The sequence below is a fragment of the Dendropsophus ebraccatus genome, chromosome 9 (genome assembly GCF_027789765.1).
Source record: "Dendropsophus ebraccatus isolate aDenEbr1 chromosome 9, aDenEbr1.pat, whole genome shotgun sequence".
Lineage (NCBI taxonomy): Eukaryota > Metazoa > Chordata > Amphibia > Anura > Hylidae > Dendropsophus > Dendropsophus ebraccatus.
In genome coordinates, this window is record NC_091462.1 from 117,405,065 (window position 1) to 117,543,851 (window position 138,787).

The 138,787-nt window shown below is 46.7% G+C and overlaps 4 protein-coding genes across 9 annotated transcripts; 1 reads left to right on the plus strand and 3 right to left on the minus strand.

The window, feature by feature from the left end:
- Positions 1 to 1,120: 1,120 nt before the first annotated feature.
- Positions 1,121 to 2,020, minus strand: LOC138801904 (taste receptor type 2 member 40-like). The gene has a single exon (XM_069984999.1). The coding sequence runs from the start codon at positions 2,018 to 2,020 to the stop codon at positions 1,121 to 1,123; it is 900 nt and encodes a 299-aa protein (XP_069841100.1).
- Positions 2,021 to 17,830: 15,810 nt separating this feature from the next.
- Positions 17,831 to 56,646, minus strand: LOC138800587 (uncharacterized). 6 transcript variants are annotated; one of them, XM_069982367.1, is made up of 13 exons: positions 56,560 to 56,646; positions 48,862 to 48,936; positions 35,874 to 35,915; positions 34,400 to 34,432; positions 31,264 to 31,305; positions 30,147 to 30,188; positions 27,370 to 27,416; positions 25,277 to 25,502; positions 24,907 to 25,077; positions 24,409 to 24,422; positions 21,602 to 21,869; positions 19,761 to 19,937; positions 17,831 to 18,075 (listed from the first exon to the last, which is right to left on the minus strand). In XM_069982367.1, exons 1-13 carry the CDS (start codon positions 56,582 to 56,584, stop codon positions 18,065 to 18,067), a joined length of 1,173 nt encoding a protein of 390 aa, XP_069838468.1. In that variant the 5' UTR covers positions 56,585 to 56,646; the 3' UTR covers positions 17,831 to 18,064. The 6 variants fall into 6 exon arrangements, with proteins under 6 accessions (XP_069838468.1, XP_069838467.1, XP_069838471.1 ...); XM_069982366.1 differs by having other exon boundaries at positions 31,264 to 31,308; XM_069982370.1 differs by lacking the exon at positions 35,874 to 35,915.
- An 8,294-nt stretch (positions 56,647 to 64,940) lies between these two features.
- On the plus strand, positions 64,941 to 106,350 carry LOC138801905 (RING finger protein 112-like). The gene is made up of 13 exons (XM_069985001.1): positions 64,941 to 65,054; positions 66,854 to 67,048; positions 67,125 to 67,259; positions 74,583 to 74,687; positions 75,077 to 75,127; positions 76,259 to 76,330; positions 80,595 to 80,681; positions 82,312 to 82,435; positions 99,310 to 99,440; positions 100,103 to 100,156; positions 102,528 to 102,602; positions 103,133 to 103,391; positions 106,091 to 106,350. The coding sequence occupies exons 1-13, from the start codon at positions 64,941 to 64,943 to the stop codon at positions 106,348 to 106,350; spliced, it is 1,662 nt and encodes a 553-aa protein (XP_069841102.1).
- Positions 106,351 to 106,760: 410 nt separating this feature from the next.
- Positions 106,761 to 119,664, minus strand: LOC138801906 (uncharacterized protein DDB_G0286299-like; the record flags this gene model as incomplete). Its single annotated transcript, XM_069985002.1, has 9 exons — positions 106,761 to 107,577; positions 108,489 to 108,643; positions 111,677 to 111,947; positions 113,686 to 113,705; positions 113,808 to 113,900; positions 114,729 to 114,812; positions 116,071 to 116,108; positions 116,393 to 116,476; positions 118,379 to 119,664. Coding segments are annotated over 8 exons (2,013 nt in total), but the record flags the coding sequence as incomplete, so codon positions are not given.
- Between the last annotated feature and the right edge of the window lie 19,123 nt (positions 119,665 to 138,787).

Sequence of the window (138,787 nt, forward strand, 5' to 3'; positions counted from 1 at the left end):
ATAGGGAGTGGGAATATACATGGACGGCAGCTCACACAGACTGTAGATAGAGATAAGAGCATACATAGAGGGCAGCTCACACAGGCTGTAGATAGAGATAAGAGCATACATAGAGGGCAGCTCACACAGACTGTAGATAGAGATAAGAGCATACATAGAGGGCATCTCAAACAGTCTGCAGATAGGGAGTGGGAATATACATGGACGGCAGCTCACACAGACTGTAGATAGAGATAAGAGCATACATAGAGGGCAGCTCACACAGGCTGTAGATAGAGATAAGAGCATACATAGAGGGCAGCTCACACAGGCTGTAGATAGAGATAAGAGCATACATAGAGAGTAGCTCACACAGACTGTAGATAGAGATAAGAGCATACATAGGGAGCAGCTCACACAGACTGTAGATAGAGATAAGAGCATACATAGAGGGCATCTCACACAGGCTGTAGATAGAGAGGAGAGCATACAGAGAGGGCAGCCAAACAGTCTGCAGATAGGGTGGAGAGCATACATGGAGGGCAGTTCCAACAGGGTGTAGATAGAGAGCAGAGCATACATGGAGGGCAGCTCACACTGGCTGTAGATAGGGAGGGGAGCATTCATGTAGGGCAGCTCACACAGGCTTTAAATAGGGAGGGAAGCATACATGGAAAGCAGCTCAAACAGTCTGCAGATAAGGAGGGGAGCATACATAGAAGGCAGCTCACACTTGCTGTACATAGGGAGGGAAGCATACATGGAGGGCAGCTCACAAATGCTGTAGACAGGGAGGGGAGCATACATGGAGGGCAGCTCACAAATGCTGTAGACAGGGAGGGGAGCATACATGGAGGGCAGCTCGCACACTACACATAGGGTGAAAAACATGAAGGGTAGCTTACACAGGCTGTATATAGAGAGGAAAGCATACATGGAGGACAGCTCACACACACTGCAGATTGGGTGGAGTGCATACATGGAGGGCAGCTCACACACACACTGATAGGAAGGAGAATATCATCTAAGGATGCAAACAGATTATCTGATGGTAAATTCAACCCTTTTCATATCAAGCTAACAACCAAATGTTTTATTATTATTAATATTTTACAGGTGACTAAAGCCTTTAAGCATTATGCTATTCTGAAGAATTTTGTCTTTTACCAAACACGTCCTTCAATAACTTTGGGTTGCCAGTAATAATAATCATGGACTGGAAGGAAGGATATAACAACATATACATCCAGGTAAGGATTCCCAGGACAGGTCCAACATTTAAAGACTGTAAAACTACCCCCATAACTACAGTGCAGAACATCAGGTCCAGGAACAACAGAAGAATCATCGTCCTGACTGCTCGAATATGACCCTGAAGTCGGGAATATCTGATCTCAGACGAGTTCTTCTGAAGCTTCCAGACATGTGTCAAGAGAGATTTCACACTAAGCAAAATGCAAAAGAGTGTTATAAGGAATGGTAAGCCGGAGCCGAGTGTGATAATGACGGCTATGGAGGACAAAGCCATGTCTAATCTATAGTCACTGACGCTGGTGTTTCCAATGTTATCTACAGACATCTCTATAGTGGTCCACAGAGATGGCAGATTGATCAGAAATGATCCCACGGCAGATCCCAGGATCAGCGGAGTCACTGCAGAGGAGAATCTGGACTTTATCCATAATAAAAGTTTCTGGGAAAGGTTGACCAGTTTCAGGCAGTAATAGGTGGAGAGCCAGGAGCTGTTCCAGAAACAAAGATCCACAAAAGATACAAACGTGAAGAAAAATGATGAGAGCGCCGAATGGGGGAGAACGAGAAACAACTGGGAAAAAAACAACGTTCCTCCACAAGTGAGTAAGACCTGGAGGAGAACGTTAGCTGAAGCCATGGCGACGACGATCTTATCGCATCCTCCAGCCAGGAGATGTTGCCTCCAGCTCCGAATATGAACATTAACAATGGCGACATTCAGCGTGACCCCCGAACACAAAGCGATTAAATGAAGGACTAAAATGAAGACTATGAATGGGGATATCATTGTGCTTGGACCAGCTGCTCCTTTCTCCTATGTGTGATGGGAAAATATTCCAGTAGCTTATGGGCTACATCCACACCTACCAAATAGAACGTTCAGGTTAGTCAGGGATGACATTTCCTTTTACGAGGGAGGTTTGTGTGCGGGGTCATGTTTCCTCTGGGCAGAGGGGGCGGTACAGGAGTTCTCAAAGTAACATAAGACCATGTAAGTGACCTAAAGAGATGGTGGTGAAGACAAAGAGGCCATTACATTGTCACTCCACAATCTATGTATATAATTAGACATATAAATACATTGGGAGGGGTTTACCGCGATTTCTGAACATTGAAATCATAGCTCCACATCAGGACCACATACTGCCACATTGTGACTGGAAAATACCACCATACTGTCCCAATACAAAACACTCTATATAGACACAAATACCTCACAGTACAGAGCTCATATAGTAGTAGATATATAAGTGATTACAGTGCAGTTATATTCAGTTATCACACAGGACATCTTCAGAGTCATTCTCTTTCTTTTTCTTCCCCATCTGGTGAAGACTACAATAAAGACTTCTGTTGGTCGCTAGACTTTTTTTGCAGAATTTACTGGGCAAACATCTTAGACTCCTAAGTTTTCTAGCATAATCCTCACCTTTCCCCTTCCCTAGTGTCCCATATGGTAACTATACCCCCTGAGAAGCATAGTTGGGTTAGGTGTATTGGCGTAAGGAGGATCTTCTTATTAGGTAGGTTACCCTAATAGATTGGTAGGTTCTCCCAGTAGGTTCCTCCAATAGGAAAATGTTTCCCCCAGTAGGTAAGTTGCTCTAATAGGTCAATAGTTTATAAGAATCTAGACATTTCCCCCAAGAGGTAGGTCATTTCCTTCATTAGGTAGACAGGTACCCCTATAGATATCTGGGCTTGCTCCATCAGGTAGGTTGTTTCCTAAGGTAAAACAAAAGGCAAAGAGTCACAGTAGGTCAGGGAATTAGTCAAAATGGTGTCTTTTCTTTTATATACAAAAAAAATTGCTTTCTTGCCCAATAAGACTCATAAGCTGAAAGATTGAATTATGTGGTGGATGAAATAAAGACATCAGCTTAATTGATTTCTGGTTGTGTTTTGACCCGTCTTGTAGCAGCTGTACCTTTGTGGTGTACCTGTCGTTTAAAAAAAAACTTTTGACATGTCATAGAGAGCTGCAGAGTGTTCTCTTCTGGCTTGTTTCCCCTGATCCGTATGGGTATAAACACTCTCAGACCTGGACCAGTCAAAACTTTTGACATGTCTCTATTATGTCTCTATGACGTATGTCTTTTTGATGTCTCTATGACGTATCTCTATGATGTCTCTATGACGTCTCTGACATTTCTCTATGATGTCTCTGACATTTCTCTATGATGTCTCTGACATGTCTCTATGATGTCTCTGACATGTCTCTATGATGTCTCTGACATGTCTCTATGATGTCTCTTCGACATGTCTCCATGATGTCTCTATGACATATCTCTATGATGTCTCTATGACGTATCTCTATGATGTCTCTATGACGTCTCTGACATTTCTCTATGATGTCTCTGACATGTCTCTATTATGTCTCTATGACGTATGTCTTTATGATGTCTCTATGACGTATCTCTATGATGTCTCTATGACGTCTCTGACATGTCTCTATGATGTCTCTTCGACATGTCTCCATGATGTCTCTATGACATATCTCTATGATGTCTCTATGACGTATCTCTATGATGTCTCTATGACGTCTCTGACATTTCTCTATGATGTCTCTGACATGTCTCTATTATGTCTCTATGACGTATATCTTTATGATGTCTCTATGACGTATCTCTATGATGTCTCTATGACGTCTCTGACATTTCTCTATGATGTCTCTGATATTTCTCTATGATGTCTCTGACATGTCTCTATGATGTCTCTTCGACATGTCTCTATGATGTCTCTATGACATATCTCTATGATGTCTCTATGATGTCTCTGACATTTCTCTATGATGTCTCTGACATGTCTCTATGATGTCTCTTCGACATGTCTCTATGATGTCTCTATGACATATCTCTATGATGTCTCTATGACATGTCTCTATGATGTCTCTATGATATGGCAAAAGCTTTTTTGAAACAAAGGTGACACTTTAAGTCTCTGGACTGGCACTTTGGAAGCTCTACAATTTCTTTTTGCTTCCTAAGGTAGGTTGATTCCCTGGTGGGTAGTCATGGTCTTCGATCTTGCTGCTATGGTTCAGGATGCACAATGAAATGATGCCCTTATGTCCAGTTGTGTCAATACACAGACGTCCTGATCTGTTGTATGCCACTGGCTTAAACGGGAAACTCCACGTAAGTGCAAAAACTGCAGGCAGGTGGGGGCAGGGAAGTAATAAACAACTCATCTATCCTTGTTCCTCCAATGTGCCGCTTCCACGTCCAGTTCACAGCAGCTGGATGTAATCTTCAGTTGGAAACCAGCTATGTCAGGTTCCCTGCTTCTCCAGCTAAAACGTCATGGAGGTTGAGCAATCGCCTGCTCAGCCAATCAGCGACTAATATGGTGTCCCACTTCAGTCACTGATTAACTGGACGGCAAATGATTCACAATCTCGGGTCTCCTACTGTAATGAAGAGTCAGAGATGAGTTGTGGCTCAGTGTTTGTGTCGCACTCTGGTCGTCTCACCACTGCCTCCTCCTCCTCCTCCTCCCTTCTCTTGATGAATAATCAATGCTGCTCGGCCTCCTGCTCGCTGAGATTTCAGTCAGTGTCTCTGCTGCCTGGCCTCCTGCTTGCTCAGCTGTCAGCCAGTGTCTCTGCTCCCCGGCCTCCTGCTCTCTCAGCTGTCAGCCAGTGTCTCTGCTGCCCGGCCTCCTGCTTGGTCAGCTGTCAGCCAGTGTCTCTGCTCCCCGGCCTCCTGCTCGCTGAGATTTCAGTCAGTATCTCTGCTGCCTGGCCTCCTGCTCGCTCAGTTGTCAGCCAGTGTCTCTGTTGCCCGGCCTCCTGCTTTCTCAGCTGTCAGCCAGTGTCTCTGCTGCCTGGCCTCCTGCTCGCTCAGTTGTCAGCCAGTGTCTCTGCTGACCGGCCTCCTGCTTGCTCAGCTGTCAGCCAGTGTCTCTGCTGACCGGCCTCCTGCTTGCTCAGCTGTCAGCCAGTGTCTCTGCTGACCGGCCTCCTGCTCGCTCAGCTGTCAGCCAGTGTCTCTGCTGCCCGGCCTCCTGCTCGCTCAGGTGTCAGCCAGTGTCTCTGCTGCCCGGCCTCCTGCTCGCTCAGCTGTCAGCCAGTGTCTCTGCTGCCCGGCCTCCTGCTCGCTCAGCTGTCAGCCAGTGTCTCTGCTGCACGGCCTCCTGCTTGCTTAGCTGTAAGTCAGTGTCTCTATTCCCCGGTCTCCTGATCGCTTAGCTGTCTGTCAGTGTCTCTGATTGCAGATCAGTTCTCTGTAGGCAGGTTATGTCTATGAAAGAAACGCTCAGATATAGTTGAATCTCTGATCCAAATGTGTTGGAGCTGTGGTCTAGGGGTAACTCACCTGTCTCGAGACCTGCCAGCAGTTCTTTCGTTTGTTCAAATCACCTGATTGAAATGAAATAGAGGTCTTTATTTTTTCCCCTCATTTTAAAGCTATGTTCACACACTACTTTTGCACAGTATTTTTCAACCAAAACCAGGAGTGGATTGAAAATACAGAAAGGCTGCGCTCATACACCGCTGAAATTTAGTGGATGGCAGCCATTTAATGGCAAATAACAGGCATTATTTCCAAACAACGTCCGTTGTTTTCAAATAATGGCTGTTATTTCTGTTCTCAATCATCTCCTGGTTTTGCAAAATACTGAGAAAAAATACTGTGTGAATATAGCCTTAAAAATTACAAAATAATAGGTGATGAGCGACTGTCCCAATGTTCGGTTTGGATCCCGAACAGAAACATTAAAAAAATATATATTTTTTGATCGGTTCGAGTTCGCCGAACATTCCTGAACAAATAGTGAACGTACAGTAGAAGGTTACGTTCTGGTCTAAAGTTACGCACATGCGTACAGATTATCAGGCACAAAGAGTACATCATAAGATAAACATGTTCAGATATATTCGAAAATGATCGTTCTATCCAATCTGATCATCGAATAAATTGTTGTGATCATTGCTCATCATTAATAATAAGGGGGGAATAAAGACCTATATTTCATTTCCATCAGGGGACGTGAACCAAAGAATGAGCTGCTGGCAGGTCTCTAGACAGGAGAGTTACCTCTAGACCACATCTCCTACACATTTAGGGCCCTTTTACACAGAAAGATTATCTGCCAAAGATTTGAAGCCAAAACCAGGAACAGACTATGAACAGAGATCAGGTCATACATGAAAGCCTAAGATTTCTCCTCTTTTCAAATCAAGTCCTGGCTTTGGCTTCAAATTTTGGCAGATAATCTGTCAGATAATCTTTCTGTGTAAAAGGGCCCTAAGGCTTAGAGACTCAACTATATCTGAATGTTTCTTTCACACCTAGCCTGCTAACAGAGGACTGATTTGCAATCAGAGACACTGACTGACAGCTGAGAGAGCAGTAGGGCCAGGCAGCAGAGACACTGGCTGACAGCTGAGCGAGCAGAGGGCCGGGAAGCAGAGATACTGACTGACAGCTGAGCGAGCAGGAGGCCGGGCAGCAGTGATTATTCATGAAGAGGAGGCAGGAGGAAGCAGCAGTGAGGTGGCCAGAGTGCGGCACAAAAAACTTCTCTCTGACTCTTCATTACAGTAGGAGATTGTGCATAATCCGCTGCACAGACAAATTACCAAAAGTCACCATGCTCACTAGGGGACGGCCAGCTACAGCACAGTGTCACCACCTCAGGTACAGCTACAGCACACTGTCACCACCTCAGGCAGGGCCCGGGAGCTGACAGATTCCCTTTAAGCACCAGTTCTGATTTACTACATTAGATCAACCTCATGGTGGTGGCTGTGTATACAGGGCAGGAGTACTGTGCATCCTCATGGTGATGGCTGTGTATACAGGGCAGGAGTACTGTGCATATGCATGGTGATGGCTGTGTATACAGGGCAGGAGTACTGTGCATATGCATGGTGATGGCTGTGTATACAGGGCAGGAGTACTGTGCATCCTCATGGTGATGGCTGTGTATACAGGGCAGGAGTACTGTGCATCCTCATGGTGATGGCTGTGTATACAGGGCAGGAGTACTGTGCGTCCTCATGGTGATGGCTGTGTATACAGGGCAGGAGTACTGTGCGTCCTCATGGTGATGGCTGTGTATACAGGGCAGGAGTACTGTGCGTCCTCATGGTGATGGCTGTGTATAGAGGGCAGGAGTACTGTGCGTGTTCATGGTGATGGCTGTGTATACAGGGCAGGAGTACTGTGCATCCTCATGGTGATGGCTGTGTATACAGGGCAGGAGTACTGTGCATATACATGGTGATGGCTGTGTATACAGGGCAGGAGTACTGTGCATATACATGGTGATGGCTGTGTATACAGGGCAGGAGTACTGTGCATATACATGGTGATGGCTGTGTATACAGGGCAGGAGTACTGTGCATCCTCATGGTGATGGCTGTGTATACAGGGCAGGAGTACTGTGCATCCTCATGGTGATGGCTGTGTATACAGGGCAGGAGTACTGTGCATCCTCATGGTGATGGCTGTGTATACAGGGCAGGAGTACTGTGTATATACATGGTGATGGCTGTGTATACAGGGCAGGAGTACTGTGCATATACATGGTGATGGCTGTGTATACAGGGCAGGAGTACTGTGCATATACATGGTGATGGCTGTGTTTACAGGGAAGGAGTACTGTGCATATAAATGGTGATGGCTGTGTATACAGGACAGGAGTACTGTGCATCCTCATGGTGATGGCTGTGTATACAGGGCAGGAGTACTGTGTATATACATGGTGATGGCTGTGTATACAGGGCAGGAGTACTGTGCATCCTCATGGTGATGGCTGTGTATACAGGGCAGGAGTACTGTGCATGGTCATGATGATGGCTGTGTATACAGGGCAGGAGTACTGTGCGTCCTCATGGTGATGGCTGTGTATACAGGGCAGGTGTTAGGACTCGGGTTGCGCGCTCGGCTCTGCTTTTTCAGCCATAATGCTTCACATGTTTTTCACATACTCGGCTCTGCTGTTCTTTGTTATAGCAGAGGCCAGGGTTTCACTCCCCTGGCTGTTCAGCATAGGTGTTGTGTTTGTGCACTGATTATTGATTGACAGCTGACTTACCAGTTAGCTTTCTGTATCTGGCCGGACCTGGAGCCTCGGCCCCAATCAAGTCTGGGGCTGGGACTCCAGGCTCCATAAGTATCAGCCCTGTGCTCTCATTTCTTGCCTGCGATAGAACCTGGTTCCTCCTGTGTATCTTGACCTAGCATTACTCTGACTTTGTACTTCTGATACCTGACCTTTTGGCTTGGACCTCGACTATTCTTTGGATCATGATTTTGTACCTATACTGACCGGCTGTTACCGACTCGGACCTCTGACTTTCCCTTGACTGCCGGTAACCGCACCCCCTTGTTGGACACTACCATGACCAAATTACCAAGGATACTTGTAATAGTAATAATTAAAGACAAGAAACTCCAATACTTTGATGCGTGGGGGAAGGCCACAGCTTGTTTATTTGTCTAACAAATTAAAACAATAAAGACATAACAATAGGGAAGGAAAAAGGACCTTGCGCTATCTTCTTTGCGAGGCTACCTGCATGCCAGGCCACCGCTCCTGCGGTGGGCATGTCCTCGTTGGTGCGCCAAGGTGCCTCGCCGACCGTTCTCCGTCAACCACCGCAAGGTCCTTCCCCCCGCCAAGCTGTGACAACAATCAAAACACCCAACTGTAGCAAAAATACCCTCGCCCTAACCTAAGAAAACCCATGAGAAAAAGAAGATTCAAAAACAAGAAACCTAAAGATCAAAAGGGGGGGAGGGTGGGAAACGGTCTTCTCTGGTGCCGGACGCTGGGGGCGAGTGGCACGTGACTTCCGGGCCCCGCTGTACTACTTCCAGGTGAGCCCGCCCCCCCAGCCAATCAGAACTGCCCCTAGCCCGGCTGGAAACTAGTGCCCTCCTCTAAAAACCTTGGCCCCGTCAGTCAAAGGCACCGTCTGCTTAGGCAGCGCCAATGCCCCAGCTTGTTTGTTAGTCTTGTCTCTGTTTTTCGTGTATGCACTTTGCCAGGTTAGGGAACGCCGCCCAGTTGTCCGCAGCTCTTTAGAGCTGTCGCGGCAAGCAGGTAGGGCATGCTGGGGTGGGTGCCAGTTCTAGGGCTGCACTCGTCTTGTTTTCCCAGACCCCCTACCTGACAGCAGGAGTACTGTGCATCCTCATAGTGATGGCTGTGTATACAGGGCAGGAGTACTGTGCATCCTCATAGTGATGGCTGTGTATACAGGGCAGGAGTACTGTGCCTCCTCATGGTGATGGCTGTGTATACAGGGCAGGAGTACTGTGCATCCTCATAGTGATGGCTGTGTATACAGGGCAGGAGTACTGTGCCTCCTCATGGTGATGGCTGTGTATACAGGGCAGGAGTACTGTGCATCCTTATGGTGATGGCTGTGTATACAGGGCAGGAGTACTGTGCATGGTCATGGTGATGGCTGTGTATACAGGGCAGGAGTACTGTATATATACATGGTGATGGCTGTGTATATAGGGCAGGAGTACTGTGCATCCTCATGGTGATGGCTGTGTATACAGGGCAGGAGTACTGTGTATATACATGGTGATGGCTGTGTATACAGGGCAGGAGTACTGTGCATCCTCGTGCTGTAGCCTTCATGTTCTGCAGACACTCTTTTCCATATGTAAAGTACAGGGGGATCAGCTAAACCTTCCATTTGTTTTCTCTCCATTATATAAACTCCAGTCACTAGTTATGTAAATCCTCGGATTTCCCATTCAGATTGCGCTCGGTTTTCTGTTACCTTGTAGAAACCATTATGACGTTTTCTATGCACAGAGGATGATGGGTCACAATGTGGCTGGTAAACCATCCATAGGGTCATTTATACGAACCGTCCCAGAGCCACATGTCAGACAGAAAAGGCCGGACGCAACGGAGTTAAGGGAGGCCCAGCATGACAGGGGAGCTGGCACGGGAAGGGTTAACTGGTGATCTGGCTGGGAAGAGCGGGAGTTGCTAAGGGGAGGGGTATGGGAGTCAGGGGAGGGTATATAGGTTACTGCCTCTTCCTGGATCTGGCCAGCACATGTGGAGCAGCAGTGAAGAGTGCAGTGCTGTGTGCTGGCCAGACCGCGTGTGAGGAGAGCTGTTCCGACGAGCTGACCTGATGGCTCTCCCCCTGAATGAGATCCTGCGGCAACTGCAGGAAGCGGTGGCCGGAGCGGACGACAGGGCCTGGCTGGACAGTCAGCTACAGGCCATTATGGCGACCCCTCCTGCGGCTCCCTGGGCGGTGAGTTCCCCTACGCTTGCCGCCCCCGGTCCCCCCTCGGGGGCCTCCGCTGTGGCGGGACCTTCCTCCAGCCCCTGGGATGCTTCCCCGCTATGCCTGACCAGTCCGGCCGAATCTCCGCCCCCTCCGCGGCAACGGAGCTCCCGGCGGACTCGGCCTCCCGCCCGCCTCAGCCCCGATTCTCCCCCCAGGACCCGGCGCCGACGCAGGAGCCCCTCCGGGGACCCTCCAGGTCGGGGGACTCACCTCACCTCCCGGGGTCGGGCCTCCCGGCCTGCGAGGAATCCGAGAGCGCGGCCGGGCCTTGCGGAGCAGGAGAGGTCTCCACCCCCTCCTCTGGGTGCTCTCTCCTCCTCCTGTCTGCAGCTGTCTCCCGGGGATGCGGCGGGCTCTTCTGGTGAGGTGCGGGCCAGGGAGCCTGCCAGAAATGCCACCTGCGGGGGAACTTCCGGTAGCGGAGCGCGCCGGTCGCAGTCGGCGGCCGGGCGCGGTGAGTGTGACGTCATTGCCGGCGGCCGCCCCCAGGCTCCTTTGCGGTCCTTGGTGGTCCTGCCTCCCAGCGGCCTCCCTGCGGGTGGGGGGCCACCTGCCCCTGCCTCAGTCTCCTCCTCGGTGGCCTTCCCTTTCGGTGCGGGAGAGGACTCCTTGCTGCCCAGTCTGGACCGGCGTGATCCTCAGCGGCAGTTGGATCCGGATATCCCGGCTGGCGGGCGCACAGCACCCGGGCAGCCTGGTGAGTGTTCAGTACTGATGTCTGTTGGGGGGGGAGAGTCTGGGGTGGCTGGCAGGCTGGGAGTGGGGCAGGGGGTGGGGGGTACTGTGGTGAATTTGGGGGCAGAGTTCCAGGAGTTGCTGGCGGGCCTGCGGCGGCTGGTCTCCGGGGGCGGTGGGGGGTCAGGGGTTGCGCATGAATTAAGTGTCAGCAGTTGCGCGCAAGCGCCGGCGGGGGGGGCGGTCCCGGTTGCAGCGTGGGTGGGTGCGCCTCAGGCCCCTGCGGTTGCGCCGGCGTGTGTGGGGGGAGTGATGGCTGGCGCTGCGGGTGTGGCTGTATCTGTGCAGACGGACAAGGAGAAGGAGGTGGATTGGGTGCGGTTGGATGACAGAGCGCGTGGGGAGGTCTATGTGTGTTTTGAGGGGCCTCTGGGAGCTCACTTGAAGTTAGAGGTTAGGGAAAAAATCTGGCGGGACGAATACGTGGAGATTTTCTCCCTTCTCCCGTTGGACAAATTGAATTTAGACAAGACGAAGCGTTTTGAATTGAAGAAGGAGGAGGAGGAAAAACGACGGTGGCGTCTGATCCCTCAGACGTTCTCCAATTGGCTCCAGGCATTTGCCATTCTGGCAAGTGTGATTGGAGAAAAGGCGCCCGATAATTGTTCGGGTCTTTTCTGCTACCTGGATTCAATTGGAGAAGCGTATCGGGTGTACGGGGGGCAGGCCTGGCTCCGTTATGACGAGCAGTTTCGTCAGCGAAAAGCGGTGCGGCCGAGTATACGTTGGGACCAGAAGGATATTGGGCTGTGGTTGCGGGTCATGGGGCCGGCCCGTCAGGGGCCGCCCTTTCCTGGGGGGGGCGGCTTTGCCGCCCAATCTTTGCAGTTTGGGGGGACCGGGAGTTCGCAGGGGCAGTCGGCCCAGTCCGGGGGAGGGAAGGCCGGTTTGTGCTGGCAGTTTAATGATGGCCAGTGCAAATACGGGTCGGCCTGTAAGTTTAGGCATGTCTGTGGCGCGTGTGGCGGATCTTCCCATGGCTCCGCCCGGTGTTACAGAAAAGGTAAAGGGCGGGGTGCTGGCCATGGGGGCGACTCCGGTGAGGGTGGACGTGATGCGCCCCTTCCTCGACAGATTTCCGGACAGGGCCAAGGCGGCTCTGCTCACTGATGGCTTTACTGACGGCTTTGTCATTCCTTCCCCTTCTCACACGGTCCCCGCTTCACGGCGAAACTTGAAGTCGGCCTATCAGTACGCCTCCGTGGTGTCCCAAAAATTGGCTAAGGAGGTGTCCTTAGGGAGGATGGGTGGCCCCTTTGATTCTCCCCTGTGGGAGGATCTGGTAGTGTCTCCCTTGGGTGTAGTCCCCAAGAAGGAGCCGAACAGGTTTCGGCTAATTCACCATCTCTCTCACCCGCGCGGGCGGTCGGTGAACGCTGGGATTGATCCCGATCTGTGTTCGGTGGTCTACACCTCGTTTGACTCGGCGGTGGCGTGGGTGAGGGAGTATGGTCCAGGGGCTTTGATGGCGAAGACCGACATCGAGTCGGCTTTTCGTCTTCTCCCCGTGCATCCGGTAAGCATGCGACTGCTGGGCTGCTTTTGGGAGGGCGCCTTCTTCGTGGATAGGTGTCTTCCCATGGGTTGCTCCCTTTCGTGCGCTTATTTTGAGGCGTTCAGCTCCTTCCTCGAGTGGGTGGTTCGGGATATGGCTGGTGTGCGGTCGGTCATTCATTATTTGGATGACTTCCTGTTCATCGGTCCCCCCGGGTCTCTCATTTGTGGGAATTTGCTGGGCACCATGGAGTGGGTGGCGGGCCGTTTTGGGGTGCCGCTTGCACGGGACAAGACGGAGGGCCCGTCGTCAGTGCTTAAATTCTTGGGAATCACCATTGATTCCGTGCGGATGGAATGCCGGTTGCCCGCCGACAAGCTGGAGGCTCTGAAGGGGGACATACAACGAGCTCTGGCTTGGCGGAAGGTAACTTTGCGGGACTTGCAGTCTCTGCTTGGCAAGTTGAACTTTGCCTGCCGGATAATGCCCATGGGGAGGGTTTTTTGTCGACGGTTGGCGGGGGCGACGGCGGGGGTGCGGTCTCCTCATCATTTCATCAGGGTGACTAGGGAGTTGCGGGAGGACTTGGTGGTTTGGGCGACGTTCTTGGACAAGTATAATGGTCGGTCACTGTTCATAGCTCCGGTGGTGGACAGTTTCGATTGGGAACTGTTTACGGACGCTGCAGGGGGTGTTGGTTTTGGGGCATACTGTCAGGGCCAGTGGTGCGTGGAGAGGTGGCCCAGCGCTTGGTGCGACGGGGGGTTGGTGCGGAACCTTGCCCTCCTGGAACTTTTCCCCATAGTGGTTGCGGTGGAGATTTGGGGAGAGAAGTTCCGGGACAGGAAGGTCCGTTTCCACTGCGACAATATGGCGGTTGTCTCGGCGGTGAACTCAGGGTCGGCGTCTTCCCCCCCGGTGGTGCGCTTGCTGCGTCATCTGGTCCTTTGTTGTTTGTCTCTTAATGCGTGGGTGGTGGCAGTGCACGTACCGGGTGTCAAGAATTCAGTGGCCGACTCTTTGTCTCGTCAGGAGTGGGAGCGGTTCCGGGAGTTGGTGCCGGAGGCGGCAGAAGATGGCATCCCATGCCCCTTGGATCTGTGGCGGCTTGTCTGAGGACGGCGGGGGAACTCGTGAGGAGTTCGCTGGCTGGTAGCACTTGGAGGGCGTATTCAGTGGCATGGGGGGAGTGGGTGGCATGGGAGCATGAATGGGGCGGTGTGCAGTCTGATGAGGATCGGGTGCTGGCGGTGCTTGGGTGGCTGGGTACTGTGGCAGCGGCGGGCTGGTCTGTGGCTAAAGTTAATCGTTTTGTGGCGGCTCTGGCCTTTGGCCTTAAGGTAAGGGGGCTCAGGGACGTCACAAAGAATTTCTTGGTGGGCCAGGCCCTGAGGGGCTTCCGGAGGGGGAGGTCACGGCCTGATAGGCGGAGGCCAGTGTCTTTTGCCCTGTTGGAACGGCTTGGTGAGTGTTTAGGTTCAGTGTGTAGTTCGGAGTCGGAATTGGTTCTGTTTCGTTTGGCTTTCTCTTGGGCGTTTTTTGGGGCATTAAGGGTGGGGGAGCTGGTGTCCCCGTCAGTTAAGAAAGCTGGTGGTTTGATGAGGGAGGATGTTTGGCTGGAACAGGACAGGGTGGTTTTTCGGATACGGCGGTCGAAGACCGATCAGCGGGGCAAGGGGCGCGACGTGGTGTTGCAGGCAGTGGGGGGGTCGAGGATGTGCCCAGTGCAGTGTGTTAAGGAGTTGTTTGCATTGGGGGGTGGGGGAAGCGGGCCGGTGCTGCGGCATGTGGATGGGTCGTTCTTATCCCGTTACCAGTTTACGGCCGTCTTTAGGAGGTGCTTGGGCGAGTTGGGGTTGGATGGCAGGTTGTTTGCCCCTCATTCCTTCCGAATAGGGGCGGCAACGGAGGCCGCGAGTTGGGGTCTGAGTGCTGAGGTGGTGCGGCGTATAGGGAGATGGGAGTCCGGTCGGTTTAGATCTTATGTTCGGCCCCAGCTGGCGCATTTTTAGTGGCAGGGGTGGGTGTTGATCTGTGGTGGGAGTCGTTTTTCTTTTGGTGTTTTTTGTTTTGTCCGAGTTTTAGGGCGTGTTTATTTCTCTCTGCTTTGTTTTTTGTGTGTTGCAGGTGGCGGCCCGGCTCTGGTCTGGATCATGGGTCATTCGTATGTCGCGAGGGGTGCGCAGCGGGCGGACATTCGCCCGGAGGGGCGGCAGCTCGGTCTGTCCAGGGCGGCGGCGATTGTGCGGTGGCTGGGAGTTGGGGTTATGGTGTGGAACAAAGTACTGCCGGAGGTTCACCGTTTTGCAAGGCTGGACAGGCCCCCGGATATCTTGGTGTTGCATATTGGAGGTAATGATCTGGGGGTCCGCCCATTCCGTGAATTGATTAGGGATGTCCGGTACGATCTCCTGCGCCTCTGGAGGATTTTTCCGGGGGTTCGGGTGGTCTGGTCGGACATTGTGCCCAGGAGGACTTGGAAGGTCGCCAGGTCGGTAGTGAAGCTCAATAAGGCTCGGGTGAAAGTCAACAGAGCAGTAGGCGCGTTTGTGGCGCGTAATGGGGGAGTGTTGGTTCGGCACAGGGATTTGGAGGATTGTTCTTGCAACTACTGGCTGGGGGACGGGGTTCATCGGAACGCGGTGGGGACAGATCTGTGGGCGCTTGGCATTCAGGAAGGTGTGGAAAGAGCCCTCTGTTTGTGGGGGAGCTCGCACGTGTGAGGTTTTCCCAGGTGCTCGCGTGGCGGGTTAGGGGGTCCTTGGGGTTGGAAAAATGGAGTATAAGGGGGGGTACACGAGGTGAGGTGCACCCCCATTCCCCCTCATTTTATTAAGGATTATCGGGGGGCCTTGGAGGAGGCTGGGCTCCTGACTGGGTGGTGTCCCGGGGAGTAATGGTTTGTGGACAATCGGCCAGTGCCTTTGGACTTGTGGTAGGGCTCCTGAGCCTGGGGGAACCGGCTGGGGGTCGGATAGGAGGGCTAATAGCCTGATATTTTGTGGCACAGTTATGGGTGGCCGGTTGTAGTTTTAGCCTCAAGGACCTCCTTCCCGTTCTAGGTCATTGTTGCATAATGTTTTTTATGTTTTGTACGTTTATTAATAAAATTTGGCTGCTGTGGCCAAAACTTTCCAAAGAACCAGGTCTCTGTCTTCTTTGTGGGAAGGAGGGAAGGGGGGTGGTATGTGGGAAGAGGGGGGGGGGATAAGGGTAATGGAGGGATCAGCTTCCCCATGTCATGCCAAACAATACACTTAACTGGACGATCACAGCTGCTGTGTAGATGTAGACTAGCCTCTGTGCTGCCCCCTGCAGGCTCCATCCCTGGGTCTGCTATCCCTATGCTCAGCTGCAGGGTGGATGTAGACTAGCCTCTGTGCTGCCCCCTGCAGGCTCCATCCTTGGGTCTGCTATCTCTGAGCTCCGCTGCAGGGTGGATGTAGACCAGCCTCTGTGCTGCCCCCTGCAGGCTCCATCCCTGGGTCTGCTAACCCTATGCTCAGCTGCAGGGTGGATGGAGACTAGCCTCTGTGCTGCCCCCTGCAGGCTCCATCCCTGTGTCTGCTATCCCTATGCTCAGCTGCAGTGTAGATGTAGACTAGCCTCTGTGCTGCCCCCTGCAGGCTCCATCCCTGTGTCTGCTATCTCTATGCTCAGCTGCAGGGTGGATGTAGACTAGCCTCTGTGCTGCCCCCTGTAGACTCCATCCCTGTGTCTGCTATCTCTATGCTCAGCTGCAGGGTGGATGTAGACTAGCCTCTGTGCTGCCCCCTGCAGGCTTCATCCCTGTGTCTGCTATCTCTATGCTCAGCTGTGGATACAGACTAGCCTCTGTACTAAATCCTATATACTATATAACATCCTGCAATCCCACCAGACTGTTAGAAGTCCCCACACCAGCACTGATCAGTCTAATATGTGAATCCAGCATTTTCTCTATTTACAAAGTCTGCACAGTGCACTGGCTGTTTCTCTTCTCTTCCTGCTCTCTCCCTCCTCGGCCCCTCCCACCTCCATAGACCATAATAGGCAGTGCAAACCTCTCTTCAGGGCTTCTCTGTGATGTACATGTTTGGTGTCCCACCACAAGTGTTGCTAGTCTGTACACCCCTCGCAAAAACCTGTACTCAAAGTTCATTGGTAATGAAGTTATGCCTAAGTTTTGCAACTAAATGTCACTAGTATGTATATCTGTACTTGTATATTGCACAGCTGTAGTGAGCAAAGGGTTATTGTTTATTTCTGATCTGTGCACAAATGAGAGCTCTTGCTTTTCTCCACCTATCTCTATCCTCTTCTTTCTCTGCACTTTCTTTTCCACCACTCACAGGAGTGATTACATACCCTGTAGGAAGTTGTCACATGGGGAGAGGAAGCACACACACACACACACACACACACTTAGTCAGTCTTATCTTATTCTTGGTAGAGAGAGGAAGTAAGACAAGACGGTCCCTGCTGTAGTCCAGTCTTCTTGAAAACGAACAGATACAAAGTGAGGTGGGAAAACAGCTGTGTGAGTAAGTAAGGAAGTAAGTCTGGGAAAGTTTTATAATAACACAACCCGACAGAGTTTAAGTGTGAGACAACCTTTCAGCCAAATGACCTGGTACCTCAACCGCAAACCTGTCGGTGACCTGCGCTTTTACCTGCACACTGTGGAAATGAGCAACTTGTTGGAGCCCAGGAGACCCACGGACAGCCCCCCCCCCCCCTCCTTTTCCCTCTATCCCCAGTTTTCTTCCCCTCCCTTTTTCTTAGTTACACTCATGGTTTGGTTCCATCAGATCTAGATCCCTGAGCCTAGCCCAGATGATACTACTCCTTTAGATCCTCCTTTCTGACAGGAACCCATTGTTTATTTGATTGTTACCACAATGTTTTTATAAAACTCCTTCCGACTGAGCTTCTGATTTCTCCCATTTCTTCATTTTTCCCATTTTCTAACTAATCTGTCCCTAAAGTATAAAGCTCCCTGCCCGACTACTTGGAAATGATTTATTAGTGTTGAAAAAAATTATAAAAACAAGTTATAAAAGTAGATGTGATAACCAGACATGTGACATATAAGACATTGAGACGACGCCTGAAGATTTAAACATCATCTTTATTGCTCCCATAAATGTGTCAGACGCTGCATGCAGAGCCCGGAACATTGGACACAGCTGCTGCACGCTTCCTGGACAGACGCCACATAACGGCCACAGCGGGAGGGTCAATGTCATGGGGACCGGATCCACAGACCACATAAGCAGCTCCAATGTTCTCCACAAGTTCCCTCCATTTTCATGTTCATTTCCTGCATCTGTTTTTTATATCATTCATTTATTTTCTGGAAAAACAAACAAAAATCCAACAAATAAGACGGATGAATGTCATTCCATGTATACACCGCCACATGTCAAGTCTATGCTGGAAGGACCGAGCAGCCAGCGAGTTCTAGAGATTGGAAAAATTGGGGGGAAAATGGCATCCATCCAGAGAGACTTAAAGCGTTTCGAAGCCTTGCTCTCTCATTGTTCTTATTGTTCTCATTGTTTTCAAAGTTCTCATTGTTCTCATAGGTCTCATAGTTCTCATTGCTCTCAGTGTTCTCATAGTTCTCATTGTTCTCATAGCTCTCATTGTTCTCATAGCTCTTATTGTTCTCATTGTTCTCATAGTTCTCATTGCTCTCATTGTTCTCATAGCTCTTATTGTTCTCATTGTTCTCGTAGTTCTCATTGCTCTTATTGTTCTCATTGTTTCTTGCATATCTTAGTTAGGAGATTCCCGCCTCCATCACTTCATCTGGACTAATGTAACATGTTTTTTTATCCTGTGCAGAGTAATATGCATGCGAACCTGGAAGCACCAAAACTTCTGAATGTGGATCCAGTCCTAATGTGATTGTTCTGTCCTTGCTGAATGTAGATCCAGTCCTAATGTGTATGTACAGGTCCTTGCTGAAGGTGGATCCAGTCCTAATGTGAATGTTCGGTCCTTCATGAAGGCGGATCCAGCGCTATGGTGAATGTACAGGTCCCTTGCTGAATTTGGATCCAGTCCTATGGTGAATGTACAGGTCCTTGCTGAAGGTGGATCCAGTCCTAATGTGTATGTACAGGTCCTTGCTGAATGTGGATCCAGTCCTAATGTGAATGTTTGGTCCTTGCTGAAGGTGGATCCAGTCCTAATGTGAATGTTCGGTCCTTGCTGAAGGCGGATCCAGTCCTAATGTGAAAGTTCAGTCCTTGCTGAAGGCGGATCCAGTCCTATGGTGAATGTACAGGTCCCTTGCTGAATTTGGATCCAGTCCTAATGTGAATGTACAGGTCCTTGCTGAAGATGGATCCAGTCCTAATGTGAATGTACAGGTCCTTGCTGAAGGTGGATCCAGTCCTAATGTGAACGTTCAGTCCTTGCTGAAGGTGGATCCAGTCCTAATGTGAATGTACAGGTCCTTGCTGAAGGTGGATCCAGTCCTAATGTGAATGTTTGGTCCTTGCTGAAGGTGGATCCAGCCCTATGTGAATGTACAGGTCCTTGCTGAAGGTGGATCCAGTCCTAATGTGAAAGTTCAGTCCTTGCTGAAGGCGGATCCAGTCCTATGGTGAATGTACAGGTCCCTTGCTGAATTTGGATCCAGTCCTAATGTGAATGTACAGGTCCTTGCTGAAGGTGGATCCAGTCCTAATGTGAATGTACAGGTCCTTGCTGAAGGTGGATCCAGTCCTAATGTGAACGTTCAGTCCTTGCTGAAGGTGGATCCAGTCCTAATGTGAATGTACAGGTCCTTGCTGAAGGTGGATCCAGTCCTAATGTGAATGTTTGGTCCTTGCTGAAGGTGGATCCAGTCATACTTCCATCCTCCCTACCTCAGGGTAACTTGATGGGCAGATGTCTTTTTGGACACTGTGGCTGTGTAATGACTGGTCTGACCACTTGATACATGGCACAACCCCTCACCCTCCTCATTATTTGTTGTAACTAACTGTGAATAATCCGCGTCACTCTCATCCTCGCTGATCATCTCACCTCCATGTATCAGGTTCCTCATCTTCACCAGGGGCTCCACAACCTCCTTCTCCTCTGAGGTGAACAGAAACAGACCTTTGGCCTTGTCCTGAATACTGGGCTGACTGCCCTGGATCCGGGACTTCTCCTCCTCGCTGGCGTCCTGCAGGTCGTCCACCACCACAATCACGTTTTTATCTGAGGAGGAAAGAAAGGCGTGAGCCCTCGGGTTCTCTTATTCTTTGACCTATACAATCCCTCGAAAGGCTCACATAGAAATCATAGAGAATTGGCAAAGAAATAGATGAACTATATAAACATAAAACAGCTGAAGATGATACATTAAAGAACAATTAAAAAATTTTTTTGCATCGTGAGTATTTTTTTAACTAACTGATTTCTGATTGTCAGACGGCTGATCTACTATGGTCTACTATGGTGCAAACTGGAGGACACCAACAAGTTCTCAGAGCGTCAGATGAATCACCCGGCATGAAGCCCCTTCTCTGATCTCTAAGCATCACATTTATCAGGGTTATTTAGTTTTTACTTGTAGGTTTGGGGTTGGCAGGTGAATATTAAAGATGAGTGAGCATGCTCTATCGAGTATAGTATGCGCTTGAGTATGGGGCTACTCGAAAGTGCTGGATACTGGAGCGAGTACTGCAGGCAGCTCATTAACAAAAAGCTTGGTGAGTATAATGCATTCCCATAGCCTTAAAGGGTCACTGTCGCTTTGAAAAACTTTTGACATCACAGACGTCACAGAGACATTTCATAGAGACATCAAAGAGACATGTCATAGAGACATTCTCCATGCTTGTTTTTCCCATGGGTATGGGTGTGAAAACTCAGACCCGGACCAACAAAACTTGTGACATGTCTTTATGACGACTCTATGACTTCTCTATGACATGCCAAATGTTTTTCAAAACGAGAGTGACACTTTAATAAAGTATGAGACGATCAGATCTTTCATATGAGCAGCAAGATCAGAATCCAAAAGATACCCATGGAGGTCGGGTCCCCATGGATATGGAGACCCCACTTTCCGAATATGCAGGGGATCTTGCCACTGATTCAGAAGTACTGACCTTGACAGATTTCTTAAACCACATGGGAAGAGGAGTTTACTTACCACTGATTGTTTGAGCAGACATAGTTAGACAGGCAGAAGACTGGAGAGGTAAGTATTCTCTGCCGAGCGGGGGGGGGGCACCTGGTTACATACTCAAGTCCCTCATTGTTTTCAAAAGGGGCTTGTTACTCAAATCGAGCACTGAAAAATTCTCAACTTGAGTAACGTGCACTTGAGTATTTCGGTGCACGCTCACTTCTGAATATGTCCATTCAGCCAATCAGCAGAGCGGACACATCTACATGCTAGCTCCAAAACTAGAAATACTGCGGGATCGGGGCTCCATAGTCTGATATTTATACCTTTCTATCTAGTAAAATAAGAACCAATTCCTGAAGACCCAAAACCCAAACACTGAAGAACCAAATCTCTAATAAAGACCCAAAGTCCCAATCAATGACCCAAAGGCTGAACCCCAAAACTGCCTATAACGACCCAAAGTTCCAATCAATGACGAATGACCCAACGACTGAACACCAAAACTATGTATAAAGACCCAAAGTCCCGATCAGTAACCCAAAAGCTGAACATCAAAACTGCTTATAAAGACCCAAAGTCCCAATCAATGACCCAAAGACTGAACACCAAAACTGCTTATAAACCCAAAGTCCCAATCAATGACCCAAAGACTGAACACCAAAACTGCTTATAAAGACCCAAAGTAAACATGTCAATCCCTGAAGACCCAAGTCCCTATTGGAAACCTGTGGACTGTGTCTCTTACCAAGCATCTTAGACATGTAGTCCAGCTCCTCGTCATACAGAGAATCGGTGACATCGGTGATATTGATCCTCCCTCGGTTTTTGGTATGATACAAGATTCCAAATGAACAATTGGAGACATTGGTCATAAACTGGTTGAAACCTCTGTTGGAAATATAACAAGGACGGACGTTTTTTACAGCGTCACAGAAATATTCAGAGTCCAGCAACTTCTTCAACCATTCAAACTCACTCTCCGAAGATCTTGAAAAGATTCCAACTTTATGAGTCTACAAAAACCACAGAGAGAAGCAGAGATTATGAGGGTTAATGTGAACGTCAGCTGGTGTCTAATGGGTCTTTATGGTCATCACAATTCCGTTAGGGTCTTATTGGGGCAGAGACCTTTTCACTTGGTTCTGATAAGAGGCAATATCCCCTAAAACAGTTTTCTGGAGACCATTTTGTTTTTGCATATTTGTCATAGTCATATAGTCCTATTTCTAGGCTACCTCCAAACTGTGACATGAGACAACGCACTTTCTTCTAAAGGGTGGAAAACTAATTTTCTGATCTTTTCCCTGGGGATCACTGCTTGGTGTGAAGTGTTCCCCGTGCCAGCTGTAAATCCCATTGGTATTATTCCAATACATTATCTTATACAGTTATCACAGATGGAATGTATATGAAAGGGTTAACTGTGCTCTCTCTATGCCTGATTTCTTAGGGCCCTATTCCACGGGACGCTTTTCGTTCAGATTATCGTTAAATCGTTTGAATCTAAACAATAATCGTTCAGTTGAATAGCAGTTAACAATTAAGGACCGAACGAGAAATCGTTGATCGCTTAATAAGACCTGGACCTATTTTTATCGTTGCTCGTTCGCAAATCGTTCGCATTGAATAAGACGTCTTTCGGTCGTTCAGAGTAAAGACAAACGCAATAGCGACGACTAAACGACTGCAAGAATGATCATAAGTAACAATTATCGTTCCATGGAAATGAGTGAACGATTTCAGGTCTTTCGCAATAGCGGTCGTTTGAGATCGTTAACGATTATGCGAACGATAATCGTCCCGTGGAATAGGGCCCTTAGTTTCAAGGGTCTTTTGTTTTCTTTCTCCTTATGTTATCTTACTGGTCTGCTGGATAGTTTATTAGAACCAATTGGGAAGTGTCTGTTGGATGGTTTATAACTTGTACAGACATTCTGCATATATGACCATATTATTTTCTTCGGATCAGAGGTTTAAGGGTTTATGAAGGGCTGGAGAGATAGTGTTTAACCTCTTAATGACGCGTGACAGGTATACCCATCATATAGTTGCTAAGGGTGTATAGAGGGGGCTCACAGCTCAAGGCCCCACTATGCCAGCCGCTACGGGCGGCTCAGTCATTAAAGAAGCAGTGCCCTTTTTTTTTATTCCCTCTCCCGCTGCAGGCTGATATGTACACTTACCATTGATCAGCTGTGTGGCCTCAATCTGGTGGTACGTCGCTGTTTGGGTCCCGCTGATGCCCCTGTGACCTCTACTCATTAGCTGCCGGCCAGCCGGAGCCCAGAAGTCAGACTCTTCATGCATCTCTGTCAGAGCGCTCTCATAGAGATGAATTGGAAATCCCCACTTCTGGTCTTCAAAATCAATGGGTTAAAAGGGGGTCAGAAGAGCCATGACGTCACCGCTAGCAGGTCCCAAATGATGTCGTACCACCAGAATAAAGCCACGCCGCTGGAAGCTGATCGTCAATGGGTAAGTGTACAGTAGATGTCAGCTTGAAGTGGGGGAACGAATAAAAAAAAAAAAAAAGTGCACTGCTTCTTTAAGTACCATGTACACTAAACACAACTGGAGGTCCCAAGAGAGAACTAGGTTGTTGGGGTAGAAGCCATGTTTGGAATAATCTGCTCTCTGACTGGATATCCATCTGACAGAGACCCCCCTCTTGGACAGGTGTTACCTGACGTCATAGCTTAGTGTATCTTGATCTTCTTTGTATTTGTAATCTTGCTTTGTCTTTGTCAGCAAACTATGTTGTTTTACTTAGCTATTGGGACCAGAATCCCGTAAAACACCAGCTTAGCAGAACCAGACCTTTAAATTGGTGACGAATTAGGAATCTGTTAAAGGTTGTCAGAATAACAAGTAACCTTGGTTTAAGGGGGTCTGGAGAAGCCCTTTAAAAGGAACCTGGGACTGTGGTCATGCTGCCTTCACTGAGGGCACTACAATATTGGGATAGTCCCACTGTGTTCAATGGCAGTACATTACCTTATGTTCAACAGGTGAGTATAACCTACTGTACATCCAAAAGCACGCTGCCGCCTACCCTCCAGTGGCCAATATATCAACCCTTATGAACTGAAATGGTCAGCAGTGCCTCTGTCCCTATATGATGCTGCCCACACAAGAGCAACACAAACCTCCTCATGCACAGGGACACATTTATATCTATGGGAACATATCAATTGTGAAGCTGGTGCATGGTATCTAGAAAGTCTCCGACCCTTGTTGAGTGTTCTCCTTGTGTCTGGCAACCAGACGTGTAGAATGTGTCTATTACACCAGCCCATCCTGTACCAGCTGAGACCAGATGCTTGGTGTAGAAGCACCATTCTCTCTAACATGGTGCGTGCAAGCTGGGGGGGGGGGGGTGTTTGGGGGATTTTGTAGAATCTTCAAATCCCCAATTCTTATAAATGATGATGACGATGATCTAGGTGTTGTCAGCATCTCATGACTCCATTGATCAATATCATCTACAGATCTATAGGAGATGTTCTATCTCCTCACTGAATATGTCCTCAGGTAGGTTGCGTCGTCTCTTACCGTCCTGAAAAAACCTGGGAAAAGAAATGCAGAAAATAGAAATTCAGTTTGGGTTTTGCGTGAGACCCGACCCATAATCCGAGGGGTTTTCATCCTCTCCAATGATTGATGAAGAGTAAACTGACCCCTGAGAAGGAAAGGATTGGCAAGTAGACATTCAGATGATGTTGGCGAAAAGCTGAGAGACCCCATATATATTAGATGGTTGGCCTCATCGTCTTTGGCCAACCATAATCTATTGTGTATGCAAAGCTTTAGGCTGGACGTGTATCAGATAAACCTGACAATTTTAGTTGGACCTGCAAACCATCTTATATGTATAGTGTCCTCCTGACCCAAAAGATGGTGTGTGTATTTTGACTTCCCTGATCCTTATGTTCTCAAGGAGATAAACTGTCACCAGAGGAGTCTGGCAGCAGCTTCCTTCCCCCTAGCTATGTCACGGGAATGGCCAGCTTTAGACTCATTGTATTGCAACCCCTGATGACATCTCGCTACCTGTCATAAGTTCCTTCATCTTCTCGATCTTCTTGCTGTAACCCTCCAGGTTGTCTTGGTACCAGGTGATTTGGTGTTGTGAGAAGTTAAGAAGCGTATAGTCACACGGCCCAGTCATCTGCTGCATCTCCGCGGTCTGGTCGCTCAGCACAATGATGACCTTCTTCAGTCCTGGGTGTAATGGAGAAGAAGACAACGCTCAGAATCCCTCTAAACCATGGAGACTTTCTAGAATTCTTTTCATATTTCAGGAATAAACTCATAGACACGGCTGGAGCCACCTATGGATCCTCATCGATCACTGTAACGAGGATCAGTATCCTCTGTCCTGTGCAGATACGGACATAGACATCTACACAAACCAACGTACCGTAATAAGAGGACAGATCCGTCACTTCTTTTAATGTTTCCGAATCCCATTCGAGTTTTTGGAAACAAAAGACGAGACAATGGCAGGAGGCCACTCTCTTCTTGTATTTCTCATCTCCGACTATTTCAAACTTCTTGGCTTTTTCATCACTTTTATACTTGTTGAAGATGAATGACTTTAGAGGGTTTTTCATCCAGTCCCATGAATCCGGAGACTTAGTGACAACCTGCAGTTCATAAGAAGACAATAATAGCATTGCAGTGTCCCGATACCCATATCCCACCTATTAAAAGTGTAACGTCATTGTGTGGCTGAAGAATCTCTATGAAAGTGTCTGCGGCTGGGTATCGTGAGTTTAATTGTATACACCGCCATTTTACTTGTCACACTGCTGGTGCTGTATACAGGTGTTATGGATGTGAACAGGGTACCTGACCATCTTTCAGAAAGCTTGTCCCAGTAGTATGTTTTAAAGGAGAAGCTCAGGTTTAAGCCTTTTTCCAGAGTGAAAACCAATCACTGCAAACTTACAGGAGGTCAAACTCAGACTTAGGTCTACAAAAGGCTGGGCCGTAAGGTTGGCTCTGGCATGAGAACCTCTGGCACCTAGACTAGTCAGGCTGGTCCTAGCATGAGAAGTGTGCACACCTAGACTAGTCAGGCTGGTCCTAGCATGAGAAGTGTGCACACCTAGACTAGTCAGGCTGGTCCTAGCATGAGAAGTGTGCACACCTAGACTAGTCAGGCTGGTCCTACCATGTGTACACACCTAGACTAGTCAGGCTTGTCCTAGCATGAGAAGTGTGAACACCTAGACTAGTCAGGCTGGTCCTAGCATGAGAAGTGTACACACCTAGACTAGTCAGGTTGCTCCTAGCATGAGAAGTGTGCACACCTAGACTAGTCAGGCTGGTCCTAGCATGAGACGTGTGCACACCTAGACTAGTCAGGCTGGTCCTAGCATGGGAAGAGTGCACACCTAGACTAGTCAGGCTGGTCCTAGCATGGGAAGAGTGCACACCTAGACTAGTCAGGCTGGTCCTAGCATGAGAAGTGTGCACACCTAGACTAGTCAGGCTGGTCCTAGCATGAGAAGTGTGCACACCCAGACTAGATAAGCTGGTCCTAGCATGAGAAGTGTGCACACCTAGACTAGATAAGCTGGTCCTAGCATGAGGAGTGTGCACACCTAGACTAGTCAGGCTGGTCCTAGCATGAGAAGTGTGCACACCTAGACTAGTCAGGTTGGCTCTGGCATGAGAAGTGTGCACACCTAGACTAGTCAGGCTGGTCCTAGCATGAGAAGTGTGCACACCTAGTTTAGTCAGGCTGGTCCTAGCATGAGAAGTGTGCACACCTAGACTAGTCAGGCTGGTCCTAGCATGAGAAGTGTGCACACCTAGACTAGTCAGGCTGGTCCTAGCATGAGAAGTGTACACACCTAGACTAGTCAGGCTGGTCCTAGCATGAGAAGTGTACACACCTAGACTAGTCAGGCTGGTCCTAGCATGAGAAGTGTACACACCTAGACTAGTCAGGCTGGTCCTAGCATGAGAAGTGTACACACCTAGACTAGTCAGGCTGGTCCTAGCATGAGAAGTGTACACACCTAGACTAGTCAGGCTGGTCCTAGCATGAGAAGTGTGCACACCTAGACTAGTCAGGTTGGTCCTAGCATGAGAAGTGTGCACACCTAGACTAGTCAGGTTGGTCCTAGCATAAGGAGTGTGCACACCTAGACTAGTCAGGTTGGTCCTAGCATAAGGAGTGTGCACACCTAGACTAGATAAGCTGGTCCTAGCATGAGAAGTGTGCACACCTAGACTAGTCAGGCTGGTCCTGGCCGTTGTAGTGTGAACATCTCAGGTCTGTTAGGCCTGTTGAAGAGGTTTAGGCCTAGTTAGTTTTCAGTTCCCCGTAAACATCGGCTACAAGCAGGAAACATACGACTGCTCTGCTCCTGAAGCACACTCATCCCGTTCCAGTGTCCATCATCACCATTGACCAGAATCGGCTAGTCATACAGTGACTCCGCCTCTTACATTGCCAGACAACTCCTCCCATCATTCCTTTTAGATAATAACGTATCTTACCCATAATTCAGACTCTACGTTCTTCCACATCACAAAACTCCATTTATCTGCAAAAGATGTAGCAGTGCAGAACATGAGAACGACAGCACATATAGGGTTAACAGTAATAATAGGCGAACCTGATGGAATTGGTTAGGGAGGATTTACTGAGAATCAGCCATCAATCCGACTGGGGTTCAGAGCAGAGCAAACATACTGGTGATGTATAGAGCAATGGCACTGCTGACCTGTGGGCCAATGTACAGGAGCGGGGACACCTATCACACAGACAGGAGTCCCTGCTCCTATACTGAGAATCTAGGTGTACTCTGTGTCTGGCTGCTCAGGGAACATTCACATGGCCAGGCTTATGTAAAGTGTCAGCAGTGATACAAAGCCCAGATTTTTAGCCCAGTGACTTGGATTTCCAGGCCACCACCTCCCCAACAGCGGCAGATTCAGTGACGAGTAATGACTGAGCACAGAGTTGTCAGCTCCTCCAATCTACCATTGACTTTTTTTCTAGGTAGCAATAGGGAACTATTAGCACTGGGGTCACTATTACTGTAGGTGGGCACAGGGGGCACTATTGCTTTATCTAGGCACAAGGGGCACTATTACTGTATGAGGACACCAGGGGTAATATCCCTGTATGAGGACACGGGTCACTTATACTGAATGTAGGCACAGGGGGCACTAATACTGTATGTAGGCACAAGGGACACTATTACTGTATGTAGGCACAAGGGGCACTATTACTGTATGAGGACAGAGGGGGCATTAATACAGTATGTAGGCACAGGGGGCACTATTACTGTATGAGGACACAGGGGGCACTAATACTGTATGTAGGCACAAGGGGCACTATTACTGTATGTAGGCACAAGGGGCACTATTACTGTATGAGGACACAGGGGGCACTAATACTGTATGTAGGCACAAGGGGCACTAATACTGTATGTAGGCACAAGGGGCACTATTACTGTATGTAGGCACAGAGGGCACTAATACTGTATGTAGGCACAAGGGGCACTATTACTGTATGAGGACAGAGGGGGCATTAATACAGTATGTAGGCACAGGGAGCACTATTACTGTATGAGGACACAGGGGGCACTTATACTGTATGTAGGCACAAGGGGCACTATTACTGTATGTAGGCACAAGGGGCACTATTACTGTATGTAGGCACAGGGGCACTATTACTGTATGTAGGCACAGGGGCACTATTACTGTATGAGGACACAGGGGGCACTAATACTGTATGTAGGCACAAGGGGCACTAATACTGTATGTAGGCACAAGGGGCACTATTACTGTATGAGGACAGAGGGGGCATTAATACAGTATGTAGGCACAGGGAGCACTATTACTGTATGAGGACACAGGGGGCACTTATACTGTATGTAGGCACAAGGGGCACTAATACTGTATGTAGGCACAAGGGGCACTAATACTGTATGTAGGCACAAGGGGCACTATTACTGTATGTAGGCACAGGGGCACTATTACTGTATGTAGGCACAGGGGCACTATTACTGTATGAGCACACAGGGGGCACTAATACTGTATGTAGGCACAGGGGGCACTATTACTGTATGTAGGCACAGGGGCACTATTACTGTATGAGCACACAGGGGCACTATTACTGTATGAGCACACAGGGGGCACTAATACTGTACAGTATGTGGGACAAAGGACACTATTACTGTATGCAGGGGCGGTCTTGGCATTTCTGGGGCCTCAAGTTATGTCTGCCCCCCCCCTCGACATGTGTTCCAAAACAATAGACCGCTGTGTATTGCCCCCAGTAGTATATACCCCTTGTGCGCTACCGCCAGTAATATAAACTCCTTGTGTGCTGCCCCCAGTAGTATATACCCCTCGTTTGCTTTCCCCAGTAGTATATAGATCCCTGTGTGTTCCCCCAGTTATATATAGCCCCCCCGTGTGCTCCCCCAGAAGTATATAGACCTCCTGTGTGCTGCCCCAGTTGTATATAGACCCCCTGTGTGCTGCCCCCAGTTGTATATACCCCCTGTGTGCTCCCCCACTAGTATTTAGCCCCCCGTGTGCTCCCCCACTTGGATATTGACCTCCTGTCTGCTCCCCCACTTGGATATAGACCCGTGTGCTCCTCCAGTAGTATATAAACCCCCTGTGTGGTTCCCCCAGTAGTATATAGACCCCCTTTGTGCCCCACCAGTATTATATAGACCCCTTGTGTGCTGCCCCAGTAGTATATAGACCCCTGTGTGCTCCCCCAGTTATATATAGACCACCTGTGTGCCTCACAAGTAGTATATAGACCCCCTGTATTTTCCCCCAGTAGTATATAGACCCCCTGCGGCCACAAGAGTGACTGACAGCAAGGAAGCCAATGTCTCCCGCCCAGTCAGTGCTGCTGCATGTAACTATGAGCGCTCATTACGAGTGCTCATAGTTACAGTTCAGATGGCAGCAGCGAGCAGGGCAGCGGCCCTGTCCAGCGGTCTTGAGCACAAGAGCGGGGCGTGGGGCCCTCCCGGATGTTGGGGGCCCCAAGCGATCGCTTGGGGTGCTTGGTGCCAAAGACTGCCACTGACTGTATGAGGGGGTACTAATACTATATGGAGAAGCACAGGGCACTTCTCTATATATGGTAAAGCAGGGGCATTACACAGGGCAGGGGATGATAATGTTGGCAGAGCGGAGAGGCAACCAATGAACACGGCCTCCTGTACTGAACTGCTCCAAATCATCTGTAGGTAATAATGGATCAGGAAATCTAGGATGTTATATACAGTCTATACACTCACCTGATATGGTGGCGTCTACAAGTACAAAGTCCTCATCACCTCCTAGAGGGAAGACACAATACATTTACTGACAAGGGACACAAGCGAGAGAGATAGACGGACGAGAGACAGACGGGAGAGATAGACAGGCAAGAGATGGGCGAGAGACAGGCGGGAGAGATAGACGGGCGAGAGACAGGCGGGAGGGATAGACAGGTGAGAGATGGACGAGAGACAGGCGGGAGAGATAGACGGGCGAGAGAGGCGGGAGAGATAGACAGGTGAGAGATGGACGAGAGACAGGCAAGAGATATAGACTAGCGAGAGAGGTAGGCAGGCGAGAGAGATAGACGGGCGGGAGAGATAGACGTGTGGGAGAGATAGACAGGCAGGAGAGATAGACAGGCAAGAGACAAGTGAGAGATGGGCGAGACAGGCGAGAGGTATGCGGGCGAGAGAGGCAGACGGGTCCTTCCCGGAGGGATATCTGGCTAGTCCTGTGTTTTGAGACTCTTCAATGAGGCTCCACAGGCTCCTCTTTTGCATATTCATGTTTCCCAAGGGGCAATGCACCTAGGACTTCACTGCATTGAGCGCTTTCAGTAGCAGCCGGCAGTGTTATCATTAGTAACAGCGGATGGGGCAGAAATGCTCATGTCATATAAGAGGACCCTCATCAAGCCTGAGGACCTCCACCTAAGCCTACTGACCCCCACCTGAGCCTGCGGACCCCCACCTGAGCCTGTGGACCCCGACCTGAGCCTGCGGACTCCCACCTGAGCCTGCGGACCCCCACCTGAGCATGCGGACCCCCATCTGAGCATGCGGACCCCCACCTGAGCATGCGGACCTCGACATGAGCCTGCGGTCCCCCACCTGAGCCTACTGACCCCCACCTGAGCCTGCGGACTCCCACCTGAGCCTGCGGACCCCCACCTGAGCATGCGGACCCCCATCTGAGCATGCGGACCCCCACCTGAGCATGCGGACCCCGACATGAGCCTGCGGTCCCCCACCTGAGCCTGCGGACCCTCACCTGAGCCTGCGGACCCCCACCTGAGCCTGCGGACCCCCACACACCATTCACAGCAGATTACTTTGTTTTCAGGACATTCTGGAGACATATCATTGACCTTACTTTCAGGCATCTTGTCTCCTTCATCTGTTTTTAGCATCACGTCTTCTAGAAAACATAAAGTAAAATATTAGATCCCCGGTTATTACACTGTCTGAGAGCCTTAAAGGGGTACTCTGGGCATTTATATTTTTTCATATATTGCTGAGGTTAGTAAATAACCTTTGTCCTATTTCCACCAACTATGCTGGTCAGGGGGGAATGGTTAGGTAAGAATAAGATGTTTATGACTTTTTAGGTAAATTTCAGCAATATATAAAAAATATTAATGCCTAAAGTACCCCTTTAAGACTCCATATGTGGTGTCCCACTACTAGTGTTCACTTATGCACCTGTCCTAAAGTTCTCACTCAAGTTAAGTGGTGGATGAAGTATATAGTTTCCCTATTAGGTGTCACTGTTCTATATATTTATATGTATTATTCCTATGCACAGCTGAAGAAAGGTAATGGGTTATTCTTTCAAGGTCATGTGTTATGTGATGACCTATCCTAGGTGCTCTTTCTTCTCTATCCTATGCTGTTGAGAAAGACCGTCAGGTCGGAACGCGTGCAGTGTCTATTATTTGCATGAAATAAACATAATTGCATCAAGATGTGAGTGCCGAGAATTTCCTATAATCTCGATACTGTTGATACTGTTTTATCTACGAGCACCACGGTACGAGGATTGACTTTGATTCTCTATCCTATCCTCTTCTGCCTTTCTATACACACACTCACCCCCTGTAGGAGGAGTTAGCTTCATGTGGGAGGAAGTGAGGTAGTTCAGATCAGACTAGGTATTCAGTGTGGACAGATGCAGGAAAGATTAGCTCTCACAGAGAGTTCCTCTAGATAAGCAACTACGGTCACTATGCAGAGCTAAACTAACAGTAGGGGAGAGACGCCACCAAGGAATACCCATGCCCGGAATCCTAGTAAAAAGTGCAGAACAGACTCCTGAAGAAAGAGAAGCTGATCCCAGTTGGACAAAGCTACCCTATAAAGAAGGTCTACGTATCCTACTGCGCAGTAAAGGTAAGTGCACAGATAACTGACGGCTGGGACTCATGCTACCCACCTGGCACGGGTTCTATGATACCAGGGGGAGAAGGCAGTCAGCCTAGTACGAGTACGAGTGAGTACGAGTATCACTTCACTACTTATAGATCTCCATTATAGTTCCGGTAGAGTAAAAGGTCTACATTGGGAAAGGGCACCTCTGGCAAACTCCTCTCCTCTTCTCTCTACCTCTACAAAGCACTACTACTACTTCTACACTTTTGAAGCACGTACCTCAAGCACTTAGTCAGAAATCAAGTCTGTGTCAAGATTACTACTGTCTGCAAAACGTGTACTGTTATCCTGCCAAAGTTATACAGTTAAGTATTATATTTTTCTATCAAACGCATTTCTGCACCTATACACACACACACTACCGCAAACCTTGGGTTATTTCCCCCATCGGTGGTCATCAGGAGCGGTAACGTTTCCCACCCGTTGGTGGTCATCAGGAGCTATCATGTTTTTCCCCCCTTCGGTGGTCATCAGAAGCTATCAGGTTTCCCACCCATCGTTGGTCATCAGGAGCTATCACGTTTCCCCCCCGTAGGTGGTCAACAGGAGCTATCATGTTTTTCCACCCATCGGTGGTCATCAGAAGCTATCAGGTTTCCCACCCATCGTTGGTCATCAGGAGCTATCACGTTTCCCACCCGTAGGTGGTCAACAGGAGCTATCATGTTTCCCACCCATCGGTGGTCATCAAGAGCTATCACGTTTCCCACCCGTAGGTGGTCATCAGGAGCTATCACGTTTCCCACCCGTAGGTGGTCATCAGGAGCTATCACGTTTCCCACCCATCGTTGGTCATCAGGAGCTATCACGTTTCCCACCCATCAGTGGTCATCAGTAGCTATCACGTTTTCCACCCATTGGTGGTCATCAGGAGCTATCATGTTTCACACCCATCGGTGGTCATCAGGAGCTATCACATTTCCCACCCATTGGTGGTCATCAGGAGCTATCACGTTTCCCACCCATTGGTGGTCATCAGGAGCTATCACGTTTCACACCCATCGTTGGTTATCAGGAGCTATCATGTTTCCCACTCGTAGGTGGTCAGCAGGAGCCATCACGTTTCCCACCCATGAGTGGTCATCAGGAGCTATCACGTTTCCCACCCATCGGTGGTCATCAGGAGCTATAACGTTTCCCACCCATCGTTGGTTATCAGGAGCTATCACGTTTCCCACCCGTAGGTGGTCATCAGGAGCCATCACGTTTCCCACCCATCAGTGGTCATCAGGCTGCCATTGCACCAGACTGTACCTCTGTAGTGAATTCCTATCCCGCTGGACTAAGATATTTAGTGCAATAGTGCACAGCACTTTATATCAACCAGACACTTTGGTGTAATAACGTACATTAATTTACAGCAGGAGGCACTTTAGTCTAAGGAGGACAGTACAGGTTATCTGCACGAGACCCCTGAGGGTAGGTAGGTAGGTACCCTCATTCTTATCGCACTTTATTAGACTGACATCAGACACCCTTAAATTATTGCTATCCCCGATGTAGTTTGGCAACTGAAGAGAAACAGGCCTCGTGGGAATACATATATAGGGCAGGCTAGAGACCTAATTACAAAGGGGTAGAGCGGTGCAGGGGTCGCCCATCTTAGGGTGTGTGCCACGACTAAGCCTATGTGAGAAGGGGTAGACATCCACACACATTTAGGGGCTACTAGGTAGAGACTTATCCCGGCGCCAAGTGGATCTAACCTTGTTTCTGGAAGAGACTCCGTTAAGACGCACCATGACCACCATCTTCTGTGAGTTGGGTGAGATCGTACCTCTTAGTCTATTCAGAGTGGCATTTGGTATACTAGGAGAACAGCAGTGCCACATTGTTGGTGTGGGTGGCATATTGGACATATTGGTTGGGATTTAATGTTGTTGGGTTTTTTCTGAGTAGTTACGATTACAAGTGAAGTTTTAGTTGTGTTTCCCCAATTTTTATTTTGTTTGATTTGACCGTAAGGGGACGATTCCAGTAACAGATCAGGGATTCTTACAATATGGAAAGATGTTCATCTGTAGGAAATAATGGGATCAGGAAATATAGGATGTTACTGTATATACATTGTATACACTCACCGGGCTCTATGATTTCAAAATCATCATCACTTCCTAGAGGGAAAACACAAAACATTTACTGACAATAGATACAAACCACTGTATGAGATAGATAGATAGATAGATAGATGGCCGAGATATGGCCTTGCCCGGTAGTATTGTGTTGTGACGCCAGTGCCAGTTGGGCACACAGGTATGGTGGCCCACCTGCTTTTATTTTAATGGATACACCTTGTTCCCCTGTGGAAAGTGATCTGCCGGGTTGTTGCGGGGTCCCTTGGGTAGTTATTACAGTGGTCCGGAGTGAAGTAGTGACCCAGCTGGACTATTGGCACTGCCACCCACATAAAGAGGAGATGACCCAAGGAAGCTGTATGTGCTGTGTCGGTGCTTGACAAGGAATCACAGAGTCTCTTTAGTATAAATATAATCTTATTTACTTGGGAGATACTTGAGGTAGGCAGCAGATAATACAGCTTTGCCTTGATACAATACTTTACATTTCATAGGATACCTAATATGTTAAGAGTTCAGATCTGCACAGAAAATAGAAGGAGTGGTACAGTCGTGTTGACTGGGTTGCGTGATGAGAAGTAGAAGAGAGGATCAGAAGAGTAGAGAGGAGAATGTCGAGAGAGTCCCAACCCAAGTAGTACTGTAGCTCTGCCGTAACTTCAGAGGTAGAAATAGAAGAATACTTGAGAGTAGAGAGAGAATACTTGTGCCTGTGTTTTGAGTCTTTGGTTTTTGCACCACCTATTGCCCCCCAGTGTCGAGTGACCCGTCCTAGAGGGTGACACAAGCCCAAGACCTTGTTACCTGAGATGAGCGGAATGCTGAGGGTTCCCTGCTTACACCCGCGCTGTAAGATAAAATTCATAGGCTTCTAGCAACTTTGCTCTATCCAGATCAGTTCCTTACTTCCTTATGGATACTGTCCTGGACTGTGTCTCTCCTTGTCCATGGCGTGGGTTGAGATGATCCTTGACTTGTCCTCTCTAGTGAAGGTTTAACACTGCGTAGTTGAAACTGTGTCTAGCTGCATGTGCTCTGGTCTACGTCTAGACTGCACAACTAAGACTGGGGACCTGGCAGAAGCCAGGGCCCAACTGGACCGCTGTAGAGGGCGTTCTAGCTTGCATCCTTCCTCCACAGAATCCAAAGACAAAAGACCCTACACTACCTCTACCCATGTGACTTCCTTCCTACAGTGCATGTAAGGTATGCTGTGAGTGGGTGAGGAGTGTATGTGTAAGAAGTAAAGAGAGAGATGATAGGCGTGCAGATCCATGTGGTACACAATATCTAGGTATACATACTTTGTAGTAATGACATCTTGGGGCGAAACTCTAGTACTACTACATCACCACTAAATCTTAAAAGTACAGGCTTTTACGAAGGGTGTGACCAATGGCAACACCCATGGTGGGACACCACAGATAGATAGATAGATAGATAGATAGATAGATAGATAGGAGATAGATAGTAATATTACCTAGCTCTTGAGACTTTTCTGTGTCATTTTCTTTATTAGATTCTAGATAATGAGAATACAATTAGTGACACATCTGATAGACGGGACTGATCGTTCTATTCAGGATTTACAGTACTCTCTCATAGACAGGAGCCCCTATAGCCTGACAGTGAGGATAAATAACAGCGGCTTCTTGTACACAGGTAAGAGGGCTCCGCCCAACCAAACATTGCGGCGGGGGGGGGGGGGGGGGGGGGGGGGAGGACGGCCAGCTGAGCCTCCAGTGTAACAGACACTCAGTCCAAGTGACTAACCACAAATTGGGAGGTTTGCATCAATATAAAAGACTCAGGTTCACTGTGGACAAGATAAAGCTGAGGAACCTGAGGTACAATAAGGACCCGATGTGTAGCCTCTGACGGGAGCTGTATACTAGGAACGAGAGAGGTAGGAGGAGGTAGAAGGAATAAGGATGCTGTGAGGATGGATGGGGCTGAAATGCTCATGTCACATATGAGGACCCCCAACTGAGCTGGCGGACCCCCACACACCAATCACAGATTATACCAACAAGCAAAAAGGTTACAATGCTTTGAAATCAGCTTTCCAGACTCCATACCTTACCATCCCCCACATCACTTAGTCCTGCAGGTTCTGGTCATGTGACTGCATTGTTATTATTCTGTATATCCCCCTTTGGCTTTCATCACTGCCTCTATCTCCTGGACGTGCTCCAAGCATGTGTCAATCAAAATCTGCTCCCAGGTCTCTTCTACGCGTTCCTAATGTTGGTGCATAGTGGTTGACTCACTTGGGTAGAATGCAGCTTTTTCTTCAACTTTGCCCACAGAGACTGTCGGCCAATCCAACAACTCTACGTCATTGGACCATTTCTTCACCAGTCCCGACATATGCTTTGGGTCATTGTTCTGCTGGAAAACTATATTGTCCTTTTTATAGTACTCGAGTGTACAAAGTAACTCATCTTGTAGGATTCTCACATATAGCTAAGCATGGAGACCACCATCGATCCTGGTCAAGTATCCATTGCTAGTGTTGAGCGAGCCCAGACTCATTGATCAGCAGGGTGCTTGATTGAGCTTGATGCTTAACCGAGTACCTTGGGGTGCTCAGGGGGCCTTTTAAATATTCATGCTACTGTACTGACACATTCATGATGATGTAAAAAAGATATACACTATAGCACTTCCCCACACAGACCCTCCGGTCTAAGTGTAATAAAACACAAGATAAAGCATGTAGATGCAAAAGTTACCTGTCCCTGTGTCCTATAGGGACAAAATAGTTCAAGTCCAATAGCATGGTAACAGCATCTCACTTAGGCGGAAATACGGAAAAAAGAAAACTTTATTCCAGCATGGCAAACAGAGCGACGTTTCAACCTTATAGGTCTTTTTCAAGCATACAAAGTTAGGAACAACATGTAGTATATAAGGGATCATCAGCCAATGGGAAGGGAACATATAATTAACACACATTAACCCTTAACAAACCCGTGCTAGACAACAGTTACAGATAATCTTTATTTATACAAAATCAGGTGCTACTCTTATCACTATAGGGTTAAAACTACTCACAAAACGTTAGTCTCCAACAGGTGTATCCACTATCCGAGCTTAGAAGGAGCGCGACAAGCACAGGCGCCGGTGTCTCACAGCGCTTACTGCGCTTGCGCTAAACCAAAACCAATCACAGCAAGGTGGGCGTCAACAGCCGCGATCATGTGATCGCAACCGTAGCAACCCACCACGCTCACCCTGACGGGGGTCAGCCGGCCGCTGCTAATGAAAAAAGCTACTGCAGTTCCAGGTTTTCTTGAATGACCTCCATAATGATTTGCGTTTTACCCTTGTGTCTTCCAGGTTGGAAGTACAGTTTTTGGATACACGTATCTTTAAAGTTGGTAATAAGCTGGAGTCTGATCTATTTGTTAAGCCAACAGATAGAAACAACATTTTACACTTTCAGAGCAATCACCCACGTAGGATGCTGGAATCCCTACCGTGGAGACAAATGCTCCGTGTTAGACGGGTAGTGGACAAGAGGAAGTTGTGGATGAGAGGCTTAACTCCATGTGCGATAAGTTTATCGCCAGGGGTTACCCCTCGCAACTGGTACAACAACATAAAAATAAAGCCCTGTCAGTATGTAGATCTGATTTGTTTACACCTAAGACACGTACGACGGAAAAACGCATTCCCTTTATTTCTACGTTCTGCCCATTGAGTGGTAAAATTGCTAATGTCCTGAGAAAAAATTGGGGTATACTTGCTAAAGGTTGCCCGAAGGTAGAAGAATTTAGACTCCCTCCCTTAATGTCTTACAAATGGACACGGAACATTCGGGATGTAGTTGTAAAATCTGACATAGGAATATCCAAAGGTCCGGTACAAACATTATTATCCACCTGCAAAACTGGATGTTTCCCTTGTCTGAATTGCTCCTGTTGTGGGAATTTAGTCAAGGGAGACACTTTTCATCACCCGCATACTGGTCGTGAATTTAAAATCAAACAGAGATACAACTGTAGATCGAGTTTTGTAGTGTATTTAATTTCTTGCCCTTGTGGTCTCTATTATGTGGGTGAAACAACAAATGAAATAAGAGTGAGGATACAGAAACACAAAAGTACTATCCGCACAGGAAAAGTTGAGTTGCCAGTCCCACAACACTTTTTAGAAGCAAGACATACATTAAGCCAGTTGCGCTTTAGGGTAATTGACGGTGTCCCCCCGTTGGTCAGAGGAGGTGATAGGGTATTGAAGCTCAAAAAATTGGAACTAAAATGGATTTTTCTACTAAATACAATGAGCCCTAGTGGCTTAAATTTGGAGTACAAGGTGTTGCCGAATATGTAGTGCATCTAGTCCGTATCTGTAAAATAATATATGTTAGGATTCAACCTCCTTTGTTTTTAGTTGTGGTTTTATATAGTCTTTTAACCTGTTGCTTTTCACTTTTTGTTTTAGACACATCCGTTTGTCCCCCATGGGTCCACTAAATGAGGAGCGTTTATACTACAGAGGAGTTTATATTTTTTCATCTTGATGTGGTGTCAGCCGAGCCTTCTGCTGTACTTTGTTCCAGCTGCCTCCAGTGACACTCTATGGGACTTATACTGGAGGTCGTCTCATATGAACTGTCATCATGAAGTGATGTTATGAGAAAATGATGTCCGATGATTCCAGTCTGCCATTGGATAGCAAGTTCCTATGCCCGGGTCTGTTTGCTGCATGTATAGTTACATGGTCCGATTGTACCACTGAGAAGCGGACACGCGCGGATTTAGTGTGTGCTTTTGCGCTTATGGATGGAGGGACCGCAGCACAAGATACCGGTGGTGCCACAGTTTATATCAACGTGTGATGTGATGCAGCTTGTGACCAGAGGTGGTGAGTGAAGATTTACACCAATGATAGTGATTCGCAACCACTGACTTATCTGCATGAAGAGGAGCTGTTTTATGCCAAATGTGCCTTTGGAGAAGTTATTGTGTGGTTTTATCCCTGAACTCTCCGCATGTGGCCTGTTTTGGATGAGGCCGAAGATCAGCTGGATTACAGGACTTTCACATGAGACTCTTCTTATATTGAACTATTAGCTGGTAGAAATTGAGTTTTTTTCATTAGCAGCGGCCGGCTGACCCCCGTCAGGGTGAGCGTGGTGGGTTGCTACGGTTGCGATCACATGATCGCGGCTGTTGACGCCCACCTTGCTGTGATTGGTTTTGGTTTAGCGCAAGCGCAGTAAGCGCCGTGAGACTCCGGCGCCTGTGCTTGTCGCGCTCCTTCTAAGCTCGGATAGTGGATACACCTGTTGGAGACTAACGTTTTGTGAGTAGTTTTAACCCTATAGTGATAAGAGTAGCACCTGATTTTGTATAAATAAAGATTATCTGTAACTGTTGTCTAGCACGGGTTTGTTAAGGGTTAATGTGTGTTAATTATATGTTCCCTTTCCATTGGCTGATGATCCCTTATATACTACATGTTGTTCCTAACTTTGCATGCTTGAAAAAGACCTATAAGGTTGAAACGTCGCTCTGTTTGCCATGCTGGAATAAAGTCTTCTTTTTTCCGTATTTCCGCCTAAGTGAGATGCTGTTACCATGCTATTGGACATTCATGATGATGCCATGAGCTCTGAAACTGTTATGGGTACAGTAAAAACAATAAAGCATGCGTACTTACCTGTCCACACTCCACCTGATGTCCTCCGGCACCAGCTCCTGACCCCCACTCAGTGACAGCCCGCTCATCCAATGACTGCTCTGTGGTGGGATGGTGCAGAGATTGGCTGAGCGGACTGTCACTGGGCAAGGACCGGAGCTGGTGCCGGAGGGCATCAGGAGGAGTGTGGACAGGTAAGTATGGATTTTTAATATTTTTTGCTATAGCAGCTGCATCTTATAAAATGTGTCACAGCGTCTTGTAAAACCTAAGATACCGGGCAAGACACATTTGATAAGATGTTTCTACAAGAAACAGAACTCTAGTGGTACATTAAATTGCCGGCAAACAGACAGAGTTTTAATTTGTCTTCCAGAAACCTATTACATTCATCTATTCTACAGTCGGGATATATTCCCTGTTAGTGTGGGAGTGGGTGGTGGTGATACAGCGGGGGATATATTCCTTGTTAGTGTTGGAGTGGGTGGTGGTGATACAGCGGGGGATATATTCCTTGTTAGTGTGGGAGTGGGTGGTGGGGATACAGCGGGGTTATATTCCTTGTTAGTGTTGGAGTGGGTGGAGATACAGCGGGGATATATTCCTTGTTAGTGTTGCAGTGGGTGGTGGTGGTGATACAGCGGGGGTATGTTCCTTGTTAGTGTGGGAGTGGGTGGTGGTGATACAGCTGGGTTATATTCCTTGTTAGTGTTGGAGTGGGTGGAGATACAGCGGGGATATATTCCCTGTTAGTGTTGGAGTGGGTGGTGGTGGTGATACAGCGGGGATATATTCCTTGTTAGTGTGGGAGTGGGTGGTGGTGATACAGTGGGGGTATATTCCTTGTTGGTGTTGGAGTGGGTGGTGGTGATACAGCGGGGATATATTCCTTGTTAGTGTGGGAGTGGTGGTGATACAGCGGGGATATATTCCTTGTTAGTGTGGGAGTGGGTGGTGGTGATACAGTGGGGGTATATTCCTTGTTGGTGTTGGAGTGGGTGGTGGTGATACAGCGGGGATATATTCCTTGTTAGTGTGGGAGTGGTGGTGATACAGCGGGGATATATTCCTTGTTAGTGTGGGAGTGGTGGTGATACAGTGGGGGTATATTCCTTTTTGGTGTTGGAGTGGGTGGTGGTGGTGATACATCGGGGGATATATTCCTTGTTAGTGTTGGAGTGGGTGGTGGTGGTGATACAGCGGGGGATATATTCCTTGTTAGTGTGGGAGTGGGTGGTGGTGATACAGTGGGGGTATATTCCTTGTTAGTGTTGGAGTGGGTGGTGGTGATACAACGGGGATATATTCCTTGTTAGTGTTGGAGTTGGTGGTGGTGGTGATACAGCGGGGATATATTCCTTGTTAGTGTGGGAGTGGGTGGTGGTGATACAGCGGGGATATATTCCTTGTTAGTATTGGAGTGGGTGGTGGTGATACAGCGGGGATATATTCCTTGTTAGTGTGGGTGGTGGTGATACAGTGGGGATATATTCCTTGTCAGTGTTGGAGTGGGTGGTGGTGATACAGTGGGGGTATATTCCTTGTTAGTGTTGGAGTGGGTGGTGGTGATACAGTGGGGGTATATTCCTTGTTAGTGTTGGAGTTGGTGGTGGGGATACAGCGGGGTATATTCCTTGTTAGTGTTGGAGTGGGTGGTGGTGATACAGTGGGGGTATATTCCTTGTTAGTGTTGGAGTTGGTGGTGGGGATACAGCGGGGATATATTCCTTGTTAGTGTTGGAGTGGGTGGTGGTGGTGATACAGCGGGGATATATTCCTTGTTAGTGTGGGAGTGGGTGGTGATGATACAGTGGGGGTATACTCCTTGTTGGTGTTGGAGTGGGTGGTGGTGGTGATACAGTGGGGGTGTATTCCTTGTTAGTGTTGGAGTGGGTGGTGGTGATACAACGGGGATATATTCCTTGTTAGTGTTGGAGTGGGTGGTGGGGATACAGCAGGGGTATATTCCTTGTTAGTGTTGGAGTGGGTGGTGGTGATACAGCAGGGATATATTCCTTGTTAGTGTTGGAGTGGGTGGTGGTGATACAGCGGGGGATATATTCCTTGTTAGTGTGGGAGTGGGTGGTGGTGATACAGCGGGGATATATTCCTTGTTAGTGTTGGAGTGGGTGGTGGGGATACAGCAGGGATATATTCCTTGTTAGTGTGGGAGTGGGTGGTGGGGATACAGCAGGGATATATTCCTTGTTAGTGTTGGAGTTGGTGGTGGTGATACAGTGGGGATATATTCCTTGTTAGTGTGGGAGTGGGTGGTGGAGATACAGCGGGGATATATTCCCTGTTAGTGTTGGAGTGGGTGGTGGTGGTGATACAGCGGGGATATATTCCTTGTTAGTGTTGGAGTGGGTGGTGGTGATACAACGGGGATATATTCCTTGTTGGTGTTGGAGTGGGTGGTGGGGATACAGCAGGGATATATTCCTTGTTAGTGTCGGAGTGGGTGGTGGTGATACAGCGGGGATATATTCCTTGTTAGTGTTGGAGTGGGTGGTGGTGGTGATACAGCGGGGATATATTCCTTGTTAGTGTGGGAGTGGGTGGTGGTGATACAGTGGGGGTATATTCCTTGTTAGTGTTGGAGTGGGTGGTGGTGATACAGTGGGGGTATATTCCTTGTTAGTGTTGGAGTTGGTGGTGGTGATACAGTGGGGGTATATTCCTTGTTAGTGTTGGAGTGGGTGGTGGTGATACAACGGGGATATATTCCTTGTTAGTGTTGGAGTGGGTGGTGGGGATACAGCAGGGATATATTCCTTGTTAGTGTTGGAGTGGGTGGTGGTGATACAGCGGGGTATATTCCTTGTTAGTGTTGGAGTGGGTGGTGGTGATACAGTGGGGGTATATTCCTTGTTAGTGTGGAGTGGGTGGTGGTGATACAACGGGGATATATTCCTTGTTAGTGTTGGAGTGGGTGGTGGGGATACAGCAGGGATATATTCCTGGTTAGTGTGGGAGTGGGTGGTGGTGATACAGCGGGGATATATTCCTTGTTAGTGTTGGAGTGGGTGGTGGTGATACAGCGGGGTATATTCCTTGTTAGTGTTGGAGTGGGTGGTGGTGATACAGCGGGGTATATTCCTTGTTAGTGTTGGAGTGGGTGGTGGTGATACAGCGGGGATATATTCCTTGTTAGTGTTGGAGTGGGTGGTGGTGATACAGCGGGGATATATTCCTTGTTAGTGTTGGAGTGGGTGGTGGTGATACAGCGGGGATATATTCCTTGTTAGTGTTGGAGTGGGTGGTGGTGATACAGCGGGGATATATTCCTTGTTAGTGTGGGAGTGGGTGGTGGTGATACAGCGGGGATATATTCCTTGTTAGTGTGGGAGTGGGTGGTGGGGATACAGCAGGGATATATTCCTTGTTAGTGTTGGAGTGGGTGGTGGTGATACAGCGGGGATATATTCCTTGTTAGGCCCCGTTCCCACTGAGGAAAGGTAGCGGAATTCCGCTTCCTTTCCGCGCTCCTGCCCTGTCCGCGCTGAAGAATGAACATGTTCATTCTTCAGTGCGGACAGAGCAGGAGCGCGCGCCTCCCATAGACTCCCATTATGAGCGGGAGGCTAACGGCATTCCGCGGTGGACAATTCCGTCGCGGAATTCCGCTACCTTTCCTCAGTGGGAACGGGGCCTTAGTGTTGGAGTGGGTGGTGGTGATACAGCGGGGGTATATTGTTTATTAGTGTTGGACTGGGAAGTAGTAATACAGAATCAGGGTTGTGGAGTCGGAGTTGGAGTTGGAAAAAAATGTACCGACTCCGACTCCAGCTTTAAAAAAATCTTAGAACAATTTAAAATTGAGTATGAATCGTATACGTTTTGCTCATGAAAATATATTATGAGCAACATTCTAATAGGACACTGGCCCTATTACATAAGGGTGGTCGGGGAATATATCAGTAATAGGACACTGGCCCCATTACATAAGGGTGGTCGGGGAATATATCAGTAATAGGACACTGACCCTATTACATAAGGGTGGTCGGGGAATATATCAGTAATAGGACACTGGCCCTATTACATAAGGGTGGTCGGGGAATATATCAGTAATAGGACACTGGCCCTATTACATAAGGGTGGTCGGGGAAAATATCAGTAATAGGACACTGGCCCTATTACATAAGGGTGGTCGGGGAATATATCAGTAGAAGGACACTGGCCCTATTACATAAGGGTGTTTGGGGAATATATCAGTAATAGGACACTGGCCCTATTAGATAAGGGTGGTCGGGGAATATATCAGTAATAGGACACTGGCCCTATTAGATAAGGGTGGTCGGGGAATATATCAGTAATAGGACACTGGCCCTATTAGATAAGGGTGGTCGGGGAATATATCAGTAATAGAACACTGGCCCTATTACATAAGGGTGGTCGGGGAATATATCAGTAATAGGACACTGGCCCTATTACATAAGGGTGGTCGGGGACTATATCAGTAATAGGACACTGGCCCTATTACATAAGGGTGGTCGGGGAATATATCAGTAATAGAACACTGGCCCTATTACATAAGGGTGGTCGGGAATATATCAGTAATAGGACACTGGCCCTATTACATAAGGGTGGTCGGGGACTATATCAGTAATAGGACACTGGCCCTATTACATAAGGGTGGTCGGGGAATATATCAGTAATAGGACACTGGCCCTATTACATAAGGGTGGTCGGGGAATATATCAGTAATATGACACTGGCCCTATTACATAAGGGTGGTCGGGGAATATATCAGTAATAGGACACTGGCCCTATTACATAAGGGTGGTCGGGGAATATATCAGTAATAGGACACTGGCCCTATTACATAAGGGTGGTCGGGGAAAATATCAGTAATAGGACACTGGCCCTATTACATAAGGGTGGTCGGGGAATATATCAGTAGAAGGACACTGGCCCTATTACATAAGGGTGGTCGGGGAATATATCAGTAATGGGACACTGGCCCTATTAGATAAGGGTGGTCGGGGAATATATCAGTAATAGGACACTGGCCCTATTAGATAAGGGTGGTCGGGGAATATATCAGTAATAGAACACTGGCCCTATTACATAAGGGTGGTCGGGGAATATATCAGTAATAGGACACTGGCCCTATTACATAAGGGTGGTCGGGGACTATATCAGTAATAGGACACTGGCCCTATTACATAAGGGTGGTCGGGGAATAAATCAGTAATAGAACACTGGCCCTATTACATAAGGGTGGTCGGGAATATATCAGTAATAGGACACTGGCCCTATTAGATAAGGGTGGTCGGGGAATATATCAGTAATAGGACACTGGCCCTATTACATAAGGGTGGTCGGGGAATATATCAGTAATAGGACACTGGCCCTATTACATAAGGGTGGTCGGGGAATATATCAGTAATATGACACTGGCCCTATTACATAAGGGTGGTCGGGCAATATATCAGTAATAGGACACTGGCCCTATTACATAAGGGTGGTCGGGGAATATATCAGTAATAGGACACTGGCCCTATTACATAAGGGTGGTCGGGGAATATATCAGTAATAGGACACTGGCCCTATTAGATAAGGGTGGTCGGGGAATATATCAGTAATAGGACACTGGCCCTATTAGATAAGGGTGGTCGGGGAATATATCAGTAATAGAACACTGGCCCTATTACATAAGGGTGGTCGGGGAATATATCAGTAATAGGACACTGGCCCTATTACATAAGGGTGGTCGGGGACTATATCAGTAATAGGACACTGGCCCTATTACATAAGGGTGGTCGGGGAATATATCAGTAATAGAACACTGGCCCTATTACATAAGGGTGGTCGGGAATATATCAGTAATAGGACACTGGCCCTATTACATAAGGGTGGTCGGGGAGTATATCAGTAATAGGACACTGGCCCTATTACATAAGGGTGGTCGGGGAATATATCAGTAATAGAACACTGGCCCTATTACATAAGGGTGGTCGGGGAATATATCAGTAATAGGACACTGGCCCTATTACATAAGGGTGGTCGGCGAATATATCAGTAATATGACACTGGCCCTATTACATAAGGGTGGTCGGGCAATATATCAGTAATAGGACACTGGCCCTATTACATAAGGGTGGTCGGGGAATATATCAGTAATAGGACACTGGCCCTATTACATAAGGGTGGTCGGGGAATATATCAGTAATAGGACACTGGCCCTATTACATAAGGGTGGTCGGTTAATATATCAGTAATAGGACACTGGCCCTATTACATAAGGGTGGTCGGGGAATATATCAGTAATAAGACACTGTCCCTATTACATAAGGGTGGTCGGTTAATATATCAGTAATAGGACACTGGCCCTATTACATAAGGGTGGTCGGGGAATATATCAGTAATAGAACACTGGCCCTATTACATTAGGGTGGTCGGGGAATATATCAGTAATAGGTCACTTGCCCTATTACATAAGGGTGGTCGGGGAGATATATCAGTAATAGGACACTGGCCCTATTACATAAGGGTGGTCGGGGAATATATCAGTTATAGGACATGGGCCCTATTACATAAGGGTGGTCGGGGAATATATCAGTAATACAGCACTGGCCTATTAGATAAGGGTGGTCGGGGAATATATCAGTAATAGGACACTGGCCCTATTACATAAGGGTGGTCGGGGGATATATCAGTAATATGACACTGGCCCTATTAGATAAGGGTGGTCGGGGGATATATCAGTAATAGAACACTGGCCCTATTACATAAGGGTGGTCGGGGAATATATCAGTAATACAGCACTGGCCTATTAGATAAGGGTGGTCGGGGAATATATCAGTAATAGGACACTGGCCCTATTTCATAAGGGTGGTCGGGGGATATATCATTAATATGACACTGGCCCTATTAGATAAGGGTGGTCGGGGGATATATCAGTAATAGGACACGGGCCCTATTACATAAGGGTGGTCGGGGAGTATTTCAGTAATAGGACACTGGGCCTATTACTTAAGGGTGGTCGGGGAATATATCAGTAATAGGACACTGGCCCTATTAGGTAAGGGTGGTCGGGGAATATATCAGTAATAGGACACTGGCCCTATTACATAAGGGTGTTTGGGGAATATATCAGTAATAGGACACTGGCCCTATTAGATAGGGGTGGTCGGGGAATATATCAGTAATAGGACACAGGCCCTATTACATAAGGGTGGTCGGGGGATATATCAGTAATAGGACACTGGCCCTATTACATAAGGGTGGTCGGGGAATATATCAGTAATAGGACACTGGCCCTATTAGATAAGGGTGGTCGGGGAATATATCAGTAATAGGACACTGGCCCTATTACATAAGGGTTGTCGGGGAATATATCAGTAATAGGACACTGGCCCTATTACATAAGGGTGGTCGGGGAATATATCAGTAATAGGACACTGGCTCTATTAGATAAGGGTGGTCGGGGGATATATCAGTAATAGGACACTTGCTCTATTAGATAAGGGTGGTCGGGGAATATATCAGTATTAGCAGACTGGCCCTATTACATAAGGGTGGTCGGGGAGAGGTTGTCAGTCACTATTTGGCAGCTTGTTTCTGAGCTGGAAGAGTCCATTGTGTGTGGGGGGGGGGGATCTGTGCTGGTCTCTTCCTGGATGGTGGATGACTGTATATGAGCAGCAGTGTAATATGGAGATATCCTGTGTAATATAGAGGAGGAGGAGGAGACATAAGTAGTGTAGAAGTAACCTTTGTCCTCAGTGTGGGGGTTTTCTTCAGTGTTCTGAAGAAATGGCTGCAACAGGTTGTTTGTGTTTGTGTGTGTGTGTGTGTGTGTATGCTATGGCTGCAGCAGGCTGTGTGTGTGTGTGTGTATGCTATGGCTGCCGCAGGCTGTGTGTGTGTGTGTGTTTATGCTATGGCTGCAGCAGGCTGTGTGTGTGTGTATGCTATGGCTGCAGCAGGCTGTGTGTGTGTGTGTGTGTGTATGCTATGGCTGCAGCAGGCTGTGTGTGTGTGTGTGTGTATGCTATGGCTGCAGCTGGGTGTGTGTGTGTGTGTGTGTGTGTGTGTGTATGCTATGGCTGCAGCAGGCTGTGTGTGTGTGTGTGTGTGTGTGTGTATGCTATGGCTGCCGCAGGCTGTGTGTGTGTGTGTGTGTGTGTGTGTATGCTATGGCTGCAGCAGGCTGTGTGTGTGTGTGTGTGTATGCTATGGCTGCAGCTGGGTGTGTGTGTGTGTGTGTGTATGCTATGGCTGCAGCAGGCTGTGTGTGTGTGTGTGTGTATGCTATGGCTGCAGCTGGGTGTGTGTGTGTGTGTGTGTGTGTGTGTGTATGCTATGGCTGCAGCAGGCTGTGTGTGTGTGTGTGTGTATGCTATGGCTGCAGCAGGCTGTGTGTGTGTGTGTGTGTATGCTATGGCTGCAGCAGGCTGTGTGTGTGTGTGTGTGTGTATGCTATGGCTGCAGCTGGGTGTGTGTGTGTGTGTGTGTGTGTGTGTGTGTGTATGCTATGGCTGCAGCAGGCTGTGTGTGTGTGTGTGTGTATGCTATGGCTGCCGCAGGCTGTGTGTGTGTGTGTGTGTGTGTGTATGCTATGGCTGCCGCAGGCTGTGTGTGTGTGTGTGTGTGTGTGTGTGTATGCTATGGCTGCAGCAGGCTGTGTGTGTGTGTGTGTGTGTGTATGCTATGGCTGCAGCAGGAGGCAGTGTCGGAGTTGGAGTCGGAGTTTGAGTCAGTCCTGATAAAATTCAGGAGTCGGAGTCGGAGTCGGAGCTGCGGCTTACTGACTCCACAGCTCTGTAAACAGCACACCTGTCCCCCCTCACCTCTGTATACCATACACTCACCTGATGTCCCATCGGTGAGTTTCGGTTGTTTTGCAGATGATTCTTCATCACTCATCTGATTTATCTTCTCAGATCCTTTTCCCAATCAAGAATGAAAACAATGATTAGTTCCTGATTTTTCTGGCAGGTTTTCTCTCTTCTGTGCATCAAAAAATAAGTAACTGAAAAATACATACATACACACATATTCATAGACACATATATACATATATACATACTCATACACACACACATACATACATACATACACACATATTCATTGACACATACATATATACATACTCATACACACATACATACACACATATATACATACTCATTCACACACACATTCACACATATTCATAGACACACATACATACATACATACTCATACACACATATTCATAGACACATACATATATACCTACATACGTACATACATACATACTTATACATATACTGTACATACTTATACATATACACATACATACATACATACACACAGATTCATAGACACATACATATATACCTACATACATACATACATACATACTTATACATATACTGTACATACTTATTCATATACACATACATACATACATAAAGTTATATAAAGTTATGGGGTCACTCACCTCTCTATATATACAGTTCTGGGGTCACTCACCTCTCTATATATACAGGTTGGGGGGTCACTCACCTCTATATATATATACAGTTATGGGGTCACTCACCTCTCTATATATACAGGTTGGGGGGTCACTCACCTCTATATATATATACAGTTATGGGGTCACTCACCTCTCTATATATACAGGTTGGGGGGTAACTCACCTCTATATATATATACAGTTATGGGGTCACTCACCTCTCTATATGCAGTTATGGGGTCACTCACCTCTCTATATATACAGTTATGGGGTCATTTACCTCTTTCTATATACAGTTCTGGGGTCACTCACCTCTCTATATACAGTTACGGGGTCACTCACCTCTCTCTATATATAGGTTGGGGGGTCACTCACCACTCTATATATATAGGTTGGGGGGTCACTCACCTCTCTATATATATATAGGTTGGGGGGTCACTCACCTCTATTTATACAGGTTGGGGGGTCACTCACCTCTCTATATATACAGTTATTGGGTCACTCACCTCTCTATTTATAGGGTGGGGGGGGTCAATCACCTCTCGTTATATACAGGTTGGGAGGTCACTCACCTCTATATATACAGGTTGGGGGGGCACTCACCTCTTTATATATATATAGGTTGGGGGGGTCACTCACCTCTCTATATATATAGGTTGGGGGGGTCACTCACCTCTCTATATATATAGATTGGGGGGGCTCACTCACCTCTATATATACAGGATGGGGGGGTCACTCACCTCTCTATATACATAGGTTGGGGGGTCACTCACCTCTCTATATGTACAGGTTGGGGGGGTCACTCACCTCTCTATATACATAGGTTGGGGGGTCACTCACCTCTCTATATGTACAGGTTGGGGGGGTCACTCACCTCTCTATATATATATAGGTTGGGGGGTCACTCCCCTCTATATATACAGTTACGGGGTCACTCACCTCTCTATATATACAGTTATTGGGTCACTCACCTCTCTATTTATAGGGTGGGGGGTCAATCACCTCTCTTTATATACAGGTTAGGAGGTCACTCACCTCTATACAGGTTGGGGGGGGGCACTCACCTCTTTATATATATAGGTTGGGGGGGGGTCACTCACCTCTCTATATATATATAGGTTGGGGGGTCACTCACCTCTCTATATATACAGTTATAGGGTCACTCTCCTCTCTATATATACAGGTTGGGGGGGTCACTCACCTCACTATATATAGGTTGGGGGGTCACTCACCTCTCTATATATACAGGTTGGGGGATCACTCACCTCTATATATATACAGGTTGGGGGGTCACTCACCTCTCTCTATATATATAGGTTGGGGGGGTCACTCACCTCTCTATATATACAGTTATGGGGTCACTCACCTCTCTATATATACAGTTACGGGGTCACTCACCACTCTATATATACAGGTTGGGGGGTCACTCACCTCTCTATATACAATTAGGGGGTCACTCACCACTCTATATATACAGGTTGGGGGGTCACTCACCTCTCTATATATAAAGGTTGGGGGGGTCACTCACCTCTCTATATATACAGGTTGGGGGGTCACTCACCTCTCTATATATATAGGTTGGGGGGGGTCACTCACCTCTATATATATATAGGTTGGGGGGTCACTCACCTCTCTATATATACAGGTTGGGGGGGGTCACTCACCTCTCTATATATATAGGTTGGGGGGTCACTCCCCTCTATATATACAGTTACGGGGTCACTCACCTCTCTATATATACAGGTTGGGGGGTCACTCACCTCTCTATATACACTTCCGGGGTCACTCACCTCTCTATATATACAGGTTGGGGGGTCACTCACCTCTCTATATATAAAGGTTGGGGGGGTCACTCACCTCTCTATATATACAGGTTGGGGGGTCACTCACCTCTCTATATATATAGGTTGGGGGGGGGTCACTCACCTCTATATATACAGGATGGGGGGGTCACTCACCTCTCTATATACATAGGTTGGGGGGTCACTCACCTCTCTATATGTACAGGTTGGGGGGGTCACTCACCTCTCTATATACATAGGTTGGGGGGTCACTCACCTCTCTATATGTACAGGTTGGGGGGGGCACTCACCACTCTATATATATAGGTTGGGGGGTCACTCACCTCTATAAATATATAGGTTGGGGGGGTCACTCACCTCTCTCTATATATACAGGTTGGGGGGTAACTCACCTCTCTATATGTACAGGTTGAGGGGGCACTCACCACTCTATATATATAGGTTGGGGGGTCACTCACCTCTCTATATATATATAGGTTGGGGGATCACTCACCTCTCTATATATACAGGTTGGGGGGGTCACTCACCTCTCTATATATATATAGGTTGGGGGGTCACTCACCTCTATTTATACAGGTTGGGGGGTCACTCACCTCTCTATATATACAGTTATTGGGTCACTCACCTCTCTATTTATAGGGTGGGGGGGGGTCAATCACCTCTCGTTATATACAGGTTGGGAGGTCACTCACCTCTATATATACAGGTTGGGGGGGCACTCACCTCTTTATATATATAGGTTGGGGGGGTCACTCACCTCTCTATATATATAGGTTGGGGGGGGGCTCACTCACCTCTCTATATATACAGTTATAGGGTCACTCTCCTCTCTATATATACAGGTTGGGGGTCACTCACCTCTCTATATATAGGTTGGGGGTCACTCACCTCTCTATATATATAGGTTGGGGGGTCACTCACCTCTCTATATATACAGTTATGGGGTCACTCTCCTCTCTATATATATACAGGTTGGGGGGTCACTCACCTCACTATATATAGGTTGGGGGGTCACTCACCTCTCTATATATACAGGTTGGGGGATCACTCACCTCTATATATATATACAGGTTGGGGGGTCACTCACCTCTCTCTATATATATAGGTTGGGGGGGTCACTCACCTCTCTATATATACAGTTATGGGGTCACTCACCTCTCTATAAACAGTTACGGGGTCACTCACCACTCTATATATACAGGTTGGGGGGTCACTCACCTCTCTATATACAATTACGGGGTCACTCACCTCTCTATATATACAGGTTGGGGGGTCACTCACCTTTCTATATATAAAGGTTGGGGGGGTCACTCACCTCTCTATATATACAGGTTGGGGGGTCACTCACCTCTCTATATATATAGGTTGGGGGGGTCACTCACCTCTATATATACAGGATGGGGGGGGTCACTCACCTCTCTATATACATAGGTTGGGGGGTCACTCACCTCTCTATATATACAGGGTGGGGGGGTCACTCACCCCTCTATATATATAGGTTGGGGGGTCACTCACCTCTATATATACAGTTACAGGGTCACTCACCTCTCTATATATACAGGTTGGGGGGTCACTCACCTCTCTATATACAGTCACGGGGGTCACTCACCTCTCCATATATAAAGGTTGGGGGGGGGGTCACTCACCTCTCTATATATATAGGTTGGGGGGTCACTCACCTCTCTATATATACAGGTTGAGGGGGGGGTCACCCACCTCTCTATATATACAGGTTGGGGGGGGGGGGGTCACTCACCTCTCTCTATATATAGGTTGGGGGGTCACTCACCTCTTTATATATACAGTTATGGGGTCACTCACCTCTCTATATATACAGGTTATGGGGTCACTCACCTCTCTATATGCAGTTATGGGGTCACTCACCTCTCTATATATACAGTTATGGGGTCATTTACCTCTTTCTATATACAGTTCTGGGGTCACTCACCTCTCTATATATACAGTTCTGGGGTCACTCACCTCTCTATATACAGTTACGGGGTCACTCACCTCTCTCTATATATAGGTTGGGGGTTCACTCACCTCTATATATATATAGGTTGGGGGGGGTCACTCACCTCTCTCTATATATACAGGTTGGGGGGTCACTCACCTCTATATATATATATATATATATATATATAGGTTGGGGGGGGTCACTCACCTCTCTATATATACAAGTTGGGGGGTCACTCACCTCTCTATATATATAGGTTGGGGGGTCACTCACCTCTCTATATATATAGGATGGGGGGGTCACTCTCCTCTCTCTATATATACAGGTTGGGGGGTCACTCACCTCTCTATATATATAGGTTGGGGGGTCACTCACCTCTCTATATGTACAGGTTGGGGGGTCACTAACCTCTCTATATATACAGGTTGGGGGGTAACTCACCTCTCTATATGTACAGGTTGGGGGGGCACTCACCACTCTCTATATATAGGTTGGGGGGTCACTCACCTCTCTCTCTATATATATAGGTTGGGGGGTCACTCACCTCTCTATATATATATAGGTTGGGGGATCACTCACCTCTCTATATATACAGGTTGGGGGGGTCACTCACCTCTCTCTATATATATAGGTTGGGGGGTCACTCACCTCTATTTATACAGGTTGGGGGGTCACTCACCTCTCTATATATACAGTTATTGGGTCACTCACCTCTCTATTTATAGGGTGGGGGGTCAATCACCTCTCTTTATATACAGGTTAGGAGGTCACTCACCTCTATACAGGTTGGGGGGGGGCACTCACCTCTTTATATATATAGGTTGGGGGGGGGTCACTCACCTCTCTATATATATAGGTTGGGGGGTCACTCACCTCTCTATATATACAGTTATAGGGTCACTCTCCTCTCTATATATACAGGTTGGGGGGGGTCACTCACCTCACTATATATAGGTTGGGGGGTCACTCACCTCTCTATATATACAGGTTGGGGGATCACTCACCTCTATATATATACAGGTTGGGGGGTCACTCACCTCTCTCTATATATATAGGTTGGGGGGGTCACTCACCTCTCTATATATACAGTTATGGGGTCACTCACCTCTCTATATACAGTTACGGGGTCACTCACCACTCTATATATACAGGTTGGGGGGTCACTCACCTCTCTATATACAATTAGGGGGTCACTCACCACTCTATATATACAGGTTGGGGGGTCACTCACCTCTCTATATATAAACGTTGGGGGGGTCACTCACCTCTCTATATATACAGGTTGGGGGGTCACTCACCTCTCTATATATATAGGTTGGGGGGTCACTCACCTCTATATATATATAGGTTGGGGGGTCACTCACCTCTCTATATATACAGGTTGGGGGGGGTCACTCACCTCTCTATATATATAGGTTGGGGGGTCACTCACCTCTATATATACAGTTACGGGGTCACTCACCTCTCTATATATACAGGTTGGGGGGTCACTCACCTCTCTATATACAATTACGGGGTCACTCACCTCTCTATATATACAGGTTGGGGGGTCACTCACCTCTCTATATATAAAGGTTGGGGGGGTCACTCACCTCTCTATATATACAGGTTGGGGGGTCACTCACCTCTCTATATATATAGGTTGGGGGGGGGGTCACTCACCTCTATATATACAGGATGGGGGGGTCACTCACCTCTCTATATACATAGGTTGGGGGGTCACTCACCTCTCTATATGTACAGGTTGGGGGGGTCACTCACCTCTCTATATATATATAGGTTGGGGGGTCACTCCCCTCTATATATACAGTTACGGGGTCACTCACCTCTCTATATATACAGGTTGGGGGTCACTCACCTCTCCATATATACAGGTTGGGGGGGGGGTCACGCACCTCTCTATATATATAGGTTGGGGGGTCACTCACCTCTCTATATATACAGATGTGGGGGGGGGTCACCCACCTCTCTATATATACAGGTTGGGGGGGTGGATCACTCACCTCTCTCTATATATAGGTTGAGTGTCACTCACCTCTTTATATATACAGTTATGGGGTCACTCACCTCTCTATATATACAGGTTGGGGGGTCACTCACCTCTCTATATGTATAGGTTGGGGGGTCACTCACCTCTATATATATATATATATATATATATATATATATATATATATATAGGTTGGGGGGGTCACTCACCTCTCTATATACAGGTTGGGGGGTCACTCACCTCTCTATATACATAGGTTGGGGGGGTCACTCACCTCTCTATATATACAGGTCTGGGGGGGTTACTCACCTCTCTCTATATATATATATAGGTTGGGGGGGTCACTCACCTCTATATATACAGGTTGGGGGGTCACTCACCTCTCTATATACATAGGTTGGGGGGTCACTCACCTCTATATATATACAGGTTGGGGGGGGGGTCACTCACCTCTGTATTTATAGGTTGGGGGGGGGTCAAACACCTCTCTTTATATACAGGTTGGGGGTCACTCACCTCTATATATACAGGTTGGGGGATCACTCACCTCTATATATATACAGGTTGGGGGGGGGGGTCACTCACCTCTCTATATATATAGGTTGGGGGGTCACTCATCTCTCTATATATACAGTTATAGGGTCACACTCCTCTCTATATATACAGGTTGGGGGGTCACTCACCTCTCTATATATAGGTTGGGGGGTCACTCACCTCTCTATATATAGGTTGGGGGGTCACTCACCTCTCTATATATACAGTTATGGGGTCACTCTCCTCTCTTTATATACAGGTTGGGGTGGTCACTCACCTTTCTATATATAGGTTGGGGGGGTCACTTACCTCTCTATATATACAGGTTGGGGGGTCACTCACCTCTCTCTATATATATAGGTTGGGGGGTCACTCATTTCTCTATATATACAGTTATGGGGTCACTCACCTCTCTATATATACAGTTATGGTGTCACTCACCTCTCTATATATACAGGTTGGGGGGTCACTCACCTCTCTATATACAGTTACGGGGTCACTCACCTGTCTATATACAGTTACGGGGTCACTCACCTCTCTATATATACAGTTACAGGGTAACTCACCTCTCTAAATACAGTTATGGGGTCACTCACCTCTCTATATATACAGGTTGGGGGGGTCACTCACCTCTCTATATAGGTTGGGGGGTCACTCACCTCTCTATATATAGGTTGGGGGGTCACTCACCTCTCTATATATACAGGTTGGGGGGGTCACTCACCTCTCTATATACAGGTTGGGGGGTCACTCACCTCTCTATATACAGGTTGGGGGGTCACTCACCTCTCTTTAAAGCTGTTTCATCCATCTTTGTCTCTCACGTTCGCAGTTTGTTTTTCTTTGTTATTCTCTTTCAGTTTCACTTTTTACAATCATGAAGAGGAAGAGGAGGAGACGATGTGCTTATATAGCTCTGTATATAGCTCTGTATATAGCTCTGTATATAGCTCTGTATATAGCTCTGTATATAGCTCTGTATATAGCTCTGTATATAGCTCTGTATATATCTCTGTATATAGTTCTGTATATAGCTCTGTATATAGCTCTGTATATATCTCTGTATATATCTCTGTATATAGTTCTGTATATAGCTCTGTATATAGCTCTGTATATAGCTCTGTATATAGCTCTGTATATAGTTCTGTATATAGCTCTGTATATAGCTCTGTATATAGTTCTGTATATAGCTCTGTATATAGCTCTGTATATAGCTCTGTATATAGCTCTGTATATAATTCTGTATATAGCTCTGTATATAGCTCTGTATATAGCTCTGTATATAGTTCTGTATATAGCTCTGTATATAGCTCTGTATATAGCTCTGTATATAGCTCTGTATATAGCTCTGTATATAATTCTGTATATAGTTCTGTATATAGCTCTATATAGTTCTGTATATAGCTCTGTATATAGCTCTGTATATAGCTCTGTATATAGCTCTGTATATAATTCTGTATATAGTTCTGTATATAGCTCTGTATATAGCTCTGTATATAGCTCTGTATATAGCTCTGTATATAGTTCTGTATATAGTTCTGTATATAGCTCTGTATATAATTCTGTATATAGTTCTGTATATAGCTCTGTATATAGTTCTGTATATAATTCTGTATATAGCTCTGTATATACCTCTGTATATAATTCTGTATATAGTTCTGTATATAGCTCTGTATATAGCTCTGTATATAGCTCTGTATATAGTTCTGTATATAGTTCTGTATATAGCTCTGTATATAATTCTGTATATAGTTCTGTATATAGCTCTGTATATAGTTCTGTATATAATTCTGTATATAGCTCTGTATATACCTCTGTATATAATTCTGTATATAGCTCTGTATATAGTTCTGTATATTACTATGTATACTGTTCTGTATATAGCTCTGTATATAGTTCTGTATATAGCTCTGTATATAGCTCTGTATATAGCTCTGTATATAGCTCTGTATATACCTCTGTATATAATTCTGTATATAGATCTGTATATAGTTCTGTATATAGCTCTGTATATAGCTCTGTATATAGCTCTGTATATAGCTCTGTATATAATTCTGTATATAGCTCTGTATATAGTTCTGTATATAATTCTGTATATAGCTCTGTATATACCTCTGTATATAATTCTGTATATAGCTCTGTATATAGTTCTGTATATAGTTCTGTATATAGCTCTGTATATAGCTCTGTATATAGCTCTGTATATAGCTCTGTATATACCTCTGTATATAATTCTGTATATAGATCTGTATATAGTTCTGTATATAGCTCTGTATATAGCTCTGTATATAGCTCTGTATATAGCTCTGTATATAGTTCTGTATATAATTCTGTATATAGCTCTGTATATAGCTCTGTATATAATTCTGTATATAGCTCTGTATATAGTTCTGTATATAGTTCTGTATATAGCTCTGTATATAGCTCTGTATATAGTTCTGTATATAGTTCTGTATATAGCTCTGTATATAGCTCTGTATATAATTCTGTATATAGCTCTGTATATAGTTCTGTATATAGCTCTGTATATAGCTCTGTATATAGCTCTGTATATAGCTCTGTATATAGCTCTGTATATAATTCTGTATATAGCTCTGTATATAGCTCTGTATATAGTTACATATATAGTTACATAGTTACATAGTTAATACGGTTGAAAAAAGACACATGTCCATCAAGTTCAACCAAGGAGGGGATGGATACAGGAAAGGGGGAGGGGTGATAGGCTCTATACATACAGGGAAGGGGGAGGGGCGATAGGTTCTATACATATGCATCTATATTATTTTGCTCTAACAACTTGTCTCTCCTGTTTTGAAGCCTCTACTGTTGTTGCTGTGACCAGATCCTGGGGTGACTGTTCCACAGATTCACAGTTCTCATGGTAAAGAAGGCTTGTCGCCTCCGGAGATTGAACCTTTTTCTCTCCAGGCGGAGGCAGTGCCCCCTTGTCTCTCCAGGCGGAGGCAGTGCCCCCTTGTCTCTCCAGGTGGAGGCAGCGCCCCCTTGTCTCTCCAGGCGGAGGCAGCGCCCCCTTGTCTCTCCAGGCGGAGGCAGTGCCCCCTTGTCTCTCCAGGTGGAGGCAGTGCCCCCTTGTCTCTCCAGGCGGAGGCAGCGCCCCCTTGTCTCTCCAGGCGGAGGCAGCGCCCCCTTGTCTCTTCAGGCGGAGGCAGCGCCCCCTTGTCTCTCCAGGCGGAGGCAGCGCCCTCTTGTCCTTTGAGGGGGTTTTACCTGGAACATCTTTTCCCCATATCTCTTGTAGGGGCCATTTATATATGTAAATAAGTTAATCATATCTCCCCTTAAACGTCTCTTCTCCAGACTAAACAAATGTAATTCTATTATCTCTCCTCATAACTAAGATGCTCCATTCCCCTTATTAGTTTAGTTGCCCGTCTTTGTACCCTCTCCAGCTCTAGAACGTCCTTTTTATGAATCGGGTTCCAAAACTAGATGGCGACTCCAGATGAGGCCGCACCAAAGCTTTATAGGGGGTAATATTATATCCCTGTCCCCAGAGTCCAGGCCTGGTATATACATGACAATATCCTGCCGGCCTTAGAAGCAGCTGACTGACATTGTGCTGTTCTGTAGTCTATTATCTACAAGTACACCCAGATCCTTCTCCATCAGCGACTGCACCAGTGTAACCACCCCAGGACATAGGATGCTGCAGGTTATTACTCCCCCAGGACATAGGATGCTGCAGGTTATTACTCCCCCCAGGACATAGGATGCTGCAGGTTATTACTCCCCCCAGGACATAGGATGCTGCAGGTTATTACTCCCCCCAGGACATAGGATGCTGCAGGTTATTACTCCCCCCAGGACATATGATGCTGCAGGTTATTACTCCCCCCAGGACATAGGATGCTGCAGGTTATTACTCCCCCCAGGACATATAATGCTGCAGGTTATTACTCCCCCCAGGACATATGATGCTGCAGGTTATTACTCCCCCCAGGACATATGATGCTGCAGGTTATTACTCCCCCCAGGACATATGATGCTGCAGGTTATTACTCCCCCCAGGACATATGATGCTGCAGGTTATTAGTACCCAGGTGCATAACTTTACATTTATCCACATTGAACCTCATTTGCCAAGTGGACGCCCAAACACTCAGTGTGTCTAAGTCATCCTGTAACATCTGCACATCCTCCATAGACTGTACTGTACTACAAAGCCTGTAACATCTGCACATCCTCCATAGACTGTACTGTACTACACAGCCTGTAACATCTGCACATCCTCCATAGACTGTACTGTACTACAAAGCCTGTAACATCTGCACATCCTCCATAGACTGTACTGTACTACAAAGCCTGTAACATCTGCCCATCCTCCATAGACTGTACTGTACTACAAAGCCTGTAACATCTGCACATCCTCCATAGACTGTACTGTACTACAAAGCCTGTAACATCTGCACATCCTCCATAGACTGTACTGTACTACAAAGCTTGGTGTCATCTGCACATCCTCCATAGACTGTACTGTACTACAAAGCCTGTAACATCTGCACATCCTCCATAGACTGTACTGTACTACAAAGCCTGTAACATCTGCACATCCTCCATAGACTGTACTGTACTACAAAGCTTGGTGTCATCTGCAAAGATAGAAACATTGCTGTTAATTCCATTCTCAATATCAATAATAAACAAGTTAAACAGAAGAGGGCCGAGTACTGACCCTTGGGGTACACCACTTATTACCGGGGACCATTCGGAGTAGGAATCATTGACCACCACTCTCTGGGTACGATTATTAAGCCAGTTTTCAATCCAGTTACACATTAAATTTTCCAAACCGATAGACTTTAAATTACCCATCAGACGTCCATGAGGAACTGTGTCAAATGCTTTTGCAAAATCCAGGTACACGATATCCACAGCCGCGCCGCCATCCAGGTACACGATATCCACAGCCGCGCCGCCATCCAGGCTTCTACTTACCTCTTCATAGAAACATATTAGGTTGGTTTGACAGCTTCTGTCCTTAGTAAAACCATGCTGGTTATCACTTATAATACTATTTGCCACTACATATTCCTGGATGTAGTCCCTTATAAGCCCCTCAAATAGTTTCCCCACAATGGACGTTAAGCTTACGGGTCTATAGTTACCTGGAGAAGTTCGAGAGCCCTTTTTGAAGATCGGCATTACATTTGCCTTACGCCAGTCCCTCGGCACAATACCAGTAAGCAAAGAATCACGGAATATTTCATACAAGGGTAGTGAAATTACAGAACTGAGTTCCCTAAGAACTCTGGGGTGTAATCCATCAGGCCCTGGAGCTTTGGTTACATTGAGTTTGTTTAATTTATCTTGGACCATATCTATAGTAAACCAGTTCAGTACATTACATGTGTTAGCTGCACTGGCCCCACCCACCTCAGTACTGGCCCACCCACCTCAGTACTGGCCCCACCCACCACAGCTCCATCCTCTTTTGTATATACAGAACTGAAGAAGCCATTAAGTAACTCAGCTTTCTCCTGATCCCCAGTTATTAACTCCCCGTCCCCATTATTTAGGGGTCCTACATGCTCTGACCTTGGTTTTTTGGCATTAATATATTTGAAGAATTTTTGGGGGCTTCTTTTGCTTTCTATAGCTACCTGCCTTTCATTGTGAATTTTTGCTGCTTTTATTACATTTTTACAGGTTTTGTTGACTTCTTTGTAATGTTTAAAGGCTACAGCTGACCCCTCTGATCTGTATACAGCTGACCCCTCTGATCTGTACTGTATACAGCTGACCCCTCTGTACTGTATACAGCTGACCCCTCTGTACTGTATACAGCTGACCCCTCTGATCTGTACTGTATACAGCTGACCCCTCTGATTTATATTTTTTGAATGCCCCTTTTTTCTCATTTATCGCCCTTCTAACCTCGGTTGTCGCCATGTGGGATTGGATTGTAACCGTTTATATTTGTTCCCCATAGGAATATATTTGGCAGTACAGTTATGTAATGTAGATTAGCAGATTTCCCATGTATTATCAGTATCAGTATGTGACAGCAGCCGCTCCCAGTCTATGCCCTGAAGTTCTGCCCTTAACCCAGGAAAATTGGCCCTTTTAAAATTAAACTTTTTGCCCTCCCAACATGTTGTTCTTTTCTACACTTTAACCCCTTCCCCCAATATGACGTCCAGGGACGTCATGAAAAGCAGTGGCAGAATGCATCATGACGTCCCTGGACGTCATGCTTTCCCTGCCTCCCCCCTCTGTCCCTAGGTGAGATCGGGCAGCAGGAGGAGGCTGTGTCACACAGCATCCTCCCGCTGCCTCTGCCCGGAGGGGAGCCGCGCTCCCCCCCGGGCAGTTAACCCCATAAACGCCGCGGTCAATGCGACCGCAGCGTCTATGGGGAGATTCAGTGTCCCCCCGCCGATCGGGCGGCGGGGGGAGGCTGCAGAACGCTGCCTCCCCCCACCGCCACTAACATTGTGTCCCCCGGCCCACCTCCCCTCGTCCTCCGATACCGGCGGATCGCCGCTACTACCTCTTTAGCGGCGATCCGCCGGTACCGGGCATTACCGGCGCCGCCGATAGCTTTCATCTCCCCCCACCGTGAATCCACGGTGGGGGGAGATGAAAAATGTCCCCTCAGACCCCAGATCAGCCCCCCGATCAGACCCCAGATCCCCGTACCCGGGCGGCCATCAGATCCAAGATGGCCGCCCCCATCCCTGCGATGTTTGTTCGCAGGGATGGATATAAAATAATGATCAAAGCCCCATGCTCTCCGCCACCGGAGGTAGCGGAGAGCATGGGGCAGTGATCGGGGACCCCCCCGTGTGGTCCCGGAGCAGGCGATCGGCGGTATATACTATATACCGCCGATCGCCTGTTCCCAGTGCTGCCCGGCACTTTTTATCCCCTGTCACCATAAATCATTGGTGACAGGGGATAAAAAGTGTCACCGTGCCCCCCCCCAAGTCGCCCCCCACCCCCCCAGTCACCCCCGTCCCCCAGTCACCCCCCCTTCCCCATATACTCACCGGATCCTGGAGCTCCGTCCTCCTCGACGTCCAGGCTGATTCTGAAGTGCGCATGCGCTCCAGAAGCAGTTAGCTCTGAAAATTTAAAGTGACAGAGACCAATTTGGTCTCTGTCACTGAACTATGATTACTGTGATAGAAAATATCACAGTAATCATAGTAATACAGTGAAAATTAATGTATAAAGTACAAAAAGTGACAAACATACAAAAAAATAAAACACACACTTTTTATTATAGTAATAATTGCAGTTTACTCCCAGATTACCCCTAACCACCGCACATTGCCCGTAACCACCGCAGGTTGCCCATATCCGCCCCAGATTGCCCGTATTCGCCCCAGATTGCACGTAATCACCGCACATTGCCCATAACCACCGCACATTGCCACTAACCACCGCACGCTGCCCGTAACCACCGCACGTTGCCACTAACCACCGCACGTTGCCACTAACCACCGCACGTTGCCACTAACCACCGCACGTTGCCACTAACCACCGCACGTTGCCCATAACCACCGCACGTTGCCTGTAACCACTGCACGTTGCCTCTAACTCACACACGTTGCCAGTGACCCCCTCCAGATTGCCGTAACCACCCAAAATTACATGTACTCACCCCTAATTACCTATAAGCACTTCCGTTTATCCGTAACCACCCCAGATTGTCTGTAACCACCCCAGGTTGCCCCTAATCACATGTAATTCCCCCCAGATTGCCTCTGACCACCGCACGTTGCCCCCGACCACCGCACGTTGCCCCCGACCACCGCACGTTGCCTCCGACCACCGCGTTCTTTGAGGGGTGTACTTTCCTAAATGGGGTGACTTTTGGGGGGGTTCTCTTCTACGGACACTACAGGGGCTCAGCAAACGCACCTGGCGCTCAGAAACTTCTTCGGAAAAATCTGCACTGAAAATGCTAATTGGCGCTCCTTTCCTTCTGAGCCCGGCTGTGTGCCCATACAGTAGTTTATGCCCACATATGGGGTACCGTTCTACTCAGGGGAACCTGCGTTACAAATTTTGGGGTGCGGATTCTCTCATGTTCCTTGTGAAATTGAGAAATTTTAAACTAAACGAACATATTATTGGAAAAATTCGAGTTTTTCATTTTTACTGTCTAATTTTAAATACTTTCCTCTAATACCTGTGGGGTCAAAATGGTCACCACACCCCAAGATGAATTCTTTGAGGGGTGCACTTTCCAAAATGGGGTGACTTATGGGGGGGTTCTCTTCTGCGGACACTACAGGGGCACTACAAACGCACCTGGCGCTCAGAAACTTCTTCAGCAAAATCTGAACTGAAAATGCTAATTGGCGCTCCTTCCCTTCTGAGCCCTGCTGTGTGCCCATACAGTGGTTTATGCCCACATATGAGGTACCGTTGTACTCAAGAGAACCTGTGTTACAAATTGTGGGGTGCATATTCTCTCATGTTCCTTTTGGAAAGGAGAAACTTTAATCTAAACATATATATTATTGGAAAATTAAAATTTTCGATTTCTTTAAGGCCTAATTGTGAATACTTTCCTCCAGCCCCTGTAGGGTTAAAATGCTCATTATACCCCTAGATTAATTCTTTAAGGTGTCTAGTTTCCAAAATGGGGTCACTTATGGGGTTTTACAGCATACAAGCCTCCTAAATCAACTTAAAAAAAGAACTGGTCCCTAAAAAAAAATCAGTTTTGGAAACTTTCACAAAATGTGATAATTTGCTAATAAATTTCTAAGCCCCATAACAGCCTAAAAAAGTAAAATATGTTTCCCAAATTATGCCAGAATAAAGAGGACATATTGGTAATGTGATTTAGTAACTAATTTATGTGCTATGACTTCCTTTTTTAGAAGCAGAGAATTTCAGAAGTTCATAAAATGCAAAATTTTCAAATTTTTCATGATATTTTGATGTTTTTCACAAAAAACACACAAAGTAGTGACCAAATTTTGCCACTAATATAAAGTGCCATATGTGACAAAAAAACAATCTCAGAATCGCTAGCATACGTTAAAGCATCACTGAGCTATAAGAGCATAAAGTGAGACAGGTCAGATTTTGAAAAATGAGCCTGGTCATTAAGGCCAAAACAGGCTGCGGAGGCAAGGGGTTAAGCTAAAAGTCACTATATTGTGGTCACTATTCCCCAGGTGTTCATGGACAGTGACGTCCCCAACCAGCTCAGCGGTGTTAGAAATAACCAGATCCGGCAGCCATCACTTCTAGTCGGCTCCTCCACAAACTGGCCCAGAAAATTATCCTGCAGGAGGGTAAGAAATTCCCCCCCTTTGTGGTTTTAGCTGAACCGTGACCCCAATCTATATCTGGGTAGTTGTCCCCATTACCACTACTGTCCCCTCCCGGGCAGCCCGCTCTATTTGTCTATTCAGCTGACCATCTACCTCCTCAGTAATGTTGGGGGGTCTATAGATTACACCAAGAATAATTTTTTCACTCTTTACCTCCTTCTGTAGTTCTACCCATAATGCTTCCACATCATCACAGTCATCGCCCACTATTGCATCTGTTACACTCACTTTAATATCATTTCTGACATACAGACATACTCCTCCTCCCCTTCTGCCCACCCTGTCCTTATACCATACAGACATACTCCTCCTCCTGCCCACCCTGTCCTTATACCATACAGACATACTCCTCCTCCTGCCCACCCTGTCCTTATACCATACAGACATACTCCTCCTCCTGCCCACCCTGTCCTTATACCATACAGACATACTCCTCCTCCTGCCCACCCTGTCCTTATACCATACAGACAGACTCCTCCTCCTCCTGCCCACCCTGTCCTTATACCATACAGACATACTCCTCCTCCCCTTCTGCCCACCCTGTCCTTATACCATACAGACATACTCCTCCTCCTGCCCACCCTGTCCTTATACCATACAGACATACTCCTCCTCCTGCCCACCCTGTCCTTATACCATACAGACAGACTCCTCCTCCTCCTGCCCACCCTGTCCTTATACCATACAGACATACTCCTCCTCCCCTTCTGCCCACCCTGTCCTTATACCATACAGACATACTCCTCCTCCTGCCCACCCTGTCCTTATACCATACAGACATACTCCTCCTCCTGCCCACCCTGTCCTTATACCATACAGACATACTCCTCCTCCTGCCCACCCTGTCCTTATACCATACAGACATACTCCTCCTCCTGCCCGCCCTGTCCTTATACCATACAGACATACTCCTCCTCCTGCCCACCCTGTCCTTATACCATACAGACATACTCTTCCTCCTGCCCACCCTGTCCTTATACCATACAGACATACTCTTCCTCCTGCCCACCCTGTCCTTATACCATACAGACATACTCCTCCTCCTGCCCGCCCTGTCCTTATACCATACAGACATACTCCTCCTCCCCTTCTGCCCACCCAGTCCTTATACCATACAGACATACTCCTCCTCCCCTTCTGCCCACCCAGTCCTTATACCATACAGACATACTCCTCCTCCTGCCCGCCCTGTCCTTATACCATACAGACATACTCCTCCTCCCCTTCTGCCCACCCGGTCCCTTCTGAACAACGTAAATCCCTGAATATTGACAGCCCAGTCATGTGAGGAGTCCAGCCATGTCTCAGTCACACCAACCACATCAATGGACTCCTCCAGAACCAAGGCCTCTAGCTCCCCCATCTTGCTGCTAGACTTCTGGCATTAGTAACCATACACTTTATATTACCATCGAGTTTAACCGCTTCATTATAAGAAATAGGATTTATTACTGTGCTGTGGCTACAATCATCCTCACTGTGGCTACAATCATCCTCACTGTATATATATATATATCATGCTTGATAAAGGCTCATAGAGCTGAAACGTTGCACTTTCTTTGCAAACTGGCACAATAAAGCAATAAGCACTTTATAAGGAGATGCTGTCCTCGGATTGTTTTTCTATATATATATATATATATATATATATATATATATATATATATATATATATATCTGGCACAAACCAGAAGGCTAATAAATTTTTTTTCTTTGTATGACGTTATATTATTCCCAGTGTCTCCTTCTTCATTCACCAGGTTCCTGGTTCTCCGCGTCAGCTGGTGTACCGGGATAGGAATGGCGCTCTGAGGCTGGATACAGAGACGGCACAGAGATGCTTTGGGGACAGCCGGATTGCGGACCACTCCCTGTGTCTCATCTCTGTGATTGGGGAGAAGAGATGTGGGAAATCCTTCCTAATGAATTATATAGTGAGAGCTCTGTATAACCAGGTGAGAGGGGACATCCCCGGCCCATATCACCCATGTTACCTGCAGGACACCTAATACTGTCTCGTCTTCTCGGTAGGAGAGGGGAATGGCCATTCTGGGGGATCAAAATGAACGTCTGACAGGATTTCAGTGGCAAAACGGAGATGACGTTGTAACCGAGGGAATATGGATATGGGATCGGCCGTTCATACTGGAGAGGAACGGGGAAAAGGTAAGAGACAACGAGGAGGAGCACATAGTCCTTATCACTATTATTAGGAGATGCAAGAAAATGGATTCTATGACAGCAGCATCGGAGCACTCACTTGGAGTGGATTAAAGGGGCACTCTGACTCCTGAAGAAAAAATTCAAATAGTGCCAGAAAGTTATTCAAATGTGTAAATTAGGGAAATTGTAGAAATTGTGAGCGTTCTACCGGCCTGAGGATGAATGTACAGATAGATGGTGCTCAACCACCAGACCAAAATTAAAAAACAAGTCCAGCGGATTATAAAATCCGGCCGGCGTCAGCGGGAAATTGATTACACGTAGTAATTTACCTCTTGCTGTGCCTGCAGTGAGTGATGGGACCGGTCATAAGGACCCCCGTCAGAAGGCATTTCCCCCAAATTTGTGATGACGTCCGGACCCGGGGGAAGATTGCATCAGCCGGGTTGTCGGCATCGGATATCCCGGAGTCGGACAGGGGTCCCAGGGCCATAGGTTTGTACTTGTAATCAATTTCTCCCCTGCCGGCTGCAGGATTTTATAATCTGACGGACTTCTCCTTTAATGGATACGGCGCACATCCCACATACGGCTGACACTAGTGCCACTAGATAAACAATGGAAAGTGAAAAAATGGAGATCAGCTCACCTTGTTGTTGTATGGTTCGGATTTCAATGCATTGAGGGAGGGTGCACGGTTCCAGGCGGTGGCTAGCCGTCAGTAGGTAAATGGAATGGAAAGAAGGTGCGGATCCAGCACTCCAAGGTAAGTTAAAAATCTTATATTTTATTCAATCATGTTAAAATACAGCAGAGCTATGTGTGCTGTGTGGCCCAGTAGATTGACGCGTTTCGCGCATGCGCGCTTAGTCATAATCTGGTGAATGATGTGCAAGTGTGAGTTTAAAAACAAGTTGAGGCCAATGGGAGTATTCCCAGTGCTAGCACTAGCAGGTGGGATGGGTGCATGTAGTTAATGTGTTAACCCTGTGTTAGCATCACTTCAGGTATTAGGCGGCTGGTAACATTATGATATGTTATATATAGTAAAATATGTATAAAAATATGTATACTACATGTGTAATGCCGCGATTTCCCTGATGGAGACAATGAGAAAGGATATGATGATCTAAAGAGCTGTGTATGCTGTGAATTGACGTGGAGTGGGTAAACTCAGAAAAACGCCTGTAAATGAATGATATGTGGTGTGAACATGGTTGTATGTTCATAGTGGTGCGATGCGTATTAAGCTGGTAATCAGCCTATATGAGCGCCTGAATGATAAGGTTATATGGTGCTGCAAGTATCTGTATGCAGACATAAATAAATCTTGCACTAGAAATGCATACAATAATTATTAACCAGAAACAAAGGAGTAGTGATGAATATTAATAAAAATCAAAAATTAGCGAGTCAGAGAATAATTCATGCCTGATAAATATTAAATGGGATAATAAAAAAATGAATGAAATGAGTGAAATGAAATAAAATAAGAATTAAATTAATGAATAGACTATAGTAATGCATATGAGGTGTGATACCCAAGCTGTAAATAATAATAACCAAAACTCCATTAATGAAAAAAATAAAATAAAATAAAATTTTTCTTTTGGGGATAACGATATCTGAATAATCTATGGAGGAGCTATGAATTATTGTGTTCGGCTGATGAATGGAAAAAAAATAATATATAAGAAAAAAAAAATGAAATGTGAAGGAATATGAAAAAATATATGAAAAAATAATACTGAAAAAATATGAAAAAATAATAATAAGAGTGAAGAAAATTATTATTCGAACTATGAAAAACATTCATACTGTAAATTAGTTCATGTAATGATAAAGAAGGTCATTTTTGTAATTAAGTCCATGTGGAATTCTTGTATCCAATTTAAAAATACATTCCGCTTCTTTGTTGAAGAGTTGTCTTGTCCTATCGCCCCCCCGTAAGGGTGCTTCTATGAATTTGATGCCATAAAAAGAAAAATAGGAAATGTCTCTATTGTGAACTTCAATAAAGTGTTTCGCTGCACCCGAGCAGCTGGATTTCGTTTTGTTTTTAATGTCAGTGATATGCTCACTGATTCTCTTCTTTAATTTGCGAGATGTACAGCCAACATACTTAAGGTCGCACCTTCCACATTCAATTATGTACACTACGTGATCTGTTTCACAATTAATGAAGTCTGTGATGCTATATGTTTTGGTGTGATCACTATTGGTGTACTCTTTGATATTTTTACAATAGTTGCACATATTGCACCGTGACCCATTGCATTTAAAGTTACCTTTTGGTTTGTTTCTTGTTATTGCGGGGGTTTTCAGTGCCGGTAGGATGCTAGGTGATAAATCATCTCGCAAGGTGCGACCTCTGCGTGCCACGCAGCGCACTCCTTCATCTAATATTTCATTTAGGATAGCATCTTGCCTCAGTATATTTATGTTACGTTGTATCATTTTAGTGATTTCTTGGTATTCCAAGGAAAAGCGCGTGGAGAAAGTTATTGGTGTTGGTGATATTTGTTCTTTTTTCCTTTTTTCTTTTTTTCTTAATAATTCTTCCCTGTTTTTGGTTTGTACAATTTTTGTAGCCCTTTCCAGATGATATTTCTTATACCCTCTCCTTTCCATTCTTGTACAGGCTTCCTTAGATTGTTTAGAGTATATGTCTGGTTTGGAGCATGCTCTTTTTATTCGAGTTAATTCCCCCACTGGTATGGCCTTAACAGTGTGCAGGGGGTGATTACTTTGGGCATGTAGTATCGTGTTGCCCGCGGTGGGCTTGCGATACAAAGATGTATGGACCATATTTGTGTTTTTGTCCACCTCTAATTGGATATCCAGGAAGGAGACACATGTTGGATGTGTGAAATGGGTGAACCTGAGATTGTTGTCATTGGCATTACAATATTGCAGGAAGTCTGAGAGAGCGGAATCTTCCTCCTGCCATACGATGAGTACGTCGTCGATAAAACGACCGTACCACCGTATGGCGGGGGAGAATGTATTTGTGCATGAGAATATGTATCTCTCTTCCCACCATGCAACAAATAGCCTAGCTAGAGTGGGGGAGAATTTGGCCCCCATGGGGGCGCCCCTAATTTGTAAAAAATATTCACTGTTAAAAGACAAATAATTATGTTTTAACAAAAAGGCTGTCACCTCCAAAATATATTCTCTCAGCTCGCAGCTATAACTACTATATCTATATAGATGGTAAGCTAGGGCTTCAAGGGCTTGATTATGGGGGATAGAAGAATACAGTGCAGTTATATCGCAACTAAGCCACTTGTTTTCATTGGACCATTCGAATTCCTTGACTGAGCCGCTATCTTGTAGATAGCCGGGTACTCGCTGGACCAGTGGTTGTAACAGATTGTCGACCCATTCACAAAGCTTTTCCCCTAGGGAGCCTACCCCTGAAATGATGGGACGGAGGGGTGGGGGGAAGATCTCCTTGTGCACCTTGGGGAGGCCATAGAAGGTAGCAACCCTGGGACACTCCGGAACGAGGCCTGCCACGTCCCCGTCCCGGAGTATACCCAAGGCTACACCCTCCTCCTCCACCACTGTGCACAAGGAGGTCTTGAATGGTTGGGTGGGATCACTGGTTAGTTTACGGTAGGTCTCGCTGTCATCCAATATTTCATACGCCAGTTTAATGTATAGATCCCTGTCCAAAAGAACTATTTCCCCCCCCTTGTCAGCCATTTTGATGACTAGTTGGTTGTCATTCTTTAAATCCCTTATGGCTTCTCTTTCTTTGATGGTGACATTTAGATGTGCGGATGTTGTTTTAGTTATGTCAAACAATTTGCGAAGGTCTCTCTCCATGACATGTTGGAAGTCGTCTAGAGCGGGGACCCTGGATTTGTAAGGATAGAAGTTTGGATTGGAATGATTTGCTGGCATATTATGCATGCTTTCATTAGTGAAAGATTCACTTTCATATTCCATTTTATGTAGTTCCACTAATCCAACCTGTTCTCCAAATGTTAACTCAGAAAATTCATTAGGCATAGTGTCCTCATATTTGGACGTTCTAGTGTTTTCCTTGTCCGCAAAAAAATGTCGCTTGACTGTTAGGGTTCTAGCTAGACGGTTGACGTCCATAAGTGTGTCAAACAGGTCAAAATGAGTTGATGGGACAAAGGATAGTCCCTTGGACAAAATTTTGATGTGTTCCTCCGTTAGTGTTTTCATGGAATAATTGATAATACTTTCTAAGTTTGGTTCATGGGTGTTTTTTTGTTGTTTTTGCATATTTAATGTTTCTTCCTCTGTGGGGTTTTTCTGTTGTTGTTGGTTCTTCTTCCGATGTTTTCTTCCTCCTCTCCTTTGTCGTTTTTTGACGTTTGTCCCTTATACTGTTGTTGGTTTGGTGGTCCTTGTCTAGTACGAGAGTTTGTTGGTGTGAAGTCATTAAGGTTTAACCGTGCACCCTCTCCTCTTCCTTTGTAGCTATGTGTTTTTCTTTTTGGAGCTGCCGCGGTTTCCACACTTGTGTCTGATGTTTGATCATAGTCCGATTCTTCTGACCTTTCGGATTCAGTTTGGGAGAAGCTCACATGTAGATTGCCTTTCAGTGGAGGTTGTTTATTTTTATTTCTTAGTATGGGACGTGGTCTGGGTGGGCGGAATTGTTTCCATGTATAAACTTGGTTGGCGGAGTAGTCTTCATTATCGCGTTGGAATTTGCTCTTTTTCACGGAGATGATATAATTTTCAAGTTCTTGTATTTTTTGTTGCATTTTGGTGTTTAAATCCTTGTATTCCGCGGTGTCTGGGAAGAATTATTAAGAAAAAAAGAAAAAAGGAAAAAAGAACAAATATCACCAACACCAATAACTTTCTCCACGCGCTTTTCCTTGGAATACCAAGAAATCACTAAAATGATACAACGTAACATAAATATACTGAGGCAAGATGCTATTCTAAATGAAATATTAGATGAAGGAGTGCGCTGCGTGGCACGCAGAGGTCGCACTTTGCGAGATGATTTATCACCTAGCACCCTACCGGCACTGAAAACCCCCGCAATAACAAGAAACAAACCAAAAGGTAACTTTAAATGCAATGGGTCACGATGTAACATGTGCAACTACTGTAAAAATATCAAAGAGTACACCAATAGTGATCACACCAAAACATATAGCATCACAGACTTCATTAATTGTGAAACAGATCACGTAGTGTACATAATTGAATGTGGAAGGTGCGACCTTAAGTATGTTGGCTGTACATCCCGCAAATTAAAGAAGAGAATCAGTGAGCATATCACTGACATTAAAAACAACACGAAATCCAGCTGCTCGGGTGCAGCGAAACACTTTATTGAAGTTCACAATAGAGACATTTCCTATTTTTCTTTTTATGGCATCAAATTCATAGAAGCACCCTTACGGGGGGGCGATAGGACAAGACAACTCTTCAATAAAGAAGCGGAATGTATTTTTAAATTGGATACAAGAATTCCACATGGACTTAATTACAAAAATGACCTTCTTTATCATTACATGAACTAATTTACAGTATGAATGTTTTTCATAGTTCGAATAATAATTTTCTTCACTCTTATTATTATTTTTTCATATTTTTTCAGTATTATTTTTTCATATTCCTTCACATTTCATTTTTTTTTTCTTATATATTATTTTTTTCCATTCATCAGCCGAACACAATAATTCATAGCTCCTCCATAGATTATTCAGATATCGTTATCCCCAAAAGAAATTTTTTTTTTTTTTTTTTTCATTAATGGAGTTTTGGTTATTATTATTTACAGCTTGGGTATCACACCTCATATGCATTACTATAGTCTATTCATTAATTTAATTCTTATTTTATTTCATTTCACTCATTTCATTCATTTTTTTATTATCCCATTTAATATTTATCAGGCATGAATTATTCTCTGACTCGCTGATTTTTGATTTTTATTAATATTCATCACTACTCCTTTGTTTCTGGTTAATAATTATTGTATGCATTTCTAGTGCAAGATTTATTTATGTCTGCATACAGATACTTGCAGCACCATATAACCTTATCATTCAGGCGTTCATATAGGCTGATTACCAGCTTAATACGCATCGCACCACTATGAACATACAACCATGTTCACACCACATATCATTCATTTACAGGCGTTTTTCTGAGTTTACCCACTCCACGCCAATTCACAGCATACACAGCTCTTTAGATCATCATATCCTTTCTCATTGTCTCCATCAGGGAAATCGCGGCATTACACATGTAGTATACATATTTTTATACATATTTTACTATATATAACATATCATAATGTTACCAGCCGCCTAATACCTGAAGTGATGCTAACACAGGGTTAACACATTAACTACATGCACCCATCCCACCTGCTAGTGCTAGCACTGGGAATACTCCCATTGGCCTCAACTTGTTTTTAAACTCACACTTGCACATCATTCACCAGATTATGACTAAGCGCGCATGCGCGAAACGCGTCAATCTACTGGGCCACACAGCACACATAGCTCTGCTGTATTTTAACATGATTGAATAAAATATAAGACTAGTGCCACCAGGCCTATTCTAAAAACCGTCAGGGTGTCGGTATATAATTTGATGAAACCATAATAGCCCGGTGTACCACGTGCAGGTCCCCTGGTTCACTCTCTCTCCATGTCGTCCTTTAATGGATATATTAGGCTCTACGGAAGTTTTTCTTCCAAATGTAATAAATAGACGGATACATATAATATGTACAGACCCAAAAACATAAGTAAAAAATAAAATAATAGCGCTGTTGTTATAATACTATATAGTTATAGATAATAAGTATACTGGGATAGAACCAATAATTAGTAACCCCTTATACTCAGGGCCGTCCTAACAGCATTACGGGCCCCTGGGCAGAGCTATGAACTGCGACCCCCCCTTCCCAGCCACATCCGGAGCCATTATGATGATGATGCATTCGTGCGGGGCCTGGGTCCTAAAACATTTGGGGCACGGGCCCTCTGAGGACTCTGCCTCTCTCTGCCTCTACCTATCTCTCTCTACAATGTGTCTGTGTTCAGTTCGCTGAATGGCGGCTCCTACATTTATCCTGAAGAAGGACGCGTGACAGCGTAGAAGGGCGGCCTGTAGCCCATTGGCAAGCTGCATATGGATAACTTTCAGCCTGGAGACGGGCAAAAGAGCAGAATCAGTGACATGTTCTTGCCGGTCTGTAATCGGAGAACATAAAGAAAGTCAGACTACTGGTATAAAACCAAGACCTAAGTAGGGTTAAAGGACAATGTTTCACTTACTGGAATTACAGAGACTGTGATCTTCTTGCAGATGGCCGTCTTTGTCCTGGACACAGAGGGGTCACTGGATCTAGAACTCAACCCTGAGACCAGCCATAAGTTATCTGCCCTGTCCATGTTCCTCAGCTCCTACCAGGTACTGTCTATAGGATTTTACCGTCATATATGTCAGATTCTTATTGTAGATAAAGGGGCTTCTTAGTATCTTGGACTCTTCATCTCCTGATTGTGGTAGTCACTGTCCGGCAAACCCCTTCAATATGTGTTGGTCATTCTGTATTCTGTATTCTTTCCAACCCTTCATCTACATTTGTGTCCTTTCTTATTTGTTTACTTCCCATTGTATTATGGTCCCTTTCTTAGCTGCACCCCCTGTGTGTATCCCAGCTATCGTCAAGCAGCCAACATGCTAGAACTTTACCCCTGACACTCTGGTGAAATACACAACGCCCATGCTAGAAGGTCGCCATTTCTGCCGTCTACCATAATATTACATGTTTTTCTTTTTACATTTTTATTTTCTAGATTTTCAATATTAATAAAAGTCTCAAAAGAACAGAGTTGGATCTTCTTGAGGTACGATGAGATTGTGATGTTCATATTCTATCAGGTCCATGTCATGTGCTGCCCTGTATATGGAGGTCATGGCTGCCGATCACACTAAGGTCACGGCTGCCGATCACGCAGAGGTCACGGCTGGCGATCACACTGAGGTCACGGCTGGCGATCACACTGAGGTAACGGCTGCCGATCACACTGAGGTAACGGCTGCCGATCACACTGAGGTCACGGCTGCCGATCACACTGAGGTCACGGCTGCCGATCACACTGAGGTCACGGCTGCCGATCACACTGAGGTCACGGCTGCCGATCACACTGAGGTCACGGCTGGCGATCACACTGAGGTCACGGCTGCCGATCACACTGAGGTCACGGCTGCCGATCACACTGAGGTCACGGCTGCCGATCACACTGAGGTCACGGCTGCCGATCACACTGAGGTCACGGCTGCCGATCACACTGAGGTCACGGCTGCCGATCACACTGAGGTCACGGCTGCCGATCACACTGAGGTCACGGCTGCCGATCACACTGAGGTCACGGCTGCCGATCACACTGAGGTCACGGCTGCCGATCACACTGAGGTCACAGCTGCCGATCACACTGAGGTAACGGCTGCCGATCACACTGAGGTCACGGCTGCCGATCACACTAAGGTCACGGCTGCCGATCACACTAAGGTCACGGCTGCTGATCACATGACGGATTGGACACATCTGTATATTTTTAGGGTATCAGATTCTAATAGTTATTATTTACATTATTGCTATAAAAACCTCCAAAACCTGATTGTCTTCCGGGTCTTAGATAATGGGGCAGGAGACAGAGGATCTAGTGGTAGAAATTAGAGATATTGGGGTCACGTCTCCTTATTCTTTAGTACGTCCATCAGTAATATAATTCTTATCACCTACCAATAGACTATGGGATTCTAGATGATGGATAATTGTCCAGTCTCTGCCGGGATGAATAGGGGGTCACTTTAATACCAACACTTAGAAGAATAATGATGGCCGAACCTAGAAGGATGTACATAAGAACTGCCAAGTATCTGGGCTGTAGGGCAGGGAGTACACTGATGGGGGTCATGGACATCTGAATGGAATTATAGAGATGAATGTGTCTTTTTCATTTTTCATCTCCCAGATATATGACCTCATCCAGGACTGTATCCCCCCAACAGCAGGGCCAGCAGGAGGCGCCATGACACGATTTAAGGTATTATCTTTTTTTTGTTGTTTAACGTTAAATGTGACTATATATATATATATATATATATATATACACAAAATGATCATCCATAGAGATGAGCGTGGGAGCCAAAAATTAGTTTCACAAGGATCACAAATTTTGTGTCAAACTTGTTAAGATTCGCAAATTGAATGCAAACAAATTTCAATTAAAAAGCCAAATTATAGTAGCTGCAATACTGTGACTATTATAAATTGAAAAATGACAATTTAAAAAAAAATGTCAATCATCCAATTTCCGCCATGGACAGCAGTGGACGACGGTGGAACAGCATTGTTCTAGTTAACCATTTAACATGTTCCAATCCCCCTTTAAGTGCCCTTTCACCTCCCCTTGTGAGGTCTCCTTTGTATCCCGTTAGTTTAAGTGGCACCATTATAAGTGACAATTTAATTTCCATTTCAATTGATTTTATTTGGATTTTAATGTAGACGTATAGTGGCCCAGTGTGAGCTACTGTCTGTTACCAGTTCCAATGACGGCCATTATTGTTCACAGTCTTGAGGAATGGCTCAGGGGTTGTGGTAGTGGTGATCCCAACGGGCTTGGATGAAGGTTGCAGCTCCCAGTAAGACCCAGTGGTCAGGTGAATATTAGCCAGGCTGGTGTTGTGGAAAAGTTCTTTCAGTTCACGCTCCACGGCAGTCAGTAGTCAATCCCAGAGCCAGCATCATCAGAAGGGTCCTCAGGTAGTAGTGCCAACACCAATTCCTGCCAAGGGCAGGACATTTCCTCTATCCTGTCTCCTGTCATGTCTCAGCAGCAATTCGGCTTTAAAGGCCCATCAGTAAGAGAGCTTCTGTCAAGCCTAGCACTCCCCCCAGAGTCTCAGCCGGCCCTCAGTCTCAGAAGAATTGAGACTCCACTGGTTTATAGGCCCCAAGGCAGCCAGAAGAGCAAGGGAGGGGCAGCTAACACAAAAGTATAGGATCGTACCACATGCCACTGGAGGAAGAGAGGTTAGGAGAGGATAACTTTGTTCCAGACTACAATGATGCTGGCGCAGACCCTACATGAAATCTCGGTTCCCAGATGTCATCATCATCTTCGGGGGATGAAGAAGGATTTGTTCCACCAAGCCAGCATCACGTTCCATCCACAGCTCGTGGTTCCAGAGGCAGGAGGAGGGCTACACAATCAGCTAGTCACCTGACTGGTGGTCAGGAAGGCAAAGCCAGATGAGGGGTACCCCAAGGCATCAGTGGGGCTCAAGAACAGTCTAGGTTTCTACAAAGAACGATCCACTGCTATCAGTAGCATCTGTGACCATAAAGTGGGTCGGGTTTGGGTTTAAACCCAGATACAACGCCTATGCGGCAGCACCCAGAACGCCACCACCTGACTGCCTGTAAGAAAGAACCGGGACCTCGCGCCACTTCTTGCCCATAATCACCAACAGCTGCAGCTACCATCGCACAGCCCCATCTCTGCAGGTCAGGGGTCAGCAGCCTCACTTGGAAGCAGAAGATCAAGAACTTCCACCGATAAGTCCATCCCCAAACTCTCCACTAACAACCTATACAATCTATATCTACAATGTATCCACCAAAATATTTGGCAACAGGGCTTAAGCTACTGTTCAGACATAACACTGCATTGTCAGTTGAGCTGTCGAGGCCTAATGTTGGAAGGGGACATCTTTGTGGATTCCTATGGTGATGCCTTTTGTGGATGAGTTTTTGCTGCAGATATGAAACCACTGAGAATAAAAGTTAGTGGGAGCTCAGGGATATGGCCGTGTTTAAAATGTGTTTCTGGAAATAATACTATAGATGCTTTATCTAATTTTATACGAGACAGGACATGTGCCTCTTGTTGGGGGAATTCCAACCCTTTGCATTGTACAAAACTAACTTTATAGAGGTCATTTTTGCTTTATGGTAAGTGGGATTCTCTACGAATGACAGTCATGTGACACCATTACTTCTAGACTCCTATGTTGGGTGTGTAAGGAAGGGAGTGTGATCAGGAGAGAGGAGATTGTACAAGTAAGCTCAAGACTGGACAAAATCATCTGACATTTGCCGGAGTTTCCAGATGGGCAGTGCCAGTGGGGTTTGTTGAGTTGGGGAATATTCAAGTTCAGGGATTCTATCAGGGTAAATTGTTATAGAGTAGATGAGAACAGCTTTGCCTCTCTATTTAAAGCGGCACTATCAGCAGGTTCAGCCGTATGAACGTGCTGATATGCCGCAGTAGATCATTACCTGATGATTGCAGGGCTGCTACTAAATCTTCTCTTCTGCCTCGCATTCAAACGATAGCTCCTAATTGCCCCAATGCTAATGAGGGGTTTAGGAGCATTTGGGGCGTCGCCCTAAGTGCTGAGCACCAGCTTGACACGCCCAGTGTGCCTCGCCCCATGCCGCTTACTATGCATACATGAATATGCATAGTGGGCGGCACAGAGCAACCCCCTCCCGTGCTGCCTAGTCCGCCCCCCTCCTGTGCCTTTCAGCTGTCAGCCAATCAGGAGCCCAGGAAAGTATGCTGCTCTACTGTGGCAATGAGCAGCATACTTTCCTGGGCTCCTGATCAGCTGTCAGCTGAACGGCGGAGGAGGGGGCGGGCTAGGCAGCATGGGAGGGGGTTGCTTTGCGTAGCAGCACGGGAGGGGGGCGGGCTAGGCAGCACTGGAGGGGGTTGCTTCGCGTAGCGGCACGGGAGGGGGGGGCGGGCTCGGCAGCACTGGAGGGGGTTGCTTCGCGTAGCGGCACGGGAGGGGGGCGGGCTCGGCAGCACTGGAGGGGGTTGCTTCGCGTAGCGGCACGGGAGGGGGGCGGGCTCGGCAGCACTGGAGGGGGTTGCTTCGCGTAGCGGCACGGGAGGGGGGGGCGGGCTCGGCAGCACTGGAGGGGGTTGCTTCGCGTAGCGGCACGGGAGGGGGGCGGGCTCGGCAGCACTGGAGGGGGTTGCTTCGCGTAGCAGCACGGGAGGGGGGCGGGCTCGGCAGCACTGGAGGGGGTTGCTTCGCGTAGCGGCACAGGAGGGGGGCGGGCTAGGCAGCACTGGAGGGGGTTGCTTCGCGTAGCGGCACGGGAGGGGGGCGGGCTCGGCAGCACTGGAGGGGGTTGCTTCGCGTAGCGGCACGGGAGGGGGGCGGGCTCGGCAGCACTGGAGGGGGTTGCTTCGCGTAGCGGCACGGGAGGGGGGGGCGGGCTCGGCAGCACTGGAGGGGGTTGCTTCGCGTAGCGGCACGGGAGGGGGGCGGGCTCGGCAGCACTGGAGGGGGTTGCTTCGCGTAGCAGCACGGGAGGGGGGCGGGCTCGGCAGCACTGGAGGGGGTTGCTTCGCGTAGCGGCACGGGAGGGGGGCGGGCTAGGCAGCACTGGAGGGGGTTGCTTCGCGTAGCAGCACGGGAGGGGGGCGGGCTCGGCAGCACTGGAGGGGGTTGCTTCGCGTAGCGGCACGGGAGGGGGGCGGGCTCAGCAGCACTGGAGGGGGTTGCTTCGCGTAGCGGCACGGGAGGGGGGTGGGCTAGGCAGCACTGGAGGGGGTTGCTTCGCGTAGCGGCACGGGAGGGGGGGGCGGGCTCGGCAGCACTGGAGGGGGTTGCTTCGCGTAGCGGCACGGGAGGGGGGCGGGCTCGGCAGCACTGGAGGGGGTTGCTTCGCGTAGCGGCACGGGAGGGGGGCGGGCTCGGCAGCACTGGAGGGGGTTGCTTCGCGTAGCGGCACGGGAGGGGGGCGGGCTAGGCAGCACTGGAGGGGGTTGCTCCGGGCGAGCCAAGGAGTTGTTCTGTGCCGCCCACTATGCACATTCATGTATGCATAGTGAGCAGCAATGGAGGGGGCGGCATGGGGGGAGGCGGACTGGGCCTGTCAAGCTGGTGCTCGGCACTTAGGGTGATGCCCCAAATGCTCCTAAACCCCTCATTAGCATAGGGGCAATTAGGAGCTATCAATCGAATGCGGGGCAGAAGAGAAGATTTTGTAGCAGCCCTGCAGTCATCAGGTAATGATCTACTGCGGCATATCAGCACGTTCATAAGACTGAACCTGCTGATAGTGCCGCTTTAAGTAAGTGACTTGGGGGTATTTGGTATTGTGATTGTCCACTAATAGAGCGTTCCCCACAATCTTCCTGTTCTCCTCTTTCCTATGGATACAAGCGGAGATGGGAATATCTCTTCCTGTATCCTATTGGTATAGTACACGCTGTAGGGATTATCTACCATAGATTCTCTGGAATGATTTATTTTATAACATTCTCTTCTATTGTTATATGACAGATGCTAGACCTCCTGGTGCGAGACTATAATGATCCTGGTAACTGTGGAAGAGAAGCCGGACAGGACTACCTAAGCCGCGAAATAAGGGTAAGAGACGTTCACTGTATAAACTGTACAATATACTATAAGAATGAGGAGTATTATTATTATTATTATTATTATTATTATTAGTTGACACAGATGGGACAAGACACAGGAAAATATATATGTATATGTTATATTCATAAGGAGACATTTATGAAGCAGCTGTGGTCAGGAGGGGGAAGGCTGTGCATGATGTGAGCTATCCGGAGCCATGAGCGAGGCCCCCGCAAGGAAAGTCCGCCGGTGTCATAGGAGGGGAGGACCACACAGGATGAGACTGAAAGCAGAGGGGGAGGTAGAGGTGCTGTGCAACATCGGAGCCGGCCTGTATAAGTGGCAGCAGCCTGTATAAGTGGAGCACTGCCGGGCAGCTATAATGGGGGGCCGCTAGGATGGAGACATCCTGATATGCTAGAAGCACAGTGACATCAGGCTGATCCTTATTGGACACCGAAAACCTGTTGGTTTGGGAGAAAAGTTGTTGGGAGTAACCGTGCTGTATAGACCCAGCAGTGAGGACTCCTATTCAGTCATAGACTGCGATACCCTCCACCATCTATCCCTATTGTCTGCATTACCAAAAAGGAAATGGAGTTTGTTCTTCTTCGTCTGTACTTGGTATACCCGTGTCCGTGCCTGTATGAACGCCCCTCTACTTATTGTACTAATAAGACTTGATGTCCTGTACCCTGCTGGGTGCTCGGCGTACCTGCAAGAGGTCAGCTTCATCTTAGTAGTTGTGTGACCGCAGAAGCACCTGGAGATTGTCCTGTACTGTACGTACTAACTATACCGCCGTGTCTGTGACCTCTAGCCCTGGCGGCAGGAACATCCCTACTTTATGTTTCTAACAAGCTCTAAACCAATATAAACCACCTTGCTGGTTGTATTGTGCATTTTCATCTAAAGCTAAGATTGTGTTTCCCAGTGTGATTCCCAGAAATCTCCACCATCTCCCCCTGTTTTTGTACGGAGTCTGTCCCGTATGGTTTGTACCAACTAGGAGTCTAACTTCATCAGGGAAACTAAAGCCCCTATTACACGGGGCAAGTGAGAGGAGCGCTCAGCGCTCATCTGCTCCTCGTTCTCTACTCGCTGGCACCGCTATTACACGTGGCGGCAGTGAGCGGGTGAGAGCTGGGGGGGGGGGTCGTGGAGAGGTGCGGGGGGCTGCTTGGGTCATAGAAGATAGCGGCGGTCTGCAGCCTCCTATTCCATGGAGCAACGGCAACAGATCAGGAGTGGATTGAAAACACTGAAAGGCTATGTTTACACAATGTTGAAATTGAGTGGATGGCCGCCATATAACAGTAAATAACGGACATTATTTCAATACAACGGCCGTTGTTTTAAAATAACAGCAAATATTTACCATTAAATGGCGGCCATCCACTCAATTACAACATTGTGTGAACAGAGCCTTTCTGTGTTTTCAATCCACTCCTGCTTTCGGTTGCTATGAGGAACAAATACTGACTGAAATATACGTAGTGTGAACCCAGCCTTATTTGCTATCAGTGAAGCGTTATGTAATGTATTTTTCTAATGTCTTTAATTGTACATTGTTCAGTTTTAGCTGCTTGGTTTAGATAACATTGTTTTATTCACACTGTATCTTGTATTTGTTTTCTAGAAGCTAGAGAGGAGAAGACAACGTGAGAAGATGATTAACAGTCTAAGAAATCAGTCACTGAGATCCTTCCTAATACCTCATCCCGGGAACAGATTCCTCTCCTCCAGAGACGGAAACCTCGCAGGTAATAAAGGAGTTCTGCTTAGGGTGGTATTCCACAGGCCGACCACGGCCCGATCAGCGATGAAAACGAGTGCCGATCTGCTAGATTGGCGCTCGTTTACTGGGCCTATTCCACGGCTCGACAATCGTTCACCGAGGGCTGCAGGGACATAGTTACCGATGTCCTTGCAGCCCTTGTTTCATGGATTACCTGTCCAGCTGCAGGTCTTCTCTTCCTCCCGGTCCCGTGCCGCTGCAGCTTCGGAGCGGCCTGTCTAAACTGGCAGACCGCTCAGCCAATCACTGGCTGTGGATCTGGATTCAAACCCAGATATAACTTCTATGTGGCAGCACATGGAATGCCACCGCCCCATTGCCTGGAAGAACCAGGACCCCCGTGCCACTTTTTGCCTGTAACTACCAACAGCTGCAGCTACCATCGCCCAGCCCCTTCTCTGCAAGTCAGGGGTCAGCAGCCTCCCTTGGAAACCGGAGGCCAAGAACATCTACCTCTGCCTCCCTCATGGGAACCAGTGGGAAAACACCACCACTACTGAGACAACAGTCACTGTCTGAAGCCATCACCATAAGACAGCACTACGCTAGCACCCACCCTACGGCAAAGATGATAAATGGATAGTGGCTAAGTATATTGCCATTTATTTCTAAGTATAACAATAAATAAATACAAAAATAAACATATACTATGAGGGTACGAGGGTAAATCCATTCTGTCCCCACACTCATTCCTCCCCAGTAACAACCTATACAATCTCTATACCAAATATATCCAGAACATAACATATTACTGATCTCTATACACTACTATATACAATATACCTATATAACTAAAAGTGAACTCCCTGGCCCAGTTGCATTGTTCATAACCCAATACTACCCAAAACAAATATATGCAAATAAAATACAACTAAACAAGACATCATACACAAAACTACACAATACATATATTTATTATTTATTTATTTTGGGAGCTGATCTGATCAGTACATGATTGACCTGTTGGCTTGTTCCCAACCAAGATGGAGAGTGGCAAGTCATCATTCTTTGGCCAATAAGGCGACTCCCGCTCTGCACAGCTACCTGGAGGGGAAGGTTGGTAACTTGCGTCTCTGTGTCTCTAATCGGGTACACCTTGGCGCAGACATTTGGAGTTCTAACTATGGACAAGGGCAGAATATGTACCTCACTGCTCATTGGATAAACTTTCTTCTGGGAGAGGCGCAACTGCACCAACAACTAATGGAGGTCACAGCACTTTGGCCTTCTAGGCTCATTTGGGGCCATTATTAAGACACCTCATCATCTTCCTCCATCACCTCGTCCTGTCATCACAATGTAACACACCCTATCCCTATGGTGTAACAATGCTGCCAAGCCCACCGCTCTCAGGTTGTCCTGCACTTGCCCAGGCTGGTTGAACGCAGCAACATTGGGCAGGAACTGGTTCAGTCCATGAAGGACAAAATTTCAAAATGACTCACCCCTCCACATGTGAAGCTGGCAGAGTAGTGAGAGAAGGAACATTGTGTAAGCATTGCAGCAGGGAGGGCTGACACACGTTCCGTGTATGGCTCCGGTGCTGTACCTACTAGTGCAAAGGTTCCTACGCTCCTTCCCTGGGACTGTAGTACAGAAGCTGCTGGAAGACGTCCAGGAAACTGAGCACCCACTTCAGTCACTCCTACGTGGCACGTAACACCCTTCAACCAATCCAATGCAATTGCGGACTTCAGGAACATCAGCTCATCTGCATTGTGACAACATGGTAGAACTTGGGCCTCCACATGTTGGACCGGCTGTACAAACAGACATCAGCAGTCTATGAATTCCTCTTGACACTCTTGACACTGAACTGCAATTTTCAGGTCACCCATTGGCAGATGATGTGCTATAATTGCCGATTTCTGGTGCCATTTGGGGAAAACACTCTGTTGGTCTTCCGCAATGATTATGGTATAAATCACATCATTCCCCTGCTTGACGCCATGGAGACTGCATTGAGGAACATCATCGCTGAGGGGAGCAGTGTTACAGTCTACCATGTGAACCTGATCCCGGAGAGGGATGAAATGGTGGTGGAGGAGGAAGAGGAGGATGGGTTTTATGGGCAGGGGTTGCAAACACCAATGGGTGGCATCTCTGGCCAAGGTCACACCAAACGGCCAGGAAAGGTACAAAATCACAATTCACAGAAAAGTCAGGTCATGATAGCCAAAGGTCAGGGGAGCCAGAAGGACTAAGGATAGTCCGGGTACAAAAGTCAGAAGAACCAAAAGTTAAATGAACAAACCAGTCAGACCCACGCCCAAGTCTCCTTCCGACAGCAGCTGAAATTACAGGTCGAGTCATACGTGGAGTCACCCTTGCCCCTAAATATTTTTAAAAATATCTGACTCGGTGCAGTTCTGGGCAGAAAACGTTGACATCGGACAGTCGAAAAAGTGCACCATGCAACCCATACCCCAAACTCCATATTATCCAGGCACTAATCCCCAGGACTATGTTTCTCAAAGAGGACATTTCCTTTTTTGTAGTCGCTGGTACATGTGAGAAGGAATAGTAGTATTCATGTCCCCTTTTTATGGATACGTGTAATCTGAAAAAGGTCGGCACTCCGATAACAAGCGGTGCCTGGGCCAAACAAGGAACATCAAAAAGAAGAATCCCGGCACTCGCCAACCTCTGCAAAGTGATTTATTTACACGTGCATATACAGACAGGCGGATAAGGACGCGTTTCGGCGTAGAGCCTTTCTCAACAAGCCTATCCCGAACTATACATGTCACAACTATATACATATGATGGGCGCTCCAATATGGCGTCAAAGCAGCTGGAATCAATCAAATTCTTTGAACGTCATCAATGTAAGTCCGGGCCGATGAACAGCTGATAATCCACGTGACCTCACAGTGTAAACAACGGAACTCTGGAATCAGCTGATCGCTGCGTCATCTTGTAGGCGTAACTGCTAAGTCAGCAGGACAGGAGGCGTGGATAAGAGGCGTGGATTGGCGATCGGTTACCACGGAAGATGTAAGTTAATCGTGAGACTATATCGATACATCATATAAATCATACATATAAATAGTGACCATGTGAAATAGAAACATGTGAACCCAAAGCTAAAAACAGCTAGCAATTATCCCAAACGTATGATGAGTGAAACTAAGTAGTAATAATGTAACACATAAACATCCCGTATTAACCTTCTACTGTCTCGTTATTTTCATTGTTTTCCAAGAGACCTATCTAAAAGAGAGTATAAAGTTAGCTAAAGACAAAAAGTTAAGGATAATCATGGTACAAAATACTACAACTACATTGTATATATAAATACATTAATAAATAAATAAAATAAATAAACTACTAAATACAGCCTAAGTGAATCTAGTTAAATCATAATCTCTATTAAGACCCATAGGCTCCAAGGTTTGGAGCGTATGGATCCAGAACGCTTCTCTGCGATGCAATAATTTCTTGATGTTACCACCCCGTCTTGGTATCTGTATTTTTTCTATAACCTGAAAACGTAACTGTGCAATGTTATGGTGTGCTTCCTTAACCCCTTTGTGCTGCAGCTAGTTTTGGCCTTAATGACCAGGCTAATTTTTCAAAATCTGACCTGTCTCACTTTATGCTCTTATAGCTCAGTGATGCTTTAACGTATGCTAGCGATTCTGAGATTGTTTTTTCGTGACATATGGCACTTTATGTTAGTGGCAAAATTTGGTCACTACTTTGTGTGTTTTTTGTGAAAAACATCAAAATATCATGAAAAATTAAAAAAATTTGCATTTTATGAACTTTGAAATTCTCTGCTTCTAAAAAAAGAAAGTCGTAGCACATAAATTAGTTACTAAGTCACATTACCAATATGTCTTCTTTATTCTGGCATAATTTGGTAAACATATTTTACTTTTTTAGGGTGTTATGGGGCTTAGAAATTTATCAGCAAATTATCACATTTTCGTGAAACTGATTTTTTTAGGGACCAGTTCTTTTTTTAAATGGATTTAGAAGTCTGGTATCCTGAAAACCCCCATAAGTGACCCCATTTTGGAAACTACACAACTTAAAGAATTAATCTAGGGGTATAATGAGCATTTTAACCCTACAGGGGCTGGAGGAAAGTATTCACAATTAGGCAGTAAAAAAATTGAAAATTTAAATTTTCCAATAATATATAGGTTTAGATTAAAGTTTCTCATTTTCAAAAAGAATATGAGACAAAAAGCACCCCAAAATTTGTAATGCAGGTTCTCTTGAGTACAACGGTACCCCATATGTGGGCGTAAACCACTGTATGGGCACACAGCAGGGCTCAGAAGGAAGGGAGCGCCAATTAGCTTTTCCAATGCAAATTTTGCTGAAGAAGTTTCTGAGCGCCAGGTGCGTTTGCAGAGCCCCTGTAGTGTCAGCAGAGAGAAAACCCCCCATAAGTCACCCCATTTTGGAAAGTGCACCCCTCAAAGAATTCATCTTGGTGTGTGGTGACCATTTTGACCCCACAGGTATTACAGGAAATTATTCAAAAGAAGACAGTAAAAATGAAAAACTCGAATTCTTCCAATAATATGTTCGTTTAGTTTGAAATTTCTCAATTTCACGAGGAACAAGAGGAAAAAAGTACCCCAAAATTTGTAACGCAGGTTCTCCTGAGTACAATGGTACCCCATATGTGGGCATAAACCACTGCATGGGCACACAGGAGGGCTCAGAAGGGAAGGAGCGCCAATTAGCTTTTTCAATGCAGATTTTGCTGCAGAAGTTTCCGAGCGCCAGGTGCGTTTGCAGTGCCCCTGTAGTGCCAGCGGAGTAAAATCTCGCCATAAGTCACTCCATTTTGGAAAGTGCACCCCTCAAAGTATTCATCTTGGTGTGTGGTGAGCATTTTGACCCCACAGGTATTTGAGGAAAGTATTCAAAAGTAGACAGTAAAAATGAAAAACTAAAATTTTTCCAATATTATGTTCTTTTAGTTTGAAATTTCTCAATTTCACGAGGAACAAGAGGAAAAAAGTACCACAAAATTTGTAACGCAGGTTCTCCTGAGTACAATGGTACCCCATATGTGGGCGTAAACCACTGTATGGGCACACAGGAGGGCTCAAAAGGGAAGGAGCGCCAATTAGCTTTTTCAATGCAGATTTTGCTGAAGAAGTTTCCGAGTGCCAGGTGCGTTTGCAGAGCCCCTGTAGTGTCCGCAGAGTAAAATCTCCCAATAAGTCACTCCATTTTGGAAAGTGCACCCCTCATAGAATTTATTTTGGGGTGTGGTGAGCATTTTGACCCCACAGGTATTTGAGGAAAGTATTCAAAAGTAGACAGTAAAAATGAAAAACTCGAATTTTTCCAATAATATGTTCCTTTAGTTTGAAATTTCTCAATTTCACGAGGAACAGGAGAGAAATGTCACCCCAACATATGTAAAGCAGGTTCTCCTGAGTAGAACGGTACCCCATATGTGGGCATAAACCACTGCATGGGCACACAGCCGGGCTCAGAAGGGAAGGAGCGCCAATTAGCATTTTCAGTGCAGATTTTTCTGAAGAAGTTTCTGAGCGCCAGGTGCGTTTGCAGTGCCCCTGTAGTGTCAGCAGAATAGATTCCCCCCAAAAGTCACCACATTTTGGAAAGAGCACCCCTCAAAGAATTCATCTTGGGGTGTGGTGACCATTTTTACCCCACAGGTATTAGAGGAAAGTATTCAAAATTGGCCAGTAAAAATGAAAAACTCGAATTTTTCCAATAATATGTTGGTTTAGTTTGAAATTTCTCAATTTGACGAGGAACAGGAGAGAAAATGTACCCCAAAATCTGTAACGCAGGTTCTCCTGAGTAAAACGGTACATCATATGTGGGTATAAACCACTGTATGGGCACACAGCAGGGCTCAGAAGGGAAGGAGCGCCAATTTACAGGAGCAAAACCGCAGCTAGTAATGGTTATTAGAATAGCGCAGTTACTAAAATAAAATAAAAAAAATGAGATTACAGGTAATGTGGGGTGGTTACGGGCAACCAGGGGTGGTTATGGGCAACCTGAGGTGGTTACAGGTAATCTGGGGTGGTTACGGACAACATGGGGTGGTCACGGGCAACCTGCTGTGGTTACGGCAACCTGGGGTGGTTACAGGCAACCTGGGGTGGTTACAGGCAACGTGGGGTGGTTATGGGCAACGTGTGGTGGTCACGGGCAACCTGCTGTGGTTACGGCAACGTGGGGTGGTTACAGGCAACGTGGGCTGGTTACAGGCAACATGGGCTGGTTACGGGCAACGTGGGCTGGTAACGGGCAACGTGGGCTGGTAACGGGCAACCTGCTGTGCTTACAGACAATCTGGGATGGTTACGGGAAACGTGGGGTGGTTACGGGCAACCTGCAGTGCTTACAGACAATCTGGGGTGGATACGGGCAACGTGGGGTGGTTACGGGCAACCTGCAATGCTTACAGACAATCTGGGGTGGTTACAGGCAACGTGGGCTGGTTACGGGCAACCTGCAGTGCTTACAGACAATCTGGGGTGGATACGGGCAACGTGGGCTGGTTACGGGCAACCTGCAGTGCTTACAGACAATCTGGGGTGGTTACGGGCAACGTGGGGTGGTTACGGGCAATGTGGGGTGGTTACGGATAAACTGAAGTTCTTATAGGCAATCTGGGGTGGGTACCTGTAATCTGACATGGGCACCGCAATCTGGAGGGGGTCATTGGCAATTTGGGGTGGTCAGAGGCGACGTGTGGTGGTCAGAGGCGACGTGTGGAGGTCAGAGGCGACGTGCGGTGGTTAGAGGCATCGTGGCGTGGTCAGAGGCATCGTGGCGTGGTCAGAGGCATCGTGGCGTGGTCAGAGGCAACGCGCGGTGGTTACGTGCAATCTGGGGGGGTTACATGTAATCTGGCATGATTACGGGGAACCTGGGGGGTTATGTGCAACCTGGAAGGGTTACAGACAATCTGGGATTGTTACTGATAAACTGAAGTGCTTATAGGTAATCTGGGGTGGGTATATGTAATTTGGGGTGGTCACGGGCAATCTGGAGGGGGTTACGGGCAATCTGGAGGGGGTTACGGGCAACGTGCGGTGGTTACGGGCAACGTGCGGTGGTTACGGGCAACGTGCGGTGGTTACGGGCAACGTGCGGTGGTTACGGGCAACGTGCGGTGGTTACGGGTAATCTGGGGAGGGGTAAGGGGTAATTTGGGAGTAAACTGCAATTATTACTATAATAAAAAGTGTGTGTTTTATTTTTTTGTATGTTTGTCACTTTTTGTACTTTACATATTCATTTTCACTGTATTACTATGATTACTGTGATATTTTCTATCACAGTAATCATAGTTCAGTGACAGAGACCAAATTGGTCTCTGTCACTTTAAATTTTCAGAGTTGGCTGGTTGTGAAGCGCATGCGCACTTCATAACCAGCCAGGACGTCGAGGAGGAAGGAGCTCCGTGGATCCGGTGAGTAAATGGGGAAGGGGGGGTGACTGGGGGACGGGGGGTGACAGGGGGGGTGGGGGGCGACTTGGGGGGTGGGGGGACATCACTTTTTATCCCCTGTCACCAATCATTTATGGTGACAGGGGATAAAAAGTGCCGGGAGCACATGGCACAAGCGATCAGCGGTATATAGTATATACCGCTGATCGCTTGTACCGGGACCCCACAGGGGGGTCCCCGATGACTGCCCCATGCTCTCCGCTACCTCCGGTGGCGGAGAGCATGGGACTTTCATTCATTTTAACTCTTTCATCGCTGTGAACCGACGTTAGTCGGTTCACAGCGATGGTGGCGGCCATCTTGGAAATGATGGCCGCCGGGGGAGGGGGGTTAGTTATCGGGGCACTAGGGGGGTCTGATCTGAGGTCTGGGGGACACTTATTTCATCTCCCCCCGCCGTAGATTCACGGCGGGGGGAGATGAAAGGCGGCGGCAGCACCGGTAATCCTCTTTACCGACGGTCGCCGCTATAACGTTAATAGCGGCGATCGTCGGTAAGGGGGGGGGGGGCGGGGCGGACCCCACACACTGCCCCAACCCCTCAGCTACCTCCGGTAGCCGGGGGGATGGGGTGGGGGCCGTCCCGGCCCCGCAGCCTTATTCTCTGCCATCGCCGTAAAAAGCTGATGGCAGCAGAATAAGGCCCATTAGTGACCGCCGTAGAAAGCCGTATCGGCGGTCACTAAGGGGTTAAAATGATGGGGAATAGGTAGGAGCCAGTTACCGCACCTGATAGTCGATTTGTGTTTGGATATTCTGTCTTTTATGGATTGAGTAGTTTCACCGACGTAGAATTTACCGCAGGGGCATATAATGATGTAAATTACATTTTTACTATCACACGTAAATTGGCCCTTAATCTGATAGTTCTTGCCTGTCAGTGGATGACTAAACGTACTACCCTTTTGGACATTATTACATTGAGCACATCTTAAACAGGGAAAGGTGCCCAATTTTCTCTGCATCAATACTCTTTGATCATCTCTCTCGTTGTTACAACAACTGTCTGCTCTCACCAGAGTGTTATACAGGTTGGGGGCACGTTTGTTGCATATTAGTGGGACATCATGAAACTCCTCTATCTTGGGGTGTGCCTGTCTCAGTATGTGCCAATGTTTTTTGATGATATTATCTACCTTAGTACTATAAGGGTGATACTCTCGTACAAAAGGGATTCTTTTAGTCTGGACTAGTTGTGATCTGGGAGGTCTAGGTGCATTAGCTTCATTCAATATTTGTGTAGGGTATCCCCGATCACAGAAGCGACCCTTCATTTCATCCACGCGCATGAGTCGGACAACAGGGTCAGATACCAGCCGGTTGACCCGTTGAATCTGCGATCTCGGGATAGACTTTTTGACAGAAAGAGGGTGGGAGCTAGTATAGTGTAAAATACTATTCCTATCCGTAGGCTTACGGAATAGGTCTGTAGTAAAGTGACCTCGTGCATCTTTGGTTACTGTCACGTCCAAAAAACTGATGGACACATAATCACTGGTGTGTGTAAATTGTAGCTCCTGCCAAACGGAATTCAAATGAATCATGAATGCGATAAGGGTCTCAGGTGGCCCCCCCCAAACACATGGATACACATGGTGACGGGCTAATAAATGTTCTTGGAGTTTTTACAATATCACCAGGATAGCTGGATGTCGCACAATGGTTCCTGATAGGCTGTTGTGGTTTCTTGAGTAGAAAAAAAGAAAAAGATGGCTGCACCTCTATGACTGTTCACACTGCAGGATGCATGCTGCATGTGGCTAAAGTACAGACGAAAAAACAGAAAGTGCAACAGCAACCCACCGGTGCATGGGCTTACTGTACATACCCCCGATGTACACATGATACACACCTGCTCTGTAGATATTGAAAAATTAGGATCTTAGCAAACTATTTGATCAGAGTACGTGGCACGCTGCATGTGGCTTAAGTACAGACAAAAATACAGAAAGTGCAACAGCAACCCACAGGTGCAAGCGCTTACCGTATATACTCCTCCCAGTGTACACATGATAAACACCTGCTCTGTAGATATTAAAAAATGAGGATCAGCCCAGGAGAGGCCATTGCTAGTGTGAAAATGCTAGAGTAGGGACCATGTCTCTGAGGACACCGTAACATGGTACACTCTGTTTGATCAAATAGTTTGCTAAGATTTCTCCGCCTATTGGTGGGAATGCAGAAGAAACCTTACTATGCACAAAATACCCTGCCTATATCCATATAGTATTAAGGCCTCCTCAGGGCATCCATATAGTATTTAGGTCCTTCTGTGCCTCCATATAATAGTTAGACGCAACTTTGATTTCATATAATTCAGCTACTGCCTGTGCCCCTATATAGTAGTTATGAGTCACTGTGTCCTCCATATAGTAATTAGGCCTCTCCCTGCCCCCATAATGGTAATTTAGGCCTCTCTGTGCCCCCATATGGTAATTAGGCCTCTCTGTGCCCCAATATGGTAATTAGGCCTCTCTGTGCCCCCATATGGTAATTAGGCCTCTCTGTGCCCATATGGTAATTAGGCCTCTCTGTGCCCCAATATGGTAATTAGGCCTCTCTGTGCCCCCATATGGTAATTAGGCCTCTCTGTGCCCCAATATGGTAATTAGGCCTCTCTGTGCCCATATGGTAATTAGGCCTCTCTGTGCCCCCATATGGTAATTAGGCCCCTCTGTGCCCCAATATGGTAAGTAGGCCTCTCTGTGCCCCCATATGGTAATGAGGCCTCTCTGTGCCCCCATATAGTAATTAGGCCTCTCTGTGCCCCCATATGGTAATTAGGACTCTCTGTGCCCCCATATGGTAGTTTGTCCCCTCTGTGCCCCCATGTAGTATATGGGCCCACCTCTCTGCAGCTATACAGTATTTAGGTCTTTCTGTGAAAGTAGTATCCCCCATGTAGCTACCAGCAGAGGGGTGGCTCCTGTAAGGAGACCACCAAAACCACTATTAAAGTGACCCTTTCAGTCAAGGACATGGCAAGGGAAATACTAAAGCCAGGTATCCATCCACAGACAGCTATTTCAGGGTGTTGCCCCTCATCAGTGTGCAGCAGGATTCTGGCTGGGTGGGAACAATGCCTAGTAGACCATCACGGTAAAATAACCACTTACCTCAGGGAGACCGGCTAAAGATGATGCTGTAGGCTGCTATTTAACCCCTTAACCCCTTAACGACCGCGGGCGTAAGTGTACGCCCCCAAAACCCGTGCCTTAACGCAAACGGGCGTACATTTACGCCCGTGGTTTCCCCGATCGCTGCGTGTACACACGCAGCGATCGGGGAAGATGGCCTGCTATAATGTATAGCAGGCCATCCCTGCTTGTCGGCACGGGGGGTGATTAACCCCTCCCGTGCTGACGATCGCCGCTATTGGCTGATCAATTCAGATCAGCATATGGCGGCGATCTGCAGCTTTCCGGGTCACCGGTGACCCGATGGCCCGGAAAGCAATGGCGGTCGGTGCTGTCCGAGGACGACACCGACCGCCATTACTGTTAAAAGTAACGGTGGCCACGGTGCCACGTCCCGATCGCCGGGACCGGCCGGCCAGGAGCGGCCGGCCGATCACGGCGATATAACTACCCCATGAAAGGGTTAAATACCTGCTGTGGACACCTCAGCTAGGTAGCTGAGGTGTCCAGAGCAGGTATTGACCCATACTCACCGGATCCAGCGTCCCGATCGCGTCTTCCGGGTTCCGAACGCGACTTCCGGGTTCCGAACGCGTCATCGTCTTCGTCGGCGTCTTCGTCTTTTTCCGGCGGTCCCCATCGGTAATCATCGGCTCCAGCGTCGTCAAACTTCGGCTTTTTCCTGAATTGGCGTTCTACTGCCCCCTAGCGGCTGATAAGTGTATATAATACACATATCAGTAGCTATAGGGTTGAAGAAAGATTTTTTTTTTTTTTCCCAATTTTTTTTTTCTATTTTCCGCACCCTATCGCCGCTGAGTGTTGATCAGCATCGCACGTAAGTGCGCCGCTGATCAGCAACTCCTCCTTTTTGGCGTAGAGTGTTTTTTTCCTATATCCTACAGCCACGGTCTGCTTATAAGTGCCGCACATAAGTGCGGCATTTATCAGCAACTCCTTTCTTGGCGTAGTTTTTTTTTTATACTTAATGTTAAAAAAACATGTAAAAAACACCATTACACTACACGGAATAAAGTTTGACACTACACCACTACATACCCCATATACCAATCCCCGTATAAAGATGACCCCCAGGGTGTTTTCGGTGTCGGACGCATACGTTATTATTGCCTCCGACACCGAAACAGCCAGTGAGGATGAATGGGGGGGTCCTTTGTTCCTCCATTCATCCTCATCCTCATCATCCAGTGACGTGTCTGGGGGTAGCTGCCCCCCAGACACGTCTTTTCCGCCAGTACCGTCCCAATAAGAGATCACGGTATGGCGTGAAATTCTACAAACTCTGTGAGCCTACCTCTGGGTACACTTACAGATTTAGGGTACGTGCACACTGCGGAATGGCGAAGGATAACCCTTTGTGCATTCCGCAGCTGGCACCCGCCGACGGACTGATGCAGGCGTGCGTCTCCACCCGTGTCATAGACTCCATGTTATGCTTGGGCGGATTCCATCTTCCGTCCAAAGAATGAACACATTTGACGGAGAGCGGAATCCGCCCGTGCATAGAATGGAGTCTATGACACGGACGGAGACGCGCACCCGCATCAGTCTGCCGGTGGGTGCCAGCTGCGGAATGCACAAAGGGTTATCCTTCGCCATTCCGCAGTGTGCACATACCCTTAGAGTGTATGAAGGAAGGGACATCCAAATCCAGCCCCAGATGCCCCCAGATGCCCCCTCCCCGCCCATCCTCTGAGTTAGTGGGGAGATCGTTCGGGAACTGATCTTCCCACTGCTGGATAAAGGTCACCACCTGTACGGGGATAACTTTTATACCAGCACCCCCTCTTCCGGTCCCTCGCTGACCTGTAGCTTGCGGCACGATCCGAACATATCAGAAGCAGTAATAGCGCCCTAATATTTAGCAGCCATGGAGCGGACCCAGCGCTTCTGGATATGAAGGACCCCGTATCGCACCAGGACAATATTTTCCAGGTGACGTCCCACACACAGGAGAACGGGAGACCCCAGAAGAAGTGCAGAGTGTGGCGTAACAGGGGGATCAGGAAGGACACCATTTACCAGTGTGACACCTGTCCTGATCACCCCGGCCTCTGCATACTGGATCGCTTCAAGGCGCACCACACGTCACTGGGGTTCTACATTATCTAAATTCTGTCCCTTATTCCTATTTCAGGGGTCACGTTGATCCAGGGATTATTCTGATCGCCATTATGGAGTCGGGAAGGAATTTTTCCCCTGTGATGAGGCTACTGTCGTCTGCCTCACGAGGGGTTTTTGCCTTCCTCTGGATCAACACAGGTTGAATTTGATGGACACCTGTCATTTTCAACCTTATAAACTAATAATTGGCCTAATACCCCCAAATAAATTAGAATTGTCCCTTTTACCCAGCTAAGTAGGTATGGCCGCCATTCCCATTAGAGGATGCCATGATGCAATTACAGAGCCTCTGTGCGGCCAGGACAGTAGAAACCCCCCACAAGTGACCCCATTCTGGAAACTACACCCCATAAGGAATCTAACAAGGGGGGCAGCGGGGATATGGCCCCCTGGTGACGGCCACATTTGGGACGTGAAAATGAAAAAAATTGTATTTTTTATTTTCACGGCACATGTTCTACATATGTGCCTGTTACCAGTGGGGTCCATATGCTCACTGCACCCCTTGTTAGATTCCTTATGGGGTGTAGTTTCCAGAATGGGGTCACTTGTGGGGGGTTTCTACTGCCCTGGCAGCACAGGAGCTTTGTAATTGCGACATGGCCTCCATCCTCCATTCCAGCCTCTAAATGGCACTATGTCCCTTTGGTGGCTTGCCCTGTGCCCATATGGCACATTATGTCCACATGTGGGGTATTTTCGTACTCAGGGGAAATTACCCTACACGCTTTGCGTTTATTTTCTTTTTTAACCCCTTGTGGAAATGGAAAAAAATCAAGGCTAGACCAACATTTGGTGTAATTTGTTTTAAATTTTTACTCTAATCATTAATCTTGTCTTGATTTTTTCATTTTCACAAGGGGCTAAAAAATAAAAAAAAACACAAAATTTGTAGAGCAATTTCCCCTGAGTACGGAAATACCCCACATGTGGACATAAAGCGCCATGTGGGTGCAGGGTAAGCCTCCAAAGGGAAGGAGCGCCATTTGGTTTTTTGAGGCTGGATTTGGCTGGAATGAATTTCGAGGGGCCATGTTGCATTTAAAAGGCCCCTGTGTTGCCAAGACAGTTGAAACCCCCCACAAGTGACCCCATTATGGAAACTACACCCCTCAGGGAATGTAACAAGGGGTGTAGTGAGCATATGGACCCCACTGGTGACGGGCACAAATATGGAACAATGTGGCGTGAAAATGAAATATTACATTTTTTACACTATAATGTTGGTCTAGCCTTGAATTTATTATTTTCACAAGGGGTTAAAAGAGAAAAAAACACACAAAATGTTTAGAGCAATTTCCCCCGAGTCTGTAAATACCCCACATGTGGACATAAAGCGCCATGTGGGCGCAGGGCAAGCCTCCGAAGGGAAGCAGCGCCATTTGGATTTTGGAGGTTGGATTTGGCTAGAATGGATGATGAACGCCATGTCGCATTTATAGAGCCCTTGTGCTGCCAAGACAGTGGAAACCCCCCACAAGTGACCCCATTCTGGAAACTACACCCCTCAAGGAATCTAACAAGGGGTGCAATGAGGATATGGACCCCTTGATGACGGGCACATTTTTGCCGTGAAAGTGAAAAAATGAAATTTTTCACTTTCACGTCACATTGTTCCACATTTGTGCCCGTCACCAGTGGGGTCCATATGCTCACTGCACCCCTTGTTAGATTCCTTGAGGGGTGTAGTTTCCAGAATGGGGTCACTTGTGGGGGGTTTCCAGTGTTTTGGCAGCACGAGGGCTCTGTAAATGCGACGTGGCCCTTGAAATCCATTGCAGTAAAATCCAGCTTCCAAAAGCCAATTGGCGCTCCTTCCCTTTGGAGGCTCGTCCTGCGCCCGCTTGACACTTTATGTCCACATGTGGGGTACTTCCGTACTCGGGAGAAACTGCGCTACATGTTTTGTGTTTTTTTTTTCCTTTTATCCCTTTGTGAAAATGAAAAATTGAAGTCTAGAACAACGTTTTAGTGTAAAAAATACTTTTGTCTTTTTTCACGCCATATTGTTGGGAAAATCTGTGAAGCACCTGTGGGGTCCAAATGCTCACCGCACCCCTTGTTACATTCCTTGAGGGGTGTAGTTTTCTGAATGGTGTCCCTTTAGTGGTGTTTTTTAGGTTTTGGCACCCCAGAGCCTCTGCCAACCTGAAGTGGTACAGTCCGAAATGACCAAATATAACGGAGCCATTGAAATGCACTAGGCGCTCCCTTATATCTGAGGCTTGTGGTTGCGTCAAATAGCGCAATAGGGCCACATATGGGGTATTTCTATAAACTGCAGAAACGGGGCAATAAATATTGAGGTGCATTTCTCTGGTAATAAGTTTATAATTATGAAAAATATTGGATTACAATAAAATCTCTGCACAGAAAATTAAAATTTTCTAATTTCTTACACACTTAGCTTTTATTTCTGTGACTCCCCTAAAGGGTTAAAACACTTTCTGGATCTGCTTTTGCAGAGTTTGGGGGGTGCAGTTTCTGAAATGGGGTGCTTTTTGGGGCTTTCTAACATACAGGCCCCTCAAATACACTTTAAACCTGAACAGGTCCCTAAAAATATCTGATTTTGAAATTTTACTGAAAATTTGGAAATTTGCTGCTAATGTTTTACGCTTTCTATTGTCTAAAAAAAATGAAATATAGTTTAATAAATGCTGCCAACATAAAGTAGACATGTTGCTAATGCTATTTAATATATAATTTATGTGGCATAACCATTTTCTGTATAAGCAGAAAAGGTTTAAAGTTGGAAAAATGAATTTTTTACAATTTTTCACGTTATTTTGTTTTTTTTCATAAAGATTCGTTATAAGTATCGACTCCAATTTACAAGAAATGTGAAGTACAATATGTCACGAGAAAACAATCTCAGAATCAGCCGGATAGGTAAAAGCATCCCGAAGTTATTAATGACTAAAGTGACACTGGTCATATTCATAAAATTTGCTCCGGTCCTTAAGGCCATTTCAGGCTCTGTCCTTAAGGGGTTAAGTACAGAGCCAATTTAGATTTTTGCGTTTTCCTCCTTGTGTATATAAGGCCATAGCACTTGCATTTTTCCACCTAGAAACCCACATGAGCCCTTATTTTTTGCACCACTAATTGTACTTTGCAATGACAGGCTGAATTTTTTCATAAAGTACACTGCGAAATTAGAAAAAAAATAAATGTGTGGGGAAATTGAAAAAAAAAAGCATTTTGTTTATTTGGGGTAAAACTGACTTGTTATGCACGTTCTTCAAGTCGTTACGATTAAAACGATATATAACATGTATAACTTTTCTTTTATCTGATGGCCTGTAAAAAATTCAAACCATTGTTAACAAATATACGTCCCTTAAAATCGCTCCATTCCCGGCTTATAGCTCTTATATCCTTTGGTCTATGGGGCTGTGTCAGGTGTCATTTTTTGCGCCATGATGTGTTCTTTCTATCGATACCTTGACAGCTGCATCTGATTACCTGATTAGCGGACACGGCGATCAGACCATGCTCGCTAATAGCCACGGTCCCTGGCTACATGCAGTACCCGGGATCGCGGCGGTTCAGAGCGGGGTCGCCGTGTGGCCCCCATTCTGAACTCCCTTACCGACAGTAGGGCGTAAATATACGCCCTTTGTCGTTAAGGGGTTTAAGTGCTCAACACAGTGAAAACCTTGGTACATTGCCCCCTGGGAAATATATGCAAAAAAGTCCATGGAGCTTCAAAGAAGAGACTTGATACATGGGGCTACCCGGTCTTGATAACTCCCCCCCCCCCCTTTGTGCTAGTGCTGCCCCCCATTACATGCTATGGTTGCATCCTCTGTACTTGAAACATGAATGGTGCAGGTGATGTGGACAGTACGTTCAGAAGAGGTGGCACCAGCGCAGGCAGAGGCTACAAATGCATCCAGTGTTCACAAAGCACATATATGACCTGGTGGGCCAGATTAGGCCAGTGGGCCTTGAGGTTGGCCCATGTACTGTACCCCAACTAATGTAATACTGCTATGTATCATGTTCATTGTTTCTTTGTGACAACCTGAGGACGTCACTGCCACAGAGATCTGTTATCAGCTCATTTCTCATTCACATTTCTAGTTATGGACGAGGATTTCAGACGTCACTTCATCACATACATCCGGGACCTGTTGGCCACAACTTGGCGCCATCCAAGAACTAATGCCAAAGGAGATCACATCAAGTGTGGTGACCTGATACAAGACCTGCAGGTTTGTGTAATTGTGGAAATGATCAAAACTAATGGAAAACCAATTCCCCTACAACCCCCCGATGTTACATCCACCCCCTGAAGACATTGGCCCAGATCTACCCACGGGTTAGAGACAGAATTCTGTCCACACTCTGGTGCACAGGTCTCCTCTCATTTGTTATGCATCTTCTAATGGGTCCAAAATAGAGGGTGTGGCCTAGTTAAGAAAGGAGTGTGGCCTAGTAAAGAAAGGGGTGTGGTCTAGTTGAAAAGGGGTGTGGCCTAAGATGCAACACTGTGCCCCCCCAAAAATGCACAAAATCTGTCTCAAAATAAAGTTAATAATGAGTGTGAACTGAGAGTAAGCCGTCATCAGATGTGGCATTTATTACCAACCGGCAACACACCGATACGTCTGGCACAATTCATTTACATAACAAGATGTTGGGGTTTCGGGGGGACTTGTTCCTGGAGATATCCACAGGACAATGGACAGGACACAATTGGGGCACGGGTGTCAGAAGAATCAGACTTCAGGTGCCGTAACTATTTTACCATCTTATTCCCAGTCCACTCGTCCTTGTACCATCTAGTTCCATGCTTCATGTCTCTGTCCCTATCTGACTCCTTATTGACTCTGAATCTGACTCTGCAGATAAAATCTCATTATTCTTTTTACAGGAATTCATGAATCTTCTGAACACACAGCAGTTCAACTTTAGCTCCACGCCACAGGTAATGAAATGGTTAATGATCCAGAACCTGAGACTCTAATCTACAGAATCTGTTCTCCTCAGACGCTTTAGTTACGGGAGATTGTCCCCAGGATTCAGGAGTTGGGCAGCCACATGGAGGGACAGGTTTCCAGTAGAGATGAGCGAGTAGTGAAATATTATAATAGGCAATGTTCACACATTTTGTTCGTATTAGTAGTATAAGCTGTGTAGCTGTGAAATGGCTTCTGTTCTGTCACTTGGGAGTCAGTACTGTCAGCACTCTCCTGGGTGACGTTAATCCTGTGAAGCACCCGCCAGGTTAGGTCAGATGACTTGTCCTAAAACTGCAGCTGGCATCGGAATAAGATACTCGACATATCCTGTAGTTTCCCCCCAGAGCCACCTCTTTTATACTGTTGTCAGAGTAAATTACAGGGATAGCCTTGGTGTTGGTGAGGTGCAGTAGAAATCAAGCAAAAGGGAGAGGAGGCGCTGATAAGGATGCACCTCAAAAGTGCTGACATTTTAGCTGTTTGTTACAAATTACAATTTATAACGTTTATAGCGCGCACACTAGAGTAACCGCACTGACACACTGATGGTTAAGGTGGATCACCCATATTCAAAGATGGCAGCCAGCATCTATATCCTGGGTGTTATGGCTGCATTGGAGACACGTGATCCAGGCCGCCGCCACACCCACTCCCCCAGTCACTGCTCTTGGCTTGGGTGTCGGATCCCATGTGCTAGAGCCCAGCGTTGCCTCCTCTTTGGCCCAGCAGGGCGACTATCACACTGCTGTGTCCTTATGGGAGCAGGTACTTACATTTCCCCAGTCCATCTGTCTCTACCTGCAGCAGAAACCTCTGGCTGCTCTGCACAGCACGATCACTGTACGGACCTTTTTGTCTCCTTCCTCTTCTCTTACCGATCCTTTTTTCAGGCCTAACTGGCGTGGCCCGGGGTGCTGAGTGGTGTTATGCAGCAGGTGGGCTTGGTGTTTCTTTCTGGTTCACTTGTTGCGGTGGCCAGGAGTTGTGGTACCCACCCCCCCACCCACGGCCACTGGCACTTCAAAGGGGAGAAGAAGGTGCAGGTGCGGTGACACAAAAATAGGAGTCCAGCACTTAACCAAAAGAAACAATAAACCAGACAGGCGCAGGTGACTGTAGTGTAGTGAAGAAAGTAGAGCTGGTTTAGAGAAGGTGTAGGGACAGTCTTGGGGGCCTTGTCCAATGCTGCACTGTACTCTGCCAGGATTAGTGTAGAAGATAGTGTAGTAATAGAAGAATAATACTCATAGTCATGCAATTTATTGAAGTCAATTAAAGTAATGCAGTAACGGACGTCTTTTTTCCTTCTTTTTTTTTGCCGTTGTGTGAACATAGCCTTAGGGCAAAAAAGGTCACATGCATCTGCACCTACACATGTATCAAAACTAGTTGCACTTTTGGGAGACCGAATGTAGAGACTGTCACGCACAGTGACCCAGATAATACAGATAATACATCACCATTACTCCGCGTAAAAAATGTAATTAAAAAGATTAAACTCTTTTGTCTTTCTGGCTTATTGATAGACGGCCATTAAAGACGAGATAGATAGAGCTTTGGGATATATTTTCAGCCAAGTGTCAAGGAGGTGGAGCTGAGCTGCTCAAGTGCCATAACCTGGCATATTCCTCTGCTTGCCCACACCCTCAGCATCTCCTTGATTGTAAGCCGATTCCTGCACATCAATTACGAAGAGGCTGGAAGACAAAGGGGAGAGAAGGCGTTCCGGGGGGAGAGAAGGTGTGCCAGGGGAGAGAGAAGGCGTGCCGGGGGGGAGAGAAAAGGCGTGCCGGGGGGAGAGAGAAAAGGCGTGCCGGGGGGGAGAGAAAAGGCGTGCCGGGGGGAGAGAGAAAAGGCGTGCCGGGGGGAGAGAGAAAATGCGTGCCGGGGGGGGGAGAGAAAATGCGTGCCGGGGGGGGGAGAGAAAAGGCGTGCCGGGGGGGGAGAGAAAATGCGTGCCGGGGGGGGAGAGAAAATGCGTGCCGGGGGGGGAGAGAAAAGGCGTGCCAGGCTCGGCTCCTCCTCTTTGACAATAAGAGGACATTTTGAAAGTATGGTAGCCAGTATCAGTTACAGGAAAGCCACATTTGCTTTTATACCAGCGATCCAACTTGTCCAAAGCTCCGGGCAGCAAATACGTCCCACACAAAAGAAACTTTATAAAAAAAAAAAAAAAAAAAAAAAGCTCTACAAATAAAAGAAGAGACAAGAGGGAATTTCTTTTATCTGATTGGCCTGACCGTCTTCCCATATTGGAGAATTCTATGGATTCTCATCCAGATATGATGTCCTGGAGTTAGCGGCACCTGATATCAGATTCTACTTATTTCTCCACAGATGTATCGCTCCATGCAAAACGCCATAAACCGAAACAATATCATCAAGAAGCTGGAGGACTTCCTGGAGAAAGAGGTAATGGAGGAGTCATTCAGACTCACACACCTTTATATCTCATTTTTTGAAAAAAATCTAATGCTACCCTTACCCAGAACACCATAAACTCTCTGTCCTTACCCATCCAGGCTCCTCTGCGGTGTCTTCCAGTCCCTTCTGAACGCTCCCACCGCTACTTTCAGGACGGACTAGTCTCGGCAGTGACAACCTGCTCAGCCAGTCAGTACTGGGATGTAGTGGTGGAAGCATTCGGGGGGACCTGAAAACATTGCAGTAAGTCACTCGGGAAGCATATACAATAGGCTGCTTATTATGTTGTACTCAATGGCAGATTATATATCTCATTTAAATGCCCAGAGTACCCCTTTATTTTCCCTAAAATGGTGGGATTGCTCCCTTATTGTGGACACATCTTAGGCCGATCTCGGGGCCTGTTACACGCGGCCGTTCTACATACATCCGTGCAGCCGATAATCGTCTCATGGAAAAGACTTTTGGTCTCTTAAGTCTCGTTCATTGTAACTTTGGACTCTTCTCTTTTCTCTCAGGATCCACCATTACATAAGGTCCTAATAAATCTACCGCCTGCAATGAAGTCAAAGATTAAGGCTGAGATCAAGTCTCTCCTGTCGGAGTATGGAGGTCTCCTACTGACCGACTCTGAAGAAGAGAAGACGCGTCTCATGGATGGTTTAGAAACAGAACTAAAAAATAGACAAAAAAGATATTGCTCTTATTACAAGAAAATGTATGCAGCAATGGTAGTTGGTGCGGCTGGTGCAACTGTTGTGGCTGGATTTGTCATAGGTAAAGTCATTGCTGTGTCTGCTGGTGGATCTGGGGTAGGAGCGGCAGGATCAGCAGCAGGAGGGGCAGGATCAGCGGCAGGAGGGGTAGTGGCAGGAGAGGTAGGGGCAGCGGCAGGAGGGGTAGGGGCAACGGCAGGAGAGGTAGGGGCAGCGGCAGGCGGGGTAGGGGCCGCGGCAGGAGAGGTAGGGGCCGCGGCAGGAGAGGTAGGGGCAGCGGCAGGCGGGGTAGGGGCAGCGGCAGGAGGGGCCGCGGCAGGAGGGGGAGGGGCCAAGACAGGAGGGGTATTATTAGCAACGGGAAAGATAATATCAAGGGTGGGACAGATAATATCAGTGGTAGAAGAGGGATTACCAACTTCAGGAAAGGTAGGAAAAGTCGAATTAGCGTTCCGAGCAATGGCAGGAGTGGGATTGGCAGGAGCGGCTTTTGCATCCCACATGAGAGAGAGAAACCAAACTTCAGAAAATGTCCCCAGAGAGAACCCCCAGTGATGAGTCTGAACCCCTGCCGAGGCTGAAGAAGTTTGGTGCAACATCTTATAAGCGGCGCTATCCTCTACAGAACATGTAATGCTCAGGGGATTATAATACTCAGCTCCTATGACCGTCCCCATGGCGGTCCCCATGACGGTCCCATCTGCAAGGACTTTGTATGTCCTCCCCATGTTTGCGATGGTTTCCTCCTGATGCTCCAAAAACATGTAGAAAGGAGAATTCCGATAGTGAAGCCAATGGTGACAGGACCCAATGTCTGTACAACGATCTGGAATATGTTGGTGCCATATATGATACAGTGGGAGGTTGCTCCGCTCTCTCTGGATTGTAATATCAGTGATTGCACATTCATCCAGCAGGTTTTACATGTGATGCTTCATCTGTGTCTGTTATAATCTTCTCAATAAAGTCAGCGAGTTACCGACGGCCGATCCCTGCGGCTCTCCTCACAAGATCTCCAAAATATCACACAAATCCTTAAAGGGGTTATCCAGCGGGAACATTTCCTCCCAATGTCTCCCCATTGCCGCTGATTCCACAGTCACCTAGTGTCCGCCCCAGTCCTCCTCTTCACTACATTTGCTGATATACAGGCAATACAGAGATCTATATACTCAGGATTGTATCTGAAACAAGAGGACATCCTCTACACCTGGAGAAAAGAAGGGTTCTACACCAACAAAGACAAGGATTCTTTGCTGTAAGAGCAGTGACACTATGGAACCCTCTACATTCTTTACTGTCTAAGCAGTGGCACTTCGGAGCTCACTCTAGATTCTTTACTGTAAGAGCAGTGACACTATAGAGCTCTCTTCATTCTTTACTGTAAGAGCAGTGACACTATGGAACGCTCTATATTCTTTACTGTAAGAGTATTGACGCTATGGAACGCTCTATATTCTTTACTGTAAGAGTACTGACACTATGGAACGCTCTATATTCTTAACTGTAAGAGTACTGACACTATAGAACTCGTTAGATTCTTTACTGTAAGAGCAGTGACACTAGGAAACTCTCTAGATGCTTTACTGTAAGAGCAGTGACAATATGGAGCTCTAGATTCTTTACTGTAAGAGCAGTGAGACTATGGCATTCTCTAGATTCTTTACTGTAAGAGCAGTGAGGCTATGGAACTCTCTATATTTACTGTAAGAGCAGTAACACTATGGAACTCTCTAGATTCTTTACTGTAAGAGCAGTGACACTATGGAACTCTATATTCTTTACTGTAAGAGCAGTGACACTATGGAGCTCTCTGTCTAGATCCTTTACTGTAAGATCAGTGACACTAGGGAGCTCTAGATCCTTTACTGTATGAACTGTGACACTGGGGAGCTATCTCTAGATTCTTTACTGTAAGAGCAGTCATGGTGTGGTGTGTCTTTGGTACTACTGGTCACGCACTGAGGTGGTAGCAGTGACGCCACTTCTATGGCGGTTGGTAGTGTAGTACAGCTCAGCCAGTGATGGAAGTGTTGTGACGCCAGTGCTAGTTCAGCACACAGTTGTGATGGTACACCTGTTTTGATATTAGGGCTGGCTGTACATTTTCCCAATGGTCGGTCACCTGCCGGGCTGTGATGGATCCCTTGGGCTTTTGACACAGTGGTCCAGAGTGGGGAGATGGCCCACCCAGACGGTCGGTACCAGTGTGCAGTGTGCTCTGCCGGAACTTGAGAGAGATACTTGAGAGAAGAATACTTGTGCCCATGGTTCACTTAACCACCTTCTGCGCAGCAGTGTCGGGGTACTCGTCCTATAAGGGTGACACAAGCCTAAGTCTTGGTTACCTGAGAGTAGCTAAGTGTCCGAAATTAAACTGTATCACATGAGCTGCAAGATAGAGTACGTAGACCTTTGTTACGGATGCTTTGCTCTATACGGGTCAGTTCCTCTGTCCTAGGAGACTGTCCTGCACTGTTTAGAGAGGTTTACTGCATGGTGTATATAGCTATACTGCTAGAAGTGAAAGTCTCTGGGTTCTCCATACATGTGTGTCTTTACTCCACTAACACAGGTTGACTGTCCCAGACGATAGTACAAAAAAAACTGTAACCCTGTGTTAACTACAGCTGTGCAACATTATATATATATATTACACATACAGTACATACACACACACACACACACAAGCTTACATACAAAATACTGAAATCTTTTGGCGAAACCAATAAATATCTTCATCACCACCTTTCTTTTAAGTCAAAAGGCTTTTGCGACAGGTGCCCTACAAGGAACACCCGTGGTGGGACACCACAATGGCACTATGGAACTCCCTGCCAGTGGTCATCGAGAACTCAGTAGAAGAGAGCGAGAGAGAGAGGTCTAATAGTTACATAGTTATTATTGTAAATGCCCAGAGTTTCCAGAAAATACACGACTTTATACCTATTAATCACAGATCATCTCGGATAATCTCAGACACTGTAGGGACCAATGGGAAACATCCTCCTGGTAATTGAAAGGGGGGGGGGATTCCCTCTTCTAGCTGAGGACTATGGGATATGTAATAAGGACACAACATCCAAAACTTCAGGAAAAGCCTCTTTATTACCCACAATGCTTAGCGTCTCTACATAGCGGCTATAACGTGCACAGAACATCACTGCTATATATATATATATATATATATATATATATATATATATACTGTACCCCAATGGGAAGAGGTAGAAGAAGCAGAAACCCCCAACACTGAAGAATCGTTGTATCTCCACATAAGGCTTTGTGTGTCCCCCTGCGTCAGTAATAAGAGACGGCCGTCATTTCCCGCAATGATCCGGTGGTGGGGACACAGCTGTATATACAATACTGGGGTGACCGGTCCCATACAATGTCCTGTGGTGTCCTCATAGTGATGGGATCTCTGTGGTATAAGAGAGGAGGATCATCCGGGGGATCTGGGTGTCCTCATAGTGATGGGATCTCTGTGGTATAAGAGAGGAGGATCATCCGGGGGATCTGGGTGTCCTCATAGTGATGGGATCTCTGTGGTATAAGAGAGGAGGATCATCCGGGGGATCTGGGTGTCCTCATAGTGATGGGATCTCTGTGGTATAAGAGAGGAGGATCATCCGGGGGATCTGGGTGTCCTCATAGTGATGGGATCTCTGTGGTATAAGAGAGGATCATCCGGGGGATCTGGGTGTCCTCATAGTGATGGGATCTCTGTGGTATAAGAGAGAAGGATCATCCGGGGGATCTGGGTGTCTTCATAGTGATAGGATCTCTGTGGTATAAGAGAGGAGGATCATCCGGGGGATCTGGGTGTCCTCATAGTGATGGGATCTCTGTGGTATAAGAGAGGAGGATCATCCGGGGGATCTGGGTGTCTTCATAGTGATGGGATCTCTATGGTATAAGAGAGGAGGATCATCCGGGGGATCTGGGTGTCCTCATAGTGATGGGATCTCTGTGGTATAAGAGAGGATGATCATCGGGGGGATCTGGATGTCCTCATAGTGATGGGATCTCTGTGGTATAAGAGAGGAGGATCAACTGGGGGATCTGGGTGTCCTCATAGTGATGGGATCTCTGTGGTATAAGAGAGGAGGATCATCCGGGGGATCTGGGTGTCCTCATAGTGATGGGATCTCTGTGGTATAAGAGAGGAGGATCATCCGGGGGATCTGGGTGTCCTCATAGTGATGGGATCTCTGTGGTATAAGAGAGGAGGATCATCTGGGGATCTGTAATAAAGATCAGCACGTACAGTATAAATATACGGGAGGGAAGCCCCATGGGCCCCGCACTCACCCTCACACAATAGGAACTTACTTGTTTTCATAGGATGTTTTTATTTCTTAATCACTGTTTATACTAAGTAATAATACAACGCACGCCCACAACACTCCGATATAACAGATAATAGAACCTCAGGCCCCTCAGAACAGGGGCCTCCCAACACAGCATGCCCATAGCAATCTCCTGCAGAAATCACTACATTGTGGTCAATGCTCCCCTCCTCCCCTCTCTGCACACTGACCTCTGCACATAGAACATGCCCACTACACTCTCCATTATTATTATGTAACTTTTACAGCTCTCCCTGTACAGATCACAGAGCATGCCCACAACCAATCAATAAATGATAGTTAATGTTTACTCCCACACAGTGACCTCTGCATAGGTCACAAAGCATGCTCACTTAATTCTTCCATTGAAGTCAATCAGTAAGCTCCAGACTCCAGGTTCCTATGTCCATGTGGTTTGGGTACATGCAAATTTCTTTTCTAAAACATGTAAGAAAATGATATGGTGGCAGCCATCTTGCCTGAGCGGCTCTGAAAGAGGTGGAGCAGCAGCTGACCCTCTAAATATGCATAGAAAATAAAACTAAATATAACAAAAATATGAATAGTCACTATCTGGTTATCTCGCCCGATGAGGGTGACCCCCACCCTGTAGACCTTCCCTCCTTACATACTTACCCTTCTTCCTGGCATAAATGCCTCACAGAACCCAAACCCTTCTTTTACCCATATAACCTATCCAGTATTTTATGGTGGAAATGGTGGTAACACGGGGACCTGTGAGGCGGTGGAGCTCCACCATTACATCAGGACACCATCCCTCGTGCTCGGCCAATGTCGGCACTCACCTCACACGGCCGTCACTACTAATGATCGCTGGAGGAGAATAAGAACAGTTCCTGGGCCTGACTCCGGATGCTCGGCTGGTTGCTGAGGATATTCTGCTTCTGCCGCTCACTGACGTCACTCAGATCATCGATAACCACAATCACATTGCTTCTTCCTGCAAAAGACGAGTAAAACGTTACGTAAAGCAGATGGCGTCACATTCATCATCACCACAGATGGTTCTCATGTCCGCTATTATAATAAAGGAGCAAGTGGTGGTTTCATCTCATATAGTGAGATGCTGAGGAGAGATGCTCCAGCTCCTCATCATACATAATACCATCACCCTCCTCCACACAGTCCTCCATCTCTTACCAAGTCTAGAGGAGAGATGCTCCAGCTCCTCATCATACATAATACCATCACCCTCCTCCACAGTCCTCCATCTCTTACCAAGTCTAGAGGAGAGATGGAGCTCCTCCTCATCATACATAATACCATCACTCTCCCCCATCTCTTACCAAGTCTAGAGGAGAGATGCTCCAGCTCCTCATCATACATAATACCATCCTCCTCCTCCACACAGTCCTCCATCTCTTACCAAGTCTAGAGGAGAGATGGAGCTCCTCATCATACATAATACCATCACTCTCCTCCACACAGTCCTCCATCTCTTACCAAGTCTAGAGGAGAGATGGAGCTCCTCATCATACATAATACCATCACTCTACTCCACACAGTCCTCCATCTCTTACCAAGTCTAGAGGAGAGATGGAGCTCCTCATCATACATAATACCATCACTCTACTCCACACAGTCCTCCATCTCTTACCAAGTCTAGAGGAGAGATGGAGCTCCTCATCATACATAATACCATCACTCTACTCCACACAGTCCTCCATCTCTTACCAAGTCTAGAGGAGAGATGGAGCTCCTCATCATACATAATACCATCACCCTCCTCCACACAATCCTCCATCTCTTACCAAGTCTAGAGGAGAGATGCTCCAGCTCCTCATCATACATAATACCATCACCCTCCTCCACACAGTCCTCCATCTCTTACCAAGTCTAGAGGAGAGATGGAGCTCCTCATCATACATAATACCATCACCCTCCTCCACACAATCCTCCATCTCTTACCAAGTCTAGAGGAGAGATGCTCCAGCTCCTCATCATACATAATACCATCACCCTCCTCCACACAGTCCTCCATCTCTTACCAAGTCTAGAGGAGAGATGCTCCAGCTCCTCATCATACATAATACCATCACCCTCCTCCACACAGTCCTCCATCTCTTACCAAGTCTAGAGGAGAGATGCTCCAGCTCCTAATCATACATAATACCATCACTCTCCTCCACACAGTCCTCCATCTCTTACCAAGTCTAGAGGAGAGATGCTCCAGCTCCTCATCATACATAATACCATCACTCTCCTCCACACAGTCCTCCATCTCTTACCAGTCTAGATGAGAGATGCTCCAGCTCCTCATCATACATAATACCATCACTCTCCTCCACACAGTCCTCCATCTCTTACCAAGTCTAGAGGAGAGATGCTCCAGCTCCTCATCATACATAATACCATCACCCTCCTCCACACAGTCCTCCATCTCTTACCAAGTCTAGAGGAGAGATGCTCCAGCTCCTCATCATACATAATACCATCCTCCTCCTCCACACAATCCTCCATCTCTTACCAAGTCTAGAGGAGAGATGCTCCAGCTCCTCATCATACATAATACCATCCTCCTCCTCCACACAATCCTCCATCTCTTACCAAGTCTAGAGGAGAGATGCTTCAGCTCCTCATCATACATAATACCATCCTCCTCCTCCACACAATCCTCCATCTCTTACCAAGTCTAGAGGAGAGATGCTCCAGCTCCTCATCATACATAATACCATCCTCCTCCTCCACACAATCCTCCATCTCTTACCAAGTCTAGAGGAGAGATGGAGCTCCTCATCATACATAATACCATCACCCTCCTCCACACAATCCTCCATCTCTTACCAAGTCTAGAGGAGAGATGGAGCTCCTCCTCATCATACATAATACCATCACCCTCCTCCACACAGTCCTCCATCTCTTACCAAGTCTAGAGGAGAGATGCTCCAGCTCCTCATCATACATAATACCATCACCCTCCTCCACACAATCCTCCATCTCTTACCAAGTCTAGAGGAGAGATGCTCCAGCTCCTCATCATACATAATATCATCACCCTCCTCCACACAGTCCTCCATCTCTTACCAAGTCTAGAGGAGAGATGCTCCAGCTCCTCATCATACATAATACCATCACCCTCCTCCACACAGTCCTCCATCTCTTACCAAGTCTAGAGGAGAGATGCTCCAGCTCCGCATCATACATAATACCATCACCCTCCTCCACACAGTCCTCCATCTCTTACCAAGTCTAGAGGAGAGATGCTCCAGCTCCTCATCATACATAATACCATCACTCTCCTCCACACAATCCTCCATCTCTTACCAAGTCTAGAGGAGAGATGCTCCAGCTCCTCATCATACATAATACCATCCTCCTCCTCCACACAATCCTCCATCTCTTACCAAGTCTAGAGGAGAGATGCTCCAGCTCCTCATCATACATAATACCATCACCCTCCTCCACACAGTCCTCCATCTCTTACCAAGTCTAGAGGAGAGATGCTCCAGCTCCTCATCATACATAATACCATCACCCTCCTCCACACAGTCCTCCATCTCTTACCAAGTCTAGAGGAGAGATGCTCCAGCTCCTCATCATACATAATACCATCACCCTCCTCCACAGTCCTCCATCTCTTACCAAGTCTAGAGGAGAGATGCTCCAGCTCCTCATCATACATAATACCATCACCCTCCTCCACACAGTCCTCCATCTCTTACCAAGTCTAGAGGAGAGATGGAGCTCCTCATCATACATAATATCATCACCCTCCTCCACACAGTCCTCCATCTCTTACCAAGTCTAGAGGAGAGATGGAGCTCCTCATCATACATAATACCATCACCCTCCTCCACACAGTCCTCCATCTCTTACCAAGTCTAGAGGAGAGATGCTCCAGCTCCTCATCATACATAATACCATCCTCCTCCTCCACACAGTCCTCCATCTCTTACCAAGTCTAGAGGAGAGATGGAGCTCCTCATCATACATAATACCATCACCCTCCTCCACACAGTCCTCCATCTCTTACCAAGTCTAGAGGAGAGATGCTCCAGCTCCTCATCATACAGGGAGTCGGTGACGTTGGTCACATTGATGCGTCCTCTGTTCTTGCTGTGATACAGGATCCCGAATGTGCAGCTATTCACGTCCTCACAGAACTGCAGGAAGCCATTGTTGCGAATATAATGAGGCCGGACGTTCTCTACGACATTCTGGAATTGTCCAGACTCCAGCCTGGTTTTCAGCCATTCATATTCGCTCTCTGATGACCTTGAAAATATCCCGATTGTGTGTCTTCTCTAATAAAGGTAAAGCATGATGATAATAAAGAGCATAAAATACATATAGTCTGGAAAAGTCTACCCAATAGTCACGTAAATGACACATTCAAAACACTTAATGCGGGGGGGGGGGGGGGGGGGGGGGGCACAAGTAGTATCCAGGGACCCTGACATGGCACCAATTCAAGGACATTCGATTCTCGTGACTTCTGCCATACATACAATGGATGGTTTCCCAATCTAATGTTCTGGGCATTCAGCTGATAAAGTGGAAATAATAAACTGCGGGGACAGAGATCAGTAACACCACAAGACAAAGGTATGGGGAGAACATAGACACCTGGCGAGGACATAGATACTGGGGAGGACATAGATACGGAGGAGGACATAGATACGGAGGAGGACATAGACACCAAAGAGGACATAGATACTGGGGAGAACATAGATACGGAGGAGGACATAGACACCGGGGAGGACATAGATACGGGAGAGAACATAGACACCAAAGAGGACACAGATACTGGAGAGGAGTTAGACACCTAACGAGGACATAGTCACTGGGGAGGACATAGAAACCCGGCGAGGGAGAAGATAGACAACAGAGAGGACATAGACACCTGCCGAGGACATAGACACAGGAGAGGACATAGACACAGGAGCGGATATAGACACCCAGCGAGGACATAGATACTGGGGAGGACATAGACATCTGGCGAGGACATAGACAACAGAGAGGACAAAGACACCAAAGAGGACATAGATACTGGGGAGGACATAGACATCTGGCGAGGACATAGACAACAGAGAGGACATAAACAACAGAGAGGACAAGGACACCAAAGAGGACATATATACTGGGGAGAACATAGATACTGGGGAGAACATAGATGCTGGGGAGGACATAGAGACCTGAGAGGACATAGATACTGGGGAGGACATGGAGACCAGAAAGGTTATAGATACTGGGGAGGACATAGACAACAGAGACGACATAGACACCGGGGAGGACATAGATACTGGGGAGGACATAGACAACAGAGACGACATAGACACCGGGGAGGACATAGATACTGGGGAGGACATAGATACCGGAGAGGACATAGATACTGGAGAGGACATAGACAACAGAGACGACATAGACACCGGGGAGGACATAGATACTGGGGAGAACCTAGACACCAAAGAGGCGACAGATACCGGAGAGGAAATAGACACCAGAGAGGACATAGACACCTGAGAGGACACAGATAGTGGGGAGGACATAGAGATCAGAGAGAACATAGATACTGGGGAGGACATAGAGACCAGAGAGGACATAGACACCTGGCAAGGACATAAATACTGGGGAGGACATAGACAACAGAGAGGGCATAGACACTGGGGAAGACATACTGGGGAGAACATAGACACCAAAGAGGACACAGATACCGGAGAGGACATAGACACCAGAGAGGACATAGATACTGAAGAGGACATAGACACCTGAGAGGACACAGATAGTGGGGAGGACATAGACACCGGAGAGGACATAGACCCCCGGCGAGGATATAGATACTGGGGAGGACATGGAGACCAGAGAGGACATAGATACTGGGGAGGACATGGAGACCAGAAAGGACATAGATACTGGGGAAGACATAGACACCGGAGAGGACATAAATACTGGGGAGGACATAGACAACAGAGAGGACATAGATACTGGGGAAGACATAGACACCGGAGAGGATATAGACACCCGGCGAGGACCATTCCTTACCCAATACAGCCTATAGGTATCTATATTTAATAAAGAAAGAAGGGAAAAAAAATTGTTACTGTGAGTGATGTAGACTGAATAGAAACCCAAAAAGTTATAGAAACTCATAGAAATCTACTTACTTGTCAGTATCCCCAGGATGGCCTTGAGTTTTTCTTCGGCTGAGGATGTTCTCGTCTCTTGTTCTTCATCCGTCACATTAGTACCAGTCTGTTCTAAAACCCAAACAAAGATAAAGAGGGATATGATGAACGCTGACGCCATCTTACAGGAAGGGTCTGGGACGTCGACTGAGCTGTGGGATAGACGTGAGGCAGGTCACAGATTCGTGAACGTTGGTGGTCACTGCATGCGGAGCGGTTACTGATGAGGACTCCATGCTAGCTCTGAATTGAGTGAAGGTGCCGTCTCCCGCCTCGGATGTAAAGCTTTATTATATAAAAGTTTAGAAGAAGTTACTTGGAGGTGTTTCTTCTTATTGAGCATTACTTTATTGGGTTGCAGGTTCCAAATTCACACTCCATAACGAAGAAGAAGGAGGAGGGCAGCTAATGACTTAATGATACCATAGAAAATAGACTGAAAGTTAACCGAGATCACCAACCATCACCACCATCCTACGGGATCACAAGCAAGTCATCAAGTCCCCATTTATACCCAATAGCACCTGAGAAAGTGGCACTGAGGGAGTGCAGGCACTGAGTAGAGTGAGGGCACCGAGGGAGTGCAGGCAATGAGTAGAGTGAGGGCACCGAGGGAGTGCAGGCAATGAGTAGAGTGAGGGCACCGAGGGAGTGCAGGCACTGAGTAGAGTGAGGGCACCGAGGGAGTGCAGGCACTGAGTAGAGTGAGGGCACCGAGGGAGTGCAGGCACTGAGTAGAGTGAGGGCACCGAGGGAGTGCAGGCACTGAGTAGAGTGAGGGCATCGAGGGAGTGCAGGCACTGAGTAGAGTGAGCCTTCTTCTGGAGGAAGGTTGTCACCTTGTTCCTGGCAGTGAGTGCCCTGACTCCCTACCTCATCTTATAGGTTATGGTCACTTACCGTCTGTATCCAGGTTCTCAAAGGTCTCATCATCTGACCCAGCTTCTCCATCTCCACAATCCCCACTGGCTCCTCCGGTCACATCTAATTAACAGAATAGATACATGACAGGTTCTAGGATACAAGGACTTCAGAACAATGGAGGATTTACTTAGCTGGAGGCACCAGAATATTGGCCTAGGTTATTAACCATATTCCTACGAGTGTATGTAAAATTGTAGGCAATTTGGTTTCGGGGGTGCTGCTAGGATCTACAATCATCTGGGGCAGGTAGATAAATCTTTACACACTGGAGTGCTTGACCTTTGTGCTGAGGAGGTGCTTGAGAGTAGCAAGAGAGAGAGAGGTAGTTGTAGCAGTGCTTGTAGAATAGAGGAGAGGAGTTTGCCAGAGGAGACCCAACCCAGTGTAGCTGGAACCTTTAGTGGATATCTTTGTAGTAAAGTGTTACTTGTACTTGTGTATAGACTTTGGTCTGACCACCTTCTGCCCCCTGGAATCGTCGAACCCATTCCAGTAGGGTAGAACAAGCCCCAGCCGTGGTTATCTGGGTGTACCTAGGCGTCTGAGGTGTCCCAGTTACCTGCACTGCGCGATAGGATACGTAGGCCTTCTGTACTGTATGCTTTGTCCTAGCGAGGCTAGTTTCTTTGTAGTCAGGATACTGCCCAACTCTTAGTAGATGTGTTCCTGGCATAGGTCAGGGTGTTTCTTGGTTACCTCTCCCTTTAGGGTGCTTAGTACTGCATAGTAGACATAGCGGTAGTTATAAAGGAACTGGTTGTCTCTAACTGCATCTTTTCACTCAGGTGACTAGACCAGACTCCTCTGACTGAATCTGTCCCTGACAGGGGTCCTGGCATCAGCCTGGCACTTGTTAACTACAGCAGGAACAGTGGTATTTGTGTCCTTACTCTGTGAGAATCTGAATAACACTGAGACTACGTTGCACTTTCTCTACCAGTGTGAACTCCTCCTACATGGGCTTGTATTGTGCCTCTCTGAGTGGTGGGGATACGTGTGTGCAGGAGAAAGGCAATAGGTGAGAAGGAAAGAGGACCTCCAGTTGTTCAGCATAAAACACATGGTACAGATAAAACATTACATCCTTCAGCTGTGCACATAAATAAGGACATAGACAACACTGACACCTAGTGGGGAAACTTAATATTTTTCAACCACCACTTAACCTTAGAGAAAAAGGCTTATTTGACAGGTGCACAAGAGAGAGAGAAAAACCACCAGTGAGACACCATATATACTGTAAGCTCAATGGAGGACAATGCACAACCCAGGTCAACTGTACTGGACTACACCACCCATCATCCTCACTAATAAATACCTGATGTCTGGTTTGTATCTGTATCATTAGGATGAGCTCTGTAACAAAACACAAAGATGTCAGATGACGGCTCCTCCTGTATATACCGCATACACAGTATAATGTGACCTCTGTATATATGCATACCGCGTACACAGCATAATGTGACCTCTGTATGTGTATATATATATATATATAAATATATATATATATATATATATATATATATATATATATATATATATATACACACCGCATAGACAATGTGTTACATGTTATTGTGTATGATGTGACACATTCATCACTCAGCTGCTATATGGAAATTTAAATGGGAAATACTTACAGTGAATATAAAAATGATACAATCGAAGTCTTACATTTAGAGAACATTGAGATTAGAGACTCAAAAACTGATGAACTTTGTGATCTGTGAAAGAGAAAAAAAAAACACTATAAGTGACAGGTATGTGGTGTGTGCAGAATGATGGTGCATTACAGAGGTGATTGATCCAGATATCCTGCAGGGTAAAGGAACAACACAACAAGCGACCCCCACACACACATCATCCAGCATATGGTCACTTGTAGAGACTGTCCTGTCTCCATGATGCCTGGCCCTGTCTGATGGCGGTATATGCAGGGATTCCGGCCTCTCTGATGGCGGTATATGCAGGGATTCCGGCCTCTCTGATGGCGGTATATGCAGGGACTCCGGCCTCTCTGATGGCGGTATATGCAGGGACTCCGGCCTCTCTGATGGCAGTATATGCAGGGACTCCGGCCTCTATGATGGCGGTATATGCAGGGACTCCGGCCTCTCTGATGGCAGTATATGCAGGGACTCCGGCCTCTCTGATGGCAGTATATGCAGGTACTCCGGCCTCTCTGATGGCGGTATATGCAGTATATACCAGAGAGAGGGAAATGCAAGTGTCCTTGCTCCCCAAAGTATTCCATAAAAATCAATAAAGGATATTGTACTTTAACAAATCATCTCACCAACACTACATAGACGCTACACTGCATAGTCTTCCATAGAAAATACACTACATAGACTTATACATATAGTGCGCCCTCTGCTGGACACTTAATGTGAATTACACCTGATTCATGACATCACAGGTTTTCTTTAGGGAAATTGAAGCCTGTCTGATCTACTAAATTTAAGGAAATAGCTCTATATGTGCATTTAACATAATTAATATACATTAGGAGTTTGTCTAACTTTCCTAATGTAATAACATATTAAAAAATATGCTTTGGCCAGAGTTGTCTTTCTTTCTTTCTTTCTGTCTTTCTTTCTTTCTGCAGTCCTGGCATTTTTTTCCCCTTACTTTGTTTACGACGTTCACTGTGCAGGAATAGTATTGTTATATTTAACTAAATTGGACAATTGCGCACACTACGATATATAATATGTTTATTTACTTATTTTTATGTGTTATATATATTAAACGGGAAAGGGGGTGATTTACACTTTCATTGGGTGGGGCCTTTGTCATATTTTTGAGAAACTTTTTGTATTGTTTTGTTACACTTTATAAGTCTCCCTAGGGGACTATTACCAGCAATCATTAGATTATATAATGTGCCATTACATAACATAGATCAGTGTTATCTAGGATCCTCCCATAGAGTCTGCCTGAGGCCTTAGTCAGACTCTATGAGAAGATTGCCCAGCTGACTGCATGGAGGAAAGTATGAGACCTCCAGCAGACTGGGAAAACAATCAGGACCCTGCTAGTCACACTGTGGGGGTCCCAATCGGATAGTTACAAGTGCGCAACTCCTGTCACTGACACCTAAACTGCACAATCACAGTGTTTAAGGGGTTATTGATGGGTGGGAGCACAAGCACCGCTGCCCACCACTAACGTTGAGGGCACTCATGTGCCAGGGAGATGGGAGAAGGAAGAAACGCTACACCAGGCCAGGTGTGTTTGTGTGTGTGTGTGTGTGTGTGGGGGGGGGTGCGAGGGTCATAGCTGCTGCAGTCCACTTTCCTGCTCCTGGGCTAATAGTAGTGGCGTACTGTGTAGGCAGGGGGGGGGGGGGGCACTGTGGCAGTTGCGTGGTCTGCCTACATGGTAGCATGGCTGTACTGTTACTATCTGGTTTTACTCTTCTTATTGTGTATGGAAATGAACCCAACATAGGCACATCAGTCTCATATAGGCCATCTTTAGACTTTTAAAGTCAATTGACTCCTCAGGCCACACACCAGCCTCCTATTTTGACGTGAATAGCCGAATGCTTGCACCAAAGCAATGTGTGAATGGACTTAAATATACAAAATAGACAATAGAGAAACAATATACTGTATACTTACATCATCTGTAGAGCGGTGTGATTTTCTACAGTCTCTGCTGATGATTTGTTCTGTGACATTGCTGGATCATTCTGGTTCTCTGCCGTCTCTGCTGATTTGTTCTGTGATGTCTTGGGATCGGTCTGGTTCTCTGTAGTCTCTGCTGATTTGTTCTCTGACCTCTCCTGATCAGTCTGTGTCTCATCCGTCACAGACAGTCGTTTTTCCTCTAATAGATGTGGATCAGTCTCTTTCTCTGATGTCTCTGCTGGTGGCTTCTCCTCTGTTTCTGGATCAGTCTCTTTCTCTGATGTCTCTGCTGGTGGCTTCTCCTCTGTTTGTTGATCAGTCTCTTTCTCTGATGTCTCTGCTGGTGGCTTCTCCTCTGTTTCTGGATCAGTCTCTTTCTCTGATGTCTCTGCTGGTGGCTTCTCCTCTGTTTCTGGATCAGTCTCTTTCTCTGATGTCTCTGCTGGTGGCTTCTCTGTTTCTGGATCAGTCTCTTTCTCTGATGTCTCTGCTGGTGGCTTCTCCTCTGTTTCTGGATCAGTCTCTTTCTCTGATGTCTCTGCTGGTGGCTTCTCCTCTGTTTCTGGATCAGTCTCTTTCTCTGATGTCTCTGCTGGTGGCTTCTCCTCTGTTTCTGGATCAGTCTCTTTCTCTGATGTCTCTGCTGGTGGCTTCTCCTCTGTTTCTGGATCAGTCTCTTTCTCTGATGTCTCTGCTGGTGGCTTCTCCTCTGTTTTTTCTGGATCAGTCTCTTTCTCTGATGTCTCTGCTGGTGGCTTCTCCTCTGTTTCTGGATCAGTCTCTTTCTCTGATGTCTCTGCTGGTGGCTTCTCCTCTGTTGTTTCTGGATCAGTCTCTTTCTCTGATGTCTCTGCTAGTGGCTTCTCCTCTGTTTCTGGATCAGTCTCTTTCTCTGATGTCTCTGCTGGTGGCTTCTCTGTTTCTGGATCAGTCTCTTTCTGTGATGTCTCTGCTGGTGGCTTCTCCTCTGTTGTTTCTGGATAAGTCTCTTTCTCTGATGTCTCTGCTGGTGGCTTCTCCTCTGTTTCTGGATCAGTCTCTTTCTCTGATGTCTCTGCTGGTGGCTTCTCCTCTGTTGTTTCTGGATAAGTCTCTTTCTCTGATGTCTCTGCTGGTGGCTTCTCCTCTGTTTCTGGATCAGTCTCTTTCTCTGATGTCTCTGCTGGTGGCTTCTCTGTTTCTGGATCAGTCTCTTTCTCTGATGTCTCTGCTGGTGGCTTCTCCTCTGTTTCTGGATCAGTCTCTTTCTCTGATGTCTCTGCTGGTGGCTTCTCCTCTGTTTCTGGATCAGTCTCTTTCTCTGATGTCTCTGCTGGTGGCTTCTCCTCTGTTTCTGGATCAGTCTCTTTCTCTGATGTCTCTGCTGGTGGCTTCTCTGTTTCTGGATCAGTCTCTTTCTCTGATGTCTCTGCTGGTGGCTTCTCCTCTGTTTCTGGATCAGTCTCTTTCTCTGATGTCTCTGCTGGTGGCTTCTCCTCTGTTTCTGGATCAGTCTCTTTCTCTGATGTCTCTGCTGGTGGCTTCTCCTCTGTTTCTGGATCAGTCTCTTTCTCTGATGTCTCTGCTGGTGGCTTCTCCTCTGTTTCTGGATCAGTCTCTTTCTCTGATGTCTCTGCTGGTGGCTTCTCCTCTGTTTCTGGATCAGTCTCTTTCTCTGATGTCTCTGCTGGTGGCTTCTCCTCTGTTTCTGGATCAGTCTCTTTCTCTGATGTCTCTGCTGGTGGCTTCTCCTCTGTTTCTGGATCAGTCTCTTTCTCTGATGTCTCTGCTGGTGGCTTCTCCTCTGTTTCTGGATCAGTCTCTTTCTCTGATGTCTCTGCTGGTGGCTTCTCCTCTGTTTGTTGATCAGTCTCTTTCTCTGATGTCTCTGCTGGTGGCTTCTCCTCTGCTGTTTCTGGATTGATCTCTTTCTCATCTGCTGACATGTTAGTTGATACGTCTTCTCTTGCCTCTTGTCTTCTCTGTCTTTCTTCTATCAGAGTTGATATTTTGCTTTGTGTTGAGTCTGAATCTCCTGGCCGACCCACCTTTCCATATGTTTGGTTTTCTGGATGGTCAGAGGATTTATCTCTGGATTCTTCCATGTTTATTGTGTCTTTGTCTTTGTTCTCGTGAAGGTTTCCGACTTCTCTTTCTATAGATGGGTCCAGGTCTGTTCTATCACTTTCCGGCTGTTTGTTTTGATTCAGGACAGAGTTCTTTCCTCTGTGACTTCCTGCTCTCAGGTCGGAGGTGACAGAGATCGTACCTTCAGCTCCTCTGATCACAATGGAGAAAATACCTTCTCACTATTTTCCTACAATAAAAAGGTTACATGAAAAAATGTTAGAAACAGAAAACCGAGAAGCCTCCTGGTCCATTTACTTCAGTCTTATATGGTCTGTATCTGAAGATCGATATATGTATATACTGAGCAGGTTACAGTCCCTAACCAACCACATCTGCTGGAAGGATGAGAGGTCAGATGTCACTGGTCCCTGCCTTCAGCTGTGCCATTTCTAGACTTCAGTCACACACTACAGCAACATCTAGTGGTCATCTTTGGTAATGCAACAGCTACAATAAGACCACAGCAAGTACAGACTTTTACAAGGGTGTAAAGAACAGCAACACACACAGTGGGACACATCCTGCTGTTCCTGGTCATTGCTGCCTTTGGTTCCTGCCCGTGGTTCCTGCGGCCTTTTATTCCTGCCTTTGGTTCCTGCTGTTCCTGGTCATTGCTGCCTTTGGTTCCTGCCCGCAGTTCCTGCTGACTTTGGTTCCTGCCCACGGTTCCTGCTGTTCCTGGTTCCTGCTGCCTGTGGTTCCTGTCCATGGTTCCTGGTCCCGGATGCCTTTGGTTCCCGCCCACAGTTCCTGCTGTTCCTGGTTCCTGCTGCCTGTGGTTCCTGTCCGTGGTTCCTGCTGTTTCTGGTCCCTGCGGCCTTTGGTTCCTGCCCACGGTTCCTGCTGTTCCTGGTTCCTGCTGCCTGTGGTTCCTGTCCATGGTTCCTGGTCCCGGATGCCTTTGGTTCCCGCCCACAGTTCCTGCTGTTCCTGGTTCCTGCTGCCTGTGGTTCCTGTCCGTGGTTCCTGCTGTTTCTGGTCCCTGCGGCCTTTGGTTCCTGCCCATGGTTCCTGCTGTTCCTGGTTCCTGCTGCCTGTGGTTCCTGTCCATGGTTCCTGGTGTTCCTGGTCCCTGCAGCCTGTGGTTCCTGTCCATGGTTCCTGCTGTTTCTGGTCCCTGCGGCCTTTGGTTCCTGCTGTTCCTGGTTCCTGCAGCCTGTGGTTCCTGTCCATGGTTCCTGCTGTTCCTGGTCCCGGCTGCCTTTGGTTCCTGCCTCTGACTGCTATCCCGGTTCCAGCCATGAGTCCTCCTGTGTTCATGTCTTCCTTCCTACGTGTCATCGGCTGCCTGCACCCCCCTATATCTGCCTGCACCCCAATATACCTGCCAGCCCTCCCATACAGCCTCAGTGTTCTGGTAAATCTCACCTCCTTACAGCATCAGGCCTCCGCTGCTCCGTAGTCCTCCGGGATCAAAGTTTTTTCTTTTTCGTTTCACTTTCATTTAATAACGTTCACACTCAGTTTCCTTATGAGGAAGCGTCACCACTACCGAGGAGGGGGAGGAAGAAGAGGAAGAGGAGGAGGCAGAGGAGGATGAGCTGCAGGGGACCAGAGGGAGAGTACACACCCCTAGACATTACTCTCCCCCTCACCTGTACACACTACAGCAGAGGTAGATATAAGTATTCTCCTGCCTCACTTTCCCTATTACAAGGGACTATAGTAGGATGTACACCAGTGCTTCTCAATTCCAGTCCTCAGTCCTCACCAACAGGTCATGTTTTTAGGATTTCCCATACAGGGAACAGCTGTGATAATACCTGATGGGTATAATGATATCACCTGTGATACTACCTGATGGGTATAATTATATATCACCTGTGATACTACCTGATGGGTATAATTATATATCACCTGTGATACTACCTGATGGATATAATGATATCACCTGTGATACTACCTGATGGGTATAATGATATCACCTGTGATACTACCTGATGGGTATAATGATATAATCTGTGATACTACCTGATGGGTATAATAATATATCACCTGTGATACTACCTGATGGGTATAATGATATCACCTGTGATACTACCTGATGGGTATAATGATATGACCTGTGATACTATCTGATGGGTATAATTATATATCACCTGTGATAATACCTGATGGGTATAATGATATCACCTGTGATACTACCTGATGGGTATAATGATATCACCTGTGATACTACCTGATGGGTATAATGATATCACCTGTGATACTACCTGATGGGTATAATGATATCACCTGTGATACTACCTGATGGGTATAATGATATCACATGTGATACTACCTGATAGGTATAATGATATCACCTGTGATACTACCTGATGGGTATAATGATATCACCTGTGATACTACCTGATGGGTATAATTATATATCACCTGTGATACTACCTGATGGGTATAATGATATCACATGTGATAATACCTGATGGGTATAATTATATATCACCTGTGATACTACCTGATGGGTATAATGATATCACCTGTGATACTACCTGATGGGTATAATGATATATCACCTGTGATACTACCTGATGGGTATAATTATATATCACCTGTGATACTACCTGATGGGTATAATGATATCACATGTGATACTACCTGATGGGTATAATGATATCACATGTGATACTACCTGATAGGTATAATGATATCACCTGTGATACTACCTGATGGGTATAATGATATCACCTGTGATACTACCTGATGGGTATAATTATATATCACCTGTGATACTACCTGATGGGTATAATGATATCACCTGTGATACTACCTGATGGGTATAATGATATCACCTGTGATGCTACCTGATGGGTATAATGATATCACATGTGATACTACCTGATAGGTATAATTATATATCAGCTGTGATGCTACCTGATGGGTATAATGATATCACCTGTGATACTACCTGATAGGTATAATTATATATCACCTGTGATACTACCTGATGAGTATAATGATATCCACTGTGATACTACCTGATGGGTATACTGATATCACCTGTGATACTACCTGATGGGTATAATGATATCACCTGTGATACTACCTGATGGGTATAATGATATCACCTGTGATACTACCTGATGGGTATAATGATATCACCTGTGATACTACCTGATGGGTATAATGATATCACCTGTGATGCTACTTGATGGGTATAATGATATCACATGTGATACTACCTGATGGGTATAATGATATCACCTGTGATGCTACCTGATGGGTATAATGATATCACCTGTGATACTACCTGATAGGTATAATTATATATCACCTGTGATACTACCTGATGAGTATAAATAATGATATAACCAGTGACATACTAAGGAGATCCTGAAAACATGGCCTGTTGGTGAGGCCTGAGGACTGGAATTGAGAAGCACTGATCTATATAAACATCTGGCATCCAAGATAATGGAAAGGTGATTGCACTCCATGTGTTCCCTTCTCCACCCCTTACAGCCTGCCATATAGGAAAGCCTTAGTGACATCCTCTCTATCCAAAGTTGAGCATAAATACAACACTGGGCAATATTCACAGGGCAACCAATCCTGAGACACCCGACTACCATGTGCAATGATGAATGACTCCAGCAGAGCGGCAGGATCAGCAGCAAGGTCCATCAAAGAGCAGCACTCCGCCCACACCTTACCGTAATGCTGCCCCATGGCCAGGATGACCAATGATCAATCAAGTGAAGTCAATTGAGGTCCACTATGTGGCCATGGCCAATGGTCTGATTGTCTGGGCAGCCTATAGAAGATGGTGGTAGTCTGCTGCCGCCACTCCTGTTACAAAGGGCATCGGCATGAAATTGTTGCTATAATGTTGAAAGACAACGATCAGGCAACATTGTGCATGTCGGCTAATAGTTGCCTTTTATTGCACAGAACAAATATCGTCCATAATGGGCAATAATTGGCCAAATACAGCAGATAATCACTTTATATAATAGGGCCTTAAAGGGGTTATTCCGCGCTACAAAAACATGGCCACTTTCTCCCCTCTCTTGTCTCCAGGTCAGGTGTGGTTTGCAATTAAGCTCCATTCACTTCAATGGAACTGAGTTTTAAACCTTACCCAATCTGGAGACAAGAACGGGGCAAAAGTGGCCATGTTTTTGTAGTGCTGGATAACCCCTTTAACCCCTATCTGATACGTCATGGTGCCGCGGGGGGTGTTCAGAGCGGGGTCCCGTTGCCGTGACGGCTAATTAAGCCTCTAAGTGCAGCTGTCAAACCTGACAGCTGCACTTAGAGGCTTTGTAAACAGCATCCCTGGTGTCTAGTGGGACGGATCTCCCCCTGCGATGCGATCGCGGGGGGAGTTCCGTTCTTCTGCCCGTGCCGGGCCTCAGCGTCGCAATGACGCTGATCCCGGCTCGGCAATAGATTGCTATGGCTTGCAGCAGGCCATAGCAATCTATGACCGATCTGATCGATCTTTGCTGTGTATATACAAGTCCCCCAGGGGGATCAGTGCTGTGTATATACAAGTCCCCCAGGGGGATCAGTGCTGTGTATATACAAGTCCCCCAGGGGGATCAGTGCTGTGTATATACAAGTTCCCCAGGGGGATCAGTGCTGTGTATATACAAGTCCCCCAGGGGGATCAGTGCTGTGTATATACAAGTCCCCCAGGGGGATCAGTGCTGTGTATATACAAGTCCCCCAGGGAGATCAGTGCTGTGTATATACAAGTCCCCCAGGGGGATCAGTGCTGTGTATATACAAGTCCCCCAGGGGGATCAGTGCTGTGTATATACAAGTCCCCCAGGGGGATCAGTGCTGTGTATATACAAGTCCCCCAGGGGGATCAGTGCTGTGTATATACAAGTCCCCCAGGGGGATCAGTGCTGTGTATATACAAGTCCCCCAGGGGGATCAGTGCTGTGTATATACAAGTCCCCCAGGGGGATCAGTGCTGTGTATATACAAGTCCCCCAGGGGGATCAGTGCTGTGTATATACAAGTCCCCCAGGGGGATCAGTGCTGTGTATATACAAGTCCCCCAGGGGGATCAGTGCTGTGTATATACAAGTCCCCCAGGGGAATCAGTGCTGTGTATATACAAGTCCCCCAGGGGGATCAGTGCTGTGTATATACAAGTCCCCCAGGGGGATCAGTGCTGTGTATATACAAGTCCCCCAGGGAGATCAGTGCTGTGTATATACAAGTCCCCCAGGGGGATCAGTGCTGTGTATATACAAGTCCCCCAGGGAGATCAGTGCTGTGTATATACAAGTCCCCCAGGGGGATCAGTGCTGTGTATATACAAGTCCCCCAGGGGGATCAGTGCTGTGTATATACAAGTCCCCCAGGGGGATCAGTGCTGTGTATATACAAGTCCCCCAGGGGGATCAGTGCTGTGTATATACAAGTCCCCCAGGGAGATCAGTGCTGTGTATATACAAGTCCCCCAGGGGGATCAGTGCTGTGTATATACAAGTCCCCCAGGGAGATCAGTGCTGTGTATATACAAGTCCCCCAGGGGGATCAGTGCTGTGTATATACAAGTCCCCCAGGGGGATCAGTGCTGTGTATATACAAGTCCCCCAGGGGGATCAGTGCTGTGTATATACAAGTCCCCCAGGGGGATCAGTGCTGTGTATATACAAGTCCCCCAGGGGAATCAGTGCTGTGTATATACAAGTCCCCCAGGGGAATCAGTGCTGTGTATATACAAGTCCCCCAGGGGGATCAGTGCTGTGTATATACAAGTCCCCCAGGGGGACTTCTAGTTAAAGTAAAAATAAAAGTAAAAATGTTTTTTATTAATAAAAAATCCCCTCCCCTAATAAAAGTCCAAATCACCCCCCTTTTCCCATTTTATAAATATAAATAAGTAAACAAACATATTTGGTATCGCCGCGCGCGTAATGGCCCGAACTATTAATTAATCCCATTCCTGATCTCGCACGGTAAACGGCGTCAGCGCAAAAAAATTCCAAAGTGCGAAATTGCACATTTTTGGTCGCATCAAATCCAGAAAAAATGTAATAAAAAGTGATGAAAAAGTCGTATATGCGCAATCAAGGTACCAATAGAAATTACATGTCATGGCGCAAAAAAATGACACCTGACACAGCCCCATAGACCAAAGGATAAAAGCTCTATAAGCCTGGGAATAGAGCGATTGTAAGGAACGTATATTTGTTAACAAAAATGGTTTGAATTTTTTACAGGCCATCAGATACAATATAAGTTATACATGTTATATATCGTTGTAATAGTAACGACTTGAGGAACATATATAACAGTCAGTTTTACCGCAGGGCGAACGGCATAAATGCAAAACTCCCCGAAATCAAAACAAATTCCTTTTTTTTTTTCAATTTGACAGCGCAAATGATTTTTTTTCCAGTTTCGCAGCATATGTTATGAAAAAATAATGCCTGACATTGCAAAGTACAATTGGTTTCGCAAAAAATAAGGGCTCATATACGTCTCTAGGTGAAAAAATGCAAGCGCTATGGACTTTTAAACATAAAGTGGAAAAAGCAAAAGTGCAAAAACGTAAATTGGCTTTGACCTTAAGGGGTTAAGCAGTAAAGGACTAGTTGACATAGATGTCTACATACTGAAAGAGGAGTCAAGCTATTGATGCATGAGACCATGAAGCTGCTCAATGCTCCCTCCTCCTCACACCCAAAAAAGCCATCAAGGAGATCCAAAAATCTCCGCTATTCTGCAGAGGGAAGGTCAGCTTCATAAAGAACCACCCACTCCAGGGAGGAGCTAAAATGAGTGGGGGCGTGGTCTATCATGGACTGTGAGAGCTAGAAAGACAGAGAGCACAGGCGGGCGCACATAGCGTAATACTGTATTGAAACTGTATAATAAAAAGGCACATAAGATGCCGCTCACCTATGGCGGACGAGCTCCGAGCCCGACACCGCTTTGCGCAGATTAGTAGAAGCCGCCTGCAGCCCGTTCTGGAGCTCCGGATGACCGGTAGAAGAATGCAGATTGGAGATCGCTGCGGGAGGTCCCAACAAGCAGAGTGACCAGGAATATCAGGCGCTGACCGGCTGTCCGTTTGCTACTCCCCAATGGATGATAGGAGACGTAGTTCAGGATAAAAGTATTTATTAGTAGATGGATTACGCGTTTCAAGAACCTTCTCTTCATCTGATCTGATCTGGATCTGATGAAGAGAAGGTTCTTGAAACGCGTAATCCATCTACTAATAAATACTTTTATCCTGAACTACGTCTCCTATCATCCATTGGGGAGTAGCAAACGGACAGCCGGTCAGCGCCTGATATTCCTGGTCACTCTGCTTGTTGGGACCTCCCGCAGCGATCTCCAATATGGACTGTGAGAGGACGTGCGCTGGAGAGCTTCCATACAGGCATCCTGTTCATCCCCTACAGCGCCCTTTCTCATACATTCAAAAATAGGTTCATCGCTCAACCATAAATATGCTGAAAATCCATGAACGTGCATACCTGATCCGGTTGTGTCTCAAGAAGGTGAGGGAGGTGCACACAGACCCTAGGAGCTTGCTAGGCACAGGCAACAATTCCAATTCCAAGAAAATTTGACCAAGACACTAAATCCCATAAAATCGTATACCTTTATTATGTGTTCACAAGTACAAAAATGTCAACTTTAATAATAGCGTGTAGAGCAATGCCTTTCGACTCAAGCGTCTTTGTCACAGCATAAACTTTTATCAAGGAAACCTTGACCCCACTGCAGAAAGGGCCCACCGGGTGCCCACCAGACCAGGGCCGCCAGGGAAGCCGCCACGCATGATCCTGACAAAAGGACAGAGATATTATACTGAGAGATGCAAGAGACTAAGATAAATGGGCAAACTGTGTGGTTTTATCCAGACTTCTCTATGGAGATACAAAAGATACTATGGAGATACTGTTCGATCGAATAGATATTCGATCGAATATTAAGGTATTCGATCGTATTGAATATTATCGAATAGTTCGCTGAATATTCGATGAGCGTTCAAATCCCCCTTCTTCCCTGTTTTTTTTAGCCAATCAACATGCAGGGAGGCTGCCACAGCCCCTTGGTGTACGTAGCATCGCGAGAAACGAGAATAACAATGATTGGATGGCATAGTCACATGACCCAATAACATATAGTATATACGTGTGTTCATCCATTGCTACCTGCTGCTACGTCATACATAAATACTAAGGTTAGTGCAAGCACTCTGCTCACCAAGTGCTTTGTGCTGCTTATACGTGCTAGACTGCTCAATCTAAAAAAAAGAGTAGTACGTGTGTTCCTCCAGTGCTACCTACTGCTACGTCATACGTAAATACAAAGGGTAGTGCAAGCACTCTTCTCACCAAGTGCTTTGTGCTGCTAATACATGCTAGACTGCTCAATCTAAAAAAAAGAGTAGTATGTTTGTTCATCCAGTGCTACCTGCTGCTACATCATACATAAATACATCGGGTGGTACAAGCAGGCTGCTGTGCTACTATAAGGCCCTCTGCTTACCAAGTGCTACGTGCTACACAATACAGCCGTCCAGCTGTACCTATAAAATATTCACCCTTTAATAACCAGGTAATTCACCTGTATAACATCGACTTGTGACTTTATTACCTGCGATTTTGGGGTGTTAGATGCTTCCCCTGCTGTCCCAGTTGCATCCAGTGGTGTTAGCATCATTTCCTGAGGTGTCATTGTGGACTTGGTGACCTCCAAGTGGTCGAATAGATGTTCTTCAATAAACTTCAATAAATACTTGTTCCCATAGACTTTATTGGGATGGAATATTCGATCGAATATTCGAATATCGGGGAGCTATTCGAACAAATATCGAATATTCGAAGATTTCACTATTCGCTCATCACTAACAAAAATGAAGAGAGCATTTTACTGACATAAAGAGAAGACTTTTGGATGGAAACTGTGCAATGATATATGCGGCAAAATGAAGAGTTGCAGCACTGAGTCCTTTTTTGAGAACATGACGGATGTTCTGCGATGGCTGAACGTCCATGAGTAGAGATGATCGAACAGCGAAAAATCTTAGATTCTATAGAACTCGAACCTTGTTGAACCTTCCGCATTTGATTCCCGATGCCTTCCCGGTCCGTGGAGAAGGAGGAGACAGCCTGAGTACTGCCTGGAATTCTGGGATTCAGCCTAGGTAATAGGTACCCAGGCTTTCTTCTCCTTCCCCATGGACTGGGAAGGCATCGGGAATCAAATGCGGAAGGTTCGACAAGGTTCGAGTTCTATAGAACCCTAGAATTTCCTCTATTCGATCATCTCTATCCAAGGAGAGATCTGGCCTGAGGAACGGAGGGAGAAGGTCCGGGGCAATTTTGAGAGAAGAACTGCGTGCCTGGAGATTCGTCACAGTATCCTTGAATTGTTCACCGTTGTTATCTTGGACACATAAGGTTCATATGGCTTCACTGGCAGAGCTAGGGTCTCAAAGGGTCATTGAATGAAGTGATCTACTTAGGAGGTGAAGAGGTGATTTATACAGGTTAGTGATTGGGGTGAACCCCTGGCTGTTTCCGGGAAGGAGCAGTGGAGAGGTTTCGTTTTTAGCGGGAACGTCGAATGCAAATTTTGATTACTTACTATATGATTGGATGGAGGAGAACATCGACACGTCAGCTGCACATGTTAGCTTACAGTACTGTCTTTTGGAGGGAGCATGGGATTAACCATAATCCCTAGCGCCCACCCAATCAGCTGCAGGCCCCACATGTGGTGGTGTGCTACCAGGTTGAAGATGGTGGTGGTTAGCCTGGTTGTGAGCTCAGCCGGAGATGTTAGTGTCGTGACGCCAGTGCTAGTCCAGCACACAGGTGTGATGTTGGTACCTGCTTGTTGTATGCCTGGCTGTATTCCCCAAATGTTCGGTAACCTGCTGGGTTGTTGCGGGTCCCTTGGGCTCCTGTCACGGTAGACCTGAATGGCAAATGACCCACCCAGACTATTGGTACCGCCAAGGTGTGTGGTGGTGTGTGTATAGGTGCCGGTGCGGATAGAGATGAGCAGAGTCCTGTGCGTTAGTATAAAAAATATAACAACTTTACTGGAAGTTTCGCAGGAAATAATCTTCACACAGACTTCAGTGCTGAACTTAGTGCTGGAGGTAGGTGCTTGAGAAGAGTTGTAGTAGTGCTGGTAGAGTAGAGAGTAGAGTAGAGGAGTTTGCCAGAGGAGCCCCAACCCAGAAAAGAGCACCTCCTAGTGGTCAGCACATAACACCTGGGACAAAATTCTTAACAACATGAGCAAATGTAGAGAAAATGTCCGCTCACCAAACTGCTGTAGTGGTTAACTCAGTTTGCAGTGGTATCCTGAAGCATGTGGAAAAACATTATTGCGGGCCACAAACCCGTAAGACATCCGAAAAAGGTAAGTGTCCACAGCTTCTTGAAATGTAAGATTCTTTATTCCAGCATCAAAACATAAAAAAAAAAAGTGAACAGTGAGCTAAAAAAGGCGTTTTTTAGCTCACTGTTCACTTTTTGTTTTGTTTTTTTATGTTTTGATGCTGGAATAAAGAATCTTACATTTCAAGAAGCTGTGGATATTTACCTTTTTCGGATGACAAAATTCTTAACCCATTACTTCCTTCAGCTGTGCAATACATATAAATACATAGGAAATTCACAAACAAGGCAAGAGGCGGCACTCCAAGTTTTAAAGTGAACAAAAAGTGGTGTTTATTCACCCAGTATGCAACGTTTCAATCTACTCATTGAGATCTTTGTCAAGCAAGTGTGCTTGACAAAGATCTCAATGAGTAGATTGAAACGTTGCATACTGGGTGAATAAACACCACTTTTTGTTCACTTTAAAACTTGGAGTGCCGCCTCTTGCCTTGTTTGTGAATTACCTTTGGAACCTGGGTCTGGAACCGTGGGGCAGAGCACCCGACCGGAGCCTTGAGCCACACAGTGCTGTTTAGCAACTATACACATTTCTATAAATACATAGGAAATACTGATGTGGTGTCCCACCACGGGTGTTCCTTATCTGGCACCTGTCGCAAAAGCCTTATACTCAAAAGTAAGGTGGTGATGAAGATGTTAATGAGTTTCACCACCAGATGTCAGTGTTCTATGTATTAACTTGTATATATGTGTTGCACAGCTGTAGTCACTATAGGGTTACTGTTTCTTTGTATTCAGTGATTCTGTGGACCAATGGAGATGCTTTTTTCTTTTCTACCTATCTCTATACTTCTTTCTTTGTACACTCTCTTCTCCACCACTCACAGGGACTCTTACATACCCTCTAGGAAGTAGTCACTTGGGGAGAGGAAGTGTAGCGTAAGTCAGTTTAGTTACCCTCTGATTCAGAACAGGCATCCCTGCTGAACTTGCTGGCTTTGCCAGGATCCCTGTCAGGGACAGTTCAGCTGAGTTAGTTGGTCCAAGTCACATGTGTATGGAAAGTTCAGAGACTTTCACTTCTAAAGGTACAACTACAGACACTATGCAGTGTTAGACCCCAAAAGAAAGACAAGTGAGAGATCACCCCAGCCCACACCATGAACCTCTCTGAAAAGTGAAGGGCAGTGCCCAGGGGCTTGTGTCACCCTGATAGGACAGGTCCCCCGACACTGCAGGGCAGAAAAGGGTTAGTGAAACACGGGAACAAGTATTCTTCTATCTCTCTCAAGTTCCGGCAGAGCACACTGCTACCCTGGGTTGGGGCTCTCACGACAATCTCTTCTTCTCAACCCTAAACTACGCAGCACTTAAGGACTGTACACAAAGTCTGTACACAAGAGGTTGTCTATTACCAGCTTATCCGGTATCACAAGAGACTATCAGTAAAGCCGTTCTATTTATTCTACTGGGACTTAGTGATCATTGCACCAGCCCCTACACATACCGGCTACATATTCCTTGGGTTATTCTCCCCTTTCTGTGGGTGGCGGCACCGACAGTCCGGGTGGATCACCTCTCCACTCTAGATCACTGTGACAAGAGCCCAAGGGACTCATCACTGCCCGGCAAGTCACCAACCATTGGGTAACAGTATAGCCAGCCCTAACATAAAAGCAGGTGTACCATCACACATGTGTGCTGAACTAGCACTGGTGTCACCACAAAACCATCACTGGCTAGGTTATAATGCACTACTAACCACCATAGAAGTGGCGTCAACGCTACCACCTCAGTGTGTGACCGGTAGTAGAACAACACTAGAGGGCACCACAGAATTGTCAGAATTGGAATCTGAGGGTAGTTGTGAAACCCTGACTGGGAATCATCTCTAAGTTGCCCTGTACACCATCTAGAGATCCGGTCTATTCGGGGAGCCCGGGCTGACTCCACGATGAACGGGACCTCTAGACCTCATAAGACAACTATAACAATATTGCCCTAGAACATCCCAAGTGGGACATTTACCAGATCATCAATCAGTGATGGAGAACTAAGAGCAGCCTTACAGTATAGTAAACTCCATACGATCATATGATGCTTATATTATAACCATGGTAGACTAACATTATCTATTAGCATAAGAATTATCGAGGAAATCAGTCTCAATTACCCACATACCTTATGCGTTGTATGGACCCTCTTCTCTCCAGTGATAATAGATCCAAATACATGCGCAGTAGACTTGGACACTACTTACCGACAATGTCCTTATACATGCGCAGTAGACTTGGACACTACTTACCGACAAAGTCCTTATACATGCGCAGTAGACTTGGACAATACTTACCGACAAAGTCCTTATACATGCGCAGTAGACTTGGACAATACTTACCGACAAAGTCCTTATACATGCGCAGTAGACTTGGACAATACTTACCGACAATGTCTTTATACATGCGCAGTAGACTTGGACAATACTTACCGACAATGTCTTTATACATGCGCAGTAGACTTGGACACTAACTACTTACCGACAAAGTCCTTATACATGTGCAGTAGACTTGGACACTAACTACTTACCGACAATGTCCTTATACATGCGCAGTAGACTTGGACACTACTTACCGACAATGTCCTTATATATGCGCAGTAGACTTGGACAATACTTACCGACAATGTCTTTATACATGCGCAGTAGACTTGGACAATACTTACCGACAATGTCTTTATACATGCGCAGTAGACTTGGACAATACTTACCGACAATGTCTTTATATATGCGCAGTAGACTTGGACACTAACTACTTACCGACAATGTCCTTATACATGCGCAGTAGACTTGGACACTACTTACCGACAATGTCCTTATACATGCGCAGTAGACTTGGACACTACTTACCGACAATGTCCTTATATATGCGCAGTAGACTTGGACACTACTTACCGACAATGTCTTTATACATGCGCAGTAGACTTGGACAATACTTACCGACAATGTCTTTATACATGCGAAGTAGACTTGGACAATACTTACCAACAATGTCTTTATACATGCGCAGTAGACTTGGACAATACTTACCGACAATGTCCTTATACATGCGCAGTAGACTTGGACAATACTTACCGACAAAGTCCTTACACATGCGCAGTAGACTTGGACACTAACTGCTTACCGACAAAGTCCTTATACATGCGCAGTAGACTTGGACACTACTTACCGACAATGTCTTTATACATGCGCAGTAGACTTGGACAATACTTACCGACAATGTCTTTATACATGCGCAGTAGACTTGGACACTAACTGCTTACCGACAAAGTCCTTACACATGCGCAGTAGACTTGGACACTAACTGCTTACCGACAAAGTCCTTATACATGCGCAGTAGACTTGGACACTACTTACCGACAAAGTCCTTATACATGCGCAGTAGACTTGGACAATACTTACCGACAAAGTCCTTACACATGCGCAGTAGACTTGGACACTAACTGCTTACCGACAAAGTCCTTATACATGCGCAGTAGACTTGGACAATACTTACCGACAATGTCTTTATACATGCGCAGTAGACTTGGACACCAACTACTTACCGACAAAGTCCTTATACATGCGCAGTAGACTTGGACAATACTTACCGAGAATGTCTTTATACATGCGCAGTAGACTTGAACAATACTTACCGACAATGTCTTTATACATGCGCAGTAGACTTGGACACTAACTACTTACCGACAAAGTCCTTATACATGCGCAGTAGACTTGGACACTACTTACCGACAATGTCCTTATATATGCGCAGTAGACTTGGACACTACTTTCCGACAATGTCTTTATACATGCGCAGTAGACTTGGACAATACTTACCGACAATGTCTTTATACATGCGCAGTAGACTTGGACAATACTTACCGACAATGTCTTTATACATGCGCAGTAGACTTGGACAATACTTACCGACAATGTCTTTATACATGAGCAGTAGACTTGGACAATACTTACCGACAATGTCTTTATACATGCGCAGTAGACTTGGACAATACTTACCGACAATGTCTTTATACATGCGCAGTAGACTTGGACACTAACTACTTACCGACAATGTCCTTATACATGCGCAGTAGACTTGGACACTACTTACCGACAAAGTCCTTACACATGCGCAGTAGACTTGGACAATACTTACCGACAATGTCCTTATACATGCGCAGTAGACTTCGACAATACTTACCGACAATGTCTTTATACATGCGCAGTAGACTTGGACACTAACTACTTACCGACAATGTCATTATACATGCGCAGTAGACTTGGACACTAACTACTTACCGACACTGTCCTTATACATGCGCAGTAGACTTGGACACTACTTACCGACAAAGTCCTTACACATGCGCAGTAGACTTGGACAATACTTACCGACAATGTCTTTATACATGCGCAGTAGACTTGGACAATACCTATAGATCGCTATAAGCAACCGAGCAGCAGTATTTTATTATCGCACTTCACTCACTATATCATCAATTTTAAGTTATATCAATAAAAGTTACATTATAAGCTACGGGTAAATCTGGGTACCATCTGAGGTACGCCCCAGCAAGTGAGATATATATTTTACGGGTAGCTCTCTGGTGGAAGTTAAAGGGGTTGTCCAGCAAAAATCTTTTTCTTTCGAATCAACTGGTGTCAGAAAGTTATATAGATTTGTAATTTACTTCTATTAAAAAATCTCAAGTCTTCCCATACTTATCAGCTGCTGTATGTCCTGCAGGAAATGTGGTTTTATTTTCAGTCTGACACAGTGCTCTCTGCTGACACCTCTGGCCGAGACAGGAACTGCCCAGAGCAGAAGAGGTTTTCAGTCTCGGCCAGAGATGTCAGCAGAGAGCAGTGTGTCAGAGTGAAAATAAAACCACATTTCCTGCAGGACATACAGCCGCTGATAAGTATGGAAAGATGACATTTTTTTATAGAAGTAAATTATAAATCTACATAACTTTTTGATATCAGTTGATTTGAAACAATAGGATTTTCACTGGACAACCCCTTTAAGCGCATTATGCTTACTGGAATGGTTCACCCTTAATGGATGTTTTTAAGTGTTTTTAATATTTTTATCTAGTCTTTTCTGTGTACAATATGAATTGTTGTTAAATAAACTTTATAGATTTTTTTCTGATTATTTGTGTGCACCTGTATGTGTTTTCTACTGTTCTTTTTATTTATTGAGATAGTTGTGCTGATAGACTGGTCCTAGGCTGAGATACCTGCAGACTAGGGAGGAGCGAATCACCCATCTAAACCAAATAAAGCGCTTCATTTGATCTGCGCTCCGTTCATAAAGCCGCCAGCCTTTGAGCACTGCTCCGCTCCCCGACGCTCCACCCAGGATGCCGGGATTGGATCCAGCTTTTCCCCGCTACCCTGGGTGGAGCGTCGGGGAGCGGAGCAGCGCTCAAAGGCTGGCGGCTTTATGAACGGAGAGCAGATCAAATGAAGCACTTCACTCATCTCTACTGCAGACTATCTCAGCCCGAATCACCTACCTACCATAGCTAGTCACTGAATAACCCATCGATTGTTCCTGCATCTAGTTTCATTGCATATAGAAGTGTCCTCAGTCTCAGAATAACGGCCGGTGGCCAATAACACAACCTGTAATTAATAATGCCAGGGGCCAGGTGTTTCACGTCTTCTTCCTAGGTCAGCTGACTTGGCATTCTCCAGCTGTGGGCATCATTCCTCATCAATCGCATGTTGGTTCATCAATACTGAGGACCAAATGTCCATGTCATTTATTATTTATCTTTACCTGACCTCCTCATCTAATAGGGGTGCACGAGGAGGAGAGGAAGGACACGAGACTACAGAGGAGAGGAAAGACAGGAGCACAGGAGACTACAGAGGAGAGGAAGGACAGGAGCACAGGAGACTACAGAGGAGAGGAAGGACAGGAGCACGGGAGACTACAGAGGAGAGGAAGGACACGAGCACGGGAGACTACAGAGGAGAGGAAGGACATGAGCACGGGAGACTACAGAGGAGAGGAAGGACACGAGCACAGGAGACTACAGAGGAGAAGGAGGACAGGAGCACAGGAGACTACAGAGGAGGAGAGGAAGGACAAGAGACTACAGAGGAGAGGAAAGACAGGAGCACAGGAGACTACAGAGGAGAGGAAGGACAGGAGCACAGGAGACTACAGAGGAGAGGAAGGACAGGAGCACGGGAGACTACAGAGGAGAGGAAGGACACGAGCACGGGAGACTACAGAGGAGAGGAAGGACATGAGCACGGGAGACTACAGAGGAGAGGAAGGACACAAGCACAGGAGACTACAGAGGAGAAGGAGGACAGGAGCACAGGAGACTACAGAGGAGGAGAGGAAGGACAAGAGACTACAGAGGAGAGGAAAGACAGGAGCACAGAAGACTACAGAGGAGAGGAAGGACAGGAGCACGGGAGACTACAGAGGAGAGGAAGGACAGGAGCACGGGAGACTACAGAGGAGAGGAAGGACACGAGCACAGGAGACTACAGAGGAGAAGGAGGACAGGAGCACAGGAGACTACAGAGGAGGAGAGGAAGGACAAGAGACTACAGAGGAGAGGAAAGACAGGAGCACAGAAGACTACAGAGGAGAGGAAGGACAGGAGCACGGGAGACTACAGAGGAGAGGAAGGACACGAGCACGGGAGACTACAGAGGAGAGGAAGGACAGGAGCACGGGAGACTACAGAGGAGAGGAAGGACAGGAGCACGGGAGACTACAGAGGAGAGGAAGGACACGAGCACGGGAGACTACAGAGGAGAGGAAGGACATGAGCACAGGAGACTACAGAGGAGAAGGAGGACAGGAGCACAGGAGACTACAGAGGAGGAGAGGAAGGACAAGAGACTACAGAGGAGAGGAAAGACAGGAGCACAGGAGACTACAGAGGAGAGGAAGGACAGGAGCACAGGAGACTACAGAGGAGAGGAAGGACAGGAGCACGGGAGACTACAGAGGAGAGGAAGGACACGAGCACGGGAGACTACAGAGGAGAGGAAGGACATGAGCACGGGAGACTACAGAGGAGAGGAAGGACATGAGCACGGGAGACTACAGAGGAGAGGAAGGACACGAGCACAGGAGACTACAGAGGAGAAGGAGGACAGGAGCACAGGAGACTACAGAGGAGGAGAGGAAGGACAAGAGACTACAGAGGAGAGGAAAGACAGGAGCACAGAAGACTACAGAGGAGAGGAAGGACAGGAGCACGGGAGACTACAGAGGAGAGGAAGGACAGGAGCACGGGAGACTACAGAGGAGAGGAAGGACACGAGCACAGGAGACTACAGAGGAGAAGGAGGACAGGAGCACAGGAGACTACAGAGGAGGAGAGGAAGGACAAGAGACTACAGAGGAGAGGAAAGACAGGAGCACAGAAGACTACAGAGGAGAGGAAGGACAGGAGCACGGGAGACTACAGAGGAGAGGAAGGACAGGAGCACGGGAGACTACAGAGGAGAGGAAGGACAGGAGCACGGGAGACTACAGAGGAGAGGAAGGACAGGAGCACGGGAGACTACAGAGGAGAGGAAGGACAGGAGCACGGGAGACTACAGAGGAGAGGAAGGACAGGAGCACAGGAGACTACAGAGGAGAGGAAGGACAGGAGCACAGGAGACTACAGAGGGGAGGAAGGACAGGAGCACAGGAGACTACAGAGGAGAGGAAGGACAAGAGACTACAGAGGAGAGGAAGGACAAGAGACTACAGAGGAGAGGAAGGACAGGAGCACGGGAGACTACAGAGGAGAGGAAGGACAGGAGCACGGGAGACTACAGAGGAGAGGAAGGACAGGAGCACCGGAGACTACAGAGGAGAGGAAGGACAGGAGCACAGGAGACTACAGAGGAGAGGAAGGACAGGAGCACAGGAGACTACAGAGGGGAGGAAGGACA

What these genes read in the sequence shown, in the direction of transcription:
- LOC138801904 (XM_069984999.1), bottom strand. Translation starts at nt 2,020, where the DNA reads ATGATATCCCCATTCATAGTCTTCATTTTAGTCCTTCATTTAATCGCT.
- LOC138800587 (XM_069982366.1), bottom strand. Translation starts at nt 56,584, where the DNA reads ATGGATGAAACAGCTTTAAAGAGAG. An exon ending in TGTAGACGCCACCATATCAG is followed by an intron (nt 27,417 to 30,146) that starts GTGAGTGTATAG and finishes CATCTTTTGCAG; the next exon opens with ATAAATGGAGTTTTGTGATG. An exon ending in CTACATGTCTAAGATGCTTG is followed by an intron (nt 19,938 to 21,601) that starts GTAAGAGACACA and finishes TTTCCTCCTCAG; the next exon opens with ATAAAAACGTGATTGTGGTG.
- LOC138801905 (XM_069985001.1), top strand. Translation starts at nt 64,941, where the DNA reads ATGGACAGTGACGTCCCCAACCAGCTCAGCGGTGTTAGAAATAACCAG. An exon ending in TGTTCCTCAGCTCCTACCAG is followed by an intron (nt 74,688 to 75,076) that starts GTACTGTCTATA and finishes TTTATTTTCTAG; the next exon opens with ATTTTCAATATTAATAAAAG. An exon ending in ACCTAAGCCGCGAAATAAGG is followed by an intron (nt 80,682 to 82,311) that starts GTAAGAGACGTT and finishes TTTGTTTTCTAG; the next exon opens with AAGCTAGAGAGGAGAAGACA.